This window comes from Falco peregrinus, chromosome 4 (genome assembly GCF_023634155.1).
Source record: "Falco peregrinus isolate bFalPer1 chromosome 4, bFalPer1.pri, whole genome shotgun sequence".
NCBI lineage: Eukaryota > Metazoa > Chordata > Aves > Falconiformes > Falconidae > Falco > Falco peregrinus.
In genome coordinates, this window is record NC_073724.1 from 103,054,572 (window position 1) to 103,198,750 (window position 144,179).

General features: G+C 44.1%; 2 protein-coding genes across 3 annotated transcripts in view; one reads left to right on the forward strand and one right to left on the reverse strand.

Moving 5' to 3' along the window:
- The first annotated feature begins 49,749 nt into the window (after positions 1 to 49,749).
- On the forward strand, positions 49,750 to 113,584 carry ARHGAP20 (Rho GTPase activating protein 20). Of its 2 annotated transcripts, XM_055802788.1 has the most exons (15): positions 49,750 to 49,947; positions 60,074 to 60,159; positions 79,720 to 79,890; positions 85,238 to 85,387; positions 87,278 to 87,319; positions 88,312 to 88,396; positions 91,274 to 91,351; positions 95,358 to 95,424; positions 97,346 to 97,528; positions 101,975 to 102,153; positions 105,116 to 105,277; positions 106,690 to 106,799; positions 107,710 to 107,899; positions 108,387 to 108,498; positions 110,821 to 113,583. In XM_055802788.1, the coding sequence occupies exons 1-15, from the start codon at positions 49,849 to 49,851 to the stop codon at positions 111,879 to 111,881; spliced, it is 2,775 nt and encodes a 924-aa protein (XP_055658763.1). In that variant the 5' UTR covers positions 49,750 to 49,848; the 3' UTR covers positions 111,882 to 113,583. The 2 variants fall into 2 exon arrangements, with proteins under 2 accessions (XP_055658763.1, XP_055658764.1); XM_055802789.1 differs by lacking the exon at positions 97,346 to 97,528 and having other exon boundaries at positions 110,821 to 113,584.
- A 23,449-nt stretch (positions 113,585 to 137,033) lies between these two features.
- The window catches only part of FDX1 (ferredoxin 1), a 16,730-nt gene continuing 9,584 nt past the window's right edge, over positions 137,034 to 144,179 (reverse strand). Inside the window, exons 3-4 of the mRNA XM_055802536.1 lie at positions 143,734 to 143,863; positions 137,034 to 139,600 (exon numbers count right to left, since the gene is read on the reverse strand). Coding sequence (XP_055658511.1) covers positions 139,486 to 139,600; positions 143,734 to 143,863 — 245 coding nt within the window. The 3' untranslated portion in view covers positions 137,034 to 139,485. The remainder of the gene's footprint in view (positions 139,601 to 143,733; positions 143,864 to 144,179) is intronic.

A 144,179-nucleotide genomic window follows, 5' to 3' on the forward strand; every position in this document is an offset into this window, starting at 1 on the left:
AGGAGGATGCCCTCATGAGGTCCCTTCCCAACTGAGTGGTCCTGTCATCCTCTGATCTTAAACTTAAACAGGCTCTGTGGAGGACCTCAGTGCAGTGCTAGACAACTGGAACAGATGGTCAATAACAACACAGACAGGATGCACATGCTTATTAAACATTTCTGTGCTTCATTTAGATGATATTTAGCACCATATAGTGATAGGGAGTGATTTGCTGTGCAGCAATAACTGAAAGGGGTGTTATAAAAAATCAAAAATCAGATATCAGTATTGCTTATAACCTACAGAATGTCTGAGGTGCGTTGGCACTGGGACAGCAGATGTTACCCTTTAATAAATCTTGGGCACTGAGGCAGGTTCCAGCACATGGACAGAAGGATGAGGATGTAGTGGTGTTTAAAAGGGGGAAATAAACAGCTGAAGTAAGGCAGGTTTGCTAACACCACATAGCCCTTGCACAAAATGATGGAATACCTGCCGCCTCCTTGCAGTCTCCAAGCACACAGTAAGGAATACAAAAGTACCAGGGAAAATCAAACAGACAAAATAATTTCTGTCCAACATCATTAGCCCTATTACTCACCCAGGAACTGGCCCCTTACTTAGCAAAACAAGGGTGTGAGAAAGTACTGCAGTTTTCTTTTTGGGATTTGTAATGGATCCAAGGGGATTCATAGCTATTTCAATCCTCTTTTTATAGGAGACCACTTTAAGCAAAAGCCATCACACAATATGACCTTAAAATAATCTTGATTTCACTTGTGTTTGTTAAGATGCATGATTCTGTGCTGCTAGTGCCACAGTAGCTAAAGTGGCCGAAGCTCACTATTTTGGGGAGCATTCCTTCCTGGGTGCCCTTGGTAATAATTTCTTTCCAAACATTTTTTTCATCGGTTGTTTGTTAACTGCTTTTGTGTACGTGTGCATTTTCTGTGTGTTTTGTATACTTGGATCCTATTTTGTACTTTGCATCCATTTTTAGAAAGTAAATATACTGTTTAATCCAAACATTTCCATATTCTCAACAGGGACATTTTAATAAGCGATTTGAACAATTTTCTCAAGAGAAAGAACAGTGTTGTGGCTGTTTTATGTTAAAGCTTTCAAACAGAGTTGTTTAACTTCTTTTAAGTGTCAGAAATTTATTCTTTAAATAAGGGAGAGCTACAAAACCCTAATGGGGACTAGATAAGTACTGAAGTGTACTGTTTATTTTTCACCTGTTTCCATTACGCGTATCGTAAGGAATCTGCGCAGGCTCTCCAGTTGCTGTGGTTTATGTCTTGCGGTGCTGTGTACCGGTGCGGTACGGGCACAAAGGCTCCAGATTGCACAGGAGGTACCGCGATGTTTTCTAAAGAGAAGGACAACATGTCTTGCATGATGTGTACTTGAAGACTGCACTTGTGCATTTCAGGTATCTTCAGCAGGCAGCCTGATAGCAGGCTGCTAACAAAAAAAAAAAAATAATGCAGAAAGTGCCTTTAAAGACAATGTATTTCAATGTATTTGGGTCTGGCTGACCTCTGTGCAGAAGCGACTGTCATTCCCTGCTGTCTGCTCTCCCTCCCAGAGCTTCAGGGGGGATGCTGCAGCCTTCTCGCAGGTTAGGGTAACTCCTAGGAGTTGTTCAACATCCTCCAGTTTGTAATAGTCCCTTGGATGTTGCTTCACGAGCTGGAGCAGGTAAGGCCACAGCTTATGATGGGGACAGAGTTTTTTGGACCTCACCAACATGCTACTTAGCCTCATGGCTGGGAGCAGTTCACAAAATCACTCTTCGCACCACTCAGTCCCAAAATCTGTGAGATGTGGGCGTGCTATGGGGAGGCAGAGACACAAGGTGGACCTTCATGAAAACCTGAAGAAGCAGGTGTTCAGGGACCTGTTGGGACACCACCAGGAACTGTTCCCACCCTGTCTGCCCCACCCACAGCCAAGAGGAACCAACCTACAGAGAAAGTCTAAAGTGATCAACCACCTAATTTCAGGTGTCCAAATTAAGTGCTTAAATGTAGGTGACATGACTCTGGGCAAGGGTATCCTTACTGCAGAACACAGGGAGGTATCTATATTTTGCTAGCAGACATTAAGAACATTTTGACAATAAACCCCATAGGAAGCATCACTTTCCTGTACTGCAGCTGAGGGCCAGGGTAGTGAGCTAGGCTCTCTGTAGGTCTTTGCTGGTCAGGGATCCCATCTCCAGACTGAAAGGCTGTGAACGGATGACTTCCAGCTCCTTTTGCACAGCACATTGACTTAAGAGCAGATTCTTGTGCTTTTATTCTTCTTGAGAAATGTCATCCTTCCCAAGCAGCACCATGGAGTTACCTGAAATCATTTTTGTTTAACATCAGGCTCAGGAGGTATATTAAGTTTTCCCCATGTGGAAACTGCAATGAAATAAAGGGATGCTTATGTCTCCCAACTCTGTGGATACCTTCTCTGACACACACTTCAGCCTTGGAAGCTGATTTTGCTTTTCCGTGTTATCAGTGAGTTTTCTCTGGCTGTGGAAAAAAGGTACAGATTGTGATTCTGCGTCCATCCTCCCGCTGTTGGGGCCTGTGGGCAGGAGGCATGCAGGTCCTGGAGAAGGGGCTGCTGACCACATGTCCACCACAGCATCACCTGCCCCATACAGACCAAAACTTTGTGACTTCTGTAGCACGCTACAAACTCATTCTCTCCCAGTCCTGTCCCTTGGGAAGTAAAAAATGGGGCAGCAATGAGAGATGGGAAGTAAAAAATGGGGCAGCAATGAGAGATCCTGATTCCGCCCCTCCCTCCCCCTTTTTTTTTCTTTCAATCCATCCAGTCTTGTCTGTGATAGATTATTTTAAAGACACAGTTCTGGCAAACAGTAGATTTGCCAGAAAGTATGCCCCCACATCATCCTGTAATTAAGCATAAAGTTAAACTGAATTCACTAGAGGGTTTCACTTGGAAAAATATTTTTCTGGTTAGGACTTCTGTAATCAGAGGGCGAGATGCCACCATGCCTCCTGCATTGCAGGGCTCGCCACATTCCTCCAAAATTTGTAAAGTCTATATTTAGTGAACCCCTGCAGCCTGAGAGATTTCAACCCTGCCCAAAGGCAGCTGTCTGCAAAGTGTAAGGCAGGGAGTGTTCAGCCATGACCTGAGACAACGTGTTTGCTCTTGGTGTGGACCATACAGTGCTGGGAGTAGAAGACCAAAAGTCCATCTCTCTGAGCACTCTATTGTGGCATGGTGCCACTCAGGAGCTCCAGGGCTGGGTAGTAGGATGGAGCCCACTTGAGTATTCTGTGGCTGTGGATCCTTGTGAAGGGTGGGAGCCCTTTGCTTCAAGCTGTAGCCTCAGCACCCAAGAGAGGGGCTGCCATGCTTGGCAAGATGTTCATCTCTCTGAACACATCATTTGTGGAGCCCTACCTTGCCTCTGCTGGCCCACTGTGGGGTAAAGGGGTTTCAGAGTTACCTTGCTACAGCCAGAGCGTTACTCTTGAGCATTCACTCATCAGCCCAGGCAGAGGGGGCAGAGGTGGGAGAAGATGCATCCCTCACCAGGGTGGGAAAGGCTGTGCAAAGACAAGCAGTGAGGACTTGAGGAGGAGCACTGGTGGCCCTCAAACCCTCAGTGCGTGACAAGTGATGGACAGGTGGGACCTCACTACTGGTCTTTGCTTTAAAGAAGTTTTCTCATACTTACATGCATGTCAGGGCTGCTTTATTTAATTCCTGATGTTAGCTCAGGGGCAGGCAGCAGCTCTGGCTCAGCGGGGGCTCTTGACAACCTGTTTGGTACCTCCTGTGGCTTATTTCTCTTCCCCCCTGCCACTGCCCCACGTGGCTGAGCTGCCCACACAAAGCTGTGCCGGGGGTGCAGGGCAGCCCCCGGGAAGCCGCTGCACCATGCCTTGCCTACCTGGGATGCTTTGGAAAAGCCAGCAGAGCTGCTCTTTGTTAGCACTCTCCTCAGAGAATAACTTCTGTCCTTTCACCCAGCATGGTTTAATGGGCAAAGCAATGACACCTGCCTGAAAATAGCCGCTGGGATTGCAGCGAGGTAAGCGTGGCTGGCTGCAGCGAGTCACTCCTCACACCTGTGCAACACCACTGACTTTAGTGGAGAGCCTTCGGGTTTGTAGCTGTGTTGGTGGAACAAGAATCAGAGCTGGTATGTCTTTATTCCTTCCCTTTGGTCTGCTCCGGGTGTAACAGGTGCTAGCCACTGAAGTCCATGCAGCAAAACCTACGGCTGAGGTAAACCACACCGTGGTACCGGTGATGACCAGCAGTATCAGCTGGTGTAACTCTTTCTATGGAAACTGATTTTACCCACTCAACTCCCTACCCTGTTCCAAAGATACTCAAGAAACTATAAAACCTAAGGAGCTGGAATGGCAGAAAAAGCTACAGGCCCCCAAAAATTAATAAGTACCAACTCTTCCAAGGGCTTTGGCTCACCCACAGCTGCCACCACTGAAAGAGAGGGCTTTAAACGAAACACCTTCAGCAAAGCCCTGACACAGAACTGACCTAAGCAAGTGGCATAAACCCCTCTGGAACCTGCCTAAAAGAAACAAAGCTCCAGCTCTAATAACCACATAAACTTTTCATAAGCAATGTTAAAAACGTTCCCTTTCCTTGTTTTGTGGAGATGATGAGCTATAAAGCTGGCTGCTACAATAATTACTGTAAGATGGGCTATTATATTTTTGTCGGATATAAAATGACACACAGAAATAGGGTGGAGGTGATGAAGTCACCCACAGTTGGCCACAAACACATCCCCCATGCTGAATGAAGGAAGACTTGGGGATCCAGCAGCATCCTTCGCCTGGAGTCCACAGGGACATGTGGCTGCCAAAATGCCAAACAGTAAAAGAGCTCATTTAGCCCATGCTATAACATAACCAGGAGCACACGGCGCTCTAGGAGCAGAGAAATTGTCCCAGACCACACATTTTCCATGCACTGGGTGACCCATAAGCTGCTTCAAGTGGAATCAAATACAAAGGTAGATGTATTCTCACCAGAAAACAGCCAAGGAAGGAAGCACAGAATGCCAAGGAATGATCCCATTTTGTTTATGATTTTTAGGTTTATTAAATCAAACAGAGTCCTACTACAGGATCACTTCATTCCAGCAGCACCCTCGTCATGTGCATGTCATTAAAACTTACCAAGCAAAGATAAAGCCTGATGCCAAGGAGCCCTTTTAGCATGTGTTTCATGTAACCATATTCCTGGGAATGCCTTTCCATTTAGATCAAAGTCCTGCCTTGACCTGCCGAGGTGAATAATGAGGGGCAGGGAAGTATTTTTAACTTCGCAGCTGGAGCTGTAGGTCCATCCCTGAAGGGACATGTGGGGTGGCAGCGGCACCAGTCTATAAAAGGGACAGCCCAAACAGCCTGGCCTTGAGCTTGTGGCACTGGGGACAGTGACCTGGCTCTGCAGGACCCCCCTCAGCCCACTCCCCAGACAGGGACACCACTGCAGATTAATGGGAAGGGGATGTTAATTTTCAGATGGACAGTTGATGCAAGGCCAAAGTCAGAGGGCACTGGGGAGGTGATGTACATTGTGTACCCTGGCAGAAGTGGTGGCACAGGGTCCCGGCTCCACTGCTGGCTGGGTATCAACTGCCCATGCAGCTAGCAGTGACCCACTCCTGGCACAGGAAAATTGAGGACCTAAACCCAAACTGCCAATTTCATGTTTAAACATCTGGATACGTGACCTGGAAAAGCTCCTTTGGAGCTGCCTGTTACTCAGCATCCCAGAAAAACAGATTTAAGTTCCGTTAGTATAAATTATGAAATTAGTGTGAATTTAAGGGTCTAATTCTTGGCACCCAAGTTATGAAAATCTAAGTTTTCTGATCTAATCCATTGTGGAGAATTCTCCTTTTCAGACTTTGCCAGCTTTCTTTCCCAGTGTGGCTACACCTGAGCAGTGTAATGTATTTCATTTTAATTTTATGAGACACTTTGCAGGGGGATGTGTGTGCTAGATGTTACTTGCTATTAATATTGAACTGAAACGCTAGCAGCGTTTTTTAAACAAATATTATGAATAGGCAAAGAGAAAATGGGGAGTGTGGGGAAAGAGTGGAGATGTGGCATCTTTAACAAAGCAGAAATGGAAACAGTGGAGTGTATATAGTTTGCACACTGCTTATTATTAATTGGACAAATCAAATTAAGTGCAAACCAGCTTTCCAAGGAGCCCACTGTGTGAGTCTAAGAGTGCTTACAAGTACATGCATTTCTCATTCCCTGACATCGTGGAGATTTGGGGATCAGTTGATTTACAGCCATTGACTCAAGCTAATTCTTTTTCACGGGCTTTATTTCAGTAATATGGGTAGCACTAAATTCCATCTTGTCATAAATCTCGTGCTGGTAATTCAGTTATAAGTGACAATGCTTTGTCAGCACTGTCTGCACACCCTCCCTGGTGCAGCCGGCGTGGTCCCCACACACGCACCTGCACCTCCAGCCCTGGCAAAAGCAAGGGTCCTGGGGAGGAACCCCCAGCCTGCCACAGCAGGGAGGACACCGCTGTGCTCATAACTGAGCAATGTTTTAATAGGTAAATGTTTAATTACTATATTGTCCTCACCTAGCACAAGAAACGAAGTTCCTTAGATGGGAGCGATGTCCTGAGCGTAGCCCTCTAGCTGCTCCTGCTGGAGCAGGAGACAGCAATTTTATTGCAAGGGATCTGTCTGCAGTACACATTGAGGGAGTCTAAGTGAATTAAAACTGTTCTGTCTTTAGGAAAAGCTGCAACATCTTCCTTACCATACAAACACCACTCATCTACTCCCCAGCCCAATTCTTCCAGCGCCCTGTCAGAACAATCCCTGTCTAAAATAATGACAAAGCAAACGACTACGGCTGAAAGAGGAATCCCAGGCAGAGAGCATATCCTGAGGATGTGTTAAGGACTCCATGAGGTCTGCCCACCTTTCATGCTGAATTTCACATGAAAGACACTTAGCTGTGACAGTGGTGGGGGGCAGCAGCAGGCAGGGGAGCAGTGGTGTCTTGAAGGAGCTTTGCAGGAAACGGTGATGTAAAATGGGACTAAGCAACAGGGGCTCCTTCAGATGCCCAGTCTCTGATGAAGATGCCTCACCTAGCATTAGCCATCCCATATGCACATCTCATGGCTCCTGTTCCTGTTCTGCTGTGGTTGGTGTGGTGCTGCAGGTTCCCACACACCCCACCTGCCTGAGGCAGAGAGGAATTGCTCTCAGGAGACATCTCTCTCCCTCCGGCTAGCTTGGAAATATATCCTTAAATTTATTACCGTAACATTAATTAATTAATTGTCTTAAAGTTACCTTTACTAAAGAGGCAGCTAACTTTCTGAGAGTTCAGGTGAGTCAAATCTCTCCCTTGAAGTGTTTAGCTCAGATAAGGACACTGCAAGCCTTAAAGAGTTAATATTTACAGTAAGCTGAGGATAGGGGGTTCCAAGACGACAATCACTGCAAAAGTTTTAAGTGCAGTCACACAAAGAAACTAAGCCATAAATAGAGCAGCAGACTTTCCCATTTGAGGTTGGTTCAGGCTAGAAAATTTTAAGGGATAATCTTTCTTTTTTTCTTAAAAAAAAAAAAGACCAACACACAACAAATTTCTTCTCTTCGATGAAATGTGAGATTACATTCCTTTTAACTTCAAATTTTATGATATGCTGTCATGGCAAAGGGGTGATGAATCTTCTGCATACAAACTGTTCCCAGCTGTTGATAAAACTGTGATCACCAGCAGCTTGCGCTGGCCGAACGCCGTAGGCAGCCTCTGCAGCCAGATTTAGAGCAAAGCAGCTACTGCTTTTGTCCAGCTCAGGAGGCCTGTTTTACTGATGGGCTTTGCTGAGGCACATGGAGAACTAACCAAATTTATCCTAACCCACCAGCTTTCCGGAGCCGATTTGGGGTTCACCTAATTTTTAAGTCTTAATAGTTCCCATATTTCTTTGAACATTCTTCATTCATGTTTTCCTTTGAAGTTGCATGAGTACAACCAAAATGATGCTCTGCACCCCTTTCTCCTGATGGCTGCCATTTCCCAGAGTCACAGAGGAGATTAATTTTGCAGGCTCGTTTCATGCAACTGATGGAGGAGGAGTGGGATGGCCTTTTTCATGACATCCCCCTGTCGCACAGGGCTTGGTGAAGGAGCTGTGATGGGTGAGACAGAGCAGTGACACCACTGGGGACAACGGGCAGTGCTGGCTGGCTGGTTATCCAGGGGCTGGAGAGAAACTGTACTGCTGACACCCCGCCAACAATCGTACCTCTGCTCTCAGACAGGGCAGTGCCAAGAAATGCCATGACCGATCTGCATGGAAGAAGCTTCTCAGGCTGAAAGGGCATCCACATCCACAAGGGACAGGACAAGAAGTCCTGATGCCTTGAAAGGCATCAGGGGCAGTTTGGGCTAGACGTGCGGGGTCGGTTTCTAATGGCACAGGCATAAGCAGTGGAGTAGGCTGCCTGGGGAGGCACTGGTTTGTGCATTGCTGGAAATTTTTAAATTAAACAGGCCAGAGGAATATATTGAGAACAGTGGTTGCTCTCCTAGGGCAGTAGGGTGGACTAGCAGGGAGTAGAGCCCACAGATACCCAGAAAATGTATCTCTATGAAATACATCTCATGGTCCAGAAAACAATGTTTCTGGGATCACTAATACATCTTTCTTCTCCACTGAGGCTATTGCAGCTGTGGGTAATAAATATGTCTACTTAAGTAAATGAGTGTGTTCAATTTTATTAAGAATTGCAGAACTGGGAGGATGATGTGAGATGTAAGGGGCTGTAGTGTCTTCAGTGTAACTTTTCCCTTAAACTGCACCAGAACGCATTTATGCCGTTAACAGGAAAAAAAAAAAAGGCCAAATTATTTATTGCCCTTTGAATCTCTCTGCCAACAGTGACACCACGTTTCTTTTCCACCCTTTTGGAGCAATATTCTCTTTACTTCTTGCTCTAAAGTTCTACCAGTCGCAGCTGTTTTTCCAGGCAGTGCAGGACTCACAGATGTCTATATGCAGGTCACATACATAACTGCTGGAGACATTTATTTTGAAGTGATAGACGGGTGAAATTCTGCAAATTAGTAGCTTGAGCAAGACTAACACATAGTACTGCCATAAGCTGATTCCTCTCACCAGTGGGAAACGAAAGCAGGCCATATATTGAAATTACTACACTCATTTTTTAGTATTTCTGAACAGCACCCATATTTGCAAAACCTTTTGCTTGCATTTCATTAACAGAAACATAACAGAAACAAAGTTGCTTGTGTTGTGAGTTGGTTGTGTCCTGACCATCCTGTACTGGACTTGACATCTCCATCAGTGGCTGCTGGAGATCTTTCACTTCTCCATTTTGATAAATGCTTTCTGACAGGGGGAATCTGAAATCGGTGTGTCAGAAATACACCCCCGGGTCTATTCTAAGGAATGGTGCCAGAGTGGGGAGTCCGAAGTGCATCTAAGTGATTGCTGCCTGCTGAAATTCAATCAGAGCTCTCTGGAAAAGAGGTTCGACATGTCATGAGAACAAGCTGTTCAGTTCTTACCGAGCTTTTGGCCAGGTCAGTAATAACATAAAAATTCTTTCATACTGTATATGACCTTATCTAGTCAAACTGCCAAGGCATGTATGCTGTGTTTATCACCCTGGTATTAAAAGTGTTTTGGCTGAGAAAATAATTGTGGTGGTGTCACCAGGAGAGCCTCAGAGTGCAGGGCAGGATATATTGGAAGAGATAGTATCTTTTATTAGACCCACAGACAGAGCTGATGAAAAGAAATGTGGACAGACCATCCCTACCTCAGAGCTGAAAAGGGGCTGGGGTCTTCCTGTCTCTTCTCTTGACATCCTCTGCTCTCCTGGATACTCTTCTCTGACCATCTGACAGATTAATATAGTCAGACTAAACCCAGAACAGTCATTCTGGACCTGCATTGGCTCCTTTTGCTGTGCCAGTGCTAAAGAAAGCTCTGGTTTCCTCTAGGCTTGTTTCCTTCAACTATGCCCATCTGCCTAAAGACAGTATTAACTCTCCCTTCGCTTGCCTTAGAGGGGAAAGCCACTTCAGGCCAGAGAGCAAACCAGGGCATAGAGAGGAACGGGAAACTAAAGTCACACTATGCGGCAATATTCTATTCAATGGCTTGACCTGATATACCATGATTTCATCCCCTGGCCCTACTTGCAGAGCTCTTGACCTTGCAGATAGCAGCAGGCAGCTCTTTAGAACGTGGCAGAGGCTAACCTCACTGCTGGGGAAATTTGGGATTTACCAGAGCACTTGATACAGCCCAAGCAGGGTCTTGCTGGATTCATCAACCCATGCTGCAGAAGTGGCTCCAGAGCATGCATGGGTCTGGGGTCACACCCTGCCATGCACCCGCATGCTCCCAGGGGGGACATGAAGGCACAGATGTCCTGTTCCTGGGGGAGCTGGCTCCCGTCTGCAGGCAGCAGTGACAGCTGAGCGTCTCCATGAGTCACACCACCAAGCACCCAGATTTGTGGGTGCTTGCACTGGGAGTAATAGATGGGTTTATTTCAGTAACTAGGTTGTGCAAGTAATTCCTCTAAGAATTCATCTTCTTGTCAGTTTTTTCAGGGTGTTTATTTTTTCTCTCAGCTGCTCCTTAGACTTTATCTGCAGTTTTTCTTACTGGTTCAGACATGGATGCTAGGATGAGCTATTAGGAGATCATCAGGAGCTTTCATTTTGATATAGCTGTATGCATGTAAACGTAATAATAAAGCACAGCAGTGTAATGCAGCGTAGTGTAGTGCAGTTACAGCAGCATGCAAAGCAGATGCCACCTAATTCTTCAGCCACAGATAGTCACTGCCGGCACAGCTGTAGAAGAAAGTCTTACCCCAGACTGATGGAGCTGAGACAGTAATGACAATTCCTATACAGCCTGCGCAGGCAGGGTTGTGCTTTCACAAGGAGAAAGTCTTACCCCAGACTGATGGAGCTGAGACAGTAATGACAATTCCTATACAGCCTGCGCAGGCAGGGTTGTGCTTTCACAAGGACAGGTTATTTTATCGGGGCAGAACAGACAGCAAAGACAGGAGAGAGTCTAGACCCACCTGCTGTAGGTCCAGCATGCATACTGTTCGCAGTGCACGAGCAGGGCGCTTTTTACACTGGCCTGGCCAGAAAGTGATCCCCCTTTGAATGAATTTGCTTACAGCTTGATAAAGTTACAGTTCTTCAGGAAATACTGTCCTGAGCTCACACGCCCCAGGCGCAATGAGGGAGAAATGCCTGTGGGGACCACGCTAGCACCCATTGCCTGGGGAGCAGCATCCAGCCCAATTTTTTGGGAAGCTCCAGCATGGCACAGACACCTCTGTGAGCAGTAGAACTTACTGGAAGGGCTCTGTTACCTTTATGCACATTAAATTTTATACATGTGTGTATCTGATGGCAATATATTTATTTACTGCAGTGGGTATTGCAGGCCTTACTGGTTCCTGTTATTATTCCTTTAGAGGTCTAAGTTCTGATCATCAGTGGTTAAGGCCAGAAAAATGTTTGTTTTTCTATTTCTTTATCCAGTTTGTCTATTTCTTTAAGTATCTGTTTCCCAAACGTACCCTTCTCGTTCTGCACTGGGAACTGGCTCAAAACTAGGTAGGAGGTTTGATAGATAGTTTACATCCAGGACTCTAATTTCAGAAAAAAAACTGAAGAGGCTTGAAGATGTGGGCTGCCTCTAATCAAAACAGTGTTTAGAGGAGATACAGCCAAATTCTTACGGTGCCCGTTTCTGGGAGAGGAAGGATGGTTCTAGTGAAGCTGTGGGAGCTGTGCAAGACAGGTTCACTTCCCTCTTGCACATGGGTTTTGTAAACTTAGCAGGATGCTTTGCCTCAGTTTCCCCATCTTTACATCCAATATTGCTGGGTGGGTCTTGGCATCAAATACACATTGCCCAGATACTGCAAGAGTTTGTTTCATTCATTGTGGCTAGCAAAGTACCTGGAGTAGAAAGTGCTCCAGGCATGCATAGACATGCATTGATGTCGGCTGATGTTTTAGGCAGAGAACGTAAACTGCACCACTCTTGGTACAAACCCTGGTGTACACTAAGCCCTCCTGCTTCCCCCTCCACATCGTTGCAGCCAGGCATGCCAAGATTCAGTGCAATTCTTTATGGACTGCCAAAGAAACAAATTATTATGCACTACAAAATGAAACTGGCATTTTAAATCTAAAACACATGACATCAGCATTACATGTGGAACCAGATACCATCAAATCACATGCCACCTCATAAATATTCAGGCTGGTGGGGCAAAAGAAATGAGCAGTGGTTTGCTGGCCAACAATGCTCCCCAGGGTCTACTGCTTCGTTAAAGACTTTTAAGCAATATGAGGAGTGTACATACAGTCCATTTTGAATAACCCACAAGGAGCTGACTCTACAGTGCTTGCAGGTTTGCTTGGGAGGCTGTAAGAGGGGGCCTTTATGGATCAGAGCACTGAGGTAGAGGTGTTCATCCAGCACAAAGGCCATGGAAGGGGACAAAGGCCAAGGAGCCAGTAGCAGGAACAAGAGTAATACAGAAAGCAAAGCCACTTGGCTTGAAATCCCGCGGGACTGTGTGGCTGTTCAGCATTGCACCACAGACCTGCCGGTACGTATGGAGGTGTGTGAAAGTGCCTGTTTGCTCCCCCTTCCCTAGAGCCTTCTTCAGAGCATGGAGGGGCTGCTCAGCTTGTCCCAAAAAGGAACACCTGTGGTACCTGCTGGAGGACAACAGGGCTTCACGTTTGCCTTGCCAACAGCCCAGGAAACTATGCACAAGTTGGAAGTTGTGGTTTGGTTTTCTGGAATCAGCCCCCAGTGCAATCCCCCTCCAAAGCAACTTCTGGCTATTTGAAAATGAACCTGAATAATCTTAGCATTGGACTAAAAGAAGGTTCAGCAATTTTTCTTTCTTTCTTTTTTTTTTTTTTTTTTTTTATGGCATTGGGAAAAAATTAATTTTCAGAGAAAGAACTCATCCAGACTCCAAAATAGCTTGGTACATTAGAAATGTGATCCTCCTATTATCTCTCTGCATAACCTCTGTGAGAAACTCTATTTAAATCCCATTTACATAATTCTAAGAATAGACTGTTCTGCTCTTAGTATCCATCCATCCTTAATTTATTATGAGTTCACCAAATATTTGCCCTTTTTTCTGAATGTAAAAAGGATATGAATTCAGACAAGTCTTGCAGCATAACTGGATGCTAAGCTTATGGAAGATTTGGAAAGCATACTTATTATAAGGCACTTAAAAACTGCTCCGAAGGGCGGTCAAGGGGGCTCTTCCAGCATTTCTGTAATAACCTGTATGCTGGAAGCAATATACTGTAGCAACAACTGTTTCCTGATTTTTATGCTTTACTTGTGAAGGACCATTCCCCAAACTCAGAGAAGATAAATAGAAATAGCAGAGTGCTCGGGAGAGACAGGATGAATTATGATTTTCTTTACTCTGCAAGATCTCTGTCGATCCACTGCTGCAAGCTGTGGAAGGGAACGACTCCCCACCAGCGCTTCTAGTCACCAAACAGAGGTATGGACAACATATGTTCACCCACTGGAAGATGGTAAAAGGGGGGCAGAGTACTTCAGCTGGGGGAACTCCCTGCAGAGACCTGGCAGAGCTGTCACAGCCATGGCACTCCCACGCTGGTTTTGGGTCCAAAGGGGAAGGCAGGAAAGCTTTGAGGGAGCCTTCTGATGAACGGAGCTGCATAGCCTCTGCAGCCCAGCATCTTCATGCTGGGTAGATGGCACGTTTCCAACACCTTGGATGTTGGAAGGCGAGCAGAGCTGGGAAAAAGTGTGGTTCAAACTAAGATTTAATGCCAGAAAAATCGCTTGATTTCATCTTGAATGACCTTGATGGGATTTTGCAGACACTCCTGCTGCCTCTGTGTGTGGTTAGAGGACAAGGAGTGGTGGGTACCTGATTCTGTAGTGGTGGGCAGGAGATCCCTGTATGAAGCCACTCTGCTTGGATAGGACCTTTATGTGGGTTTGAGGGACATGCTTATCTGTAGAGTTAAATAAATAGCGTCTGCAGCGGTATTGTGGGGCTGCAGGGGAAGCCAAGGTGGATACAATCCTTCTGGCATTGCCCACAAAACAAGTTTCCCAGGGGCTATTCACCAGAAAAGGGGTGTAGCACGCAGGAGATACCTTGGCTGGAAACACTGGAAGCACGAAGGGTGGCTCTGGTGGCCCAGAGGGGACTGCTGGTGGCCCTGGGCTGGGCTGAGCCATGCGTTTGCCGCCTCCTGCACAGGTACAGCCAGGAGAAAGGCAGTTTTTATTTCACTTGTCACAAACAGCAAATTGCCAACTGTAACGATTACCTGGAAAACGTGACCTGTGAAGGGTCAAACACCAGAAGGCAGGGAACAAGAACCCGTTATTCATAACTTTTATGATATTTAGAGGCAGCCCATGGCTGGGTGTCAGACCCATGGTGTTTGGACAGCTGGGGCTGGGAGCGGGGCACGGGGCAGCTCACCACCTAGGGACGGGCAGCCACCCCCGGGCCTGGGGGGCTTGTGCCCCGCTGCAATAGCCACCTCTCCCTCTCTCTTTCTAGAAGTGCACACTCGTTCATAATTAATAAAAATACGGTGTTAAGGTGCACAGCAACAAACGGCAAAAAAGCAAGCAGCGAACTTGAACTCACTACTAGAAATCACAGCAAGGCAAAAAATTACGCTCTTTTCGCTTACGCTTTACTTTCCCATGTACATTCAGTCGGCTTACAAGTGGGGGACGTGCCTTTGTCTTGTTCCCAACCCGATACCATTTTTTAACTAAAAATGTTTTTCCGTCTGCTGCAACTGTACAACAAAGCTCTGAAGAGGCCGAGTGATTGTAAATACAAAGAAGCAATAGATGGCTGCCAAGAGATAGAGGGCTGTGTGAATGCACAAACTGGGGGGGGGGGGGGGGGGGGGGGAGTAGGGGAAGCAAAAGCAAAGAATAACAGTGACATTTACTTCTGCCTTGTTTTCATTTATACTGAGCTAAGGTTTTATTTGTAGCAAGGGACAGTAAGTAATTTCCAGGCAGAGACACGGTAATTTTTAAATTGACAGTGCCCTTGTGAATACTGAATTGTATTTCTAATAAATACATTTAATACAAATCAAGAGAATTGAGGTGATTCTTTCACAGATAAGGCTTTTTGCTGTTCCCACAGACCTCTGGCTTTTACCCTTTTCCCTGCAGAGCGAAGGACGTAGTTAGTGTCATATTTTCCCCTCTCCACTGGTAGAACAGACAGAAACTGAAAATGAAGTTTTACTACAGAAAAGTACTAAATAGAAGGGGATAATAAAGAGTAAATTGCCACCACCTTTAACAAGCACAGAAAGGATTACAGAACTTAATAAGGACATGTCTTAGAATGCCTCCTTAGCCTGAGCGCCACTGGCTGTCATTTAGCCAGCGCAAACGTTGACTAATTCAAGTGGGAAGAGCATGGCCTATTATGATTGCACATGGTGAGAGGAAGCAGCAGGAGAAATGTAAGAAACCACAAGATACATGCTGTGCCGCAACGGTTATGTTTACACTACTCCCTCTCACCAGCACTTTCCAGCGTTTATTTCTTAGGCCACATCTACAAACAAACTCGCTTAACTGTAGTTTAGACCAAGGCTTTCTCCTTTTCTCTGCCCGCGGGCACTCGGAGGCTGGTCCGTTCACGTATGCTGTGAGCCTATGGTTTATGGGGGCTTCCCAAGTCACTGCCTGCTGCCTCGGGCACTGAAGCGGACAAGCCACAAGCAGCCAGCCCTGGCTGCACCGGTGTTACACTGCTGCTACCAAGCACTGAGCGCATCTCAGCCTGCCTCTGCCTAGGCGGGAGGAGAACATTTGGTGAGAGGACGCGTGCCCCAGAAGTGTCATTCCTACAGGAGCAGCTTTGGGTGAAGCTTCCTGCAACATCCATACTGTGGCACACGGCTCATTTGGGAAGGGAAACATGCGTGAGTGTGGGTGATATCCGTGGGTACCACAGTGCTGACGAGGCTGTTGGCTGCTCAAGCCAGGACCTGGCTGACCCTGCCCTCAGCCGGCCAAGGGGTGAGGTGAGGGACAGGGACGGATGGCCTGGAAAATATTCCCACTTGCAGCAAGGGCAGTGAAGCTTGCATGCCACTTGGGAAACGTCAAATGAGCATACAACTGGAGGCTGGTGCCTGCACACTGTCACTGGGGAAGCCAGTAATTCATTATCCTGAGTTTAAACATTGTTATTATGTAAAGGGACACCATCAGTCTACCCGTCCCCCTCACATATGCGTGCACACGGTCTCTGTTCAGCACAGCTCTTTATTTCCACTGACTTCTGAAACAGCGTCTCTGCAAAAATCTGGGGACAGGGTGAGGCTGTGGCTTCACGCTATGGCTGAGCCTGTGCAACCTGATGACGAGAGGGACAGGGACCACCCCAGCCTGTTCCTTGCTGTGGGAGAGGCAAATGAGGAGGAGCAGAGGAGGAAACTGTTGGGCTATTAACAGCTGCCAGGTTTTCTATTTGAGCATATCCACAGCTTGGTAACACAGCATGGCAAGTGCTAGTAGAAATGAGGTCCACCTCCGTCTGTGGCAAAATTTACTGCAATACCTGTAATATTCCCATTTGGCAGTGGTGATGTCACACATACCTACTATGGAAAATGGGCTTTTTTTCCCAAATGATTCCATTGCACTTTGGTCCATGGACTGTCTGAGCAATCAATACTGGTGGGAAAAGACTGCAAGTTTCACTCAGAACCTCCTTGTTTATTAAGTTGCCATTAAGTTATTAATTAAAAAACCACACAAGTCTCTAGAAGGACATCTGACATAGAATTGTCACTGCTCCAAGGGGCCCACCTACACCTATCAAAGACTTAAATTGTTCACATCTTCTTCAAGACTTGTTTTTATTCATAACATCATAGAATGGTTTGGGTTGGAAGGGACCTTTAAGGTCATCTAGTCTAACCCCCCTGCAATGAGCAGGGACATCTTCAACTAGATGAGGTTGCTCAGGGCCCTGTCCAACCTGGCCTTGAATGTTTCCAGGGATGGCACATCCACAACCTCTCTGGTCTGTTTTTCACACAAGGTTTTCTTCCAGAGGATGACACAAGCACAGGGTGGGTCCTTCTCTGGACATGGCTCCCTGAAGTACAGGGGACCTGCCTTTTTGTTGTCAGAACAATTTAAACGCTGTCAGTTTGAGGTAAAGGATCCTAATTAGAACTTGATCTTGTGGATGGGTCGTGCCCATTAGCCAGCTCCAGGAACTTGCTTCTCCTGTTCCTGGGATTAATACACCAAGAGGCACAATTCTTCTACATTACAGAATGTTTATTAGCTGGCTCTGCCTTTTTCCTTTTAATAAAAAGGGTTTAAAAATAATCGGTTGAATGGTGCATTGCTGCTGACTCCAGTAGGGAAAATGGAGTACTTGGGATCTGGCAGCTTCAATAGGTGTTTTCCAGGTGTAAAGTGTTTTCAGAAGTGATGATGCCAGCTACCTGACTTACAAGGTTTTCACTCTTTTTTCATCAAGTGATGTGGCTGCTCATTGCCTCTGTGTCTCAGTGCACCAGACACCATCACATTTTTCATGGTAGAAGTGGATGTTTCACACTAGGATGCATACAAGATGAACCTCAAAATGAACTCTAGCAATGCTTGATTCATCCCAAAACATCTCATCAGCGAAGTGAATGATGAGAAACTTCTGGTATGAAAGAGCTCTCTTAGTGGCAGCACATTGCTCAGAAAGAGCATAATTTCCAAAACAGTTGTGGACCTTAAAAGAGTAGAGTGCTGATGCTCCGGAGAGATGTTAAATTAACTATGCATACGATAGTCCTTGCATCTCTTGATTTAGCTTCAACGTTGACCTTCACTTTGGAATAGGAGACCAGATGTACTAAGGGGTGAATGTTTTAATTCAGAATGGTCTACTCAGGGAAGAGCTGGGATTTTGAAATCCTGTGATTTGGTTAATGTTGCAGTAAATTATGAGCTAATATCCTTTGTTAAAGACCAATTCATCACCAATAAAAAATAATCAAAAGGAATTTAACTTTTTATGCTAATTTTCAAATCCAAGTTGGGTTGTGCTATTCCTAAATCAGTATGTTGCTTAGTCCCGAGCTAGATGAAGACACTTGGGGAATGGCATGAGCTTTTTGGAGGAGGCTGCTTCAAGTGTTTTAAAACTTTCAGATTCAAATCTCTGTGATTTTGGTAGCCGAGAAACAGTCATGCTTCAAATTGTGGTTATTTGTCTGAGACTGAAAGCAGAGCAAGCATCCTAGATATAACACATTGATTCCCCAAAATTGTCATATTTTTTGGCATTAAAGCCTTAGCAATGAGCATACCTGTCACTGAACTACACTTCTCAGCTCCAGAAATTAGTTCAAAGCATCATTATTTAGTCCTGTTTTAATAAGAGTGATTCAAATTTTCATAGTGGAACGTTGTACCTTGTCAGCCCAATCAACCAGAGACCAATGGTGGCTGAATGAGTGGCAGTCCATGACAGCCTGGTTTCCCTCCTTGCAGCTTTCAAACTTGTGTCTAATAGTTGTTTCTGCAAATAGCATCCCCATATATTTCCATTCATCCCATGTCCCACCCTGGCCTACTAGAGGGTTCCTCAGATTCTGTGGCTTCTGTTAACTTCAATAGCTTCCCAATGCCCACATCAAGGTTCATGGTGTCACTCTTCAAGGTTGCAGAAGAGATGTCCAAACACGCTCTGTGACTGCTGGAATATTCCTAATTATTTATGAAAGACAGGGCTTAGGCCTGAGATCCTATGGGGACAAGTTAGACTGTTGGTTTCTAGGATTATTTTAATGAATAAATCCACAGTCTTTAAATTCAGACTACCAAAGTGTCAAAGTATGTACTTTATACATTTGCTGATATGCAAAGCCATCATTTCCTTAGCGAACCTGGCCACCTCCGAAACTCTTAATGAGCATGAGCCTGTGAAACAGGCTTTGGACATAAAATATTTTGAGGGAGACTGGTATATTTGCTCAATGGGCAGTGATATTGGTGGAGCAAAAAGATCCTGAGGACTAGCCAAAATCAGCTATCCATTTGCCAAATGCCCTTTCCTCCCCAGCTGAGTTCAGTAACTACTTTTGGGTAAGTGGCACACCTCCATGCCTGGTTGACCAGCGCATTGGGTGGAATGGGAAAGACAGGGGCCCTCAAGGCCAGGATGGAGCCACTGGAAGACAGAACAGTGTCTCTTTCTTGCCTAATTTCAGCTCTCCAAAGACGAGTCCAGAGGCTGCCTTTGCCTTGGGCCAGTCCTGTACTGTAGGGGCTGCTTAGGGCTGCACAGCTACAGTCATACCAATGTAGATGTGGTTTTGCTATCTTGTCCTTATTATATTGGTTTTGGCTGCTGGGTATTTGGGACTGCTGTGGAAGATATCTGTTACGATCCATTTTTATCTGAAGTGGCTTGCAATGTCCTTGCTTAGCTTGTTGGCTGGCACACTGGAAATCAGTTGAATATTCAGACTTCAGCACTCTCTGCTCAGGCCAATGGTTGCTTTATCCATCCGTAGTCAGAGGTCAGCTAGGTAGGATCATTTTTGTTATGTCCTATGACATTTAGGACATTCTTATGATATTCTTACGTCCTATGGCATTTATGACATTTTCTAATGTCCTGTGACTCTTGTTCCTTTTGCTTCTGCATGGGGCTGCTTAGCCCTTGTGGTCTGTGCTTCCCTCTGAATTACGGGCATAGATGCAAGTAGCCTGGCTATCAGAAAAGACAGATCACTGCAAAGTTGATGAATATGAAATGTGAGTCAGACCAACTGATTTGATTTAGCCTGCTTATCACAGCGGCTGCTACTTTGGGGCTGACTTTAGACGTGACTCATGTTGTACTAGTGCAAAAAACCTGCCTTGAAAATATTTTGATAGGCTATCTCATGTAATTGGAAACATTTCTGTTAATGCTGTATCCTGTGAGTGCCAGCTAACCTTTGCAAACACAGTTCAGAGCAGGTAGAGAGGAAACAGAGAATTCAGATTAATTTTGGAAAAACTGAAACACATGACACCAGCTGACACAAAACTACTGCTCTACTTGACCGGCTCCATGTTGTGCCTCTCCTTGTGAGGACACCTTGCACGACAGAAATACAGTCTTTCATGAGGTGGGCATTTTGGTAGTTAACAAATTGCTGATTAACATGAGCTACCTACATAATTAATCATGAGCCTCAAATTAAATGACTGGGGAACTGATTCAGGTCAGAAGCTGTGAAGCTAAATGAAGGTTATTGGGGTTACGGGCATTGATCTGCAGTGGAAACTGCTCAGCACCAGAGGCTGGAAATCAGCTTGGTATGTGAGATCTGAACAGAGCACCTCTCCAGTCAGAACAATTTCCAGGCGAACATAGCTGAGATTTCAAAATGTGACGATGAGGGTGATCTGCAAGCAATTACCACCGATGTCCAGCGAACTGAGCTGCTGCACTGCGTCCCTGGTGCAATGCTGATGGGCGTTGCACCAAGATCTGATGCCCTGACCTTCAGTAATTTTCATCATCCCGTTTTACAATCTCAGCTGGCTTTTTGCAGCTCCTTGAACCTATTGAAATAACTACAATTGAAACAACTGAAAAACAGTTCAAGCTGTGCACGGCTGCGTGCAGGCAGCACAGCTGAGGGACACTGTGCCACAGCACAGTGCGGGACATGGCTGGCTAGCTGGCCACTTGTACTCTTCCAGGGCAGGTCCTTCTTTTGCTGGTATCTGAATTTAATAGACGAAAGCAGAAAAATAAAATATTGGTCTGATAGCTGGCAATCCATTGGCCATCCAGAAAATGATGAGGAGCTGAAAACAGTTCAATAAGCAGATCTTACCACAGTGTGTCTGCATGGCTGGAAAACTATTCCTAATTTCCATAATCGTTTCCCTGAAGTTGCCCAGCCTTCCAAGATCTCAGTTGTTTAGGAATCATAACATGTGAGTTGCTTGGGTAACCAAAATCTATCTGAACCCCTATATCCAGCTGCCTGGGAGACTCCATGTTCCAGGACATGGATCAGTCCTGGAAAGAAATGTTGGACAGATGTGATACAGTTTCTGTGTCACAGGCTCCAGCAAGGTGCTCACAGTGAGCTGAGAGCCGTGTACGCAGACTGCTCATGCCACTGCATGAGGTGACACTCACATGGTGTTTTCTGGCCGAGGTGAGCCTATGGGACAGCAGCATGTAACATCTGCACTCCTGCACACCCCAAAAAAGCGTGCTAGCTGTTTCCAGATGGTCACAAACCCACAGCAGGAGGGTCTCTCTTTCTCCTGTTGTGTTGTCTTTTGTTTAGGTTGATGGCTGGGGAGAGAAGAATAAGCAGGACCTGTCTGCCTTTCTGAAAGCATTCTGGGGAACAGCTGATATGTGCATCCCATCAGCTCAAATCCACTGGGATTTCCACAGAGTGCTGTCTCTGGTCACAGTTTCTTTTTACTCATGTTTTTTAATTCATTCAAGTTTTTGAACCTGTAAATGTGATTTTCAGTCTGGACTTCGGATGCTGTGCTAAGGATGCATGCTCAAGGTTGAACTGAACTACCACAGGACACACTGATTGGAGGGACTGAGACTTTTGACAATATTTGGTATCATTTCACTGTTTAAAATTACATAGGTCTCTACAGGCATTAGATGTGTCCTTGGAAACACTGAAGACTAAACCAGGTACACCAACAATCTGCGTACGACAGAAGTAACCATGGTCTGGAAGGGGATGGGAGACCACCTAGCAGATTTCCTCCCACAAAGTCACTGCTCCCTCCCTCTGGAAGTTTCATTACAGCTCAGCCAAACCTGCAGGAAAGGAGCCTCTCTGTGCTGCTGCCCAGTCCCTCTGCTTGTGGTGGTTTCAGTGGATGGGGCATTTTGCCCATCCTCTTTGAGAGCTCTTCTGGATTCAGCCTGGACCTACAGTTCTTTGCCCTGCTTCTATTTGTGAGTCCTGACTTCCATGCCACCCCCCACATACTTTCCTGTTTTGGTGAGGAAGAGTTGAGACAGAGGAATGCAGATCCTGTATCATTTGCAGAAGACACTGAAAAGTCTCTCACAGGGTAAGGAACTGAGTGCAGGGAAATACTCAGGGCTGACCTAAATCATTGGACTCTTCTTCTCTCAGCTTCTGGTTAGTGCTCAGAAATGAGACTTCTACAAACTCAGTGAGAAAAGGCATCAGCCATTGGCTTCACTAAAGTCTCTAGGAGCTTTACTTAAGATTTCATTAGAACTATGGACTTGCCCAGCAGTATCAGCAATAACCAGTACCCCTGCATATAATGGATCCTAAAGATGGATGTATCACCTACAGTCATTGCATAATTTTCTTAATTTATGTTGGATTTTCAAGGCACAGCTGGATTTGTGAAAACAAAATTCTGCACAGTCCCTACATAGGGCAGTACAATGGCAGGTGGCACTGCTGACCCTGCAGCACATCCATGCAACCTAGTTAACCTTAAAATATACATCCCCAAATACATCACACACCATGTCAGACCTCTGTCTTATTATTCTGCCTCACAATCGTTGCTCTTTCATTACTGGTAGGTTGAATGCTCAAATAAATTTGGCATATAGTAGATAGCCTTTTTTCCTGACAGATGCGAAACTAGTTGCACATGTCCTGTCCCCATAAAGCGTGGGCTGTCTTACAAATACAAAAGCAAGTAGAAACATTATTTTTTAAAAAAATCTCTGCAATCTTTCCTGCCATGAACTGCTAAACTATAAGGTACCACAAATAGAAAGTTTAGTTTTGGGAGCAGAGGGCATGAGCTGCTCCCCTGGTGCTGGACCGGACCCTGGTGGTTTTCAGGACCCCTTTCCTGGTTCTTTCATGCATGTTTCAAGCTGTAAATTCTGATTTTGTGACTGTATGCGGGAAAGTTTCAGCCTGTGCCCTACAGATACTGCATGCAAATCTTCTCCTTTCTCTGAATTTCAGAATTGATGTCATTCTGATCCCTCTTAAATAATCTGATAACTTGTGCTGTGCTACTGCTTTCACAGTTATGCCTATAACCACTATTAAAGTATGATAAATCATTTGTCTTTTCCTGGAAGAGTACTTGAATCTTTTGCAGAATTGTTTCCAGTCCATCTTCTCCCTTCCTGTCCAAAAAACGACATATGTCTCTGCTGTGCTTCTCAGCTGGAAAGTGTTGCTGAGATCAGGACTGAGCTGGTCTGAGCATAAATTCTCAGAGCTGTTATTAACAAGATGTTCTTTCGAAAAATAATAGTTTCCCCCGCTTTCTCCAAAACGACATGCAGTGATAACAGGAAAAATGTAAGCTCCTTACTCTGAGTGTTTGTCCTGCAGCAGTATTTCAGGCAGGCAGGCTGAGGGCCCGTTGCAGCAGGTATTGTATAAGCACGGTGCAGATGGTCCTAATCCAAAGCGCTTACAAGCTAATTGCCGCGTCTCTGTACTCATTAGCGTGTGGGCACTTTTCCCAGACCGTGGTGCAGGGCTGTATGTACGCCTGGCCACCTGGTCCAGCTAATCACACCGGTACTTCCCTGCTCTCCTTTCTCATCACAACCACTAGTGATGCTGGCCTCAAGCTGCCAAGCTCCAGAGCTGTGTCCACAGCTCCTCCATCATCCCAGGGTCACCTCCTGCACAGGGACCTGCGAAGCTGCCTCACAGAGCTTCTCCACCACTGACTGCTGCCATGATGCTCGTCAGATGGGTCTTCCTGGGACCGCGGAGGCAGGCAGCCACAGAGATGGACCTTGCTGCACTTGTTCAACCCTTCTTGTTATCAACAAGAGACACGTGACGGCTTACCTTATGGCATGCAGACTAGCCAGGGAAATGCTTTCTCCTGTTACTGATCCTAAAAACATGCATGTTACTGTAAGTGGTGGTAGCAGTAGATAGTAAGTGAACATGTGTTTACCAAAAAGGCCACTTCTTTGCCTGTTTGAGAAGGAGAATTGTTTCCCAAGACTCACTTGCCCTCCTTTTGTGGTTTCCCCCTGCTACGAGGGCTGCCCTGTTTATCTCTTGTTTTTTCATACTTCTAATTTACTTTCTCTGAAAAATATCTGCAAGTAGTTAAATTGTGTTAATATATACCCACCAAGGGATACTGTAAAGTTTTTAAATGGTGATTGGGTGTTTGGCAAGCAGAAGGCGAATTGCTCTGCCTTTCCATGATCTCACACATCACATAAGGGTGAACAAGGGATTTTCTAAACTGCAAAGTCCCAGTGCTGCTGTCATTCAGCAAATACTGGAGCCATACATTGAACAGCTCCTATTTTTATTGGAAATATTTCACTACAGTAAAAGGGGGTTAAAAAACAGAATACCATCCAGTTTCTAAGCCCCAGAGGTGGTATTCTCCAGGTCACAGTTGAGTGACTCTGGATGCTATGGTTGGGGAAGTTTGCATTGCTGCGCTGGGTGGATGAAATTCACCCCTAAATAAAGGATTTAGTTAGAATATGATTAGCACTATGGTCTTATATTTTCCCTTTTTATTGAGCTGTCTTCCACCCTGCAGGGACAGAAGCTATCATTTTTCAGTGCCTTCATACTGGTACTTTAAGAAAAAAAGTCATAATAATAACATATAGAAATAACTAGCCTCTCCATGCTGCACGACCAGAAAGATATTGCCACACATCGTTGTGTCCCTATGCTACTATCACATGCACACAAGCATCCCCAGGACCAATAAACAGGAAAATGTGATACACAGCAATCTTTCACAGGCTTTCTGGTTTTAGCTGCTTCCATGCAGAGTGATTTGTCTTCCTTTTTAACCTGAACTGAAATACACTAGCAAGGAGGTGGGGCAGAGTGGCTGTATTTCAGCAGTTGTAGCTGGAACATCTTTATGTTGATATTGAGCATATGTTTATGTCAATAATAATGACACATAAGACTCATTCCTACAGAGTCACATCCAAATTAGTCCCATGCATACAAAGCCAAGGGAACTACTCATCACGCACAGGGTTAAACACACATGTATCTGTGCAGAAGCAGGACCTTGGCTGGCAGACTGCAGGGTGCACTGCAGTTGCAGGCTGCATGGTGACGCTTAACCAGCACATCCCATCCCGTCCCTGTGCCGGCCCCACTGGAGCTCCTCAGGTGTGGTTTTGCTGCACAGAGAGCAACCTGCTGCAAGGGCCTCAGTGTGGGTTTCACACCCAGCATTGTGCGAGTGACAGCCCAGCCCAGATGATCTCCCGCTGGAGAGGGCTCCATCCCAGGAAGTATGGCTCTTCCATCGCCAAGGCCAAAGAGGAGCTTTCTACTGCTTCCAGAAACCCCTGCCTCAGGAGCACACCCAGCAACACCTTTATCATCTGGGTGGAGTTACACCTGCTTCACCGATTTCTGAGCTGGTGCTGTACAGAGCAGCAGCCTGGGCTACGGAAGCTTACTGAGAAACCTTTGCTGGCTGCAGGGGGGAGAGGGTGAGAAGGGGGAACCTCAGATCGCATGCTAATTCCTGAGTTTTGCCTAAAAGTGACTTCTCAGCAGGAGGGGGGAAAGAACTTGCTTTGTCTCTTGCTTTTTTTTTTTTTTTTTGAAATGTAATCCGGTACATAATGTTCCAAGTTACCAGCAGCATCTTGTATTGTGTGTTGCTTCATCCATTCTAAATATCATCTCTTTCTGCAGTCTGGCTTGACATATCCCTCTTAGATTTTCTCATTTTGCTGTGTGTAAATGCATCTGTGGCTTTACCCCACATTACAAAGGAAATATCACAAAAATGGGTTATCCAAGCCAGAGCAACCAGAAACTGAAGTTTTCTTTCACTGTTTAAACACAAATTTCCCCATAAATACTAAAAAAATTGGTATTATAAAGTTAATTTATTCAAGTAGAATACTAAATGTGGGTCATAATCCATCAAAAGACATTCTCAAATTTCAGTACACAGCTGTTTCTACAACATCTCGTGAAACACCTCTGGATGTGCCAAAACCGCATTGAAAACATCCAGAATACGGGGCTAAGCACCTTTGTGTCCTTGCTACTTGAGTCCAAAACAAAGGAAACAGATCACAGCCTTTAGCTTTGAAAATCGGTTGCTGCATAGGTACCTTTAGCAGGCAGGGTATAGAAAGCCTTGCAAGACTGGATGCACAGTTGCAGCGGACAGCAGCTATAGTAGCCCCGCACTATACAATCTGTAGTATCACCGACACATACTGCCAAACCCCACGCTGCAGTGTTTCCAAGGAGATAATACATCATCTTAGTGTCTTGTAGGAGTTTGAAACCTGCTCCATCTGACATGTTATTTAAATTCCCATTAACAGAGCTTTGTGAAACTACTGATTTCTGGTCAAACTTTTTCTCAGGTCAGAGATCAGTAACTGCCCTTGCACATGGATGGGAGTTTTGGTCTCTACATATTAAAGGACGGCAAAAACCTTGGGGGAAGTGGAGAGAGAGTTTCAAAATGCTTTGAGGTTAGAGAGGCAGCTTGTAGCGACAGTCTTGAGCCAACTCCTTGGTTTTTGAGGGGCAAGAATAAGAACAGAGGTGGTTAGAAAAATCAGGGAAACAAATCTGTTCTCCAAGAAGTTGTGTCCATCAAAAATGGAAATATTTTGTGAAAGCAGCACTTTACTTAGCATCAGTTTCGGAGGGAAAATGGATAAAATGTTGGATTTTGCTGTATGAAATTCAGTTTTTTCTTTCTCAGCAATGATATCATATTGAATAGTGATGAGCACAGAACACAGAAGGAGCAGGCCCAGAGCAGGTTGGAGAAGCACACTCCTCTCCTGAGCCCATGGGAGAGCGCAGCAGCAGTGCTCACCTTCACGCTCTGACATGCTCATTCGTTTTCCTGCCTGTTCTCATCCTCCCAGATATGTTACTATGTCAATAACAGTTTCACTAGTCAGACAGTAATGAAATCCTTAATTTGGCCTGGATTTTGACCCTAAACCCCTACAAAATACCAATGAGCACTTACAGCTCCTCTTATCTGTCATTACCTTACCTCCCTGGGCACTAGTCTGGCACACAAGAGGTAATTAGCTAAATTTGCAACCAGAGACATTTAATTTTAAAACTTTCTAATTATAAGGATAATTAAAGATTTTTTAAGACAAGGTCAGAGAAACATCCATCAGGGACAGTCTGGATGTCTTGCAGCCTGTCTCAGTGTAGGGTGTGATCTCCCAAGGTGCTTTCCAGCTCTCTGCTTTCATGCCTTCTGGTACGGTCGGACATCTGCAGCAGGCTCAGCTCTGAAGGCAGCACCCTGCCCCACCAGCTGTGCTGTGCAAGGCTTTTTCTGACAAGGAAGATGGGAGGCTCTCCAGGTGTGAGAATATTCAAAGCAAATAGCCTCAAATCGTAAATGACAGAGCCGAATCTCTTCCCATCTATGCCAGAACCACTTGCGTGTCACCCCACTGACTTTAATTTTACTCTCACTTCATGCTGGAGAGCAGGACTGGGTCACCGATGATGACTACAGGATTTGGCTGCCTTTAGTAAAGCTTTTGGGCTGCACACTTCTGTATTCCAGCCTTGTGAGAGGCTCCCATGTGAACTACTCTCACTCTCCAATGAGCAATGTAGGTCATACCTGATAAATTTGCTTACTGGATTAGTGGACAAGGGGGAAACAGTAGGCATGCTTCATCCAGCTGTCAGGGGTGCACTTAATACTGCACTGCATGATAGATTGATTTGCAAGGTCAGAAAGCATGGCATAGAGTAGGCAGGAAAATGCTGAAAGGGATTAAAGAACAGCTTAAGGGTAGAGAAAAGGCAATGTCATTAATGTGAAAAATTTTAAGCAAGTTACCTTTATTATTGGACCTGGGGGTTTTTTTTGCTGCCACCAGCCTCCACGCTTGAGGAAGGTACTGGGAAAACAGTGAAGGGAGAGAATGGTCTAGCCTGGGACTATGGCAAAGGATGCAAATGGAGAGCTGAGGTGCCTTCCAGAACTCTCCTCTCTGTCCTGAGGAACTAGGCACCAGTTTACATCAGATGCTAATTTGACCCAAATAGCAGAAGTTGATGAGCAGAGAAGACTGCTTCTGCAGGAGCCCAGGGTCCTGCTTGCGCACAGGGAGCCACAGAAGAACTGAGGTCCCCCACTTGGCTCTCACATCTTCTCTCTGGTCTTCCCTGCTCTTTGAAAAAGATATATAAGCCCTTGGTTTCAATTCACCCAAATGAATAATTCTTCCTTCCAACGATGCCCAAGCGCTCGCCTTTGCCACCTGCATGGCCAGGCCAGGCAGCGCTGAAGCACCGAACAGTTTGGGAAGATCCTACAGAAGGACCCTACACAGCTCCAACTCCTCTGCTTTGTGAAGAGTCTTTGAAAAATTGGTTATAATGCACCACTTCAAACACACCTGGGCTGTAGCTCCCTATCAGGAGTTCTGAGACCTTCTTGGCTTAAGCAAAGACACAGGCCCAAAAGGTGAAAATGTAGGTTGCCCGCAGTGCCATCTTGCCTCGTTTTTACCTTTCCTGACACCGCTTTCAGACCAGTTTCTGCATGAAATGATTAGCAGGCCTGACATGGCTGAGGCAGCATTGCTTTTGGAAACTCAGGGCTTCCTACACCCCCCCACCCCACCCCCCCGGCTTCTTCCTGGTTAAGTTTAACACATTTTCACATTTTCTTCTTTCAGCTATACGTTAACTAACATCAGACTGCAATGAGAGTGAATAATTTAAAAGATAACTTAGAAAAACCAAGAGTTATAAAAATAACAAATTTTATGGGTAGCATGCAAAAGACTTTCTATCATGCTGACTGATTAGAAGTCTCATTTAATTGTCTGTATGCAAATTAGGTGTCACTAACTCCTAGCATTCAGAAATCTGGAGATTTTCAAATTAACGTGTTCACATCACTGGTATTTGCTGTTTGGCCGATTTGGGGAACTTTACACTGCAGGCTTATTGTCTCATTCTAAGGATTTTGCTTCTGAAAAGTGGCAGAAAATAAGCTTTTTTAATTCTTAAAAGCAAGCTGAGATTCACTGATGTTCTCAGTTTCAAGAACGGTGGTCTTAAAATATTGCAAGTGTTGGGTACGCCTCAAAGTCTATATAAGGAACCGTGGAAGTCGTCTGTTTTCAAAATAAAGAAAAGAGACAGGTTTCAGTTTCAAAACCTCCCTGGGTCAGTACTAACACATTTCCACCAGAAACCAGACTGACTGGCTGCTGCTGGGCTCTTACGTGGCCAGTGGTGCAGAGGGGAACTCAGCCTGGCAGGAAAGCCACACAACACGATTTTTAAAGGACTGCATTCTGCAGGACTTAAAAGTCTTGATTTCACACTGCTGTCACACACACCGAGAAGGTGCCCAATGTCTTTACAATAGACTTTTAGGTACTCAAAGGGTGTTTCCACCTCCACCCCTGTCCACTTTTCCTTTGAGCGCTTCCTGCAAGCCTGGGCTGGGCTCTCTCAGCTGCTATCCAGAGGGGCCAGGAGAGGGACCCCAGGGAGAGCTGGGTTCCCCGGGCAAGGGGACCCCAGGCCCACAGTGCTGCTGGAGCTACAGCGTGGGAGCAGGACTCCCATCGCAGCACTGGTTCCTGGGGCAGGGAACTGAAGCTCTGTGTGGCTTTTGACTTTGGGGAAAGGGACCTCAGGAACACTGACAGTGCAGTATACGTTTCTAGAGACCAGGTCTACCCAGGGTCCTGCTAGCTGCAACCAATATCTCTGGTATCAAGCAGAACTGGGTGCTGACCAGTTTACCTCCCAGTTTTTCCCCTGTAGCTGAAGACATGCATGTTAGCCTGTGCTGAAGAGCAGTTTACAGAAGCAGTCCCAGCAGCAGTTGAATTGTCCATAGCCAAGCTTTCTTTAAAAGTTCATCATCCCTATTTCGGAGGGTTTACTTAAGGCAGAGTCCCACTTAACCAGACAGGCAGTGTCTGAAGCTCAAGCACCATGTAAAAGTGATGCAGGAGAGACAGAGATGTGTTATCAGCTCTGGTACCAAACACGGCCGTGGCCGTAACTGAGTTTTGCATATACTAGCATTGTTTAAAAACTGTGCTTAGGCCAGGCTCTCCTTGATTAAGAGCAGCCAGATGGACACCATAAATCAGCTGGAAAACCCTGGGCCAATCTCCATGCTCAGACTGATTCGAACAGCTCTGTTTAATGTCACAAATGGGATTTGTGCAAATGGAGCCCAGAGCAGAATTTGGCCTTTCATGTTTGTTTAGATTAAGAAATTTGGACAGTAAAAGCCCGCTTATATTCTGGCTAGCAGGCTGGGTATTAGAGCACTCAAATAGTGGGAAGCCCAGACAGATGGCTACATGAATCACAGGGAGGCAGGTCTGATTATCTTGATATTTTCCATGAGATAAAGTGGAGGGATGTGGTGCCATATGGTGGAATATGGCTGAGGGTCCCTCAGCAGCTGGGCGGGATGCAAGCTCTTTCCAAGGCAAGTGACAGTGCAACACCCACTCCTGCGATGAGGGGGACAGACAAGGAAGGGGTGGCTTTTGGGGACAGCCAGAGATGCTGAGCCACTGAAACAGCAGTGTCCTGATGGCAAATGGGAGAATAAAACAGCACAAATTGGTCAGGTCCCCCAGTGCAAAAGCATCACAGGATGCAGGGAAACAGGGAGAGGGGTGGGAGCTGTGTGAGCGTGAAGAAAGAAGGAGGAAAGAAGTTTTGCATGGAGAAGGGAAGCCAGTGGCTTTTGTGGGCTGACTGTCTACAGGAAGGGCAAGGGGAGCAGGAGAGCAATGCTCCCAATGGGAAACGTGGCTGCTGTTGTTTTGCTGGACCTCACAGTTACTTCTTACAGGCTACCCTGGAATAGAAACAACCTATGGTTTGCCACCCCATCGTATCCTGAGGGCTGCAGAAAAAAGGAAATTGCATTACAGGAGTGGATTTCCACAGACGTCTAAGAGCTGTTTTTAAAAGTGTACTCTTGCACAGAGATCATTTAGAGCCACTTCACTTTCATAAGCTGTTGGCTGGGGTTGTTGGTCCGAGGATTTCCATTTTGTGTGTAGCAAATCTATTTGCAGAACACTACGTTTTAAAAAATATGCTACCTAAAAGCAAGGAAATTTATTCTTCTAAGGTAAGCAAAGGATACAGTGGGTTTATTCTTTTGAACTCAAACAACAAGAACTCTCCAACAGACAGTGCCTGGTGCCAGTGGTGCCAGGGCAGGGGTGCCGATCATGTAGACAGCATCAAAAAGATGTCACAGTGCTGCAGGACTCATCAGAAATAGCTCTGCCCTCACACAGGCAGTGAATCCAGAGCACAGGACTGAAAAACACATTCATCAGTTAAAAAAGATTTTAGCAGTAATTTCTTGGTTAACTGAAGGAGCAAGGGGTTGGTCTCCAGGGCCTGGGCACCCAAGATGGGTGGTGGAGGCGCACAGTGCAGAGAGATGTGCAGTGCTGCATCTCAGCTTGACCAGTGTTTGCCTGAGAGGATGGTTTGGGGACTTTTTTGCCACGGCTGGCATGAAAATCTCACATGTTTAAATTGGGGAAGTGTTGTGGATGTTGTTTGGGTCTGGTCAGGGAAATGAGGAATGAGTTCTCTTTTGTTTGGGTTCTGTGGTTTGCTTGCTGAAGCCTATGGCTGGCTATATATATAGCAGACGTCAAAAATAAGGTTAGATACATCAGTGAGCAAGTGGAAAAGTACTGAGGGGAAAGTGTGAGGGTTGTCTGGGAGATACCGCGTGAGCTGGCTGGACTGCAGAGAGGGTGCACTGATGCTCATGCCCTGCGGTCCTGGATCTGGCAGGGAACATGAACCCCACAGGACTAGGACAGAGTGCGTGAGCCCCCGTGACACTGTGTTGGTGGCCCTCTACCTCCAGGCCTTCCACTGCCAGGAGCCAACCCAGCCTGACAGGGCAAACTGGAAAGGCAGCGTTGGAAATGGCTTTAAGGGGCAAAGTATCTCTAACTTGAGCTGTATGGAAACAGCAAACCTGATGACTCTCGCTGGAAGTAACTGGGATGAACAGTTTCAAACCAGGTGCTGACCTTTACACACTCATGTGTAATCTGGCATGCAGGTAGCTGCTGTCATTTATTATCATTAACTGATGTTCAGCAGCACAATTCCACTGTGAAACCATAATTCCCACCTTTTTTATAACTGTAGGCTCATGCAGACAGTGCAGTGACAGTTTTTATTGTTTTCAGAGCGGAGTTACATGGTGCTGTTTCATTCTAAGAATAGAGGACTATACCTTATTGCTGTAAAGTCATTACCCCATGAAAGAGCTGATTGCCTCCTGCATGCTGAGGAAATAGAAAATGTCTCTCTTTTTTTGCCATTAGAAGATCAAATGGACAGATTGCACAACAGAGGAACTGGGCCCTTTGCAGGGAGAAGTAGCTGTGTGCAGTAAGTGATGGTCTTTCTAGTCAGCAGACAGCTTTGTGAAGAAATATGGGGTACATTTGCAAGGACATAAAAGTGCCAGTGCTTGGCTAACCTCTTACCAGAGGCAGTTAATAAGAGAGGCCCAAGGGAATGGAAGTGGTGAGGAGCAATCTTGCTATGCTCCCGAGCTGCAGCTCACATAACAGCACACAGTGTGAAAGGTAGGAATATCAACCATGGTTATCAAAAAAGCAGGATTAAGGGTGAGAAAAAGAATTTGATATCAGATTTAGTATCTGAGGCACTTCATGGAATTACTCTGGCAATTTGTTCACCAGATCAGCATATGATTTCTTACTTATAGAGGAAATGTTCATCTCTGCTTGACACTTCAATGCACAGATGGATATTAGTGGAGACAAGAAAAAGTCTGGTTTGCCTCATCTGGCCTGTTTTGCAAATGTCTTCACTTTCAGTAGTTTATAGCTTCCATCTTCTCCACATAATTCAGAAATGCCTCCAGATAAACCCTGAATTCAGAGGCCAAGCCATGAAATCACATGCCAGCAGTGACCCAGTACATGGCAGAGTCAGGAACTGGTGGCCGGTCCTCTGCTGCTGCCATCGCCAGCAAGGGTGCAGTGAGAGGCGGAGGTCAGGGACAGGCATTTTGGGGATTTCAACACACTCCCAGCCAACGGGGTCTTCATGAAAACCAGCTGCCTGGATGGGCTGTGCAAAGCTGAGCTCTGGGAAGCAGGACTGATACGTTTTCTTGGAAAGCGACGTGGACTTGCTGCTTCACTGGAGCTGCGGCTGCAGTACAACACGGCGCATGCTGTGAGCAAACGGCAATTATCCAGTTTCAAAGCAGAGGTCACTTTCATTACTGCCAGGGATCCTTTCTGGCCATGAATGATGCAGTAAGTAATAACGTCCATCCAGCCTGCGAGTCCAGCTTGCAAAGCACAGCTTCTGAAGTTTGATTTTTAAGATGCTCACCCTCATCCAGGGACTGTAGTAGCCATTTCCCGGTCAGGCTGCTCTCATGCCGACTCATGTGCTGGACTCATCTCAAACCTGTGGAGAGAAAGCTGTGTGGGTTTATGAAGATCACACCATTTGGATTTTATGACTGCAGACATCCCCTGTCTCTGCAAGCTGCAGGAGGGCTGGATGCACGGTCTCTTCCCGTCTGGAAATGAACAACACCTGTTTGGTTCCTGTTGTATCTGCCTGTGGTGCAGTTGAGCAGAAGGGACAGGCAAGGGCTTGCTGTGATAGTGGGTCAGGAACCTGCACACCAGGGCTGTGCTGCCTTGAACTGCCAGAGCCCTCAGCTGAAAATTGGAGGAGAAAACTGGATCAGGTGGTGGGCAGGAAAACAATGAAACTGTCTAGGCAGGTGTCTGAGCACATGAGTGTGTGTACATGCACGGGGCTGAGGGAGGTGCAGAGCCAGAAATTCATACAAGCAAACCCTCCAGGATGCGCAAAAGAGATTAAAGTGCCTTTGACTTACCCTAAAGAAGATTTTTCTGATATGTCCATGGGGAAAAGGAACATGTTGCTGTTGTTTTATGGCGATCAAGGTAAAAAATTGTTGATCTGCTGCTGTACTGATCCAGAAAGCCCAGGCTGATATAGCATGATACTGAGTTTTGACAGATGATGGGAGGCAAGACGAGAAATGCATGAACACGCTGTGCTAAGGATCAGTCACACTTAGAAAGGACAAGGGAAGTGGTCTCGTCTTTTCTCATGTTGGGAAGTGGGAAGCTCACCACAAACACAGGCAGAGATGTCATTTGCAATCGGTTTGCCCATGGATGACAGTAACCATAAATAACTGGAAAATATGTATTCCTTTAGTCTTGCACACAAATATTGTCTATTTTCTTTTCTGCATTTGCATATTCATCCCATATCCTTTCATTCCGAATTTCAACGCATAGGAAAGAAACCATGCCCCAAAATTAAGCCCCACTGTCAAAATCCTTCATTTTTACAGAAGTGAGATAGTCAATAATAATCACCCTCTCCAAAGCCAGTTTAAGCAGCAGAAAGCTTGTGAAAAGGGGGTGAATTTACTTTATTGCTTGAAACACAGTCTTGACTAATAAAATCCAGTTTATAGAGTACCAGTTTTATAGAAATACATTTTAGTTGTTATCTGGTCAGATTGTTTCCTCCAACAGCTGAGATGAGAAGGGGCTGAGCCACAACGTCCCTTGCCCTGGCTATTCCTGCAGGTCTCCAGGGGCAGTGACTGCAGTGCTGCTGGGAAGGGTGCAAATCACAATTGAGACTCCCACCTATTGCAACACTTGTGAGATACTTTACCGGAATACTTAATGTTTTGATTCTTTCTGAAGATTAACCAAGACAAGCCATCAGAAGGTGCACGGAGTTCTGCAACTTCTACCTATGCAGCTGAATTTTATGAATTCAACTGTATTTTAGTAAGCTTCTTATATAAAGTGGTTTTTAGAACCCAAAACTTTTGGAACTTTGATATGCTTGTGCTGTTTGGTTTTTTTTGTTTTTAGTAATGGGCTTAGTGAGACATGTTTCCCTCAGACTTGAGCCTGATTCTCCCCAATTACTTCCCCTCCCCTGGACATCACCCCTTCATTTTTAGCTGGGTGCCACTGTTTCCCATTCTGCTGCTTCTGTCTGTACTACCGCGAGCTGAACTCATTTATCTGAATCTCATGATTTCAGAACAGGAAACAGTTTTGAGATAGTTTAGTGGCTGACTCAGCAGTTTTCAACAGAATAATTTACAGACAGGATCCGAATTCTCCATCCCCAAGGTATTGAAAAGTTGCAAGCCTCTCACAGGTGACTCACTGCACGTCTCAGCAAAGTCCAAAGTCTGGTCAGTGTGGCATGCAGCCTCTGCAAGTGCAGCAGGCTCAGTTTAAAATATTTCTGGGCCAAATTTACAAAAAGCTTGAATTGCAAACAGCTGCTGTCCTTGCCCACAGGACAACTGATGTAAAATACTGGTTAAGCACACACTTGTCTGTAGTGAAAATCCCACAATGACGAACAGAAATGAACCCTTTCTATCCTAATGTTTGGTGTGACTATTGCTGCAGTGCTCTACAGTGTGGCTCTCACCTCTCCTTGTCAAGTGGATGCCACAAACTCTAAATCAAGTAACATTATCTCTGACATCTTGGCTATTATAGTACCAGATCAAAAGATTTATATCTTGCTCAACTTAAAAGTAGTTACAGCTTGTCTCTGCTGAGGAGAAAGTCACAAGTGGAATTTGATGTCATTAAAAAAATTTATTTCTCCTTAAATCAAACTCTATTCATTATGGTGATTTAATTCAACCTATCTCCTGTCCTTACCACCAGCTGCTCAAAGATGCCTACTCAGCTTTCAGCTAGTAAAATAAATCTCTCTAGCAAGTGCCACCAGTGTTTTCATGTTATCAAGGCAAAAATAGAGACCCTATTTGAAGAAATTCAGCTTCAGACATATCAGAAATATGAGCCACCCCTTCCAAACAACTAGTTCGTTTTACATTATATACTGAGAGTATATATCTTTCATCTCCTCAAACATGTTTGTAAGATTTCCAAAGGCAAAACATGTATACTTATATACACTCCCCGAGGCTCACAGATACATGACATTATAACCTATTTACTTGTCCCTGTCAGTTCTCTATTATGTATATATGTTTATTTCCAAATCTGCTTTCCTTGCAGTCAGTAGTAAACTATGCAGAAGTAGCTGAATATACCCAAAGTGATCAAAAACTCTGCAGAGGGAAAATTCTTGAGTGGAGATAATATATTTAAACCTCAGAAACTTTCATGCTTATGTACTCTGCACTTTCAGGAATGTATATATACCTAAAAAAAGATCAGGGGGGTATACACATTAAGGTTGAAAATATAATTGACAAATTTGGACTAGTCTTTTCCAATTTGCCAACATCCAAATGTTTCCTGATTGTCACCCTTTTAATCCTTGCTGGGAATCTGTGGTAATAATTTTAAAAAATGGAAATAAATGCAAAAGCTGAAAGAAACCAGTGCAGCACATCTGTCCCAAATCTTCCCCCTCTCACCAAGCACTGTGTTTTCAAATTGGCCGAGACTTGGTTTTCTGATTAAAAGCTATTGCTCTCTGCTAAATTGTGGTAAGCTGTGGCATGGTGGTAAACCACAGCACTGCGTATAGAAAGCTCTTGAAACCATTACTGCATTGGCATCGCTCGTGCATTTTACAAGTATTAGATCTGCAGCACAAGTTATGAGAGAAATCTTTTTTGGTTTGCGAAAGTACTAAACATCTGGGGAAAGGATGACCTTCTCACTGGGAATTAATGTTAAAATAAACAGCCTAAATCACATGGAAAAATAACATAGCTCCCTTGCATATGTGCTCTGCATTATAGGACATGTGTAAGTGCATAAAAAATTATTGGTCAGGTATGAAACAAATGTGTGTGTGTCCCCTTCCCTTCACATTAATATAACATTAAGATAGAAAATATAATCATGAAACATCAAGAGGGCAGTGGAATTATGTGCAATAAGGCACATGTGTTTCTAAATAAAAGATCTTGCCAGACAGTCTTGATTACATTTTATGATGGAGTTTTACCATTACTGGACAAAGACAATGACGTAAAGGAAATATTCTGGGATTTTAGCAAAGCAAATGATAGGGTATCTCACACCAAAGAATAATAAACAAAATGGGCCTGGAAATGAACATTGTCACATGGACTGAAAATTGGCTGGAGAGCTACAAACACAGTGCTGTGAAGGATAACAAAACATCTAGTAGAGAATGAGGGACCAGGGCAACTGGCCTTTGATTCATTCTTACAGAAGAACTGGGTCTAACAACCAAGACCAGGGGTAGCCAACCTGCAGATCGGGGCAATATACTGTCAGAACAAAGTATCTGGCCTACAGCCTGCTGCCAGTGATCCTCAAAGTCCTCCAAGCACAGGCAGGATGTGAGCACTGCTGAGAACAAATGACTAATGCTAGCAGCTATTCAGAAAGCCGAACAATTAATTGGGGTGAAAAAAGGGAAAATACTTAATTTTTTTTACGCATAGGAAAATATTCTTTGCTGTAGGTAACTCTAGAAAGCAAAGAAAAAGAACTGATTATGTGGAAAGAAAACTTAACTTTGAGATCAAAAGCAAAAGAAAAGTTCTTGGAAGATTTTGGATACCACCATCCCCATCATCCCTCATGCAGGGCAGCTAAGACACTACTGACTTTCTATCAGCCACAATTACTCCACTGAGCTGCACTTCCTTTTTCATTTTATATTTATCACCATCCTGTGAAATTTTCTAGAGTATTGTGAGAATATGACTTTTTACTCTAATAACTCTTTGATACCACTGGAAATGAACATTGTAAATTTACTGGTCAACATGAAAATGCGCACCACAGCTTATATAATGCTATGGTCTGGGACCTGTGCATTTATAATGCTTTATGCAGGGAGCCAAGTGGCATTTGAGCCAAGAAAGCTCCTGCTTGGGCTCATTCCCACTTGACAACAGCAACAACCAGTAGGCAAAATGATACCCTCTCCACATCAATCAATATATAGGCCAGAAAGAAAATCAGTTTTAGAATGGAAATCCTTCCACGATGTCATTTAGGTATTAATTTAGCAGCAGGATACTATGATTCCCCGACACGCTATACTTTATAGTATTCAAAGCCCTGAGTAAAAGAAGGAGCTTTCAGTAATCAGACCGCTCTGATTGCTCGTGTTTTGGTGCGGCTCTCTGGAAAAGTAAATCATTGTTATCCCCATCGCCATGCACATAATTCCTTAGCTAACACTCATATGACAATTACATCTCAATCCATATATGCCAATTAAGCAATAAAGCAACGAAAGCCACGGACTGGCAAGTCAAGCTTACCTTAGTTCCCACAGTCTCTAGGACACGGAGCTTAAGGAAACACCTTCTTGGTTTGGGTTAGGCAGGAGATGAAGGCAGAGCTGAAAATACATGTCCCCCTTCTTCAGTGCCATTCAGTCTATAGTGAGAGCCACTGCTCCAAAACACAGGGTGGCCACCCCAGATTAGAAGGGGCTGGATGCAAGGGGAGATGGGGATGGGGCATGCTGGTATCGTGGGGTGGCCAGGGGTGGCTGCGGGGGTGAGGCACTGCCAGCAGCTCTCTGTTTTCAGTAGGTTTGAAAGGGGGACAGACAGGTGGGGACTGCAATATTCTGGCATATCTGGGTTAGGCAGGAGGTTAATGAGTCTGCAAGCGGCCGTGATATGCTGGATGATGTGAGGAGCTGGGGTTTAAGAAATGATTAGCTTTTATGTTACAACTTAAAGAGCTGACATTAATCCTTCAGGTCAAGGCTTACGAGGCACAGGAGCAGCTCCTGCGCCCTGCAAACTGCCACATTGCCTAGAAAAGCCCTCCCACCCCATTTCCCCACAGATGCCTGCAAGGCTGCAGCGTGGCTTTGCGTCTGCCCAGCCTCCTCCCAGTCACCCAGCACTGAAAAGGGTTCTTAAATGAAGAGCATCTTTCAGGTGCAGTAAGGAGCCTTTCACGTTGCTGGAGTGATCTGAAGGGCCGGGCAGCAGACGGGAAGCAGCACGACTGCTGTGTTTTGGGACCCATACGGTGGAGCAGCCAGGGCTCTGGAATTTGCAGTGTAAACTATTCACGAGATGCGATGGGGGATTTTTACCATCCTGCCAATAGAAACTTTTGAACTAAAGAGAGGGGGAAAGATCTTGCACTGATGTAATTCTGAGGGTTTCCACTGATAACACTGGAGGTATGCAACCATACGTCCACCTCCTTCCTGGCACCAGCTCCCTCTCAAACATGGTGCTGCCCTAGAGTATTCATTGACATCAGATTACAAACCCCTGTTAAAGAAGTACGATTTACAAGCATGTTGAGTGTGAATGCAGAGGTTTCTTGGAGCATTTTCAATAGGTTTGCATTCAGGTGGAGGAGAAGGAAAGGTAAGCTAGGAAAGCTGGTGCTGACTCGGTGTGTGAAATAACCCTCCTCTAGCAGCTTTTTACTTTTCCTCATTGATCCAGTGAGCTAACTGTAAAATTATGGCATCCAAATAACATTGCAAAGCATCAAATAAAGTGCAAGGCCAGAATACATTGTAGAATACATGGATAATACGACATCAATGTCAGCTCAACCTTTCAAAACCGGCAGAATTGTTCTGAGGACATAAAAACATGTGCCATTATGTCATATGGCGAAGCACTAAAAATCCTGCAAAACCTAGACTGTGCATTTATACGCATTTTAATTTCAGTTCATTGAAATGGATTTTTTGCTGCCTTGGTTACTGAAATTGGCCTGGTAAGCACATGACTTGTCCAAACCCCATAATTCACTCGTTTCTCCTGACAGGCCTCTCAGGATCAACAGTTTCCACTGACCTGTAAGTCTTCGAGCCAACAGCAAATCTCTTTAGTGCAGAATTAAGCTGTGAACCTTGAACAGCAGCAGAATCAACATGATAGTCCTGTGATTACTATTTCAGGTTTCTTTTTAATAAATACCAGGGCTCTTCCTGACACTAATTTTAGCTTGTTTCTTTTATTTTTGTGGCCAAGTACACAGCTCCGCAGCCAATGACAATTTGACAACTGCAAATACATAAGATGTGAAGCTGGTAGGCTTGCGTGTTGTCCCAAGAAGATTGTCCCAAGGTAACTAATAGTGATTATCTGTACTACATCTTTTATTTCTCCTCAGGCCTGCCGTTAGTTTATATCCCAATTACATTAAAATAACTATAAGGTGTTCTTGAATACAAATTGTGGGCAAAGTACCGTCATATGTGGCAATGCTGTATCGGTGATGCTATACTTTATGGTGACCAGCTATCTGACCCCACGCTTGAGAGTCCTCCTGAGAGAAAAGCCCCCCTGAGAACTAGATCATCTAAGTGCAGTATTTAAAAGCATCAGGGAAAAAAATAGGTCATGTTCCTTTAAGAAGAAAGCATGGCTTTCAGTGAAGTCATTTGAACATGCCTCATATTAATAATTTTTTTTCCACACTCTACCTTTGTAACAGTTATAATTAATGCATACACAATATTTATGTTGCTGGGTTTAGGTTGAGGGAAGATCCAGTTGTTCCTTTGCCAAGGCGATGCGGCTCCCTGCTCATGGCAGGGGCCAGGCAAAGCAGCACAGAGGTGTCCTGTCCTCTCTGCCCAGGTCACCCACCTGCTGCACAACGATCTCCAATCTCGGTGATAGCAAGCCAGCAAAGCCCATGCTGCTGATGAGCAGACACTCAGGGCTGTGCCGACAACACACCTGCCGCCTCCTCGTCCCCTCTTGCTGCACGTGGCATTTCTTGACTTGGCAGCAGCACAGCTGCTAGCTCCGTGCCTCCTCTGCCCCCACATCTCCTTCCTACCCCTTCAAGTCCTCTCCTGCTGCCCCTCTGCCCAAAATCCTGTGCATTCACAGCAGTGAACTTTTTCACTCTCCCAGCACCCTGAAGGAGTTTTTTTGTCCCAGCATATGTTAAACTTTTTTCAGATTATTTTTTCCTTACTTTGTGTTCTAAAAAATTTTAATTTTTAACAAAGTTTACAAAATAGTTTTTATTTGGAAGGGTCTGGTAGTTATTACAGTAACAAGCCCTTGTTTTCTCAAGCTGGAATCCTGAAATAATTCAAGCCCACAATTATCCTATGGCTTAGGTTTCCATCCAAATGTGTGCATGCCAGTAGTGATCACCTTTCCGTTAATTCAAAAGCAATTACCATTTAGCATTGCTTGATAACCAGGACCCATATCCTGCTGATTCAGGAGAAATGCTGGGTCACAGCTTTCGTACTGAGAAATAGGAGTGATAGAAATATCTGCCGGAATCTTCTCTAAACTTAAACTATCCAAATGTATTAATACCTTTATTATATTTTCTGGCTTCAGCAGTTGTAATGACATTTAGGATATGTGAAACTAATACATTTTTCCTTGCTAAATGGCTTTCCACATCATGGGGCATAACAAATGCTTTTGTAAAATATTAAGGATGGACCACCTCCCCTCTCCATAGCTACACCTTTCTCCAGTTAATAAAAAACCACAGAAACATTTGATTTGGAGGTGGGGTGTGAAAGGAAGAGAAACATTTGCACGTTGTCCTTACAAACAAAATGTATCCTGCTTTGGAAATGATGATTTAGAAAGGAAATGTACCAAATGGAAAGGATTTGGAGAACAGGACTGGTAGAATGACCAGGTATCATCAACTGCAAGAAAAGCTGAAGGCTTGGCAAATAATGTTGTGAGGACATAGTGTCCAAATTTGTAGAAAGTAGCTCTAAGGAGGAAAGAATAAACTCTTTTCATATCCCCTGGGCTTAGGACAAGTTGTCATAGGTTTAAGTGAGGAGGAGGAGGTGGTTGCAGTCAGGCTTCAGGGAAAGCAGTTCCCAGTTGTGGGGATGGTGCAGAGACAGACTTACACGGAAGGCTGCACATCCCCATCACCAGTTATTTCTAAGAACAAGTTACCCAAGACGCCTTTAGGAAAGACCTAGGTAAAGAGGCTTGATGATGAGGTTAGGTGATCTGAGGTCCTTCCTTAAATCTGCTTATTATGATTACTGTGTTGGAGTCAGGAACAGCTTGGATACACTCCAAAACCATTGCTTTTCCCCTTAAAATGTTAGCATTTGAGTGGCAGAGGGGCTGCAGTGGCAGCCTAGCAGGGACCTCGGGCACTCCTCTGCTGGCTCCTGCTGGCCACCCCTTTTTGGCAATTAAACCTTCTTGCACTGAAGCAAAAGCCAAACTGCATTTGGAGGATGACAGTCATCAGTGTCCATGCCACCCAGAAGATCCAGGAATTTCAGCTGCATTGTATTGGGTTTGCATGGCAAGATTTTGAGGTGGGGTTGGGGCGGCTACAGGGGTGGCTGCTGTGAGAAGCTGCTGGAAGCTCCCCCATGTCCGATGGGGCCGGTGCCAGCCGGCTCCAGGACAGACCCACCGCTGGCCGAGGCCGAGCCCCGCAGTGACGGCGGGAGCCCCTCTGGGATACTGTATTTAAGAAGCGGGGGAAATCGCTGCACAAGAGCAATTGCAGCCAGAGAGAAGAGTGGGAATACATGACAGCAACAGCCCTGCAGCCCCCCAGGCCAGGGCAGAAGGAGGGGCAGGGGGGGCTCCAGGCACCAGAGCAGAGATTCCCTGGCAGCCTGCAGTGCAGCCCATGGTGAGGCAGGCTGTGCCTTGCAGCCCATGGAGGTCATAGAGAACTGCAGCCTGTGGGAAGGACTCACACTGGAGAAGTTTATGGAGGACTGTCTCCCATGGGAGGGACCCCAGGCTGGAACAGGGGCAGAGTGTGAGGACCCTCCCCCTGCAGGGCAGGAGCAGCAGGGACAGAGGGTGTGGGACTGACCGCAGCCTCGTTCCCCATCCCCTTGCTCTGCTGGTGGGGAGGAGGGAGGGAAAATCGGGAGTGAAGTTAAGCCCAAGAAGAAGGAAGGGGATGGGGGAAGCTGTTTTTAAGATGTGGTTGTATTACTCATTATCCTACTCTGATTTGATTGGTAATGAATTAAACTAATTTTTCCCCCGAGTCGAGCCAGTTCTGCCCGTGACGGTCACTGCAGAGCCATCTCTCCCTGCCCATACCTCCACCCAGGAGCCTTTCCTTATAGTTTCTCTCCACTGCCCAGCTGAGAAGGGAGTGATCGAGTGGCCTTGGTGGGCATCGGGCATCCAGCCAGGGTCAACCCACCACACTCATATAACAGGCCATTTAATCTGTACACTGCTAGCCGTGTGGTTAGAGGCTGAGGCAGGCAGGAGAGCCAAGTCCTTGCTCGATGGAGTGCATTGAAGTTTGGGCTCCCACCTTGGCTTACAGAAGCTGAAGATATGTACATCAGGTTATAATGAGAAATTCAACACTGTGTACAAGAAAAATAGAGCTGTTTCCTCTTGGATCCCCAATCAGCGGGAGGATGTCTAGCTCATTTTTTATTCATCTGAGTCAGTTTTGTAAGCATCCCACACTTGCTGTGAAAAATTCTGTAGCATGTTATGAAAGGACAACTAAAAATCTAGCCCATCATTTTGTTAATGTCTGTTATTCACAGCATTATACATGACAGTCCCAGAAGCTATTAGGAAAAGGGAGTTCTTTATGGTGAATGGAAAATAGTAAATCCAGGGAGGGATCAGAAATACAGTACGATCCATCAGTACGTTAAAAACACAAACTGACAAAAAATATGGCCCTCTGGGTTCTTAAGCACACTCACAGTAAAAACTATCTAGGTTGTGAATTAGAGAGAGAAAGTGATGCCTGAACTGAATCCAGAGCAAGGATGATAATGTGATAACTTTTATGGATGAGTGCATGTTACAGTCAAAAGGGTTCCCTGTTCATGGGAGCCTCGTTCAAGTTTCCTAAAGAGCCAATGTCAACAGTGCACTTTCTGCTTGCAATAAATTTAAGTCCCATCAGCCATAAACCAAAGATGCTCTGTTCTTAATGCAACCCCAATAACTTCCCATTCTAGTTACCATAAATGTTCCTGTTATGAATGTAAATTCTCACTGGGCACATATATGCCAGCCTGACTCATGTTACCTAATTTATCACTCTGTACCTCAACCCACTGAAATGGGAGTTTGGCTGTCTATGTGGCCAGTGCTTTGTAGAGCTCCAGGGAGTCCATCAGCAACACCTGGCTATAATAAAAAAAATATTACACGTTATTTATGATCTGTATGCTGAGAACCGTGCTTCTCAATTGTAATTTTGGGACAAGCATCTGAAAACACCCCCTCATCAAATTGTAGGTGATAGCATGTCTTTTCTCAAGAATATGCTGATGAATAGAAACCAACCCTAGTACTGAACATCACTGTGGATGCTGTGGACTGTGGGTTTTCCAGGAGTCAAGTAGTGTGATGGGTACAGTCAGATCCAAGAAAATTAAAGTTTGTACTGAAGAGATGTGTGTCCTGCACATATGTTAACACTTAGTAGATGTTTCCTGAAGTCAGTTTTCCTTCTCTTAATGGTACCTGCATTTTGTACTCAGGATTATGCTGCAGATTTAGTTCTGTACGTTTCCATCACTACCCACCTAGCTGAGAGCAGAGTTAAACAGCTCCAGGCACGAGTGCTCGGATTTAGTTCAGAAATGTTGCTCACAAAGGAAAGAGATTAGGCCTTATCTTAAATGAAACGCTATCCTTTCATGTCTAATACTTAGCTCCTACGTGAGGTCCCTCATGGATGAATATCCAGTTTACTGATTTTAAACTTAGCCTCAATCTGCAATTGAAAGGTTGAACTCTCGACAAATACCGTAAGAAAACTTCAGCACTGAGAAACCAAAAATAAACAATCTTATAAGCGTATTAATATGAACAAAAGAAATAATGCATAAAAATCAGAAGTAAGATATAGGAAAAACAGGGAGAATGTGAATGGTAGGAAAATTCGAATGTCACTTGCTTATGGGTGGTGTTGATATCAGGCCATATGCATGATGAGGTGCTTATGCCAGCCGTATTTGCTCACAAGCATCGTACTGGTTTAACTACACTGATTATAAAATCAAGCTTAATTAAATCAGAGCAACATTTAGCATGCAGGAAGCATGCAGCCCTTCAAAGGCAAATTTCCCTTTGATGCACTGGACTGAATTTCACACGGCATATGTAATAAGGCTGAAAGGGATATTAAGAATTAGTAGGGTCGTTGGTAGCTTCCTCTGTAAGGCTGGGTCATGAAAGTCTTCCCTTATACCGGGGCAGCAGGTGTGGCTGTGGGACAATGGCTCTAGGTGGCCATAGCAGTGATACCACATGCAGCACCCAATGTCCAGAGTTTCTCAGTAATTCTGCTTTCCCCATTCCTACATCAGAACTGTCAGCAAATACTGTGAAGATGAACAATGAAGGATTCACACTGTAGGGTAAATACCTGCCACTGGAGCTCCCGTACTGCGTCCCAGCATCTACTCCATCCATCTGTTCTCCTTCTCCAACCTTTCCTTTCAACTTGGCTTTTCTCCATCTTAGCTCCATATTTGTCCAGGATATGGCCCTATTTTTAGCTGCTCACAATGCATGAGCAGCATAAGATTCTCTACCTATTGGGATATTAAACCAGAAAGTCATTGCATCAGATCTCATGGAAATACAACTACCTCTGGAGTTTCCAGTTCGGATCTACTGCTTTGCTTTAATTGCATGAGGCACTTGTGAAGTTCATGAAATTAGTGTTCAGGCAAATGTACTCTTTTGGGGCAGATTTGGTAGAATCACATTTATTCAGTGCAAGTCAAGTACAGCTCATTCATTTCTAGCCTCACATAGTTCCTTGGATATCATGATTTTCTTGGAAGGGAATGTCTGCTAGTGCTAACATGTTTGGAAAGCTCATAAAAAACTGGAGGTAGCTGCAGCCTGTGTATCTAGTATTTGCTAACAGTTCACTGTGGGTTTCCCTCAAGTGGCAGATTTACAGGGGTCATGTTTCCATCTGGATGGGTTTGCCCATGAATAATTCTCCTGTCTTGTGCACAAACATGATTTTTCTACAACACCCATATATTTCTCTGTCCCAATCCCCCCTCAGTCTCCCCGGTATTTTTCTTCACACAACACTGTGGCCAAGGCAACAGAAAGAAAATCTTTCTGCAGATGTGCATGTTATTTTCTGATCCTTGTACATCTCTTTTAGGGCAGGGCCAAGCAGGATTTTAGCTGGTGGTGATGATAGCTGGTGCAGCTTAAGAATGGTTTAGTGCAGCTACACACCTTGGCTTTTCACTGTTGAGACCAACATGGGTCAAAAAGACCCAGGCTGATGTCGAAACCCAGATAGCGTTGGTGTTATGAGAGGAAGTACCCAGCAGGTGCCCCATGGCCTGGCCAATGTCAGAGCATGACTACGCTGTGCTGTGGGGTGGCAGGGACCGGGGCAGTTTGGGAAGCAGCAGCCCCATTCCTGTGGCTGGCTCCACACCAGACCATGTTTCTGCATCCCTGGACAAGCAGTGAGGGAGAGCCAGTGGTTTTCCCATTGGGAATCCCTGCACAGAGGCAGGTAACAGGCAGGCAGAGGCAGCACTGTCCCCAGCCTCCATCACGCCACCAATTTTCAAGGGTCTCTCAATCCAAACTCAAATCAATAAACAAAGTCCTGATCTGCCAGAAAGAAACTGCTGGTTAAGCTCTGAACAGTCCTTTGGGAAAACCTATTCTTCCTGTTTCCCCGTTTTTTTGGCAGTTCTCAGTGGGTTTGTTTATTTATTTTTACCCTTTGAAATTCATCACCATAAGGCATGGGACCCACTTGCTACCAGTGCCACGCCAGAGGTCTTTTTACAGACAGGGTACTCCAGGCTGCCTGTACATTGCTGCTGTACCCCAGATGCTCCCTCCGTACCTCCGTCACCTGTGCTGCAGTCAAGGGAAGCGAGGTTTGTAAAGCCCTGCTCCCTCAGAGTCACTCCTTCTAGCTCACGTCTCCTGTGCTAAACCTCCTGTCTGCTTTTCTGGCAGAGCAGGTTAAGGAAAGGTATAGGAAATTTAGCACCAGGGAAGTATTGCAGCTAAAGAAAGCTTGATGGCTGTACCTTTGCGTATGCAAACATATTTGTGCTGCTGCAGAGAAGAAAGCTTCTCTGATCCTGCTCACCAAATGGCAAGATTTTAATCTATTTATCTCAGTGAGCAGGTGAAAGAGTCAGTATTCAATGAAGAGTGTAGGAAATGTGCTCATGGTAGTAGATAAAAGAACACCTCTAAGCATGTGCAAGCATTTTGGAAAGCTTATGTAATGTTTCCTTTGCAAAATAAACATATACTTGCAGCCCCATTTCCAAAACGTCACCAAGAATATCATCACTTGCACATGTTTCTGGGGAGGAGGTTGCCAAATTGCTAAATATATTCCGGGCTTCAAATAGACATTTTGTACCGTTTCCTTTCTGCCCTGATAGATCTTTTCTTAGCCCTGTCACAGAAGCTCAGAGTCCTGCCTAGGGATGGCATCCCACTGGCTTGGGTGCTGGGCAGTAGTAATCGGAGACTCACCTCCCGGTTTTATAGAGGCTGGCACCGTGCCAGGGGAAGCCTACAACTCTGCTTTCCCTCCACTTGCTGCTCAACCCCCGCAGGACCGGCACCACGGTGGAAGGAAGGGAAACAGGAACGTGAGCAAGGGGATGGGAACGGAGGGATGGGAGAACCTGCGAGAACAGCGGGACAAGGCCTGCACGGCATGTGGGGATGGATGCTCCCCACCCGACCCAACGCGTAGCTTGTGCCAAGGCCCAGAGGTGCAAAAATCAGGTGACGTAATGATTTTTGAGACTCATGCTTTAAAAATTTAGAAGGTTTTTTATACGCTGGTTTGCCTTAGTGATGTATGGCCATCTGTCCGTAAATTAGCACAGAGAGCAAGAATACATCATTCAAAGGTTTTCACACTTCAGCTGAAAAGACCTTATAAATTCAATGAAGATGAAATGGTGTAACTCATGATACGTTAATATATATAAAAAACACAAACCTCTGCTCTAACCATCCATTTCTCTTTCCCAAGGATACGGGAGGCAGCCTGGTGGGCTTTCTGAGGTGGGATGCACAGGTACAGCATTACCCAAGGGCTATCTCCTAGTGGCTATAGTTCTCTATGGCTTTTTTTTTTTTTTTTTTTTTTTAATACTGGTTAAGCATAGGGTAGGGAGGAAAAGTTAACAGTCAGATCCAGAAAACCTCAGTGCTTCTGCCTAAAAGGAAGTCTTGTCTAAAGTGCTGCTGCATCTTTAATATTTCATCTTTCATTTACTTAACACTTACATGCTTCCACTGACTTGCAGAAAAGAGGGTGCAAGGAGAGGGCAGGTGCCCAGATCAATCTCAACAAAGAGTTCACTGAAGCACTATCACGTGGGCACGCTGGGCCTAAATAACCTATCCAGGTGGCTGCGGAACATGGAACCAAATTCATCATTTACTGCTATTTCAGTCATATGCCACCAGAGCAGCCACCAGCAAGTTATGGAAGCAGCACATACATTTCTGCTTCCAGGAGGAGAACCTACTTGGGTTCTCCAGATGAAAAATAACTGTGTTAAAGCTGTAACAATTCCCAATCCAGTTCATCACGGGAATGTAAAAACTCTTCTTGCACAAGGGAAGCGGTAGATATGAAAAGCTGCACATGAGATGGCAGGATCTCTCCTTTTCTGCTTTTTTTTGTGATCAGCATGGGAGAAAATGCACACAGAGCCTGTGGCAGCTGGAAAGGGGGGGGGGGGGGGGATAAAAATCTCCCTTGCAAAGTGTGGAAAGACAGGATTAGAAAGAGCCTCTTGGGTGATGAGGGGTAGCCCCTTTGCAGCTGAAGACACCTTAGTTAATGAGGGTACACCGTAATGCGCAAGCATGACAGCTGGTGCAAACCGCCACCATTCGTGCAGCTATGCCTCTCTCCTAGCTGGCGTGGCTCCTCCACTCCTCACGATCAGTACGATCAGGACGCTTTGTTCCCCTCTCCAGCAGAGTTACTTACAGCTTATTTACACCCATTTGTTCTTGAGCCAACGCTACACATTAGCTTAACCAGGGGTTCCTCCTCCTTATTGTTCACAGCCCTCTGGAGCACAGCGGCGTCCCCTCAGCCCCCCCCCGGCTGTCCCAGCGCACTCCGAGCCTGTGCTGCCACGGCCACCTCTCCCTCGCGCCAGGACCCTCACACCCGCACCTGCATCGCACCCAGCCTGCTGCTTGCTCCTCACACGGGGAGCTGGGGGGAGGGTAATTCCGGGCCGCTGCGGCCCGCCCCATCCCCCAGTGCCGTGTCCCTGCAGCGGCCACCCCAGTCCCGGGACCACCGCCGCCCCCGGGACCCCGCAGCTCCCCACGCGCCCCACGTCCCCCTCGCACCCGCCGCCACGCGGCACCCGCCGAGACCCGCCCCCCGCCCCTGCGGCGCGCGCGCCCTCCCCGCCACGAACGCGCACCCCCCGCACCCAAAACCCCCGGCGGCGGCGGCGCATGCGCATCAGCTCCCTCCCCCCGCCCGCTCCCGTACCCCTTCCCCACCGAACGGGGCGCGGAACTTGCGGGGGGGGCGTGGTCGTGTGAGGGGCGTGTACACCCGGGGCGTGTCCCGCGGGCGGGGGCGTGGCCGAGGGGGGCGTGGCGCGGCGCGGCGCGCCCTGTCCATGGTGCGGGCGGTGGCGGCGGCGCGGGTGTCCCCGCGGCGGGAGGGCGGCGGCGCGGGGCCGCATGGACGTGATGTCCCCGCAACAGGAGCACCTCGGGCCGGGCCGCTCGTCCTCGGTGAGCGGCGAGAGCAGGGTCTTCGCCGCCGCCGACAGCAAGAAGGTGAGGCCGCCCCCGGGAGACCCCGCGGGAAAGCGGCCCCCGGCCCCCGAGCACCCCGCGGGCTGCCGCGGGGCAGCGCCTGCCCGCCGGGCGCTCCGCAGGGCCCATCGCCCCGGGTCCTGCGCCGCCGCCGTCGGGACCGGGGCCGGGGGGAGCTGCCGGGGGAGCTGGGGCTGGCGGCGGGAAGGGCTTGCGGCACGGCTGCCCGGGGAGCTGGGCGTGCGGCGGTGCCCGCCGGAGCGCGGGGGGCTCTGCCGGGTGGGTGACCCCGGGGACCTAAGGGGGGTTGCTGGACGGATGTCCCGGGAGCAAAGGCAGGCGGCTGCCTGGCTGCCTGGGGTGGGTGAGGAGCGCTGCTGCGCCGGCGTCCCGGGGAGCTAGGGAAGGATTTGCTAGGTGGTGGTCGGTGCAGCCAAGGGGCTTTGCCGCATGGATTTCCTGCTGAGCTGCGGGCGGGGGGAGTGCTGCAGCGATGTGCTGGGAAGATAAGGAGGGGGGGGGTGTGCTGCATGGATGTCCTGGGGAGACCTGGAGGGGGGCTTTGCTGGATGGATGTCTGGAGGTTTTGCTGGATGAGTATCAGAGAGAGCGTGGGGGGAGATTTGCTGAATGATTATCCAGGGGATCTAGGAGGGCTCTGCTGCATGTGTGTCGGGGGGGCGAGGGAAGGCTTTGCTGGAGCTGAGGGGGTTTGCTGGCTGCTCTTACACGTGCTTTGTACAAGATAAATGTAAGAGCAGCTTCCCAAAGAAGCGCCTTGCACTCTCTAGATATATCACAATTGATCGCAGAAGAGCGTCATCCCATCTTCAAAACTGCTTGTTAAATCTGTTTGATGTCTCAAATTGTTTTTCAGCATTTGACACAATCTAGTGCAAAATGCTCATCTCTGCGTACAGCCAAGTACTTGTTTCTGCCTTATACTTAGCTGTAACGAGCAAGCTGTGATAACCACATTCTTCTCACTGTGTATAACAAAAACTTTTTCTCTTTGGTTTTAGCAAGTGCTGTAGTGGTTTTCTACCCAAAGCAGAGCTGGTACCTTCCTGCCTTAATTTTGCCTCACAATGACATTTAAATCTATGCACTGCCTTGTCTTTAGAGGCGTACAATACTACTGACTGCCAAATAGGCTGGCAGGATTAGAATGACTGGCCAGGTTACAGTGTCCTTTACTAAATCTGTCCACCTGGTGACATGAATTTAGGATGCATGGTAGTAGAGGCTGAGCCTGTGTCCAGTCCTGCTGCTGAGCAGTGGCTGGGTCTTTGCTGGCTGTGGCACAGTGGTGTGGAGAGGACTCCTGGTCCCTCTCTTCCTGATGAAGTGTCTCTTTGAGCTGGGAAGCGATGCTGTGTGTTTCCGTGGGCTGTGTCCATGTGCGCCATGTCCCACTAAGGCACAGAGTGCTCCAGCCTGACCACAGCCTGGGGACCTCTTCTCATGGCAGCTGCTGCCAGTGGTGAAATGGTTGCCTGGAAAGTATTTGGCTAAGACTTGCAACGCACTTTGCTGCATTTAATGCCTGATCAGCTTCTGAAGAGGGAGTGTGACATACCTACACAATGTGGTGGAGCACCTTCTGCTGTCTAGGTGGACAAACTGATGGAGTAGATACCTTCTCTAAGTACTGCAATCTATTTTAAGATAACAGCTTTTATTTTTCTTATATAATTTCTTTCATTTTTGCTGAAGACAAAGTACTGTGTACCTTCCAACCTGGCAGAGCCCTGATGCCAGGCATGCACCTGCCTAAAATGAGAAGGGATGCTCAAGTACTGTGAAGATGAAGATTTTTTTCTTACAAGTTCTACTTCATGATTCAGCATTCTGAGGACAAATATTAATGGTAGCACTTGTGTTTCCTATTCCTGCTCCAAAGAGCCCACAGTCGAAGGAACGCAGACCTTGTTTTTGCCAGTGCTGGCAAGGGAGCGGGGATATTACTTTTTACGGATCTTGGCAGCCCTTTTGGAATTCCTCAGTGTGGAGGCACATGCGACAAGGGTACAGATGGAGTTCCTCCTGTGGAGAAGCAGCTTGAGACCCTGGCTGGGCCATGCAGCATATGGCAGCTTTACACACCCTACACAGCCAACATAGGCAGCCACCAACATCCAGCCAACCGCCCAGCTGCTTGTCCATGGCTGTGGTGCTCCCTTGAGACCACTAACACGCTACCTCTTTGTGCCTGTCTGTAGAAGATTCCTACCTTTATGCATGTGCAGCAATGGGCTAGTCCTAATTTTGCCTGAAGCTGGATCTCCGTGACAGTTCGAATATTTTTTCTACTACTTGGGTCCTATGGTTTCCAGATATACCTCTGCTTTGTTTTCCACTCAGTGCCAAAGCATCACATTTTTTTAAAATACTGGAAGTCTTTCTTACTACCGGGGAGATCACACTGCTTATATTGGTAAAGTACAGTTAAATGCAAGAATGTGTTGGCCAAAAATCAGTTTTGGTACTGGTGACAGAGCATGTAAACTGGAACAATTTTGTTGCAAATAGGTATTTAACATCAACTATGTTACTTTCTGGCACAAATACCCCCAATATGGGATGTTAAGTGACCACTGAACCTTTTTCTTTTTATTATGGTGACTATACCTTTCTCAAATTATCTGAGATTTGCTACATCATTCTGTCGTTGTCTGAACTACTTTGTCTTCCACTTGGCTTCTCAAAACAAAGCTGAAGGATTACCTCGTAGGACCAAGAGACAGAAAATATCTAGCACTTTTTTCATGTCTTTTGTGTGACCCTTTCAGCTATTTTCCTGGAAATATTTCCTTTCCTTTTCTTGACGTGCAAAGTGGTTTGAACTGCTAACCTGCCTCACAAGACACTAGGAGGTTCTCCCTGTTAAATACTTACAAGGCATTAAAGACACCCTGATAAAAGGTGACATTGAAGTGCAGTGTGGTAGTTAATGCTTTGGAAAACTGTGGACTAGATTCCCTCCTTTACTGGACTTTTGGCGTTGCTGGACTATGTGTGGGTGACCTACAGAGAAGTTTTGTACTGAGTGTTTAGTAACCAATACCAGTAAATTGATACAACTCTGAAGTGGATTGAAGTAACATGAGTAAGAGTGATTATACTGATAGAGCTTATTTCTACAAATTTATCAAAACAAACTATGCAGCAGAGACGTCTTTTGTGCCAGCGTAACTGTGTCAACAGTAGCAGCTGCGGTCATTTGACCATATTTATAAGTTCCTGGAGTTTCACTTGTCTCATCTTAGAGGGGCTAACTTCCAACCAACCCCAAATATTTTATACAAGACAGTATTTGGTAACACAAGGAGTCACTCTTAGGAGTTTTTGCTGCCTCCTTGACGATTTCAAGTAACTACTTAAAATATTTTGGAGGCACAGCATTTTTAATATTTACTCATACAATATGTGCAAAAGATTAACCATTTTGCACTAAGCAAATGGTTTGGGATTTGAAATATGGTATCCTATCACCATAAAAATGTGTTTCTTTGTGATTCTGATCACAAATACTGCAAGAGTTTACTGGCAAGAAACGGAGAGTTATAGTGTTCCACAGCAGTGTACTAAATAGATAAAATTCAACAGCATTGGAAGACTAGACGTAGTCATACATAATCTGCATCCTTTACTTGTCGTGCTCTGCAAAGGTGAATTAAGTATACATTTGCCATTATATTTGATGATATCTTGATCTCATGCCCTTATAGATATGTTTTTTAACATAAAGGTCCTTAAGCAGAGATTTCGTTTTCCTGCAAGTCCTCTGATCCTGGCTGGGGATCTGGGGGTTTCTTCCAAAATCACACCGGGTAGTGCTGGGAGTCTCAGCTGTCCAGGAACACTTCTGGCACTGGTTAGTGAAGTGATGGACAATTCCTGTCATCCTGCAGACATATTCTGTAGCAATGTTATCTCTGAGAGGACTGAAAAAGCCCTTCTTTTAATGAAGTAATCTGCGTGGTTGGTCCTTAGGTTGAAATCACCTTGGCAGGCTGTGCTGGCTTACGATAACTTACTGTTATGATGGGCCTCCTGACACTGCTTTAATTACAAACTAGCATTAGCAATCCTTCCTCTATCTGTCCATGAGAGAAACTCAAAAATTATGCATAAAACAACATATTCTCGTTCTTGAGTTCCCTAGTTTTGGGGTTTGGTTGTTTTGTTTTGTTTTGTTTTTTCTGTCCCTCATAGTCACAGTAGGAAAGAGAAGGACTTGGCAGGCCATGTAGGACCTAATACTGAAGAACTGCATATATCACATTATTGCCTGTTTACTTAATGCTGCTTGAAGTATCCATGTGGAGTGGGAGGAATCTCCTCCCTCTGACATCTGTAAACTGCTCCTGAGAAAGCCTTGCTGCACAGAAACTGGGGCAGAGTTGTGTCCATGTGTTAACCTTTCTGCTTTGTGTCAGGCTTGAAACTTTGTGCTTCATCCCACCACCACAGGGCTGCTGGTGTGAGCACTGTGGGTGCGGTGCAGCTGCCAGCAGGACCCACAGGCAAAATATTTGACACTCCCCTCCTCCACACTTTTAGTAGTCTTCCACACCTCCATCTTTTGATGTAGATGGGTGAGATCTTTTGAACGTGTCCGTATCAGTGCTTCCGAAGATTCATATCCTTTGGTAGGTACTTCGTAGAACATCTTCTGCTCCTAGTTTCTTTCATCTGTTTTTCTTTCTACTCTGAGATGGCCTTTAGTCTCCATCTTTGCTGTGCTCTCTAGCAGCTGCTGTGCCACGGTGATGTGCTTTTGCTTCTGCTGCGCTGATTGATAGCTCTTTCCCCTTGTGCCCCTGCAATTGTTTTCTCCTCAGCTATCCATCCAAAAATGGCTTTCTTTTTAGGAAACTCCTTGTAAGTACAAGTATTCTGCCAGTATAAATAAAAGCACATAGTTTTGTCACCTGCTCTGCCTTTATGGTAAATGGGCTCCCTGTGGGACCTAGACATCTCTGCTGCTTGAGCCAGCAGTTCAAATGCAGTCATCTTCTCACCCTGTTTATAAGGGCTCGAGAATGTTATAGGTCAGTATAAAGCCATTTCTTGTTCTACCAAAGTGTAAGAGATTCTTGTTATTTCTGGTATTTTCAGACAACCCTACACTGTAAGTCTAACAAATACTGGATTATAGTATATAGGAAAAAATGATTTATTGCCTCTCCTAAGTGGCCCAGTGATACATGGGAAAGAGCGATGCTCAATTGCCCTGGAAAACTAACTGCTGGGTGCTGAGGATTGTTTTGATTTTTTGATTCTTGGGCCGTTTGTTGAACTTTTGCCTTACAAGTTTTGGTAAGGATTTGTGTTCTGTGCTTTGGTTCATGTCTAGCCGAACCAGAAATGCCTGCCATAGATACGTTTTGTTGCTCAGACAACAGGAACACAGTTTGCATGGATGAAATCCCTCACAGTTATTAACTTAGATACTTTTAAAGAGAAGGCTTTGTTAAAATCAGACTTCATTTTATTAGAAAAAATAAAGCGGTGAGAGGGAGAGCATAGCCACTTGAGTGCAGTCCTCAGCTCAAGGTACTGGCACATCTGAGGGCTGTCCCCATCACCCAGTTAAATGACCCAGGCAGATGTCCCAGCCTTGACCCACTTCTGGAGCGAGCCTGTAAATCAGGAGCCCCAAATACTTTCATGTCTGGGGAGGGTTTTACAAGGGTATCTGCACATTGCTGAGGAGGCATTTCTGTTGCACTTAGCTGTCCATCAGGAACTGAATACATTTTTCAATTATTTTGTATATCAATCTCTTAAACAGATATCATGTAATACAATTTTCTCATTCTAAGCTCAGACCACTCTCTGAGAAGACAGTTGTTCCCTATGAGCTCACAAATTTGCCTGCTCCCTGTCCTTTGCTCAGACAGCAAGGAGAGGACTGAGCTGATTAACTCAATTTTCTTGGTCACCTTAGTTTTCTTTTACAGTCGGTGGAGGAAAACAGCACTTCTAGATGCGATGTGCGGTAAATGTGTCCTTTTCCCTCTGTTGACTAAAAGAAGCACAGGGCAAACAGCTCAGGTGTGCAAGCTGGAGGCTGGGTGAAGGGAATCCTCCTGCACATGCCTGACCATCGTACTGGTCAGGCACCATAACCTGGCAGCATGGGCAGTGTGTTCCACAGCACAGTCCCTGCATTAGCCTGCCTGCTCTGACCTCCTACACATTTGCAGTAGCTGCAGCAGGGTATCTCCTTATTGCACAGATTTTCACTTCTCTAGATTCTTGTAAAATATTCTGAACACTGTATATCTGTTACTTAATTGTCATCACTAAAGAAATAGTAAGTACCATGAATTTTCTCACGCATTCTTTATTTAATTAATGCTCTGCCATTCTCTTTCTAAGCTTGATATAGTTGATACACACAAAGTACAAGAGACGGCTTTATCTTCAGTTCCTTTTATTTTGAGGACATCGTGCAGATGCTGCTGTATGTTCTCTTTTTCACAGAATGGGAATTAATATCATCATTCAGCAATATATTCTTTTACATAAATTCCATAAAATACCATTATCCACTTCAACTGTCAGGCAAAATTAGCTGAATACTGGCAGTCAGGAATAGATTTTTCCTCCAGCTGATGACTTGTGAGATACTTGTGGAAGTTTTACTGTAATCCTGTTATCTGTAGGGGTTCTGGTTCCTGAGGACAGACTGCATATTTTCAGTGATGGTTTGCACATCCTCAGCATGGTGGGCTGATCTGCTCATAACGCACCTCCCGTCACAATTTACAAAACAGTATTTTAGAGTGTAGGTCAGTAGTTATCTGGTGTAAATTCATTCTTTTGAAATCTATAGCCCTATGTCTGTTTACACCAGATGAGAAACTGATCAAATACTACCACCAGTCCAACAACGGAAAAAGCAAACCTTTTTGTTACCATTAAAAAAGCAGTCAAGACAACCACCACCAGAAATGCAGAAAGTATGAGGTTAAACCTGAATCAGAGGGGAGGGGGCAGGAACCCAAGGTTTTGAACATGAGGAAGGCAAAAATAGCTCTAGTTTTTCCTGACTGATACAAGATTATCATCTTTGCATCTGGCACACTGTAAACATTCATTACAGATACTGATTTTATGATACATTTCACATGGGTGTGACTCAGCCAGCAAGTATGAGGATTTCTCGCTGTGTTGACCTTTCTAATATTTACATGAAAAAATGGGAGGTTATGATGTGGGACACATGCTGAGAAATGCTTCTTTGTGTCCCACGCTTAGATAATTGGTCATTGCATCTCCTTTTGCTCCCAAATATCTGCTCTCACTACAGCTGTCCAAGATGTTATCTCCTCTTGTCTGCACTGCCAGGGTGACAGCCTTGCACGTGTTAAATGGAGTGAAACCGAGGAGAACAGGCACCTGGGTCCAAGTTAGCCAAAAATGAATTTGTCCTCTGCCTTCCCAAAGTAAATCAATTCAAGTTATCATGATGATCACCTATTTTCCTTTCCAAACTCTGTACATAGCAAAATAAAAACAAAACCCCCCTTTCTGTCTGTAGTCAATGTCTCTGTGTAATGTTTTTATTTGCATACAGCTGATCTGACTCACTTCACTTTTGCTGTGAAAATTTTCCTTTTCCAGATCTCAGCAGTGATCTTTTAAGGCTCTTTTTTTGTTGAGCTTTGCTTTAAAGCAGTGTTAAGAGGTTGTCCAGAGAGGCTGTGGAATCTCATACTCGGAGATAACACAGACCTGGACTGGAGGTGGCCCGGAGCAGCCTGCTCAGATGGGTCCTGCGCTCAGCAAGTCCAGAGGTGCTGGACCAGAAACCTTCTGGGATCCCCTCCAACCTGAATTACTGTGGGACTCTTTGCCACTTGTTTTTAGCTCTAAACTTGCTGTAGTCCTACTCTTTTCCTTGGTCCTCAGATATTTCAGTCAAGACTAGAATCTCACTGCCACAAGCACTATTCAGTGCTACTAACCCAAGCATGAAAAAACCTGCCGTAATTGACAGAGATTTTAAAATGCTGCATTTTTTTCAGTGGCTTCCTTTTCAGACCTAAGAAGTCGAAGGAATTAAGATCTCTTTGAAAATGTAACCAAACCTCCACTGCATTGGCATGAGCTGAGATGCTCCTAGTTTTAACCACTCCCTGAAAGCCACCACCTGCCCAATAATGAGACGCAGTAAATTTCCAATTGGGAGTTGATGCTTTATATAAATTCCTAAAATCTGCTGGTTGTGTGAAATCTGTGGCTTGTCTTCTGTAGCATGTTGGACAGCATTGTTACACAGGTCTCTTTTTGCCTTCATATTTGTAGATATACTGCTTTATAAACTGTGAACAGCTTTTCAGATTTGCTTGCAGTAAGGCAAACTGATTTCATTCACTAGAAGATTTTAGCAAAGTATTTTTTTTTCCTCAACCCTAGCAAAAAATGGCATTTATATTGTTAGTAATCTATTAAATTATTATCCAGTTACAGTCCAACTGAAGACAGCTGAATATTCCCAGGCTTAATTTATCAGTCTTGAGAAGGTTATTTTCTGATAAAAGAAAGAGGGAGGAGGGGATAATTTTTAAAGGTAAATTGAAATTACACAGCTGAATTTATAACAGTTTCTGCACAATAGCTGTAACTGAGTATCTGACAAAACATACAAGCATGCTCTACATAAATAAAGGGGGAACCAAAAAAATGATACAATAAATGCACTGCAATGAGTGAAAGAAATGCACTTGTCAAAAGCAAGTAAAACATGGAGTGTACTGTAGACTTTAATTTCTTCAAGGGGAGCATGCTGTGCACCTGCCCAAACAAAATGCGTGCCACATCCAGCACATATATTGGCAGAAGAATCAGTTGTTCCCTAACATATTTGTTCCTGGTAGTCAGTGGTTATTTTTAGTACGAAGGAAGAAAGTCATGCTTTGCAATTAGCTGAGAACAGAGACTTCATGAATGTCAAAGGTTCACCTGTTTGTGGGCTGTCAGCAGTTACCAAGCTGGTGTAATGGACTGCTCCAGCATTGGATGCTGTCCTGTCAGGGTCTCAGGAGATGTTCAACCCCAGTCCTTTTGTTCACCCGTTTATTCTGAAAAATATTTGAGCTAAATAAGGTAACAACCACCCTTCTGGTGGAGGGTCAGGGAGAGGAGAGGTCATGCACCTTGGCAGCAGGCTGCACAACCGGTTCTAGAGAGCAGCTCCAAAATTAGGGCCAGGACTCCTTAGTCCTGCATCTGGCTGCAGGAGGGAGAGGATAAAGTGGTGAATGCCAATTTCTGTTCAGGGAAATGTGTGGTTTTGTCTCCTGTGGTTGCTTTTGAAAATTTCTGCCTCTGAGGAAAACACTGTTGTTTATTTGCTCAGTATTTTAATTGTAGCATTCAACTTCAATGAATGGGAATCTATGCTCCCTTGATAGCTACTGACATTTGCATGTCTTCCCTATGCTTTGTCTTTTTTTTTTCCTGCTGCACTCTCTTGTCTTTGAATGTCTCCTTTTTTCCATTCCCTTCCGAATTCTGTGCTAAGAACTGCCGTGCCTCTCACTTTCCTGTTTTGTCCCATACATAGTCAGGAATGAAAAAAATGTCATTATTGACTACGGAGAGACAAGACATAATGCTCCAGCTAGATTAGTAGGGAAGGAAAATGCCCTCATCTCTAAAGATTTGGAAAAAAAAAAAGGTAGCCCAGTGTAGCACATGAGGTTAGGTGGGTAGAATTCAAACCTTCATTTATGGTAAATGTCAGGCCTGACACAGAAATGTATGAAACATTTGAAATTTGAAACACCATCTGGATAGTTGATAGATTTAAAGTACAAGATTGTTAAGGGACAAAAAACTATTGAGGACAAGCTCTAGGTGTTTATTTCATGTGTGCAGTGTACCTCATGTATTTGTGTGTGGACACTAATTATCAGTGTTTCTTTATCACTGGCTTTCTGGTTGTGCTCCCATTTTTCTCAATATGTGGTATTTTACAACCATTTTTGCCCTCCAGGGTTGCTGATGGCAATAACTCAGCTTTTTTCCTATGGTCTGAAATTGGACTCTGGCTGTGACAAGTGTGTATCCATGAAGTTCTTGTTCCGATTCTCACCTGTGATTTCATTTTGTTTCTCTTTCCAATCAGAAAATGAAGAGTTTGGCCCAAAGACGCCAGTCTGCACCATCTTTGATCTTTGTCAAAGCACTTAACAGATCTAGATCGATCTCAAGGTGAGTCAGTGAGTTTTGCTGGATGTAGTGTTCTGCAGTTTCTCAGCCCAAAACCTGAAATGTTTTTCAGCTATTATCCACACAAGGTTTGTCACAATTCAGGCTGCTCAGTAGCTGCACAACTGCAAAGCCTGCTGAAAGATGTGATAGATCCAGCTGAGATGCTGGCTGATCTCCTGGAGGGGGTTTCCCCAGTGCTGCCATACTAAGCTGTTTATACCCAATTGAGCAAGCAGAGCTGCTCTGCAATGTGCAACTGGCTGTGCAACATTTGGGCTGCTCAGTTCTAATTAATTCGTGGCTGGCTATGATTGCCTGCGGGGGAGATGGCATGGGCAGAGGAAGATGAGTGTTTCCTACTTTTTGCTTTGTACACTCATGCCGTGCTAGGCATAACTTGGGAGTGGTTATTGTGGGATCGTACAATTTAATTCTAGTATCAGTCATGGACTGCTGCATGGTACAGGCTCTCCGGCATCTGCTTGTTTGGGACAATGCTGTGGGCCAGGATCTGGTGGTCACAGCCTCCTCCCATCCAGCATTAGCACTTGTGAGGCTGAGTATGTGGGGGTGGGTGGGTTTGAAGTATTCAGCATTTTTGTCTTCATCTTCTGCCAGGATCAGCTGTTCCTCCTCCATCCCTACCCCAATGTAAAACTACCATAAAAATGGTAGTTTCTGTGGAGCTAGTCCCCTTCCAGCCCCAGCTCTGACCTGCCACTTGAACCACTCTGCATACATAACTTTTGTCTTCCTGCACTACAGTTCATTAGACTTTAAACTTACAAAACATAAGTGTTTATTGAGAAGTGAACCATCTGGTAGGCTGTTAATGCTTCCAGCTGTGTAGAGCTCTTTACGAAGAAACGTTATTGAGGGAAATTAAAGTATGGCTTTGTAAGGAATATTTTTTCCTACTCTGGGGTGTGTTAAGTAATCAGTATGTGAGCTTTGGAAAGTTTTTTGTGTTTGATCTAACTAATACCTGGTTTCATATTTGTCATCATGAAGAATTCCACAGTATTTCTGAAACCTGTGAAAGTGTTCTGTGAAAACATCAGAGTTGCAAAATAGGAAAGGAAAATGAGTTGAAACGACTTGCAGGTCTTTTTGCTGGCTATGACATAAAAGGAAACTTAGAAATTAATTCCTAAAGGCGTTTGCACCTTTTTGTGTAGTCTAGTGGCCTGAGCCTAGGACTGAGAGCCAGCAACATGTCTTCTGGTTCTGTCTGTAAAATTTCTTCTGTGGCCTCTCTCTGACTTTGTTTTGAGGTCTTTAAAAGAAGAGAAATGGGTATTTTGTAACCCCTTAATGAGAATACTGAAATTGTTTAGATTGTCTGGACTATCATATTTATTCTTCATTTACTGTGATTTCTTCATTGTATTTGTAGCTATTGTTGTTGTGATACCACGTTTGGGCATAGAAGACACATTCATATGTGAAGTTGTGAAATTAGAGATGGACTATTACTATGGGGAGTAGCAATAACTGAAGATTACAGGGGACAAGATATGGGATGTCTCAGCCCTTGGGCTTCAGCGTCTCCTGCAGTTTATACACCTGTGTCTCCATAATGTCTTCCCTTCAAGCTATCTTAAGATTTGCTCCTTGATATTAAGAGAATGAACTATATTTGATGCTTATATTTCAGTCTTCTGTCATTTGCCTGCTGGGGTTCAGACATGAATATTTTTGTTCAATTCTACTTTTTTGTTGTTGTTTGTTTTATTGTCCGCTCCGTAAGTACCACAAATCAGACATAGCTGGAGAGACACCGAGTGGGGTACACACTCAGTATGTACGTTTTCACCTAAGAATTTTACACTTTCTTACATGTAAATATGTCTTGCTTGTATAGCCCAGATCAGAATTATTTCCAGATCTGATGTGTGGAAGGATTTTTTGGTAAGGCCAGTTGGCAGAAACTGTGTGATGGAGAGGACTGAAGAGGGGAAAATGTTGCCTTGTTCTGCAGTAAAGGCAACGCTTTGCCTCCCCGACAGACCCTGCCACTTTCACAGCTGATGGATGCTGCCTCAGTTATGTCTGTCCTCTGTCTGTGGCGTGCAACAACTTAGCTGGTCCGGTTGTTCTGAAGCATGTAGCCTTAGTGAGAGGTATCGGGTGAAGTCTGAGGACCCTAGGAGCCAGAGCAGATGATTTTGTAGCTTCAGAGTCCATCATTCAGAGGGTAATGCTTTGAATGGTGTTTGTTATTGTTCATGGGAGCAGTAATTCTCACCTGTGCCTGACTTCCTTGTTTGGCTGTGCAAAACACATTCCTCTGCGTGACCAAACTGATGGATGGATTTAAACCTTCCACTCTGTTGTGTAAACGCTTACCTCTTCTAAGTGCTTTCACTTAAGGCAAACTGAAGAGTGAGAAAATGACTTCTCATGTTTTCTGATCTCCTCCAAATTCTTTATCTCAGACCTTTCTCAGCTCTTAGTTCCCCTTCTTGTAGACATAGTCAGGCAGCAAAATCCATTATTCTCCGCTGGCAGTGAACCTTAATACTGGAACTCCGTAACACTTACTTGTTAGTGGTTGATTAATGATTTGTAGATAATAAAGCTCCTATCTGAAGTTAGCAAACATCTGTGAGGGATTTATATGAATCCTCTCACCTCAGCAGCTGGCTCACCTCAGTATTTGTTGAAATAATGAACAAGTGCAAAGTTTAAAAGGGCAGGAAATACTTAGAAGCACAAGTCAGTTTGTATTTTTATACCACTTTATATGTCAGGTGTCCTTGGTTTATACACAGGGCACTTTCATAAAATGTGGTGGCACCCACTTCGGACAGGCTTACTTTGGGGCATATTAAAGTTTGTTAGTGGTATTTATTCAAAGAAGCCATTGTGACATCTCAAGATGGCTATTTAGCAGTCAAAGGATTAAGTTTTTCTAATGGTAGAGTTGTTGTAGCTGTGATGGCACGAAGATATAAGTGAGCCAAGACGACCTAGCTGGAAAAAGCAGATGCTTGTTTGTGCCATTGTCCTCTTCTTCAATCCTGAAAGAGAAGCAAATCTGAAAGTCTTGTGTGCTTGAAAGCTTGTCTTCTTTTTCTCCAGCTGTATAATTTGGTTTAATGAGAGTTAAGCCTTCCTTACAAATCTTGCCTTGCCATGTCAGTCATATAAAAGAAGTTACAAGATATTTGGCCTAAAGAAGAATACGGGGGTGGCTATATGGCATGGTGGTGCAGAGATGTGCAACCATTCTGTAGTCCCTGCCTCACTTGACTGTAATTGCAGGCAGCAGAGGAACACAGTAAATAGTACAGATATTATAGTGGAATTCAGGTCCTTACTGTCAAGAGATGAAAATATGCAGACTATTCATGGCCTCCTGTTCTTGCTTCTCTTCCTTCTTTCTGTACAGTTTTTCCTTCGTCACAAAATAGTGATGAATAGGCACGTAAGGACTGTTTCACATCATCAGATGTCCTCTTTGGAAGCGCTTTGAGCAAAGTTATTCTAGAAATACATTGGAAGAGTAAGCTTCTGATATTTTTCTTGGCTGATGCTGAGATGCAGGAAAAATATGTTTGATTGTTAACTCCATTAATGTGTATGAAATCAGTAAAGGATTCAGGTTAGTTATATTTGGCCCTGGACCTGTTCCGCAGCTGTAATTTTCCTCTTACTTTTTCTTTGTGTCCTTTAATGAAAACTGCACAACTTAATGATATACTTCAGTACAACACAAATTATGGGCTTGAAACAGAAATATTTGAGGCCTGGATTTTAGCATCAGGTCTTGTCATCTCAAAAGAACTGATACAGAATAATAAAGACTTGTTTCAAGCCAAATTGTCAGCCTTTGTTCTGCTGTCCCTCAAAACAATTTTCACATGTGACAAAGCCCAAGCTACCAAGTTCCTGCTCTGTGTTGGCAGACTTCTGCTCACATCTCAGATATTTCACAGGGACAGCCAAATTCTGTGTTGCCGTTGCTGGCAGCTTCCCCTTTCCTAATGCGTGCCTCACCAGATCTTTGAAAGTGATATTTTTACATGCTGAAACTTATTAATGTAAGTTCACAATTTCTGCATGACCATTTATAGATATGTGTCACTACACACTAAAGGTGTTAAAATATCGGTAATGAAACTACTCCTTATTACAGCATGAAGCATGGTTATGATGTTATTTTTGAGTAAGCTAGAAGCAGGGACTGTTTAAAAAAAAAATTAAGCATAATTTTTAAAAGGTTTAATGAACAAATCTTTAAAGAACCTGAAAACAAAGCACCTAAAAAATCACTCCCAGTCAATTTTATTACGTGGCTTTTATGGTTGAAGAAGTTAAAGGTAAAACCCGAGGATTTTACATGTTTCTGAGGTGTTTTTTCCCCCTTCTGTAAGTGGAAGCAGTGTTACGCCTTGCGCAGAGGCTGCTCTTCCTTCTCCCAACACACAGTAAGTGATTCTGGCATGTTATCTTCCAGGGGTCCCATGCCAAATGCTAAATATCCCAGATAACGAAGATCATATGTGTAATCTAGTAATACATTCCACTTGGCGCTAGTCAAATACAGAGTGTTCCCAAAGTCTTGGACATTGTGTTTTCAGGGTTTTAGTCAGAAGATACGTGGATGATCCAAGCTATTTGACTAGATGAAGACAAAAATAGAGACTTTTAATAAATGTAAATTGCCAGAAGGCCTTAACTGTCTCTTTTTTACAGGGAAGAGTTGAGTATTTGGTGTTTCAGGCAAATCCGATTGCAGGGAGGAAGGGAATAGAAGTTCATTGCAAGAAACTAACTTGTTAAGTAGATATTTCATTTGCGATTGATTTGCTCGTTCTTCACTTGTTTCCACAGTAGCAAATAATTTCACCTAGCAAAATAATCTCCATGAGGTGCATTTGGTCAGTGAGGCTCAGCACCTTGGTCCAGTACGAGGGCATGGAGGGGGAGTGCCTGCCACCCTGTCGCACCCCACAGCCATTTTATTTGCCTGCTACAGCAGGGCGAGGCCTTTATAGGCAGCTGTGCCTGGAGCAGCTGCTGTCCCCTTGGTCATTGTGGTGGAGCCAGGTGTTGCTCTCACGCAGCCCCCAGGCACCATGACAGCATTTGCTGCAGTGTGGAGCCAGGGATGGTGCCCACCCGGCTGAGGCTACCCCACTGCCGGGACTCCTGTCCCTCTTGGTCACCACAGCAATACCTGTCAGGCAGAGGAGTGGCACCCTTGGCCAGGGCTGCCACAGCTGCTGGTGGCACGTGGGGCATGACTTAGGGCCACTCTGCCGCAGGGCACAGTCCTGGGATAGTGTGGGACAGGTAACACCTCGTGGCTAAGTGTGAGGGGCTCTGAGGGACAAAGGCCACCATATTGTGAGCCTGCCCATTGTTGCATGTGCCTTACACATACAGTCAGTGTGGGGTTTTGCCTCCAACACTGTCAAACATCACCAGCAGTGGTGGGGGGGGGAGAGACAGGCTCAAAAGCAGGACGGGAGGGGGCATGGCCAGATACTGTTCCAGCTTCCTTCGTTTGAAATGCAGGTATCGCAGTCTGGGCAAGATGAGGTTCCCTTGAAGGCTGAAAAGGGGAGGTGAGGGTGGAGGATAATAGGGTAACAAGTCACTCAAAACTGGCACCGTTGGCAGTAGGGGAAGATTTACAGTGTGTGAGGCAGCTGCGGCTGCCAGGCAAGCCGAGGCCCTGCCTGGGGGATGCTCCATGGTGTGGCCCCCACCACCACCTCATGGCTTGTGGGAGGCTGAGGCGGGGGGCGGGGGGCCGGGGTAGCGAACACCAGGCACGCATGTGCACAACTAAACCGTCTCTACAGCCTCCCCCTGCGCCCTCAGCCACCGACCTGTGGTCACAAGAGGTGAGGGCCCTTGAATGCCTTCATTCACCCTTAGGAAGAGGCATGCTGTGGAAAGAAGCCCTTGCAAAGCAGCCTTTCCAAAGCTGCGTGGTTTTTTGGGAAGCAGAAGGGCTGTCGCTGTTCTCAGAGTGGCTCCCCCAGGTGAAAATCAAAGTGGCAGCACCTCAGGGGCAGCCCTGCATCCTCCACTCCTCATCTTGAAGTCCTTTGAGAGACTCCAATACACTTGAGAATACAGAGGAGCCATTTTATGAAAGGGCGAAAAAAGGCAAAATCCCCAGAACAATTTCCCAATGTGAAGGATTAAGTACAAGTACCGCTCATTTTATCTTGACTTGTGATATTTCGTAGCTTTTTCCATAAAGCTCCAGCTCCTGGAGTCATGTGTTTATAAAAATCCCAGTTTCATTAGCAGTCAAGTTTCTAGTCATCAAGATGGAGGGAAAATCCCATTCCTAAAGAGTCAGTCAGCAGAGCAAATGAAAAGTTCTTTGCTTCTGGGTTTGATTTTTAGATTTAGTTCAGCTTTGAAACTTCTGATCAGGATTTTTTCTGAGATTTTCCATTTCATTAAAAATTTGGCATTTTAGCATTTTATGCTTAATTTCTGTATGAGAACTTCCCTAGATTTCTCCCCTCCATTATGTCATGTTTCCCTATGTAAGGTATGGATACATGAATTTGTAGAAAAACAGTGGTGGTGGGGGTTTTTTTCATACTATTTTGTATCAAATTGCTCTTCCTTTTTAATGGAATTGCACATAATTAAGATAACTTGTGATGATATTGTACAAGTTGTAATTTTTATACTATTTCTAATTCATGCTTGATTTAACCTAATTATGACACTGGAGTATTGTTTCCTTAAACCATGTGCTTGAGCGCAAAAGTTATTTTTATGTAGTAATAGCTGGGGATAAAATTTTATTAACTGTTAACAAGGAACAAAGTGAACTTTCTGAGGCCTCAAATGGCCTTTTAACTCCAAGATTGGCATTCCTGTCCCCCTGCTGTGTATTTTCTGTTTTGTTTTGTGTGTGAGCATGTGTGTGTATGTGTGCATATGTTTGTTTTTGATAAAACCCATCAGTTCTTCATTTATGACATACAAACTGGCTTATAGCAATGTTTGTACATCTGGAGATCGAAATGAGCTGTGGCTCTCAGAGATATGCTGCCTTTTTTATTAAAAGAAAAGGACTAGATGTAACAAGAAGGAAGGCTTGAAACGAGGTTTTGGAGGGATTGGAGTTTAAATGAGAGATTAATTTTACAATAAATTACTAATATTTTAACACTAGCACTTTAAGCCGATTCCCCTTTGGATAGAGTTGTGGCAGTTTTAATACAAAGACAGCGAGGGGCAGTGCTCATTGGGATGAGCACAGGGCTCTGCTTATCCAGATGTTTCACTGTCCACATGTGCTTTTGGCTACAGCACATTTTGGGGGCTTTTTGGATTAGGCCTTGAGGTCTGGCAGAATGCAGCTGTTGTCCAGCCATTGTGTATCCCTGATTTTAGACAGCAAAATCTCTGCCAAATGACAGTCTGGCCAAGCAGTATAGGCAGCGGCATACCTGAGGAAATCACAGACTGACTCGCTCAGACTGCTTTGTGATCATTTATCTTGTGTAAACAAGCAGAAAGCCTCTAATGATGTGCAGGCTGATGTGCAGCCTCTGGTGCTCTCTTCTCTGACAAGGGCCAACATTAAATATACGTTGAACTCTCCTCCTGGCTGATAGGGCATTGCTTCTCCTGGTCCAGTTGCTTCCTCATCATGCACAAAACTGCTGGTAGGGAGGTTTTAATCACATCATGAGAATAACATGATGCCTTTAGACTTCTTTTGTCCCCATGTCTGAAGTGTTTGAGTACTGGGGCCTAGATCTAATAAAGGATAATAAGCCTCAAGGGCAAGACATGGGAATAATATCAGTACCTGAATCTAAAACCATGACTTAAAAAAAATCATCTCGGTGGCTTCCTGACCTCCCAAGTGCCTCTGTTCTTTAGGCACTCTCCTACTGACCAGAGAGCTCCCAAAACACCTAGAGCTGCGCTTTTGCACATCCCAGTACAGCATGACTTTTGGTAGCACTGAACCGGCCTCTGTCAAAGAACTAAACACTGCTTCGTGAGAGGCTCCTGAGAAGCTTCATCCACTAGTCCACAGACCCTATTTAACCTACCTGGGCAAAAGCAAGGCCCTCACTAAAACAGTTGCAAGTGTTGCTCTCTTTTAAACCTCTGGCTGAGTCCACTTTTCTGGAGTGCTTTTGAGTAATTGTTTAGGGCAGTGGTTTCCAAACATGCAATATCAGGGCAGAAGTGGGAAGGAGTCTGGCTCATTGGGTGTTTTGGCAGGGAGAGGCCATGGTCTGTGTTGCAGCCAAGGTTTGTGCCATCTAGAGAGCTTAGTGTGAGCTATGGTAGCTGTTTCTAGCCTGTGCGTTAGGCACATCTCCACAGAAAACTACTGCTTTTTGCAAAACTGCTGGACTTTAAATTGGTGTGCTTTCCATGGAAATTAGTCATCCAGGTTCAGCTCTCTGACTCCTTAGGCAGTTTATCTTCTCCTACCCAGAAGTGTGATATAACTACTAAGGCAGAGGATATTTGGAGTGAGGGGAGTCTTTCCTTCTCCCTCCCACAGCTGAAGCTGGGCCACTGTGCAGAAGGACATGCAGCGTTCCTGGGACCAAAAATCTTATGTTCACAGGAGCGAGCTTGGCTCCATAAATGAATAGTAAAAGCACTTACCTGGGAGGGGATAGGCCTGTCTGTTCCCAGAATTATTTTTGCGTATCACCCACTGACACATCCACGTTCAGCCTATCCTGTCCCCTAACTGAAAGTGGTTGTAAGTACTGAGATGAGTGGACTGGTTTGGATCCTTGTGTGCTCTGTTGGGATCCTGTGCACTGAATGCTGACTGCGTTCAGTGGGAGTAGGTATCTAAGTACGTCCAGGTGCATCCTAGGTCTTCATGGCAGGATTATTCAGAAAATGCAGAAAAGAATGAAACAGACCTTCACCTGAATGAATAAGCAGAGCTGAGGTGTTTTCATCCACCTTCCTTCCCTCTCTTCCCCCTGCATGTTCTGGTTAGTGAAACCATATCCAATATTTTGCAAGGCATCTAATTTTATCAGAACTTCTTTGGAAACAACTTTGGTTGCTGAGCCCCTCGGACTAAGCAACCTCACACTCATGCCCCTCTGTATTGCTGTCCAAGTTCAGGACAGGTTTCCAGTGGGTGGCGTGTCAAGTGTGACATGCGTTTCTACAAGGAGGTCACTAATCAGACATGGGCAAGCTCTTCTGCTCTATCAAATTCTCAATTAAACATGGGGGAAAACATCGTAATGTGAAAGTCTTTTGTGTTTCCCCCTCCTCCGGGCTGCTGTTCTTTGCAGGTAACTGGCCTGTGCCCACTTCTTCCTCAAGTAAAGTAATTACCATCAGGTGCAGGGGTGTGGAGAATCCTCTAACAGCTTTTCTCCTCAGCTCAGATCACTATTCAGGCAGAATAGAAACCTCTGACTAACTTGCGTGGGTAGCTGTGCAAAAAACTTGTTGAATACATAGGCAGTTAGTTATAGGAGAGCAAACAGGTGCATGTGGCTGCAACTAATTTGTCTGTTGGCTGTTCATAAGGAATCTGGGTCATTACCCTTGCAATAGCTGGCAGCAGCAGGCATATCAAGTAATCTCTTCACTGTAATAGGATAATTCCTATGCTGTAGTACTAGTATGAAAATATGGTTTAAAGCCCTTGTGGCAAACCAAAGCCAGATTTGTTCCTGTTACAGCTGGGACACGTGCAGTGAGGTGACAATCCTGTCTTCCATGCGGCAGCCATATCGGTCATCCCTCGTAGGGAAGCAGTCCTTAAAAACTTAAGCCAATACAAGAGCTGGGCAGATCTTTCCTTCATGTCTGTGGTGGAGCTTTGTGGAGTTCACTGCACAGCATCCCACAGCGGTGGGGATACACGCAAAGCCGGGCAGCTGCAGCTTCAATGAGAGCTGCAGTTTGTGGGAGGATAAAGTGTGGTGAAGGGGCTTATCTTTTAAAGGCAGTACTTGCAGTCATTTATAGGTCACTTTGTATGTGAATACTTTATTTATAATTTGCAAGTTTTCTCCTGAAAAAGGGCCATCAGGGAACAGCGGCTGGTGGATTGCAGGTTTGCTTTACCTGGCCACATATTTAAGTCTTGCTTTGTTTTGAATGCATTTATTTTTCTTAAAACTTGTTGCCTAACTGCAGACTATACCCAGGTGGCACAAGCTGAGCAGGGGAAGAGCCTAGCTGAATTACTTCTTGAAGGAGGGGAAAATCAGGGCTAAATGGGAATGACTGTTGAGCAATGAGACTTTGAGGAGACTGTGAGCAGCCCCCCTGGTATTACCTGATAGTTCAGTGAGGTAAACCTAGGCAGTCACCTCGAAAATGCTGTTTCCCTGTTGAAAGGACATGGTCACACGAGTGCCTCATTCCTGTCCATCTACAGCCTGTGTAACGTGTAGCCGCAGATGATAGGGCAGGCAAATACATGCAGGCTCACTAACAGCTGTACATGATGGTCCAGTTTCTAAAGATGCCTTCACCAATCTTTTCACCTCATGTGCACCTCAGCTTGAAATGACCTGTTTCTGCAGAGGTCTGCAGCATGTCCTGGCTATTTTTGGTAACCCAGAATTCCTGGCTGTTACATGACCTGTGCTGAACTCTTGTAATACAGTTTGCAAGAAGATATTTGAAACCCCCTTTTGAAGGGAGGTTAGTTTTGCCCGTGAGGTAACTCAAAATCAATGGAGTTGAGCTAGGCTTTTAAATGTCCCAATTGTGATTAAGTGGGATTAGATGTCCCAGTTGTGATTGCTGCTTCCTCAAAAAATTAAGGCAGGACAGAAACCTGAACCCTTCAGGCTACTAAAATAATACTGGATCCTCCTAGGGGGACATGGGTGAAACTGAGATCCCAGTGTGCTCCCCTGTACGGAATGGGTATGAAGGAACTGAGATGGAAGTGGCAAAGGTAACCTGTGCCTCCAGACTTCTTGTAGGCCAAGAGGAGCTCCAAAAAGCCCAGACAACCATGGTGCAGAACTGCAGTGCTGGAGTGTTAAGTTGTGGCCTATTCTTTACCCTCTGTTCACACTACTTTTTTCCTTTTTTTTTTTTGGTTTTTTTTGTTTGTTTTTGTTTTTGTTTGTTTGTTTGTTTTCTTTTCTTCACACCCTCCCCCTCAGCAAGGGTCCTTTTTTTGCCCGACTTTTTCATCTGAACAATGAAATCTTTGTTTAGGTAGACAGTGCCTGGAATGGCATTGCCCTGGTGCAACTGGAATGGGAGACTAACTCACGGTGCTGCTGCTATGTCACTCAGTAAAAATGAGTGGGAACTGCAGTGGGGAACAGAGGATCAATTCTTCCAAAGGCCAAAAAAGGGTTTATTGACTTCTGCATGTGAATATGTCCTCCCGCAAACCTCTCCCCTGCTCAGGGGGACTTGGACCAAAACCTCTTGAGCATGTTGATTGCTAGCAGAGCTGTGTAGCAGGACTGGAGGACACCCACACTGCAAGAGCTTTTCAATAGGATTTAAGTAACTTGCACTAAATTATTTTCTGGTGGAAATGGGCAAAATATGACTGAAACGTGTGGTGCTAATTTATACCAATAGAGAATTTTGCCCTTGTGCTAAATTTTCAGAGTAAACACCTTGCAGCTGTTTGTTAAAACAAAAAACGTTGGAAGCAAACCAAGCCACAAGTGTGTTTCTTGTCTCCAGCCACCATCCTGTAGAACATAGTTGCTCTGCAGAGAATATTGTCCTTTTGGCTACGTAGAAATTACTTAAGTGCAGCTTGTTTTCAGTTAAGCTGCCAAGCTTCCATCCTGAAATGTGTGAGGATTTTTTCTAATGATGCATTTTACCCTACAGCTATGTGATATTTTACTGCAAGTCTTAATTGTTTACGGATTTTTGGAAGACTACAGAAAAATAATACACTTACATGCCTCGACACCTGGAACATTTAGTGTAAACCAAATTATTCATCATAAAAAAATGTATTACTTTTAATAAGATTTTGACATCGTGCAAAGATTATTTAAGATACTTAGAAAACAATTTTTAGAATCCTAGAATAATATAAGTTGAAATATTTTCTCAATGTATTTTGAATTAAAATGTGTACACTGAGTTTTAGAAGCAGAGGAATGGTATTGGATATCCTAAATATAAGTAGTAGCCCTAGTTTCTACCCTAAAATGTAAATTTATCTATTCATTTGAGCAAAATTTACTCCCAATCTTTATTAATATTCATCTTCATTCCATTATCCAGGCTTGTGCTTGCCCCGCCTGTGCTGGAGAGAGGCTTGCAGTGAATTTTGATCCAAAGGCTCTGTGACCATGTTGGGACTCACTGCTTTATCTGGGGTACAGCACTTTCCACTGCAGCTTGCTGAGGTCCAGGTTCTTGCATGGGTAGAGTGAGGACAGCCTTGCGCTAGATGCTGTGATCTGGGGCTGAGGGATGCGTGCTCCAGGGCAGAGGGCCTTCTGTGAAATCCACAGGTGCAGCCCTTGAGGGAAAATGCAGAAGTGAGAGGTGACTGCCTCAGATTTGTTCAAATACAATGCTCATAAAAAAGAAGTTGCAGCCAGTAAAGCACAATTACGAAGTAGAAGCAGGCATTTTAATACTTAATAACTAATACTCTTTGAAAAACTGAGCGGATCTCACTTGTTTCATTGTACAAAATCTACTGTATGCGATGGTGATGGCCTAGGGGACTTTAACGGAGTGCTGCAGAAAATAGACTTGCTATTTCTGGAATGCTGCACTGTTTTCACAAAGTGCTGCTTGAACTGTGTAAGATTTATCATAGATAACAGCAAGCAAACATGCTCAGCATCCTCAGAAAGAAGCTCCCTTAGCATAGCAGGGATCAAGTTGACAGCAGACTTTCAGAAATGGGTTGGCAGCCCATGTGATTGAGAGAGTTTTATGCTTGTCTATCCAAGTCCCTTCTATAAATAGTCAGTGTAAGATTACAACAGCATACTAACTTTGTGTCGGCCTGTATCTTACCTACCACCTTCCTGGAAAACACTCCTACCATCCAGGCTGATACTTTTCATGCTTACTTTCACACTCTAGTTACAATTATTTATTAGAATAAAGTGCCTTATGAACTCAGATGAGATGCATATTTTGAATTATGAGAAGTTGAAATGGGAAGATCCTGAGCACATGGGTGACTCGCCGAGGGTACTGGTCATGGCTGGAAGACAGTGACAGTAGGGAGTAGTTAGCACCTTTAAAAATGCAGAGGATTTTTTTATGTATATACTCTGCCTGCGTAAATAGGGCTCTGAGCTGCAGATTGCTCTGTGTGGGTGAGCCTAGTCAGTGTGGAGCCTTGTTCATGGCAAAAGGAGTTGCAAGTGCTTGGCCCTGAAGACAGTGGGTCTTTGCATGACTGTGCCAAACAGGTAGTGGGGAGGGGGCAGGCTGGGCTGAGCAAGTCATGGGAACCAGGCTGTGGCACCCCTGTTTTCAACTCCTTAATGCATCTATACACCTGGTTTGTGCCAAGCCAGAAGCCATTTCACAAGGACATCTCCAGCTAAATAGCATTAATGTGCAGAACCATGTAATATCTCCCAATTTATGCCTCTTTCCATCTGCAGCTGGTTTGAGCAAATGGTCAAGTACCTGCACTGGGCTTTGCTTGTTCCACAACTGTTCTTCCGGGTCCTTTGCTGATAAATTTCGGAAGCAGATCTGCTGTGTGTAAAGCAGATGTAGCCTTCTTGCTCTCCACAGCCTTCCTGGCATGGGGAGTGACTTTTCAGCCATGTGCTTTAATGAGCCATCAGGGTGATAGAGGCTAAATTCACCAGGAGCATGAACAGGACCATCTCCATTGTCTTGTGTTCAGTCCCAAGCACGGACATTTGATTTCAGAGTACAAGAAAAGCTCTTCTTTCACTTCATTCTTCACTCTTTTTGCATACAGAACGGGATGATCTGCTATGATGATTTTGTCAGCTTGGCTAGGATACAGTACGAGTCATGTCCAAACTATCATTTATGATGATACTAGATACGTGCTGAAGTCCTGAAATGTTAATAGTGCACTTGAGTGCACTATAAGACTCTGCAAGGCAGATCAGTACTCACTGCTGTGTTACACGTTTGGGGTTAGGTTTGGGGTTTTATTTCTACCTTTTCTCAGGGGAGACAAGGAGCTCTTGCGCACCACGTTGGAGCTCTTTTCTTTTGGTTGGTTATTGTTCTCAATACCTTATTAAGTTAGTTACCTTGAATGCAAAACACCCTCTAGCTACATGATATGGGTAGTATGTCTTATGTGTTAAAGGATTGCCAGCAGTAAACCATCTTGCCTTGCAAGCTCCAGTTTGCAGGGCATGCCTCATTAGCAAAAATATGAAGCAAGCGTTTGTTTAGCTGCTGTTGAAGTTCCTTCTCACAGGAATTTTTAGGCACCTAAGGGTCTGAGTAGGAGGCACAGAAAAAAAAGTGTAAATATTGTTACCTGATTTCTAATATAAGCTTTTTAAAGAAAATGAAGGAACTTGACTTCTAGACCAGACTTGTTTTGGGGAGTATCTTTGCTGGTCACAAATCACATATCCCCTCCCCTCCCCCCCGACTGATAAATCCATTTTGGCAAAAATCCATAATACAGGCTGGGCTGTAGACATTTCTTACTGTGCAGATAGCTTCTGTTTTCACTAGCCTTGAAAGGATGTGAATAGCTCCTGCTCCTCTCAGTGGGTTGCTCTAGCCCAGTGCTGTGACTCAGTGATGGTAAAGTAAATATGCTTTACTGAGAGACACTGAGGTTGAAAATTCATTGGCTTTATTTTTCCTAAAAGATAAATTGCTGGTTCCTTAGACCCATCAAAAACTGGCCTTTGAGATACACAAAATAAGTCTGTTGTCTTTGAACACCATGAGGGTTGGCAGGTGCTCTGCTTGGTGGCCTCTCTAGCCTGTAGCCAAAACAAGGTGAGGTTTATGCTGCAAGCTGCAAGCTCTATGTGTGTAGGCACAAAACTGGAAAGAGCTTCTGGTCCTTACCTGGGCTTCAGCACTGGCACAAGCATGCAGTGTTTTTACTTACAGTACCTATGTGTGAAATGAGTATAGACTATGTTGTTCACCGTGAGAGGAATTTGGAAAGGTATTATGTATGGGTGTTTGACAGACCAAGTACAGCCTCTCACTTGGAGGGGCTGACTCACATTTCAGCCTTTTGAATAGCTGCCGTTTTCTCACCTACCTCTCGTGAAGGACTTCAGAGGTTAAAAAGCAAAGTGGTATGTTATTTCAATAGGTATCACTCGTGTGGAGAGTAATGGTGTCAAATTGTAAGAGGAAATCAATTTCTGTGGGTGCAGAGATAACATCAGTGGAGAGAAGTTCTGGCAGAGAACAATAACCAAAACAATGGAATGAGATTTAGGGTGGAGCATGAGCAGTCTGTGAAAGCGATGTCATAGATCTGAGATACCTGCAATAGCTCATTCCAGCTTAGGTACCTTGGCACAGATTGTTCCCCTGAGGCATCTTACAGTTTAACCTAATTCATAGGTAGGCTGAAGTCATCATCAACTGAAATCAAGAGAAAGCTTCCCATTGGCATAAATACCATTTGGATCATGAATTTAGTAACCATGAAACATGGGCTGTTAAATTCTCCTTTGGAAAATATAATTTCTTTCATTGTCTTTGCTACAAGTAGAGAATAAAGCTGACATCTCCATTACACCAAGAATAAACATTTTGGGGGTCATGCCATTCAGGTATCAGGTTTACTGAGAACCCCCAAGGAAGCTCTGCAGAGGGGGAGAAGAAGTAATTTTTGTGCTTATTTGGTTTCTGGTAAATACAGGGTTGACAAAGTGAGCAGTGATGTGTTTGCATTCACACTGAATGCAATGGGGATGTATTTTTCAGTGTTTGGCTGACTACTTTGGATTTCAACTTCATATGTTACACCTACAAAACTGATGACTTCTTTTATATCATTGTGTCTTTTGAATAGGCACAAAATGCCTATTTTGATTAATTTGAAAACTAATAGGTGTAAAAATTCAGGTTCTGGAACTGCCAGGAGAAAAATCAATTATTTTTCTACTATTTTCAACCAGTACAGTGATTTTAGTCTTTTCCTGAATAACTCAATAATATCTCTGTAGATATCCTCAAATTACAGAATTTACTCCTTAGTTAAAACCACACATGGAAATTTCAGATCCCCTTTTAGGAAGAAATGTCCATTTGAGACTGGAGCCTTACAACGGCAATGCCATCCAAGCATCAGTATCCGCCTTGCTTCTACACAAGGTGCAACAGGGCTGATGGCTGACTCTGCAACATATCCCATCTTTCAGGAATCAGTTCATAGTTCCTTCGTAACAAACCTGGATGATGGTGGGGGTTTTTTTCTGTCAGACTGGAAAGATGTTACTTTGTGGGGTTTTTACGTGTGTTAATCATAGAATGACTTTTAGGGGAACACAGAGAAGGCAGAGAAGGCCCTATATCACTGACTTCTACTTTTTAAATTATATCAGAAATCACATTGACTTTAAGTACTGAGTTTTGCATAATTCTATTAAAAGAAATTTTGAAAGGGTCAGTATTTGAGCACTTAGTACTTTTTCAAAATTAGACCCGTTTAATGGCCAAAATAATCATTGAGCCATTAAAAACTGAACTCCAAAAATACCTCTCATATAAATCCCTGCGCCTGAAGGTATCACCAATCAGCATTTTCTTCGATGTAACAAAACTTGGGTTTCATTCATGTCTTGTAACAATGGAACATTAATTGAGAGGATCAAAAGCATGCTTTCCAAAAGACATTTTTGTTGCTGCTGGTGAATTTCCTCCATGTTGCTTTATCCTGGGGCTTTAGAAGGTTCCGGATAAATTAATGACTTTGGTTTTTTTCCACTTTGTTTCAAAGGAAGAAAATATTTTGGCCTTTTTTTTTTTTTATAAGGCTTATCAGCTAAACTCTATTAAAGTATGTGAGAATGCTTACTAGTGTTCAGATGATAGATATGTTTGAAAGGCACTAGGTTAAAAGGCAGATTTCATTAGAATAATTGATTTATATTATTGCATTTTCTTGTTCTAAAACCAAGTTCAATTTGCTTGACCCAGCTGACATTAATAAAACTATTACACCTTCATTTGCTTACCTATGTGACAAAGTTTTTACTTAATTTGGGAGGTTCCTGGGCTAACAAATCAAGATATAGAAAATGTACGAACAGGAATAATCAAATCGAGCTGCCTGTACGGAGACACAAGAGCGTGACCCTACAGGAACATTAGTAGGGGCAGGCACTTCAGTATGATTTTATGACTGTTTCTGCTGATTTGCTTACAGCAGCATAACACGAAAGTGTTTTTTCTAACTATTGTTGTTACTGGGTTCAAATATAAATGAGTGTTTCCCTGACTTAACCTTTGTGGTAAAGGCCGTCCATGGCTTTCATGCAGGTGACTTGTCATCATTTCTGATTTGTGCTTAAGTTTCTGTGCCAAGTGCTGCTAGGGAGTTCATGAAATTGAGTCCTAGTAACCTATCAGTCACTGACGAACTGGTGAATTCCCAGTCTCATGGAAGTGGCAGGGTAGGAGAGATTCTTGCTGTTCCCCTGACTCGTATTGCTGGCCATATAGCGTGTATCACTGAACCAAATGTAGTAGACCAAAACTACTCTCTTTGCTTTAATGCTCACACTGCTGGATACCCCTTCTGCTTAGGAATGATCAACTAACTTAGGTTGGCATTATTCATTCTGAAATCTGTCTTCCCTGAAGAGGGAGGTAAAGAAAGACAAGATTAAGACACAGTTTAAGACAAATTAAGTTGAGGGATTCTTTCAAGAACTCAGGGTCCCAGCCAGAAAGGGGAATCCAAGGCCAAACTAGGCTCTCCCCAGCAAGTAGAGATCCTCAGCAGCTCCTTACAGGTCAGTGAAAGTGTGTCCTGCTAATCTAGGCCAATCTCAGAGTTTATCCTTTCTCTCCAGCTGTCAGGATTTCCTAAATAATTTCCTGAGTAATCCAGCCAAAGACATCAAGGAGAGGAGGGTTGGGAATCATCCAGGCTCTGAGAGATGTACAAGAAGGTTTATGACCTTCTTTGAAGGTTTTCACTGCTCACTCTTGTTTTCTTTCATATCTTTCCCATTTATTTTGTGACTTTCACTGTATAAGATCCATTTCTTCTCCCAGCAGAGTCATTAGGTGTTTGTTATCCATTCCAGCAGGACGGGAATAATCTATAATCGCAAAAATGCTCTCTTCAGCCTTCCTTGCCAAGCTAATCCTGCCAAGTGTTACCTTAATTTTTCTTTTTCTTTTTTTTGTTAACAAGAAAAAATTAGTAAATACATTTGAATAAAATTTAACTGATCTGTTCAACCAAAGGGAAATGATTCATTTGGAGGCACCTCTAGGGAAAGCAAATAATTGAGAAGCTGCATTTAAAAATCATGAGTTAAGATGCTGATGGGTCCTGGCTTTAATGCAGAAATTCATTATGTAAGGTACCAGGGTGTAGGAGACCCAGGTTCAGTTCTCTCACCTACTTGGGAGAATTTGAAGCCATTCTTCAGCTTTCCAAGGGAAAGCCTGACCTGCAGCTAGCTTCTAGAGAGCCCTAGAGGAGGAGTGTCCTTCCCTCAGACCCTCACATTCATTCAGTTCAGCTCTGTATAAATAGACATTTGTTGGGGCAAGGCTCAGAAACTAGGGATATCCTGTCTGGGTGAGTGAGCTGACCATTGTGCTAGAGAAACTCTCATTTCTGCTTCAATAGCTATTCAACTACTTTATGTAGAACAGTTAGGTCAGGAGCAGTTGAAGGAACCGTGTCTTCACCCTCGGTGACTTAGGACTGGAACGTACTTGATACCTCCTTAGAAAAGATCAGTGTCATCCAGGAGGGAGCCTGATCTTTCCCCCATAGACGAGGGTTTGGATTATCGAGCAGCCCCTACATAGCACAGCCACAGACGAGCATAGCTGTGCTCCAGTCATACAACCAAACCCTGCAGCAGGAGCTCACTTCAGTGCTTGTGGGTTGCACGTTGGGAGAGGGAGGGGCTGAGCAGCCTTTTCTCCTGTTGAATCTAGTACATGATCTGTCTCTAGCAAGGTTCAATTGCACCTTATGTTTGTCCTTGGTTCTGAATAACTCCTATAAATTGTTTATAACCCTGAATACAAGTCCTGACAAAGGTGGGTGTGCAGTTATCCATTCATCATGCTTATGTCTCCCCTCTTTTTATCGAGAGTCTACAGAAGGTGCAGTATTTTCTCTAAGACTTCATACAGAAGGAGACAAATACAAATAGACAAAATGTAGAGGGCTATATTTAAATTATTGTCCTTTGCTAATTGCTATCCATGTATTTGGGCAGTAAAAGACTCAGCGAGGACAGTCTCTAACAGATTTTCTGTCAGAATCAGACTGCTGAATTATCTTTATTGTCCCTCCCACCTTTTGCTGAAATGTGATCAAATAAATTGCCCTTCGGCAGTGGGTATGGGAAGCCACTGCCTGGTTCTCACTCACAGGCAATCAGCTGATTTTCTTTCCTTTATTCCATTTATTTCCTTTTGCAGGGAAGGCTGCTTCTCGCCCATCAGCCCAGAGGCATGTCCCCTTGTGCAGTCTTTCATGTGCCACAACCGAACATTCATCCTGGATGGCCATGTGCAACTGAAGACAGGTCTGCAAACCCAGGAGAGACACCTTTTCCTCTTCACAGACCTTCTGGTTGTTGCCAAGTCCAAGTGAGTATGACACTTCAGGCACTGCTCCTACAGAGCAACCCTTTTTCTTGGTGGAGCACAGCATAAGATTTCTATAATGCTTTTTTTTAGTAGCAAATCTTCCCTGAATCATAAGGAAACTTTTTATTTGGTCAGTGTAAATTAGGTGCCTGACCTTTCCAGGCGCCTTTGAAAACCCCATAGCCATAGAGGAATTCCAGGATGCAGAGTTTTAAAGAAATATCAGATGTTCTTGAATATATTCCTTGCATTATATCATCTTCCCTGCTTTGGGAGCGCAGTGTCACAGAAAAAGACTCATTGGTGTTCAACTGTGTCCGTTGTGCTGCCTTCAGCTGACTGTTGTGTTTCAAACAGGTCATCTTCAGTCTTATGGGGGGGGTGTAACGCTACTGGCTGTGTCACAGAAGGGTTAGAGGTCTTAATGCTTACCTGGAAGCTGCTTTGATACACACCAGCAATGAGCAGCTGTATAAAAATAGCGATTGCAGGTGGCATTGCTGTGTCCATCTCTGTAGGTTGTGCTGTGCCAAGAGGAGCGTGGGGAAGGGGAAGGGGAAGGGAAGTGATGCTGAGCAGTCTGGGTAGCATTCATGTGTAATCAGGCTTGCTGCCGAGCTCTGATTATTCACTCTACCATTCACAATTAAATCAGATTTACAAGCTGTGTCTGACATGCCAGCTTCATGCAGCATTTGTGGTTTAAGGCAATTTTAGAGGGTGCTTTCACTTGTTGTTACGGGTTATGGGGAAATAATAATAAAAAATCTTGATTCAGCTTCATTCTGTTAGGCCCTGTGTTTGTGGTTTCACAGGGTGGGTAATCTTGATGTGAATCCTGGGCTTTTGCAATGTGTCTTTTCACTTAAGCAATTGTTTCAGAGGCTTCTGGGAAAAGCCAGAATAAATCTATGTTTTCTGTAGAAATCTGAGCTGTGTCTGTTCGAATCACACATAGTAAATGTAACCCCCCCAGCTGAACTTCCTCACTTGATGTGGTGTGACAACATAGAGAATATTTTACACAAAACACATTCTAAGATGGCTGGGTGGTAAGCATAAGGATATTTAGGGGAAATTTTGCTGTTCTACCTGCAGTAGCAGGAATAACATTGTTGCTGTATTTACTTATGTTTATGTCTTGTTTAGAGTGAGATTCACCTTACCTAATTTAAGCTTTAAAATCTTAGATATGATTTACCTAGTCTTCTAGGCTCCTCTTATAGACACTGAGGGAAAACCAGCACCTTCCTGCAGCGAACTCACCGGGCCCTGAAAGAGTGTTCATGGTGGGTAAGGGGAGTCACGCTCTTGGGGGTCTCTCACTCTGTCCACTGACTATTCAGCAGGCATAGCCCACTAGCTTAGCTCCTAAACTTTAGAAGACTAAAATCAGGAGAGATGAATCCCTCTCTCCCTCCCTGGTCAATGTGCTGAGCAAAAGCAATGTTACAACCCCAGGCTGAGCTGCACATTACTGCAGGTTTGGCTGGGTCCCAATGGGAATATTTGCATAGGAAAGCACTACTCCATGTAACCACTCCAAAATCTGGTCCCCAGGGAGTAATAACAGCTCTTCCAGCATTTGATTTAATATGGTGAAGCATCTGCAATGTTTGAAGAAGGTGGAAGAGAACAAATTGTGCTTCTGCATGTGAAGGCGGGGGGCAAGTCTTTGCTAGAAATAGTAAAAATAGTATTTTGAGTGATATTATTTCATGTATTGTCAAGAACTAACTGGGATGTTCTCTCTACAGCTGCCCTGTCAGCAATTAAAGCATCAGAGCTGTCACTAATGAATACTACTTAAAAATCAGCATTTTTAAAGCTATCTCACACTAAAATACTCCTGCTGATTCCTAGAGGGAGAACCTCAATGGTGTGTATTGCTATGTGGCCCTGACTATTGAATGTTATTAACTTTTTAGTAGCTGATGCGGAGTCAAGGTAGCAGGTCACCAGGACAGAATTAATGTTACAGTTGAATCTGACTTGACTTCAGCATTATTCCTTGTGAAGGTGCTAAAAAATTGTAGTACTCTTTTGTGTTAAGTAGTTTTTCAACTTGGGGCATATGAACCTAATATGCCTTAGGTACAGCTCATTGGTGTACTAGTGTCAGCTCCACTGCAGGTAGCCAGCCACTGTACAAAGGGAGCTCATGTGTAATTAGGCTTTGTATGATCGGCAGACGGTACAAGTTTTTCCTAAAGAGTGCAACAAATATCTTGTGTCCTCTGAGCTTGCCGAGTAAACTCCTGTACAGCACTGAGCTCCTGCTTAAAGACAGCACATTGGCATTGCTCCCATAGAAATTTGTGAGGGATAAATCCTGTCCACAACCGATCCATGTATGACTTTGGGCAAGGTGCCTGTACATTTTCTGCTACTTTCTAATACTTTTTTAAATGTGGGCTGTTATCTTTTCAGATCATGCATTAGCCCAGCTTATTAAAAATAACAATAATACTCCCATGCTGTGCTCCTGTCTCTGCTGCCCTGTCCTTCACTGGCTTATAGTGAGGATTAAGTCACAAATTCATTTAAAGTGTTTTACTCACTAAACCAATATTAAGTATGTAAAATGTTATACTGTTTTGTATAGATTGATTAAATTTCTTACAGAGAGCATGCATGTGGTTTTATTTGGCAGAGTAAATATTTCAAGGATCTGTCAGTTCAGTCATCTGAGGTTTCTCATGTAAGTTTGTGTGGGAGGCACAGAGAAATGGCTTCCTCTTTCACCTTTGTATACGTACATGCATATATACATATGCATATATATATGCATATATACATGCATTTTAAGGTTATTTTCCCAATGGGACTGGACATAGAAATTAATGGTTGAGTGCATACATGGAATTACAGTAGCAATCTCACAGTACATCCATTAATGCTTTTGTCAAAGGGTCCTATTAAGGAGATTAGCAAATCTAGTGAGAAGTTAATCTTCCATCTGTTAACAGCCGCAAGGTATCTTATTGCTGCTTACAGAAAGCCAAAGGAACTGTTTACTCTGCAGAGGTGGCATCATTTGGGGTGCATCAATACCTACACCACTGATGTTCATGATTTTTGCGTTGATTTCAGTGGACTTGCAAGAGGACTTACTTCCTTAAAAAAAAAAGCCAAAAAAATCTTCATTAGATTGTTACTCTTCCCATTTTTTCAAATGTTCAGTCATGCTGCTTCCTTCGTCAACGACAATATATTCATTTCTAGAGGTAATGCTTTGGCACTTAAATAGAAGACCAGCATTTCACAAATGCTGAGACCCCATGAATTGCATAAAGGACATAGCAGATACAGATGAAATTATACTTCAGGCTCTTTAGATGTTAATGGAGGCTACTGTTTCAGCACCTCTGGAAACCAGGTCACTCGAATACTGATAATAGCTGAGAGCTGTGACTAGGCACGGCAAACGGGGTAAGAATATACATCAGGCATGATTGGAGATCATCTTTGTGCTTCTGCCAACACCCTGCTGACACCCACTACTGGCACTGTGGGGGTCTGGCTTTATGAACTCTAAATGTTAAAAAGGTGAAACAGCATGTAAAGAGTTCACTGTACTGGGTAATGGGAAAAAGAAACTGAGGGGAAAGGGAGAGTCAACAGCTTGATTTAATGGAGTCAGACCAGGCATCCATTTATCTATATTAGAATTCACAGCTGTATGTTTTTGTAAATCTACATTTTCACAGTTCATTCTGTGGTCAGTTACAGTAATTTCTGTATTCTTTACAGATCTTACTGGTTGCATCACAAACTGATTTGTTGATGAACATGTTGAAATGTTCTCCTGTACTTGTAAGTTTCTCTTTAATGGGGTAACAAAACATAACAGTAAAAAGAGGTGAAATGTACAGCTGACCAGGAAACACCATGGTCAGCTTAGTTTAGCTGACCATGGTGTTTAGCTTATAGTTTAAAAAAAACCATGAACTTAAGATGGTATTTTACAGTATTTTATGGCAATCTAATTGAAATGCAGCTTTTTGCCCCTTGTGATACACACTGATTGTCCTTTCTTGCCTACCACTGTAAATGCTGTTGGGTTATTAATGGTGCTCCACCCCACTACACCTGTTAGCACAAAGTCAGCTGGAAACCTCAGACCAGTCTGGGTACTGCAAGTTCATCTATGTTCTTGTTTAAAGTGGCAAGGTTCAAGTACTTTCATGTTTCAGACTGTATTAGTTCAGTCTGTCCTAAATCAGATACCTTGTAAATGTGATTAATCTCAGAGAAGGTAGTCCATGTGTATCAAAGCTCCAAGAAACTGTTTACCTGGCATATTTATTTATAGAGCACTAATCACCATGGTGCCTGGCACTGTCCCCATCCACATTTGCAACACAGTGATGAGCTGACATGCTCTTGCTTGGATTAGAAGGACGAAATGTTTTCAGGGAGGGGACACTTTTCCTCCAGCCTTCGCTTGCTGGAAAACCATAGCTCAGGTAACTCAGCCTGCAAGGCCTGAAGTGAGTGGCTGTTGCATTGCTACAGAGCAGACTGACTCTTGCGATTTTACTTGCTTCTCACATAGCACTGGTGCCCACCAATCCTACAAAGGAAGAAGACTTATAATGAGAAATTAAATGGAAGAGTTCAAATTAAAACATAAAGTTCTGTAAATTTGACCTTCACTGTACTCTAATGTTTAGTAGGATAAAATACAGGAAGGGCCAAATCTTAAAACATTGGGGAAATTTTGTATCTTCCTTGTGGATGAGTAGGTATTTTGAGAATGCACAAAGTTCTGGCTCATTCTCTAAGTGGTGTAGGCCTAAAGCTACCATGCAGCTAGTTCGTGGAGGCTGTATGTGACCTGTGCTGTAGTTAAAACAAATGGCAGTTTTCTGCTTGTTCTTTCTTCAGGATTGCTTCATTTGCTCTGGCCTAGTTGTCACTACTTAAACTCACTGTATTTGTTAACCCTGGGGCTAAGCAATCCAACTGTACTGTAAGCTCCTCAGTGGCATTAAAGTCACTGAGAGTCTGACTCAAGCGCCAATCTGTGCCTCGTGGTGATATTTGAAGGGGAGCTCTAGACATAGGCAGAAGTTTTCCCCCAAGAAGGGGGATGTCCAGGGATACCACAAGCAACTTATTTGTCCTATAAGATACCTGTTGATCCCGTTTAGATGAGAAATTGATGTACTTTTACATGCAACTCTAATAAAACATTGCTTTCTTTAACTAGACCAGAAGTGTTTCTTCCATCAACTCCAATGGAAGCTTCAGATGTGCCTGAAGGAAAAAGAAACTCTGAAGTTTATAACTTGCCTTGCTATGTTTTCATGTGTGTGACATACCTGTGAATTTCTGCTGGCAGGTCTCACTCTCATTTCAAACTAAAGTGCCAAGCACGTCTCTGTGAGATGTGGACAGCATTTTGTACAGAAGAAGTCTGTGAAGGCAGCACAGACCCAGAGAGGTCCTTTGTTTTGGGCTGGCCCACCACAAACTGTGTGGCAAATTTCAGGTAAGAATTGAGACACATTTTATTTACCAAGTTAGTGAAATGTTTTTAAGCTGCCAGGTAACGAGATTATCATGAATTTATTTCAGCACCAGTGAATGTGGGAAGCAGGAACTTACTGGTGCTTAAACCAATTCCTTCTACTGCTGTATGCAAGACACCCTCCATACCTCATCTTCTGTCTCCCTGTAAATGTGGCAGTGATATTCTCTTATTGCTTAAAAATTTGATAAAATGTATGATTTGGCAAAGCACTGTCTGTGCTGAATCCTGCTCAGTTGAAATTCTCTTTTTTTGGGGTATAACTTGACAAACATCTTGCCTAATTAATAAGATGAACTACAAATAGTAAACAGTGAAGCTAATGAAGGGATCAAAGAGACTGTCGTGGGATACTTAGACAGAAGAGCTTGTATTGGAAGTAGCAGGAAACATAGAGTGGAATACTGACCTTGTCCTATTTCTCTTTTTAATTTAATTGTGCCAGAGAAAAAGTCAAAGTTCCTCTTACAGCAGAATCTCTGAATTTTAATAGAGAGAAAGATTTTTGGTCTGTCTTTGCGGCATTGACTGTAGGACACAAAGACTGTAGAGGTAATTTCAGTGATTAGGCTAATTTTATACTCAGCAGGAGGGCTCTGTCGTCACTTTGGGTAAGGGAGGGCACCATTCCCCTGAAATCCCAGCTGCTTAGCCACAGTAATTTGGCTGGGTCTTGGAAAATGCATTTTCCTCTTTACCAACAGTGAGCAAAAGCTGACGCATGCAGCTTAATTTGTATGTCACATTGTCTGTATCCAAAGAGAATGCTGTGCACAAACTGCTCTCTATTGAGCTGGTTGTGCTGTTTATGTTTTTTTTCACTTAATAGACCTGAAACAAAGCTGAATTTTTCTATTGATTTTCAATTGAGCTCTTGCCAATAAACATGAGCTTTGATCTAGAGACAGTATGTGATCCTTTAGAGCTACCAGAAAGTAGTTGAATAGGAAGGCAATAGCTTCAATCAAAACAGCTTCAGAGATTTTATAGAGGTGAAATTATTTTATGTCTGGAGGTGCACAGAAAAATCTAAAACACCATGCATGAGTCTGTAGATGCATATCCAACAGAATTGAAGCAGCCAAAGCAGAATCACATATTTAATGTTTATAAAGTGCGTTCCCCTCACAGCATCATTCAGTAGGTTTGTAGTTCCCTAAATGCCTGCTCTGAAAATCTGAAGAACTTGATTTGCAGAAACAGCAGTGGGAATAGCAGTTACTCCATCTGGGGCAGAATTTAAATCAAGAAAGTTGAAGCAAAATTAAGTTAGATTCCTTGCCCAATCCTATTATTAGCTACATTTAACTGGACAATTTTGTGTCCTTGAAAGTGTATAAATGAGACAAAGATAAATGAGATAAGCCTTAAAATGTCCAAAATTAAACCCTATTAAGTACAATGGGACCTTTTTTTCATTGTGGCTTATGCGTTCTTTGTGATGTGCTGATAACCCAAGTAATAAGAAGAGAATTGGAATAGTGGAAGTGGAAAGCAGTCTATATACCTGAGGAAATATCTTTAAACTTCTGAATTAACTCTTATTTTAAAATGTCCTCCTCTTCTATTTGGACGTTAGTTTAAGAACTCAACCCATTTCCTACTGAATTTACTGGTAAAGCTATACGTTTTGTGATAAAAACTGGTAACTGGGGGTTTTGATCTCCATGGCAGGCTTTTCAGTTGATTTTGCAGGGAAACAGATTTTTCATTCACATCTGGAAAAACCTTTTAGTTTTTGTAGGTATTTATGGAAATTGCAACCAATCCATTCCGCCATGGTTTGTACAAGGGCTATTTTGGTATTAGAATGATGGCTGATTTGTCCCTGTCTTTCTGAAATTCTTGCAGGTCTGCAGAACAAAAGGAAACGTGGCTGTCTTTTTTGCAAAGGTACTTTATTCTACGGTCTTTGAAGACACTGAAAAGAGTTCCAGTCACCTAGACCAGTGATTCCCAAGCTGTGGTGCCTATGCCATCATGATAGATAAGCTCTTTCAAAGTGATAATAAGACAATAAACACCTCATGTCTTCTCCCTGCAGAAGATGGTATGTGCCCTTCATGCAACGGTCACTGCGCAAGGAGGGAAATGCTTCCTTGTGCCTGAACATGGCTCAGCACAAAACTGGAATGATTCCTGTTGCATATGGTCCCTTCCCTACACAGTTGTAGGAGCCTCTGCCACCATTGCTCTAGTTGAGCCTGGGACTCTTTCCATGGTGATGGCATCTAAGCAAGCCCAGCTCAGGAACCTCTGCTCTAAGCTATGTGCTGCTCATGGCTGGCTGTGCTTTGGTCTTACAAAGTGTATCCCAAGCTGGAGGGTATGGTGGGAGGGTTTGCATAAACAGAGCTGTCTTATTTCAGTCAGTGTTTGGACAGAAAATTATTAGTGACGGTTTTGTTTTCTGGTCACCTAGTTCTTTTGGTTGAGGGGTTTTTTTTTTCTGTGATTCTTCAGAGTTCCTGGGGTTGTTTAGATCATCTTTTCTAGCAATGATTTCTAATTCACTCTTCTCCTGTTTCGTCCTTTGAACTGGTCCATGCAATGGAATGTAACTGATTCCAGTAGGAGCCTGTTTGCAGACCTAGCCATCACAATGATGGGTAGTTTTAACTTGATTTTTTGAATGCAGTTTCTCTGCTGCTTACCCTGGTTTCTACAATGAAGTTTAATACAATAGGGCATTACTGAGGGTCACAGTCAGCATCCCTTCCAGATACTTCTGGATGCTTTCTTGTCCTTAGAGATCTTTCTGTTGCAGTACATCTGCAGACGGTCTGCTTCTTATCCAGCTACTGCTCAATTGCTATTTAAATCTCCATCTTGCTATTTATGTTTACAATATTAAAAATTTACTTGTTTTGTACTTGTTTTGTCAGTCAAATAAGAGAAGAGAAGGAAAAAGACTACCCTAAAAGCATTCCTCTGAAGATAATTGCAAAGGACGTGGGAACTTGTGCATATGTAAGTGCTCTTGAGCTAAATGGGGATCTAGATTCATGTCACCTATGAGTGCTAGTCACCTGTAAATCCTTTGGATATTGGGAGGGTTCTTTTAGTTTGCAGCCTTCTTTAAGGATCCAGTCCCTTGAAAAGGCTTGTCATATGCAGCCCTGAAATGCTTGTTTCCTGTGTTTAATACATGAGTTCCATTTTAAAGACATTGTGCTTGGTAAGAAATACTGATTCTGGCACACAAACTAAAGACTGTACAGTATGAAGTCCCAAGGAACACCTCTAGCGGAACTTATGCATAAGCATCTTCGGAAATGCCAGTACAATGTACCCTTTTTGTGCTTGTAAAACTGATCTAAACCCACAGCTGCCTTCATTCAGTTCTGCAAAGTTGCAGTGTGTTTTATTGCTTATAATGGTCATAAGTCAGTAAAGCTGTGTATATGAACACCCTGAAATTGCCTTAAGCATGATTTTCATCAACTAACTGATGCTGGTAAATTCATAGGCACAAAGTAAATTGGTAAAGAAAGGTCATCTACAAAGTGATTTGCACCTTTTTTACTAAGTCCTTTTTAACCATTTTAAACTAAATTCTTGTATAGAGCCAGTTCCGTAGGGATACCCTAGCATTCAGTGATAATCCATCCATTCTTCCTCTGTTTCTTATACATTTGTCTTCTTTTTCTGTGCTTGTAAGATCTGTATTTCATGCTCAGAAGCCTAAGAGCATTTGCAAGGACATGAGAAATTTTGACAGAAGTCAGACTTCATTGGAGGTCTTTGCCCAACAGTGAATCTTCACTTAGAATTCTGTATTTGCGTAGATGTAAGCATAAAGAAGTCTGCCTTTTTTTTTTTTTTTTTGGAAAATCGTTATTAAGGTAAACAATAATAGTTAGAATTACCAGGTCACTAAGGCAAAGCTTAATAAACAATAACAATATTTGTAGTAGTTCAAATCCAGAACTGCAGATCAAGATATGCTCAGGTATAAATGACTGTAAATCATACACACACTCAGGTGTTGTACTCTTGTACATCAGGGTTTGGGTTTTTTATAAAATGTCTTTTGTCCTTAGCTATAATTAGCTCATGTGCCAAATACTGTTTCCTGATCCTAACAGTCCTAGAAACGACACACTGTAGTCTAGCTATTATCAGTAATAAAACAGAGGAGGAACAGATGGAAACTTTGTGATGCAAATAGTTCTTATGGCACTGTGGTCCCTGTGCTGCAGCAGCTGGAGAAGCCCAAGAACTATTTCATTTTTGGAGGGTAAGGAAGGCTGAACACAAAGCACAAACCATTTTACTGTATTCTAGCCAAGAGCAAAACTTATGCAAATGCGCTGACCTACTCCTGAGAGCCAGATGTCATTGCTTCAGGCAAATGTTAAATTTTTTATGGTATGAGCGTTCAGATATGTCCTGAAGCAAGATATACTGAATTCTCACTACTTTCCTTTTATTGCCATGGCATCTTGTTACAGTCAGGGACTGTACAACTCAGATCTTTTCTAAATGCAAAATGTCAGAGGCTTGTTTCACCTGAACATCTATGGCCAGTATAAAATTGATATGCTACACAGGGTAGCAGGGTATAGCAAACTGTCTTGGGACTGGCAGTGAACATTTGCATCCTGCCTCTACCACCTTCCCTACCTTCCCTTCTTTGGGCCATTGGATGTACTTGGACAGTTTGTTGCAGTGGGCATGTGTTTGTCCTGCCAGGGCTTTAGGCTGGCCATGAACCAGCTGCAGTCCAAACTCTGTGTTGTCTTGTTAGCGGAGCCAAACCAGCATGCCTCTAAAGAGGGCTTAGTAACTTGGGCTTGATGTGTGGGAGCTGCCTGTCGGTTTGGAAGTGAGGCCAGTGTGGATGTTACAGTGCAAGCAAAAAACACTCTGGACACGCTCTCCCTGCTTGTTCTCGCCTTTGCAAGGCGATGGCATCAGTGCTGCCACATCCTGCCAAGGCTGAAGATGGAGGCATTAAACCTGGGGTGTTTGAAATGCGCTGCCCTGCATAAGAGCAGCCCATGATGCTGAGGTACCGAGCACTGCCCAGTTGTATGGGAATCCTACTGGTGCCAGGCAGCAGGTGCTGAAATCTGACTCTGGAAAGACTGCCTTGTGGAAAGCAACACTTCCTCTGACACAAAGCTTGGCACTTTGTGCTGGTCGCTGTAACTATTTAGAAAGTGGCATTTCTGCTGATCCATGCTTTTCCATACTGCCGATCAGCAGATTTTGGAGGATGCTGGAGAGGTAGCATTTTAACTGGATGAAAAATTACCAGGAGGAAGTGCTTCCGGTACTAAGCGAAATCAAGCTTTGAGAAACCTATATACAATGTGGCGAAGGATATAGAGATGAACAGTCTGTGTACAGTATTTTCTTGCCAGGGAGTTCTTCAGTAGAAAAAAACAGAAATGATTAATAATTGATATGAGAACCTCTTACTTCACTGAAAACACCCACTGAAATATTTCATTTTTTCAAAGGAAACTTGCATGCTTTTAGATTAAACCATTACAGTTCTCTTATGCAGTGTCTAAAGTGCAGTTAGTGGCGGTGTCTTTTTGCATATTTTAATGTGGAAGTCTTGTCCCCCAGTAATCATGGCACTCTGCCTTCTGATGGAGCTGTTGGGAAGGTGGGGAACATATACAGAGAGTATGTAACCAAGCAGAGGAGTCAAACGTTGGCCTCAGACAGCTGGATCTTTACCTATGTAGTATAACTTAATTATCAAGTGACATTTTAACAGAATACTCTCAATTTTTCCAACAATTAATTACACAAAGCTATTGTACTTCAGATACTGCTCACAAATGCAAATTCTTAATGCCCTTTTCCTCTTCTCCTTTTTTCTGTTCACAGTCAAAAACTCTAAGTGTAACTAATGTTGATACAGCAAATGATGTAATTCTGATGGCTCTGCAGCAGTTGGGAATTAACGTAAGTCCTTGCACCAGTTTTAATGAGTCTTTTTGTAGTCACTTTTAATAACCAAATCTTTTCTTGCACTTTTTCCAAGTTTTAGGATATGAATATTAATGAAATCCTTTATCATAGCAATTCGGTGTTGTTGAAGGTAAGTAAAAGTCCATTGCTGTGTAGATTTCCAGAGGTCATCAAGTGCCTTAAAAGTTTTGAGTAAGTCTCTCATCCCTGTAAGGGATCCATCATGTTTGAAGTGGCTTTTAAATCTATTTTGCTGTTGCCTAGGAGGAGATATCTTGACACAAGAGGTGAGAGTTTGATACAGCTCCTTTTGCATACTTCAGTGTGAACATGAAACCTACTGACCTGATTGTTAGTTCATTTCAAAATGTGCAAACATTCATAATCAGACATGTCCTCAGATTACAAGTACAAGCACTGCTCTCAAGTGTCCACACTCTAAATATCCATGGACCTTTATTGCTAAGTGAGATATGAATGTAACTGAGCGATTGCACAGAATCTGAATGCACCCAATTTAAGCAATGTCCTGAAACGGTTTGGAAAAGCCTCTTACAGGACTTACAATAATGCAGGGTAGTGCACCAAGTAGCTGCAGTGATCCCTAGTAGATCAAGTAGTGCCTCAGGTGGCTTGCTTTGCCTTAAAACAGACAAGGTAGTGTTTCAGGTATAGTAGTGAATCAGTGCAAGGGACAAAAATTCTGGTTCCCTTATTCTGTTTCCTTCATTGTTTCACAGTGTGGCTCCAACCAACATCGATGGTCATAGAAGCTCCTGGATAATAGCTTCTTAACTTGCCTGTCAGTCTGCTATTTGGTTGACAAGATTTTTTTTAACGTCTTACTCCTGATGCATGTGTTGATCTCATTGTGTGGCATCTGACAAGTCCTTCCTTACCACAGCCCTGAGTGTGAAGAGTTAAATATGACCAAAATGCCACTCTTGTGCTTCTCTGGGGCTTCTGGAGACCCACAGCAAAAGTTGGAGTAACTTCAGAATTTGCCTTCCCTAACATTCATTATCCCTTACTTAACGGCTTTTAATGCATCCAGGGACCTATTCTGCTAGCTTGGTATTTCCCAGGCAGAGCAGTTTCTGTCTAGCCATCTTGTTATGGCTCAGACATCCCATTTACACCAGGGCTGAGGCTCTGGCCTGAGCTCAGGATCCAGCAGTCTGTCCCATTAAGGTAGCTCCGGAGTTGATGGAGGGGTAGCAAGGTGAAAAGGATAAGATATGAGTTAAAACTAGGATTTTAATTGCAGATTGTCTCCCACAGTCTGCACCAAAAATCAAGAGACTATGCTGTATTACAGCTGCAAGTCTTTATTATGATGTGCTTCAGTTTTACCCGTTTTATGGTTGTCATTTGCACTTCCTCATTTTGTGTGCAGAAAACCCAGGGAAATGGTAGTATTAGGAGAGAATATTTTGTTTGAGATGAGCAGGAGGAGGCTCAGAACACAAAACCAGCTTTGTGTTCTTTTGTATGTATCACAACCAATTCTTTCCTCCTTGTTATGTTTTTATTTCAAGTGGAAAAAGAATGAAAGCCATCCAGAAAATGTAAAATCTTGCCTGCAGAATTATCTGCCCAAGTAATATACAACTTTTTTTCACTGCATCTTCATGGCATAAAGCCTCTTTCATTAGAGGCATATCACAAGATTAGTAATAAAATCAAACAAGCTAAATAAATTAAGCTGTAGTCTGTGTATCACGCAAACACCCAACCCCCTCTCAGGGTTGTTCTGACTGCAAGGAAGCTTTTCCTTATGTGCCGCTGCAAGTTTTTTTTATTTATGTCCAGAGAGAACCACTTGAAAGGAGCTCTATGACTTTTCAATGGCAATTATAAAAACTACATTTCACATGTTGTGTGATTAATGGGCTATTACGTTGGCTGAGTTCACTCTGGTTTAACACATCAGGGTTTTTCCCTCTGTGGTTGCTCTGGTAAAATGACAACTAGTTTGTGCAGAATGGCATTGATCATCTGTTCCAAATTATCAAGTGGGGCAGAAAGAAGGGCCTTGGGTTTCCAGCTCCATAAGTACACTTGCTGACTTTTCTGGGACAGTCACGTTTATACTGACAAATGGCCTCATAAAGCCCATAAAGGACATTTGCAATTGAGAGATGAGCAGTCTGTCTCCTGAAACTGCGCTTACTAGCTCTTCCCCTTCCCTAGCTTCCTCTTCACTGCGACAAACCCTTTCATATATATATTTAAAAGGAAAAGTAAATACCCTTTCTTGTGCTCCTCAGCTGTATTTATTTGCTCCTGGCTGCTTGCCCTGAGGCATCAGAGATGTCTCCAAAGCCTATTTATTTTCCTTCTGCCCCCTGCTAGCTAACTTAACAGCAGTGCTAATATGGGCCAGAAAGCTCTGTCAGTCAGAGAGCAAACTGCGAAGGCTTTATTGGGTCTATTAGCATTACACTGGGTGAGTACAGGGAGTAGAAAGTCCAAGAGCTCTGGGGGCACTGGGTGAAGGTCCAGACAATGCAGTATAGTAGGCAAATCTGTTTAAAAGGAGGTAAGATTTAATTTTAGAGCTAAATACATACTATCACGAGGCATTTATCACCTTTTGTAGCCAGGAAACTTTTTATATTTTAATTATCCTGATTTAGCAGTGTCACTGAAAAGGGATTTAAAGTATAACAGATCACTTTTCATACGGTGTATTTATCCACTTGCTATTACCTTTTGTCTTGAAAAAATGGTTTCTATTAAATGCCATTCTTTTTATTTCTATTATCTCACTGTCATATCTGCAGTAATGTACCATTCTCCTGCTTCAATTAAACTGTAACATTGGGTTGTATATTTATGCTAAAGGCAATATTTAGAATTGGCTTTTAAATCAGCGGTTTTACGCAGCTTTTCCCAAAGATGTTCACAGTCTCCAGTCCTCTGGAAATTATCTCCTTTGATGTAAATTTATCCTCTCTGCTGTAAATTTTAAAAGAGGACTCAGCAATCTTAAAGCACCATTCAGCAATCCCAAGCTGTTCCACACAAAAGGGCTGCACAAAAGGGCTGATGGCAGCCCTACAAGGAGATTTTGGAGCAGTGCTGAGTGCCAGGAGCCCCTTGGGTATCATCCTCGCCTTAGCATCATCAATATGGGCTCAGGTCTCGGGCGATGATGCTCCTGCCCTGCTCTCCAGTGCAAGGCATGGGATGCTGTTGGCTGACAAGCCTCCACACCTGCCACTTGGCAAGGGCTGTAGAGGAACTGGGGAGACGGTGCAGCAGAGGTCTCAGGTATGAGGCTGGGGATCCCTGTGTGCCAGAGCATGTCCCAGAGGATGCAGTTTCCCTGGTACTCAGGACGGAGCTGAAGGGTCACCTTAGCTCACATGAGCTGCCCACAGCCTGCCACACACTCTGCAGCAGGCCTCTGCTTTGCGCTGCTTATCTGTAATCCCTCCAGCGGATCAGACTTGTCTCTCCTTGGGGATGAGTGCTGCTCAGCACCAGCAGGGAGAAGTGGGGCACAGATGTGCTGGGAACCAGGAGAAGCACCCGGAGCCAGAGGTCCCAATCATGCTGGGGGCTGCCTCATTTCCAGCCTCCTGGGAATGAGAAAACACATGAGCTGGGGACCAACTCAGCTACGTGACTGCGGGGTCTGGTGTGGCCAACATCTTAGTCTAGCCTCAACAGCAGTCCTGAGTCCTGGCAGGCTGTGACCTCCTCTGCTTCCAGGAACAGTGAAAGAACTGGTGCGAATCTTCCTCTTTTCCTTCAGAAATGAGATGGTGGGCTCCAGCCCCTCTCACTTCTGGGAGCTTGACCCTGGTCACATAAACCACATTGCACAGGACAGACACAATTCAGAAGCTTTGCTGGTGGCAAATTTGGGCACTGCAAAAGTAAGGGGGCTCCTTTGATCCCACTGACAACATGCAGATTATCTTTATTGTGAGAAACCTAACACGAACCTCTTGTTAATGGCTGTCAAACGTTCTTAATTTTGATTTTAAAGGGCTCTGAAAAAGACTACAAGCTGTGGGTGATTTCAGGAAGAGAAGATGCTCCTTACCCTCTTATTGGTAAGTTCTTAACATAGTTTTGTTTTTCAACGTTCACTCAGTTTTTAGTGCTGAAGGAAGCAAGAAATACAGAGAAGACTGAAACGCAATTTCCTCTTCTGTTTTGTTTTTCCTTTTTTTTCTCTTACTTCCCTGTCACGCAAGTTTGCCTATTTGGGAGCTAGTCAGATGCTGATCCTTTGTTTTGAAGAGCAATTGTCTGTGTCACTAAGAAGTTGAAAAAGTTCATTTTCTTCTGCTCCAATTTTGCTGCATGAGCCTCAGTCTTTCTACAGTCAGCCGCTCCACTCACTAACCTCCTTTACTGGAGCCGGTCCAGCTTTACCATATTTCTTCCTACACCTCCATAGCATTGTTTACTCCCCTCCTCAGCAAAACTCAGCAGAGTTTTGAGAAATCTTCCATTCTTCCACAACTCAGCTGATTCAAGAGGTCCTTGTCTAATCCTGTATTTCTCTTACTGGCTGACATCTCCCCTCTGATAAGGAGCAAATTACTGCTTATTCACTTTCTAAAATGCTTTTTGAAATATTTGCTTCCTGGGAATCAACCCAAATCTCAGAAGTGATTGGATGGAGTGATTTGATTTTGGCCCATGATTCAATGAGAACAAATCCCTTCCCATTACTAAGAACCTTCTGCTTTAGAAGCCCAGCATTACTTGTGCTGTATGAGTTCACAGATGATTAGAAAAGAAAAGTTTGTAGATTTTCTGGTTTCCTCCTGCACATCTAACCCCAGTAAATCTTAGCATTCCTTCTTAAAGCAACTTTAGCTACAAATGCTTTGCTGGAGTCAGACAACATTAGTATTTATAAAATGTGCACCTTATAGACAGTCCAAACTATTTTGTCTTTGAAACATACCAGACTTTGTCTTTCTGACTATTACATGTAGCTTCTTCAGATAAAGTCACAGCCATGGTTTTATACATAGAACCAGAGAATTCAGAAATGGGAAAGGCCTTTGTAATTGACTGACTCTCTCTCACTGCAAATTCAAGTTACAATCCTTGGGAAGGAAGAGTCTGATATAAAATTGATGCTGTTCTTGATATTTATGCAAAGGTTTATTAGATAAGGCTAGCTTTTATCATAGGTAGACATCAGAAGCAGAGTTTGAATATGCTTCTGCTTCACACTACCTATAACCTCAAATAATGTCTCTTCCACTATCAGAGTCTTAAGTGCCAAGTTAACTAAAACATCTTAACAATGCGTCCACATTTAATATATTTCAATGCCAGGTCTTCAGACAAGTCCGAAAAATATCTTTCTGGTGGCATTTTGAAAGCTTCTCCAGAAATGAATTGCCTCTGTGTAGTCCCCAAAGATGCTGGTTAATGCCAAGCCTAGCTCATTTGCATTAGCCCTGTGATTAATGTTTCCTTCCTGTTCCAGGCTCAGACAGGAACCATAATTGTGTCTCGTTTGACTGAGTTGATGGCTGTTGCACTTACCACAGAGAGGGAGGAAAGATCACTTTCACACTGGATTTTTTTGGTTTTGCATGCTCAGCAAAAATTTGATCGATGATTGCTCCCAAAATCTCATTTCTTACCAGAATAATATGAGCAACCAATACCTAACTTTCAGTGCCACAAGCAGAGCAGCAGAAAGAATAAACACTGAATTCAGAAATAGTCATGTGTATTTTTTCTGGTGGGCTTTTATGTGATACAGCTGTAATAGGTCTGATTTTACTTTTACATCTGTTTAATTACACCAAACACAATAACTCTATGTCTGCCAGTGTATGATTTATGCCCATGTAAATATGCAGAAAAGCATCAATTCTGAGATTACCGAGAGAGAAAATGCTGCAGGCCAGCATGCAAAATCTGCTTTTCCTCCAAGGCAGATGGAGTTTTGCAAGTCTCCAGTCAATCCAACACAGATTATTATGATTTCTCTTTGAACAGGACATGAATATCCCTTTGGAATTAAAATGAGCCACATTCGTGACGCTATGCCCCACGGATCAAAGCACTGTGCCTGCCCCAGGCAGCTTCAGGGGTCCTTCTTGACAGAGCAGCTGCCCCAGGAGCTGCAGTGCCAGTTTGTGCTGAAGCCAAGCCGCCTGGCTGTGTGCCAGCAGCTGAATGGTATGTTGCCCTGCTCACCCCAGCATCGTTCACCCGCAGCCTGGCTATCTCCCTGGCTCTGCTATAGAAAGCAAACGTGCTGGGGTGGGGGCGTGGTGGAAAGCCAAGAGGAGCATGCAGATGTACCTTCCAGCTGCACCGGGGATTTTGCAATGTAGCTCTCCCTGATTTCAGTGTGCTGTTGTATGTGTGTCATCTTTGTTAAGTTACATTTTGACAAGCTGCCTGTCAAATGGTTGTTCTAAAACCAGCAAAAGAAAGACAAGATCTCTCCCCTGCAATTTTTTGTAAGTTTATTAGCTGAGCTTCTCTCTGCAGCCCTTGCTATGCTCTGTAGCAAGGCAGAGTGGTTTTGCGGTTCAGAAGTCAAGGCTTGACTTCAGCACAGAATTCCCATGCAATGTTTGGCAGCATCTTTTATCTCAACAAGGTACTTAGGACTGCACACCTGCCTTACAGGGACCCTCACGCGGCAAAGCCTAGGCATGTACTTGAGTATCTAGATGAGGTGAGCAAATGCAACTTCTTTATTTCAGTTCTTTTTGAGTAAATGAAGACAGTAATGTTTTCTTCTGCTTTTGGCCTTGGTGCTGCAAAAATAGGAGCACCAGCTCTCTGTTTTGCACTCTCTTGTCAATGACACAATGACTGCTCTTTGTTCATGAGTAAAATGAATGAGATATTTACAGGATTGGGCATTAGACTAAAAACTCTGTAGGCAAGGATGCATCCCATGGTATGTTTTTATTGTGCTTAACACACTGGCATACTGAGCTCAGTTAGGAACTCTGCCCTACTTCACCATTAATGACTGTATAATCAAAAATAACATGCACACTGTTATCCAGTGCACTCTCCAATAGCTAAGATTTCCCACAATATACAAATAGAATCCATTTGTAATGTTGTTAGAAATTAAATATAGTGAGGCTATACCAGTGTCTGTTACAAATTATTCCGGAAATTGATTGCATTTTATATAAATTAATTTCCTTTCCACACGCCTTCATCACCCCCTTCCCAGTAATTTGTATCATATATTACTTCATGGCATATTTTAAGAATGAGGCAATCTAGCAAAGGGGTGTAATTAGGTTTACAGGCCCCGGTTGGCAGCTGACGTTGACTGGCAAGAGAAAATATAAATGCAAATCAGGCCTGTAAAGTTCTAATGCAGATGTGTTGTCAGTGGTGCTGTGCAAGCCACAGGAGGGGAGGGGAGGCTGGCTCTGGGGCAGCGGAAGCCTGCGGCAGCCTGCATGTCATGCACAAGGACTGCACTAAGTGGAGAAAGAGCCTTTTAGGCCATTCACCTTTCCTACTTTCACCAGACAACACCTTTTAAAGTGATGTATAGGTCTGCCGGCTTGCAAAACAGAGTATCTTGCATACAGCGCTGTTCATTGTGCTCTTCCCAACTCCCCAACTCCTCACTTATTTTAGTTTCAGAAAATGATGAAGGGTACCTGTGTGCAAGCCAAGGCTATGATCTGGCTTTGGGCTCATCTTCAGATCAGCAAGCCTAAATCTATGTTCTTAGGTAACCACTGGACGCGCTACCACATACAGGGCAAATTGACAGGGAACAGCGTCTGTAACCCCACATTTCACTGCCAGACATGCTGTGCTATCCTCCCTCCCATCACTTCCCTGCACTGATACCACTGTGCTGGACATGCTGTCCCTTCTGGAGGCAGCAAGGAGTAGCTGCCCAGTTGTACCAGCATGCACCGTGGTTAGACAGCATTGTAGGTGTTGACAGGCAGAAATGACTGATAACTGGCCATCATGTGAAGTAAGCAGCTGTGTGAACACTAACTGTAGCGGTGTAGTTGCAACAGCTGACCTGGCAGGATGGTTTAAAAAAGTACAGAAGAATTTACTGTGTGGAAGAACTGGAGTGTTCCTGTTGCCTCTCCTGCAGCCTTTCAGAACGTAATAGGAATACTAGGTCGCCTACCCGTTAAACACAGCCATTAAGTGATGCTTATGAGCATGTCTAAAAAGTATTGTAAATACTGATTTGTTTGAAGTTTAACTTGAAAGAGCCGACTGCTGTCATTGGCTAGCCTGTAATCCAAATTATTATTTAATTGTCTGTTAAAATAGAAAGCAAAATTTCAACAGGTTGGTCTCAATATAGAAAGGAGGTCTTTGAAAACTGTTTGGCAGTTAGGAGGTTGATCAGAAAGGATGTTACATGTTAAATAGATCTCAGGCTTTATTTAGAAGTTTCTGCTTAGTTTGCAAGAAGTGGAAATGCCACTTGCATGCCTGGGACACTATCTATGAATAGAAATTCCCTGCATGTAAAATATAAGCAGAATAGATGGCTGCTGTGAGCTCTGAGCAAGATCTGCACCCAAGGAAGTATTGCTTTTTTTCTGATTCTGGCCTAGAATAATCCGCCAGAGCAAGGCTCTTGTATGGAAGTACTTCTGCGGAGCAATAATTGGCATCTGTCTTGGCTGAGAGCAGGCCGGGCTTCTCCTAGTGGTGTACCTTTGCACAGATTCAAGAAAATAAAGTATACATCCTCCCCTTCTCATCTGCTCTTTACCTTAAGACTTTTCAAATCCTTAGAAAAGAGGATATGAAAATTCTGGATGAGTTTTCCTGTTGTTTCATGAATGTTAGTTTTGTAAGTGACATGGCATTTCATTGCCATACATCAGTTGTTGGTTTCGGCCCTGCTATGTTGAAGAACGCTGATTTCCTTCCTGTCCCAGGAGAGAGCTGCAGTTAATCACAGTTACCCCTTGCTCACGTTGTCAATTTGAGACATGGCTTTTAGGAGCGGAGCAAACAGTGAGAGACTAAGAAAAGTTCCTAATTTCAAAACCTTATTTTTTCTACTTCTGCTATTCCTTGTTCTCCAAAATAGCATTTCTTCTTAATTTTTATTTCCACTGAGATCTACAGGTTTGCCAGAAAAAATCACCAGTATTTGCCATTGTGTCAGTAGAACTCCAAGTGAAGCAAACCATATTCATGTGCTAATATCCAGTTCATCTTAAAGAAAAAAACCCAAACATTTGAAAGTTATAGGTTAGTTATATTCTCCCAAAACATGACGTGTCAAGTAAAGCTTTAGACACTGCCAAGCTTGTATTTCATGAATCTTTGGACTCCTTAAAATTTATATCCTCCTTAATTTTTTTTTGCAAAAAGAATTTTTCATCAGGCTTTCACATTCATATGTTCACATTTTGAGTTACACTGTAGCTTTTTATCCTGTAAGCCTCTAATAAAAAGTCTCCCGCCCATTCCCAAAGGGAGCATGATCTCCTAGAATGGAATGGCATATGATGAAAATCACTATTTGGGCTAAAAAGCGAGTGTAGTGAAGTACAGGAGAAAAATTCTGGTATTATACCACAATCCTTACTTCTGCAAACCTTTCTTCTACCCTCTGCCCTCTAAAACAGCAGAAAGCAAAATGTTTGGCTGAGGGAAGAACCACTAACAGAAAGGTGCATAGGGTAGGCAAACAACTAAATCAAAGCTGACTTTCTTTGAAAACATCTAGAAAAGGAAAAATATATCAGAGTAAGTTTTTCCCAGTTAGCACTTTCAACATAAACAGTCTCAACCCACCTTTAGCATTAGCCTGTGCTGTTAAGAAGACTTTATATTGGCTGATGTTGAGAAAGGTCATACAAAACCCCCTTTTTTGTATCCCAATACCATTATTTCCTTCTCTATACACTGCAAATAAGAGCTTCAATTAGTGGTGCTCTTTAGATAACTCATTAAATATGTTAAAATCAATGAAGACAAAAGGAGCCCATCAGTGTGTTGGCAGCATGCTGAAATGCCATCTGGAAGGCATTGATTAAAGGGCAAGCACCATCCCTGGGCCATGGTCAGTAAATGCTTAGAGCGAGGACACTAATGATACACTTGCTTTGTGGAGAAGAGAGCAAAGGTGGCGAATTTTCCTGGGCTGAAAATGTCTCACCCCATTAGCTGATTCTGTGGTGTTACTTGTGGGGAGAGTGGGTGCTCTGTCTCATTACCAGGGGAATTAGGATGCCTCCAGACAGCAAGCCAAGGTGAGGGTGGTGGTGTTTATGTATTATTTTTTTTCCAAATAAAATGTCTGTGGTTTTGCACCTGTGGGTAAGAAATGAGTTATTTAGCACAGTCCAGCTTGGTGTAAAGTCAGCGGGCTGAGGTTTGCCATCCTGCACTCAGTGCTGACACTGTGGTCCAGCAGTGCAGTGCAGATGCTGGTGATCCTCTTAAGAGCATGGGTAAGGCAGCACATTCCCCATACACACATGCACAGGTATGTGTATGGTGGTTTAGGCTTAGCTGGATGCCAGGGAGTTGGTTGAGTTCATGACATTTTTTCCTTTGAAACCATAGTAACCACCGCAAAACAAATACTGGAATTAGAATTGAAATGCATTTGCTCTAATAAATACCTTTCTCTTCCCGCAGACTTAAGCCAAAAGTCATTTAAAAGGAAAAGATCTATCATAAATTGGGCTTTTTGGCGTGGCCCAGGCACTCACTTGGACAATGCACCCCTCTCCTCAACATCTGCTGCTCCTGGGAAGCTCTTCGGCCTCTTGCTAACAGCCATCTGTGAGGATGACAACCTGCCCAAACCCCTCTTGGTGAGTCCCAGGCTCAGGGCTGGCTCTTACAGTGGTGGAAATTCTTTGTGTAGTGAATGAGAACATGGGGACACTTTGTAAACGGGACACTGAAATTACCCAAGCAGAGCAACCAGAAGGAAACCTCATTTGTGGTTCTCAGCAAGAACTTTGGTTTTTAACATATGCTGTGGTCAGGCCTGGTTAATAACAAACAGCTTGAGAAATGTATGTGATTTGTCTGCTGCTCTGAGCTGTTTCTTCTTTATAGCCCACACTGGAAGGCTGGTTCCCTAATCCTCACTTACTCAGTGTAAATAAATGCCACGTTCACACACACTTTTTAAACCACTCCAAAGATCTCTGCAAAATCCCCAACTCCATAAATGTGGCATCTACTGTCCCATACAGACAGCCTGCGTGTGCATACAAACGCTACCTGCCCTTAAGCAGACAGTTTCAGAGCCTTTCTTGAAGGCATCCCGCAGCAGGCAAGCACTCTGGGTCCTCATTTTTGATCTGGCAGCACCACTGCAAAAATAGGTGGGAAGGTGGAGCCTGTAAGAGCATCTTTTCATCCTGTCTCAAGGGAGCACTAATGCTGTGGTTGCTCACAAAAACAGTTCAGGAACATGAAAAATGTTGACCTAAAGCCCATTCTTAGGCATAATTAAGGCAATTGTGTGGCATTTTTGGTCAGGACTGAGGGCTGCCCTGTTATCAGTGCAGCAATTGAAACATGTACGGAGTGGGAGTGAGCCCTGCAGGATTGAGCCCCTCATCCTAACAACCCAACTTTCGGCTGGAACAACTTGCCAGAACCTCACTGAAATCAGTGGGTTTACACCAGTTTACAGGAAGAGATGGTTTATCTCCAAAGCTTGTGCTTGATGCGCTACTTTAGCACTGCCTGGGTAGTGAATCATACCAGGACTTTTCAGGTCTTTTAATAGTGTGGGTTTGTTATTTTCTTTTGAGGGAGAGGTGTGCATTTTTATCATTTAGGTTATTTAAATAAGCCCTCCAGAGATGGACTCTGGAAGAACCTGGTCCCTTATTCACTCTATTTGAGAGATGAGCCAATGCTGCATTTCAGAAATTTCTCCAAAACATAAATATTAACGAATTTTTATCTGAAAAAAACCCCAAAGTTACTAAGCATAAAATCATAGCTTGGTAAAATTTGTGCCTTGAATCTCAAACACTCTGTTTATGCTACAAAATATAACTTACTTTTGATTTCATGCAGCAACTCTGGAGAATGGAATACTGCATCTGAGGGACTGTGTGGGATTTACCTGCAAAAGAAGGAACATATCAGGGATGAATGCTGCAGGCATATTTGATACCTCTGCTTCAGAGCTTCAAACTTGCTTTCACAGCTGAAGGGCTCTCTTTTAGCCATTGCCACACTGAATTGTCTTACACCGTTAGCTTAATTCATATAATTTTGTCTAGGTTTGCTACTTTAAGAGGGACTTCCCAGTTTTTTCTTGTGGGTATTTTATGTAAAATATATTTTCAAAGCATTTGCTTATATGCTAAGATCCTGTGCTGTTGAACTCAGCTTGTTTTGACAGCAGAGCTCTAAACTCCTGGAAAAAGATGGCAATGCTGGCATAAATCCTGCTGCCATGAAGGTGCTCCTCCAAGGTGTCTGCACTTACATGAATGCTTGGCTTTCAACTTCTGCAAGAGCAAGAAAGAAACATCAAAGAAAAGTAGAAATAATAGTTTCCATTAGACTTGTTTGCACTGCTGTGTGTCAGGAAGACCTACCTTACAGCCTTGACTAGGAAATTCATCAAATGCCACTGCTTAGCTATCACTGTTACAGTAACTTGGTTTAATGACAAGAAACTCTTCCCCAGTGTACCCTTTATTGCCGTCTCTTTTGGTAACTTGGTCCTCAGACCACTGCGTGCATGTACATAATCCCAGAGACTGCCTGCATGCTTTTCTCCCTCAGAAGAGACAAACTTGACAAATTTCACATCACTTGGACCAGGCCTGGGTAGAGGTAACCAGCATGTCTGAGAGGTGACCCACAGGAGACAGCAGAGAATTAAGCAGCTGGAAAATATTATGTACATATTACCTCAGGAGAGGCCTCTGATTTCAGCATTTCCTTTTCTGCTCATTTTCCTCTCTTATTTAGCAGAAGAAATCAGCCTCTCCTGTTATTTTAAAAGCTAAGCAGGAATCTTCTTGTTTTCCCTTTCCTTTTAAATATTTAATGTAGTGAGCTGCCTACCTGTTTATTCCTTTGCAGCTTCATTGGCTTCAGAGGAGCCGTGAACCAAGCTTTATTCCCCTCTGGGTGACCTCCTAGGTGGGAGCACCTTGCCCCGGAGGTGGTCCCACTAACAGCCCTGAGCTGTTTGCAGAGTACGATACCACTCACAAGAAGCAAAGGGGGTAAAAATCTGACTCTGATCTGCTGTAGAAGTGCAGGTAGATATTAACAAAGCACTTTCCAGCTTAGATAAAATCTCATTTTTTTCAGACATCAGGCATGGAACAGAAGTCTTCATCTCTGGTCGGTGATAATATTGAACACACTGATGAGCAGTGAGGGTCTCATATCTTCCTGCAAAGCGGTGTCTGGCTGAAGCCGCTGTCAGATGCAGAGCTTTGGATTAGGTAGACCACTCTCCTTTTCCCATACCACAATGTTTATATATTTAAATGACTTGGCTAAAACTTGCATAGATCCTGGAAGATCATGGAGGAGGTTAGTGCTCAGCAGTGGCAGCACAGTATTTCTGAGGGGATGTTTTCCAAAATCAGTGCCCCAGACCACAGCTTTCCTGTGCAGTTTGGTTTGGCTTGGAGGGTGAGCTTTGACTTGTGTTCACTTTGTGAGCTTTTTTAGGACTCAGAGCTTTTCACCTTCAGCAGAACTGGCAAAACTACATTTTAATGGCACTGGACATTAAAAGATATTTCTGAGAAAGCCTCTCTGCCTTTTAATGTTGTTTAGGACATGCTTTCCCTCCTTTACCAAGAAGGCCCGTCCACTGAGGGTATTTTCAGACGCTCTGGAAGTGCAAAAACCTGCAAAGAGCTCAAGGAGAAGCTTGATTCAGGTGCTGAGGTGGACCTAGCCTGTGAATCCATATTTGTGACAGCATCTTTGTTTAAGGTATGTGAAGAACATTCCTTTCCCCCTTTTTGAGAGCAGTGCAGATCCTAGGCACAAACAAGTAGGACTTCTCCCAGGGACAGGCCCAAAGAAGACTTGGTGGGCTCAGTTAAGAAGAATGGACTGGCACAGTAACATTGTGAGGATCTCCAAAGGGGGTTTCCATTGAATTAGGATGGAGGAGAGGTCTAGCCAGCTTATTTTGCTGCCAGCTTTCCTGAGGTCTCAGCTATAACCTGGTCTCTCTCTGTTATAACCTGTTACTCTCTCTGTCTCTGCTTAAAGTCAATGAAATACTAGAAAAGCAGATTTGCAGACCTGTCTCCTTACTCATTGGTAATACCCTACACTACATATCCTAGTGAGTGTATAGTGTTGCTCAAAATATTTGGGTTGATTTTCCCATGCATTACCTTTTCTTATAGACTTGTATGTTAAAAACAATGTTCCTTCTGCAAAAAGCACCCCAAGAGTTCATTAAAATTTCAGCTACAAGGAGGATCATCATATTTCTTTTACTTGTTTTATTGCAGTGCATCTCTTTGTGTGTAGTTTTTGCTTAAAAGAAATAGTAATCTCCATTCTCAAGCAAGCAGTGGTTTGGTGGAATATTTTTATTGGAGAAAGCCATTCCTTTTGCTATGGGTGAGAAAGCACAATTACTTTCCTACTGGTGGATTTATAACATTCCTTTAGATCAGGACAGCTGCACCATGCAAACTGCTGGGGTGCAATACTCATCCCATGGTAACGGTTTCACTGAGGGGGAACTGCTTAGTGTTTATAACAGTGAAGAGTTACCACATAAGAGCAAATGTGTTATTCATGGGCATCATAGCTTCCCTTACCCTAGCTTGTTTGGGAAGCTAGGATATGGGCTTCTTCCCAAGTTGCAACAACTTGCCTGCCAGTGGTTGAGGTTTTTAGAAAAGGAGCAGCAAGACTACCCATGACCAGTGTAAGTACTCCATTACCGAAAGGGACTGATTAGAGGAAGGAAGGTGGGGGTGCCTTGGAATGCTTATGGTCTGGAGATATTGAAGCTTGTCACCTAAGGAGAAGAAACAGGGACTGAAGATGAGGTGAAGTGATAAGACAGATATGCAGCATCAAAATTATTGGTCCCACTGCAGATTTTTTAGTTCAGCAATAGCAGATGAAGTTTCCAAATGCCTCTATTTTGACAGGAAAGGGTGAGGAAGGGCAGGAAAATATTCACTCTAAGCATAATCCAAAGTACTTCTTTATCTCAGGTGATTTTCTGCTGGTTTTTGTTGCTGTGTGTAACAAGATGCTTGTCAGCCAGTGTTATCCTACTGATACATCCTCTTGTAACTGCGTTCTTATTCCTACTCCCTCCCTTGCTCCAGAACAGCTGTTCATGCGTTTTGTTCTTCTTTTCTCTTGATAAGGATTTTCTTCGCAACATCCCAGGTAGCATTTTGTCATCCCAGCTCTGTGATAAGTGGGTCTCTGTGATGGATCAAGGAAATAATGAAGAGAAGATAAAAAGCATCCAAAGGTAGAGTTACTTATATTCTCTATATTCTTTTCCTATGAATTTATATCCCAGAAGGCAGAATCCCAAATCTTGAACCTACAATTATTTTTTTCCTTTAAATAGATGCTAACAATATCTTCATGTATGACAGATCATTGAATATATACTTAAGCGATTGCCTCTATGGGACAATTTTCTGACTCTATTTTGTCCTGCTTTTCTGCCTTTGTGGATATCAGTAAACAAATGAAATATCCTTTCATGAAAAAATGGTATTTATAGTATTTATAAATACACTATTCAAGACCTGCATTTCTGCCTGATACCAAATCCAAAATAATCTGCAGGGAACTTTGAGATCCTAGGTGAAAGGGTAGTTGAAATCAATTCCTCATATATTCCCCCTCATTCATTTCAAATTTTAGTGACTTTTTTGAAGCCAAGATGGAACTGTGAATGAAATACAGGAGCATAGCGACAAGGGAAGCCTGCACCCTTGCAGGTGATACAAAACAGAAAGTGGGCAAAACTTATGTCATGGGAAACAGAGCTTGGTGCACTAGGTGACCTCACGTGTACTTACATACATACATACTTACGGCAAACTGAACTGTTTGGTTAAGTGAATAGTGAATTATGAGGCAACTTAGGTGAAATACAGTTTCATGTCATACATTGTACTTGGATCATTAGTTTGACAGAGCGTGTTTTTCATTATGTGTTAGGGTGTTCTCTGTCCTTCCAGAAAACTGCTAGGAGAGGGAAAGCAGCTGAACAAGAACACCTCTTTGACACACTCCCTAATTTAATTGGTGGACCATGTTACGCTCTTTCTGTATTTTCACTGTCTTGACTTGTGTGTATCTATGGAAAATGGTTTTATTTTTGTCCAGTCACTAATTTGAAGAATTAAATTTGTGTATGTTTTCAGGTTAATAGAGCAGCTCCCCAGAGCTAATGTTGTTCTCTTACGTTACATCTTTGGAGTACTGCATGGTATAGAAAGGCGATCTGAAGAGAACCAGATGAATGCATTTAATCTGGCTATCTGCATTGCACCTAGCTTGCTCTGGCCTCCTGTTTCCTCCACTCCTGATATAGAAAGTGAATTTACAAAAAAGGTAAGAGACACTGCAGTGTAGTAAAAACCCAAACCAACCTTCATCCTGTTCAACCAGGCTGTTGATTATAAACACAAAAACAGTCAGTACCTCTTTACATCAGGACTTGTCCACTTATCAGGGTTCTAGAAACATTCGTTGATCCATATTCATAATCTGCCTGGAAGAAGGGGAGTGATATCATAAAGCTATACCGAGTGTATTAGCAAAGTGCTACTGTCAACAAAAAGATCTCTGGTTGTGGTAAACCTGGAACAGGACAGAGTAGAAATGGAAAAGATGTATACCGGGATGCATCCTGGGACATTTTACCTGGGCTATCTGTTTTCCTCTCAGGCCCAGGAGATCAGGAGAGGAGTTCCTGGCTGTAAGGGAGCACATCATGGATGGGCAGTTTGCTCCTGTTCCTCATCTGTATGGTGAGCTTGCCCTGAGTGGAATAATCGAAGATCTGATAAGACATCTCTCTCCCGTTGCTTTGTTGCAGATTTCTAGTCTGGTACAGTTCCTCACTGAGAACTGCTGCAGGATTTTTGGAGAGGAAATTACCTCCCTCTTTGGAGAAATACTGATGACATGCAAGAGAGAGAACAGCTCAGGTAACAGATGATGTTTCAATCCTGTTAGCTAAACTCGGCCAGGCAAAAGATCAGTATATTCCATGGAATAATGCTGTTCCCTCTTTATGTGGTGTTCCCAGATACTGCTGTTCACTGATTCAGCTTATCATAGACCTGGACCTTATCACAAAATGCTGTTCCAAAGAATCCATTTCTCCTATTCCAGTCATCTGAGGCACTGTGTTAAAAAAGGGTGGAGGGGAAACAAAGAAAAAAAAAAAAGAAAAAAATCTGGAGAAGGTTTCATCTCAAGTCTAGAATTTTTGCCCCAGCCTATGTTTTCCCCGAATAACTGGAAGTCAGTGATCAACAATATAATAATAATTATTGGTTATAATGGTTGCAGTCCAGCTGTCACACCGTTATATTAGGGTTGAAAGTGTCTATTCTTCATCATCAAAAGAGAGCTCTCCAGAGTTTCAATGGTACATCCAGATTTTGCTACTAGCACAGAAAAGTCATGGAACTGGTGACTGAAAATGTCTGACAGACTAGTTGGCAGAACATTCCAGAATATCATTAATGCTCTTTTTCTCTCCAACTATTCTGTGATAGTATTGATTTTTACAGGAGTTTTGGGCCTCTCCTTAAAATATTTCTAAAGCAGGGTTTCTGTAAAATAAAATTTGGCACAGCTGATCTATACTAAAAGTGGTAATGGCACTTGCTCTGGCATGCCAGACTGACTCAGTGTGGCTGTCCCAAACTTCTCATGCTCTGCCTCCAGTGAAATTGGTGAAATCCAGTGAAATTTGGCCTGCCTCCTCCCCAAGAGTGGAAGCACATGGGATCTGCAGTGCTAGGATGTGCTACAACTCAAGAGTTCAGACCCACAATAGCTTACAGCAACTGAACAAGTTTTCAGGCATGCACTGAAGCATGGGGACTGCCCATGCGTGAACTCTGCTGCAAATGTGAGATAAGTCAGCTTAGCATAGCCCAGAGCAAAAGAGATTTAATGTAATTCCAGTTATCGCATATACAGAATAGGGCCCGAGTGTGCACTGCTCAGTGGAAATGAGGTGGCTGTTTAAACTGAGAGTAGAACTTTCTTCATAGTGTTGCTCTTAAAGATACTGTAATTCCTGGAAGACCATAAAAGTACAAAGTATGCCCTATTTTCTTCATTTGTCTAAAAGAAGGAAAGAAAGGTTAAATGTTGCTTTCAATATTCATTAGCAAAAAGAAAAACATAAATTACTGGTTGAATATACTGTATATAAATTATTGTTTATAGCTGGATTGCCTAGCACTAAACATTCCACGCTTAAAAAAACCGCAAACAAACTACAAAAAAACCTAACCCTTATTTGTGCCTTTATCATACGTTTCTTGACTGAACTGCAACTTAGCATTCATTTCAGTTTTTCTGCTTCAAAATAGGACAGTAACTTTTTCTGAAATTATTGGCATTTCTGCCTGAAGAATCTTTAAAGGGCAAATACTCCTGAGAGTAAAGGATACTTAGAATCATAGAATGGTTTGGGTTGGAAGGGACCTTCAAGATCACCTAGTCCCACCCCCCCTGCCATGGGCAGGGACACCTCCCACCAGACCAGGCTGCTCACAGCCCCATCCAGCCTGGCCTTGAGCACTGCCAGGGATGGGGCAGCCACAGCTGCTCTGGGCAGCCTGTGCCTGTGCCTCACCACCCTCACGGTAAAGAATTTCTTCTCAATATCTAATCTAAATCCGCCCTCTTTCAGTTTAAAGCCATTCCCCCTTGTCCTGTCACTACATGCCCTTGTAAAATGTCCCACTCCAGCTTTCTTGTAAGCCTACTTTTGGTACTGAAAGGCTGCTATGAGGTGTCCCCAGAGCCTTCTCTTCTCCAGGCTGGACAACGCCAACTCTCTCAGCCTGTCCTCACAGGAGAGGTGCTCCAGCCCTCTGATCATCTGTGTGGCTGTCTTCTAGACTCACTCCAACAGGTCCATGTCCTTCTTGCGTTGGGGGCCTCAGAGCTGGATGCAGCACTCCAGATGGGTCTCATGAGAGTGGAATAGAGGAGGACAATCACCTCCCTTGACCTGCTGGTCACACTTCTTTTGATGCAGCCCAGGATACAGTTGGGCTTCCGGGCTGCAAGTGCACATTGCTGGGCCATGTTGAGCTTCTCACCCACCAACACTCCCAAGTCTTTTTCCTCAGGACTGCTCTCAATCCATTCTCTGCCCAGCCTGCATTTGTGCTTGGGATTGCCTCTAACCGTGTGTAGGACCTTGCTGAAAAAAAAATGCAGCTGCTTCTCAGCAGGGTGGTTCAGTCACTGGTATGTTAACACTTGATTTGTCCTTGCAGATGCTGTTTCTCTCCATCTGAATGACTCTTCGTATGACAGCCTGGAAAACGAGGCAAATGATGAAGCTGACTCTTCTTCTAGTGACTGGATTAAGAACCGAGATCAGGATAACAGGAGCAGGGAGTCTGTCTTCACTCTGAGTGATGGTGATTCGGAGCAGACAGAGGTAGATGAAATCCAAAGTAAAACCAAATCGAAACAGTTGACAATTTCTGTTGACGTACACCGTAAGTTTTCATCACAAGAAAACTCAGAGAATGAGTCTCTCTGCTCCAGTGCACTGGGCTGCTCTTCAGCAGCCACCTCAGATGCTCTCAAAACCTTGAGGAGGCACAGGCGCTCCTCAGAGCCTGCAATTGGCCTCCTCGCTTCCAACTTTGCCCGCATTGGTGATGGTCATGAGAAGGCAACACGCAAAGCCAGCTGTGATGTTGTCCTGTTTCATGAGGATGAAGACTATCTCCGTCAGCTTCGGTCATTGCAGATGGAAGGGCAAAAGCTTATCAATCAGAGCTTGATTATAGGGATTAACGTTGGTAAAAGTGACAACACAAACCAGAACGTTGAAAAGAAAGACTTGTCCCATTGCCTCCTGCCTCCAATGCCAGAGGGATTAAATATTTGCTCAGGATTTAGCTCTTCTAGCCTGTCTTCTCCTGGGACATCTCCATCTGTGTCATCAATGAGCTCTCTGGACAGTGCTTTCTCTCAGTTTTCAGACCAATCTGTGTTTACCCCAACTGAAACCTCCTCCCCTTTTGATAGCACTTTTCAGCCGCTAAAGAAACCTGAAGACACTGCCGCTGAAGCAGATGATGACTATTTGGTTACACCTACCAAGGTGCCACCATGTCCACAACCTACCGACGCTTTGGCTGAGAGGGGCTCAATGGAGCTCAACAGCAGGCCAGCACCCCTGAAGCCTACTGACGGAGTCGACGGCTATTTGATTAAGCCTGACATTCAGCCGTTACCTCTGAGAATCACAGGAAGAGACAGACTTCATGATCCAAGATCAAAGAGGAGGTCTAGAAGAGCATTACAACAATCCAAAGTTTGAAGAGACTGACCAAAGCTTTTTTGCGGAGGAATCTTAATGCTTAAAATAAACACCATAAAGAAAATGCCTTGGGTTTTAATGTGTGTTCATTTTAAGTTTAATATCCAGGTTGTTCAAATGTAATTGAGCAGTTCCCAGATTCACAGCTTTTCTTTTTTTAGGAAACTGTCTGAGTAATGTTCCCACATAAAGCTTTGCAAGAACATTGTAAGAATAATAAAAATTGCTAAAAAACAAGCAAACAGAAATCTCCCCAAAATCTGGATGGGTCCCAGAAGGAAATTAAGAGCAGCGCCCTGTTCTCTGAGCCTGCCAGGGCAGCAGGGTGCCTGCTGGGCCTCTCCCCTTGACCACTCGTGTGTTGAGCCTTGCGGATGTGAGTCCCAGTCCTTTGTGGTTTTGATGTAGTGTGCAAAGTCAGCATAGATCTGTGGTACTATACTACTGTTCTGAAACTGATAGGTATTACCTTCATTGTCCTCCAAGGAATAAGTGTATTGTTTTCTGTATGTTTATAAGGTATGTTCGATAGGTGTAGTTATTTCTTTCACACTGCAAAGGAAAGAGAAAAATAAGCTCAAAAATACGTAAAGAGAAATGCTGAAGCTTGTAACTAACACCTCGCAACTCTGTGTGTTTCATATCTTGTGCTTCGTTGGCTTGTTCTTTTTGTGTTTAAATTGTGAATAGTTTCTTAACACTGCTGTAAATGGCATTATGTATTATTGCAAGCAGAACACATGTAATTTTATTATGCAGCATCTAAAACATCATATAATATATTAAAAGTAATGCATTATCTAAATGCTTTGAGTTTGTATAATATATCCTGATAAATTTTGCTATTATATATGTTCTGAAAAAAATGTGTATTTTTGTACTTGCAAAAAACTGCTGCTAATTTTACGAGTTCTGTTTTGTTGTTACAGCACTGATATTGATGTATATGCATTCAATGCTATATATTAAATATTATTTGTTATGTCATAAATTCAATTTATATTCTGTGTAAATTTTTTTAGGTCAGTTCTACAAGCTATTGCTGAAGCAAAAGTCCCAGTGATGCCACTGCAAATCTTGCATGAGGAAGGACTGCAGCATTTTTCCTCCACTTTGGGTGGCATCATTCATACTGTATGTCATCATCCTGTTGACTTTTATAAATTTTGATAATATTCAAACAATAGTTCCTACCCTTTTGCTCTTCATCTAGAAAGATGAGGGTGTTTTCAGTTAACGGGATGCAGTTAACGACATGGAGGTGCAAAGAGATCTTCTTAGGTAATAGGTATCAGGGTTGGAAGCAAGAAAAGGTGGGGAGCAAGACACTGGATGAGAGCAAGATTTATTCTTTAATACTGGCAGGTTATAGAAGAAGCTAGAAGGAATGGCAGGGCTAAACTAAATACATCTGGGCATGTGTGCATGCATACACTGCTTCTGAAATTGCATTGACTTATTCATTACCTTTCCATTTTCAAAAGCCCTCCCCCGCTGCAGTTTGGTAATGGCCAGTTGTGGAGTTTCAGATCCTATTCTGCTTAACTATGCTCTCGTAAAGGTGCTTATGCTCCTGAGTCACTACACATTTCTAAAAAATGTAAACGCTGTCCAGTACACTAACCCATTTCCAAGTATTATCAGCATTAAAGGTTTTTTTCTCTGTATCAGACAGAATGGATGCTCTCCAGCAGATTGAGGAGGGGGTGGGTGAGGGTGGGGGTGTCTGTTTGCAAAGCAAGAAATACCCTTACTTGAAAATATGGAATCAGAAGGTTATTATTTTTGGCTCTAATCCTGCAAACGTCGTAGCTGTAAGCAGAGCTGCATTTGTGGAGACCCACGTAACGCAATAAACCATCATGGACTTAGAACTATACTAGCATGTATAATTCTGTGCAGGCTCAAAGACTTCAATTTGTTATTTTTTCATCTTTTTCATATTCAGCTATTTTAATAAAAATGGTAATACACAGAATCTGATCTGTAATAGTCACCTTCCAGAGGTAAACCCCTTTGTATGTATTTTGAGACCTGTCATCTAGCAGCCCTACATATGCACCTCCTTTATAAAAAAAAAAAAAGATGCTATTTTGAAATAAAACAGCTACTCTAAATTTCTTTTCAAAATGGTAAAAAGGGTATTGCTGTGCTGCCAAGATTACATCAAGTAGCAAATGCTGATTCATTGCAACAGTAATAAAGCTTTAGAAAAAATCTCTAGTCTCTGCAATATAAACGTTCTGTCCTACAAATGGTATCTTCCAGCAAGTCATTTGTCTCTGCTAGTCTGGAGTAAAAGTATATCCAAGAGTGCTCCGATGTGAAACAAATTATGTGTCTGCTTTTGAGCTGTAGCTAATGCTAGAGTGCTTTCAGCTTTAAACATATGGTGAACAAGCTGGATGTAGACCCAGTACAATGTAAAATGCACTTCTGTCTTAAAAGACATATATACCCTGCTGCTGCACGAGGCATGTTCTGTGACAATCACAAAAAAGAGCGCTAACGGAGAAGATCACCGTCTGCAGCTTCTCACTGAAGGAATTAAATGCTCTTAAGATCCAAAACGGATTCTACTGAACCTTCTCAGAGCGTCAGATGCAAGTGAAGACTGCAGTAAGCAGCAGCTTTAGGTACTTTATTGTTGGGAAGCCAACATTTAATGTACAGGGAGGCCTGCTACTCTGCTGCCCTGGGCACCCCTGCAGGCTGGCATGGGATCTCGGGGCCAGGGAATATTGAAAGGAAAGCTTTGTAACATTTTCTATGGCTCTGCTGATGGCCTGTGCGGTGGGTTGACCCTGGCTGGACCGGTGCCACCGAAGCCACTCATCACTCCCTCCTCAGCTGGGCCGGGGAGAGAAAATACAGCAAAAGGCTCCTGGGTGGAGGTACGGGCAGGGAGAGATGGCTCTGCAGTGACCGTCACGGGCAGAACTGGCTCGGCTCGAATCAGTCCAGTTTACCATCAAATCAGAGTAGGATAAGGAGACATAAACCTTCCCCGCACCCCTCCCTCCCTCCCGGGCTCGGCTTTGCTCCCCATTTTCCCTCCCCCCCCGCCGTCCCGGCCGCTCCTGCCCCTCGGGGGAGGGTCCTCACCCCCTGCCCGGCCCCGGCGCGGGGTCCCCCCCACGGGAGGCGGCTCCCCCCCACGGGAGGCGGCTCCCCACGGGCTGCTCCAGCGGGAGCCCTTCCCAGGGGCTGCAGTTCCTCACCCCCGGCCCCAGCGCGGGCCCCGCCGCGGGGCGCAGCCCCTCAGGCCCGGCCGGCCCCGGCGCGGCCCCCGCGGGGTCCCCGGCCCTGCCCGCAGCCCGGCCCCGGCCCGGGCTCCTCCCCGCGGGGCCACGGGCCCTGCCCGGAGCCGGCCCCTCTGCACCGCCCGGGGCTGGGGGGCTGCTGCGCTCAAACGGTCCCGCTCCCCTCTCGCCGCCGCGGCGGCTCTTCATCCCAAGGGCACTACCACCATTGCTGATGGGCCTGGCCTTGGTGTCAGCCAGCAGCGGGTCCATCTTGGAGCCAGCTGGCGTTGCCTCCATCGGACATACGGGAAAGCGCCTGGCATCTCCTCACAGAAGCCACCCCTGTAGCCCCCCTGCTACCAAAATCTTGCCACACAAACCCAATACAGCCTGTGAGAAGGTGTTGGGGTAAGGGTGGCCCCAAAGGCTGAGCTTCCCCTTCCGCCCTGGCTCCAGCTGGGTGCCCCAAACACTGACCCCTGCTGAGGTCCTGCCCGGGTCGTGGTCGCTGTGGGATGCCGCATCTCCCCCAGCCACCTGCCTCCCTCGACTGGGGTGGCTGCTTTGGAGGAGGTGCCCAAGTTTTAGTTACAAATGGTAGCTGAGATGTTTCCAAAGTGTTTTCTTCTTTCCTGGAGTAGCAAAACCCCACAAAATAATAATAGAATAAAAAGGTGAGTCTCTTAGGGAAGAAACAGTGGCAATGGCTCCTCATGCACTGCTGTCAAGCACACAAAATGAAGCGAACTGACAAATCACCTCTCACTTGGACTTCCTGTCCCACAGGGGTTTGTGATCTCATCATCAATGAGCATCCTGCCTCTGTTTCACACGTACTACTCATCGTTTATTTCAGGTAATTTCAGAGATTAATATAATGTAAATATAAAGCAAAATGTTCTCAACCTGCATTGAAAGTTTTTGCTTTTTTTTTTTTAGCTATGTGTGCTTATGTGCCTGAAAGGTCATCATATGGTTTTTTTCAGGTGGTTCTTGTGGGCTTTTCCATTTTTCTCCGTCAGTCTCATAAATGCTACTGCTTCATCCCTGGATGATTTATCTCTCCAGCACAGCCCAATTCAGGAAGCAGGAAGGTATGTCTCATTTATTCTCTGCTTCAACTAGTTTGTAGAGTTCAAGCAAAATAGATCCTAGGTCCTGGGGCTGAACCATGACCTTTAAACTGAAGGCTAATATCTGCTGGATCAGCTCCTTTCCTGTTCTGGAGACGTTATATGGTTCCAGGACCTGGTGGTCAACATCTCATTTCCAGCTCTGCTCCTGATCTGCAGTATTGACATTTGGCAGACTTACTTGCCTCCTCTGTTCCCTGTTTCATGCCACCAATCTTTTCTTTAAATATCCCAGTGTGCTGGGAGGTTGCTGGTGTTTGCATAATGCCCAGCACAGGGTGGGATGCTGCATGTGTGGGACCTGGACAACGGTGCTGCTGCACAACAGTGAAACCTACTGACAGCCCTGGTATTACTATGACTGTGGGGTCATCTGCGTTAGATGTGGAACATGTTAGATGTGGAGCATGGAGCTGTTACTCAATTTTCTATCACATCCACATCTTCTTCCCTTGCCTGTGCCCTAGGGCAAGGAGGGAGCAGAAGTTCCTGCTTCAGAGTGTGTCCTCCCATCTCCCATCCCAGTCATAACTATTTACCCATGTATAACCAGGCGTGAGAGATCGGGAGGGATGTAGTTAGTACTTGTAGGGATGACACATGCATGTGCACTCACACATATGCACACAGTGAGGCTACTGTGACCCATGCAAAAACAGACTTGCTTCACATGTCTTGCAGGCCAACTTGCAGCACCTACAGCACATCCGAGACAACCACAGTGAGGTGAACCTATCGACCTCCCCTATTTCCATCCACAAAAACACAGGGGCATGGAATAATTCAGGCTGGAAAACCTGAGAAGTCTCTGGTCCAACCTCCTGACATGGGTTTGCCCATCCATGTAGCTCATGCCTGGAGGAGGGATAACAATATCCCAGCAAACCACTGCTGTTCATCACGGCTGGGGAAATTTAGCAACAGGTAGCTGACTCAGACAGCTAGCTAAAATCTTTTGGAACAGATGATGTCAATGATATTTTAAAGAACACAGAAAATGTCTAAGAAACCAGAAAAAGCTGTAGTATTACATCAAATCTTCAGGTTACCCCAATAACCTGAATAATTAGGAGCAGAGTCTATGATACATGTTTTCCCTCAGTATTTAACGTCTCCTCATATCCTGGGTCCAAAATACCTGAATATGCCTAAGGAGATAGCCTCCGTGACACCACTGGCCAATGTCATGCACTCACAGCATTTTGAGGAATCATCTAGAGGAGGACGCAAGGCATCAGCCACACTGGAGCCTTTTTCCTCACCAAGGGCTGATGCAGGAAGGGGCTGAGTGAGCGGCCGCGTTGTGCCTCGCCTTTGGCATTTGTGCAAGGCTGCTTCCCCTTGGAAGAGTCCTTTGCTCCTGCCAAGTGTAAAAGGCAGTGGAGCATGATGTCTGCTGGCTAAGCAGAGCCCTACATAAACATCAAAGGAAGTGAGCCAGCTCTCTCATTCACCGAAGCGCTTGCATGATTTCACCTACTCTCAAGATTAGTTACCAATGTCTCTGTATTAAGGCCACTGTTAAGTTAAACTAATCGACCCACTAGTGTCCAAAGGGGAAGACTGGTTAAAAGTGTTGAATATTTCTGTTAGGACACGGTCGCCACACAGGGCCTAAAGGATTTAGGCATCACTTGCGTTTTATAAATATGTACAATGCACTCTGTAGTGATTTTTCCTCGACACTAGGTTTTCTCCAGGCCTTATTTTGTAGTGGCTTCACCGCAAATGTCAGCAGTTCCTCGAGGACAAGTACTCCGGTAGCTGCTGCCAGTTGCATTAAGTTAAATATTTCAGAATTTAGCCGTTCTATGACCCTCCATGGGAGAGGTGTTTTCAATGCAGAAATTATTTCTCTACACTCGATTCTCTTGTCACAAACTATTTCCATCAATCTGCTGCAAATCTGCTTTCAGACGCAGCCATAATTCTGATGTGACCACTGAAGGCTAAGCTCTCCTCCTCCTCCTCCTCCTCCTCCTGGGTATGGAGAGCTTCTGCAGGGTTGCTTGCTGCCCTGGGGGCTGCACCAGGCAGGAGGTGGTGGGTGGTCTGCTGGCCAGGGAAGGGGCGGGGGGAGGGCAGCACCACCCTGCTGATGTGTGCAGCTGAGGCTACACGATCCCAGCAGAGGGTTTAGACGATGAAGCCCCCCACAGCAAGGGCTAATGAAGCAAGAGTGACCTGCGGAGGGCACTCGCTGGTGGTTAGTGCCTGGGCTCGAGAGGGGACCCAGGATTAGAGGGCAATGCCGGGTGCGGGAGCCCAACCTCACCTGCACCAGAGGAACCCCAACCCAATCCCTTGGGCCACTGAAGGAAAGTGGTCAGCTCATGGTCCCTGGGTGAACCCCACCGAGGCGTTAGCGGGGCCACCCCCCATCCCCCAAGGCTGGCAGGGGGTAGCGCCTGCAGGGGCGTGGGGACTCACAGGGAGCTGTGGAGGAAAAACATTTGGGGATGTTGTACAATATATGAGGTGTTGTAAGGGGTCTGTGGGAATGTGCAAGGCTTGTTATGGGACATTTAGGGGATGATCAATGGCAGGGAAAGGGAGGGATCATGGTGGACTGGGGAGGAACCGGTGTGAGAAAATAGCGGGAAAAGGGGATAAAAGGGGCTGGTCGGGGTAACAGCTGGCTGGTCCGTACGCTCGTCTGACCGAGCCCTGCACCTCATCACCACAGCCTGCCCTACAGTCTTACTAAATAAATATTCTTCTGTAAGAATATTTATTACCGCTGCTACTATTGAAAACAGCTCTTCTGTCCCTTCCATCGACTTTCTGTGCGGGCACAGTCCCTATTCGGAGCCCGGGTGAGCGCCCACCACCCAACCCTCCAGCCAGGCTGGTGGGCAGCAGCACGAGCGCTGAGTGTCAGCAACTGGAGTGGGACCACGACCCTCAGAGGCTGGAGGTGCCGGTGCCAGCACCTGGGGAAACCGGGGCCTGGGGCGGCTCTGGGACAGACGGAGTAGCAAATGGAGAGATCTATTTTCCACATGTGGGTCCGTATTTCACTAGTGGACGTTAATCTGACCAGCCAGAGAGGAACAGTACCTGCTGCCCGTGCTGCTCACATATGTGCAAGCACTGTGTGTGAGCGGCTACCTCACAGCATAGCAGTTTTGAAGAAGAAGGGTTTTCTTAAATGTCAAGTGCTCCATGGACAGCTTGCATGAAAGATGTAGTATAAGATGTTTTGAAAGGACTTAGGACAGGAGAGGTGTTTCCCCCACCCCGATCCAGCTGGAGCCACCAAGGGATCAGTTGCCATTTGCTACATGTGGACCCCCAACCTCACAGCAGGCAATAGCAGCTTTGTTAACGCGATCAGCCTACTTAAAATGTTTTACCTGAACAAACTGGTTGTATTTGAAACACCACTGCAAGTTCCTATAGCAGAGCTGGGGGGCTGGCTTGGTGGGGGTGGTAGGAAGGAGGTAGGGCTGTGCTCAGGTGTTTTATTGGCACATCTGCTTGGGAAAGGGACATCTGACACCACATCTGCAAGCACCTTTGACTCAAGGAACCTGAGGTGACCAGGCAGCCAGGGAAGTTCATGCCCCAGAAGTCACCTTTTCGAACAGGACTTGGTCTCCATGGATGGTTGGCATTGAAAGATGCTCTTCATTTCTCAGGCCCATCGGAATACTTCCATGGCATTACTATCCCTCTACTAAATATCCAAATACTTGCAGAAATGTGCGGCACCTAAATGTCATCAGGCTTTTCATGCAGAGATAGCCTGAGGAGTCTGGAAGGTCCACTTCAGCCTGGGCTTGGGCTTAGCTTGAATGTGTAAATAGTCCCAGAGAAGTTCAGTAAGATTGTTCATGTGCTTAAATTCCTTACTGGGCTGGAGCCTGCAGGCCTGTTTTGTAAATAAATTAGAAACCATACCAGATGTTCCTGCATTGCTGGAAAAATTGATCCCTAACAAGTTTCCATTTACAATTTTAATTTCTATTACAGAGATCTGCCTATCATTTTATGAAGGAGAGACTTTGAAAATATTCTTTCATTGTGTAAAACTAAGGAAAAGTATTCAGTACTTATGTATCCTGTCTAGATTAAAAAAAAAAAAGAAAAAAAAAAAAAGAAAAAGGAGAATTTGACCAATAAAATGTTTGGCAAAGCCAAAGTCTGAATTTTTTGCATTTTTTTACCTTGGGATATGAGTTTACAGTACACTTCTCTGAGGTGTATAAATTCAATGACATAGTAATTGGTTTATTACACAGAAACTGGAGGCTCCAACTTTGCCAAGTATTTTTATTATGTAAATTCTTCACTTCTCTCACCTTCAAAAAGGCCATAAAAGCCATAACTCTGAAAACAGGTCTCTGTGAACAAAATCGCAGCCCTGCCTCACAGTCAGGAGACCCACACGATGCGGGTGCGGAGCACGTCCCATTGTAAAACAGGTTGTTAATTCATGTCCATCACTCCAAGGTATTTATAGCCTCAATACAGTCGCCATGTGTAGCTTTCTGTTAGGAATGCATAGCTCTCGTCTCATAAAGGGATGGATGCCCTCAAATCTGATTTTCTTCTGTGGCTGGTGCATAATCAGGCCCTGAAACCTATTTATTTTAAAATAAATCTATTTTATCGGGGTTCATTGCAATGAAGGGGAGGAGGTGGGACTGGCTGCTGAACTCCCAAATGCAGGGGACAACACCTCTCTGCTCCTCAGATCTGTGTCCCCAGCTGGGCTGTGAAATACCTCCCAGGGAGGAACAGGGAGAGGACAGCACTCCAGAGCAGGACAGGGACAGAGGTGGCCAGGGACACTTGGATCTTGGAACCAGGTCCAGAATGAACATTGGTCTGCTTCTAAGTCCTTGAAGCATCCCAGACCTTTCGCTGCTTGTTTGCAAGAGAGACATTTCAAAAGCATCTTCTGAATTGTTTTCTGAAAAAAAAGGAAATAATCTTATAGCAGGCCAGAGAGTCAGACCAAGGAGCTGGCACATGGGTGGGCTGCATCTATGCCTCTGTTTGACCCTGCTGCAAGACCTTGGGTGGTCGAAACCCTTCCCTGGTGCTGTTTTCTGGCTGTACTTTAGATGTATGAGACATGCAGGATGTAAGGGAGAACTGGTCTACCATACCCCAGACTGGCAATCTGGTAATGGACAAGGAGAAGGCTGAGGTACTCAACAACTTTTTTGCCCTGGTCTTCACAGGAAACCTCTCTTCCCACACCTCTCAAGTGGATTGACTGTAAGATGGAGACTGGGGAAGCACAGTCCCTCCCACCGTAAGGGAAGATTAGGTTCATGACCCCCTGAGGAACCTGAACATACATAAGTCTGTAGGACCCGACAAGATGCATCCCAGAGTCCTGAAGGAATTGCTTGATGAAGTGCCAAGCCACTCTCCATGATGTTTCAAAAGTCATAGTAGACAGGTGAAGTCTCTGGTGACTGGAAAAAAGGCAACACTGCACCCACTTTAAAAATGAGTAGAGAGTAGGACCCTGGGAACTACTGACCTGTCAGCCTCACCTCTGTGCCTGGGAAGATCATGGAACAGATCATCCTAGAAGCTATGCTGAGGCACATGGAGGACAGGGAGGTGATTCAAGACAGCCAGCATGGTTTCACCAAGGGCAAGGCCTGCCTGACCAACATAGTGGCCTTCTACGATGGAGTGACTGCATCAGTAGACAAGGGAAGAGCTATGGATGTCATCTGTCTGAGCTTCTGTGAGGCCTTGGACACGATTCCCCACATCCTTTTCTCCAAATGGAAGAGATAATGGATTTGATGGGTGAACTGTTCAGTGGATGAGGAATTGGTTGGATGGTCGCATCCAGAGGGTAGTGGTCTATAGCTCAATGTCTGGATGGACATCGGTGGCAAGTGGTGTCCCTCAGGGGTCCATATTGGGACCAGTACTGTTTAATATCTTCATCAGTGACATAGACAGTGGGATCGAGTGCACCCACAGCAAGCCTGCAGACAACACCAAGCTGAGTGGTGCAGTTGACACACCTGAGGGATGGGGTGTCATCTAGAGGGACCTGCACAAGCTCAAAAAAGTGGGCCTATGTGAACCTCATGAAGTTCAACCAGGCCAAGTGCAGGGTCCTGCACCTGGGCTGGGTCAACCCCTGGTATCAACACAGGCTGGGGATGAAGGGCTTGAGAGCAGCTCTGCAGAGAAGGACCTGGGGGTACCGGTGGATGAAAAGCTGGACGTGACCAGGCAATGTGTGCTTGGAGCCCAGAAAGCCAACCATGTCCTGGGCTGCATCAAAAGAAGTGTGGCCAGCAGGTCGAGGGAAGGGATTCTGCTCCTCTACTCCGCTCTGGTGAGACCCCACCTGGAGTGCTGCATCCAGCTCTGGAGTCCCCAGCACAGGAAAGATGTAGACCTGTTGGAGCAGCTCCAGAGCAGGGCCACAGGAATGATCAGAGGGCTGGAGCAGCTCTCCGATGAAGAAAGGCAGAGAGAGTTGGGGTGGTTCAGTGTGGAGAAGAGAAGGTTCCGGGGAGACCTTGTTGCAGCCTTTTGGTACCTAAAGGGGGCTTACAGGAAAGATGGGGACAGACTTTTTAGTAGGGCCTGTTGTGATAGAACAAGGAGTAATGGTTTTAAATTTGAAGAGTGTAGATTTAGACTAGATCTAAGGAAGACATTTTTTACAGTGAGGGTGGTGAACCACTGGCACGGGTTGCCCGGAGAGCTGGTAGATGCCCCATCCATGGAAACATTGAAGTTCAGGCTGGATGGGGCTTTGAGCAACCTGATCTAGTTAAAGATGTCCCTGCTTATTGCAGGAGGGCTGGACCCCATAACCCTTAAAGGTGCCTTCCAACCCCCAACTGTTCTGTGATTCTACCGTGGTCTACAGTCTCCACTTATATTTAGACATCTAAATTCAGCATGGGCTCTCTCCAAGGAGATTTAAGACCACTTTCTTCTCTCCATGTCTATAGAGGGAACATTGGCCCTGCCTATGGGAGAAGTGATTCATTAGTCTCCCAAAGTCACAAATGAAGAATATGCCTAATCTGTGGGAGGGACTAGATCCTACCCTTGGAGGGAGAACCTGCCTCTTGACTTGCAGATCATCTACCTCATAGGAATGTCCGTCACATCTGGACTCATCAGCTAATAGCAGTGTAAGCCACCAGTCCCTGATACTTCTTGTACTTCCAGTGACAAAGTGGCCCCTACATCACGCTTGTCACCTTCACTGGAAGAACTCACCATCCTTTTGTTGCAAGCACCCTGATGGTTTTGTTTCCACCAGCCTCTCCTCCTTTGATCGTCCTACCCAGGTGACGCTGGAGTAACTCAACCGTACAACACGGCTGTGTGTGCCAGACCCAGCAGGTCAGAGTGGGCTCCTGCAGGCAAGCCTGTGGGGAGAAACACAGCCATTTTACCATGAATTTCCATACATCTGCAAGTCAAAACAAAAATGAAAATGTCTCACATCCTACATGGGTGTACTGAAAAGGGACTTCAGGAATGGAGCATACTTAGGAGGCTCCGGGGATGGGGAACCTGGCTCTTGCATCCCCTGAGCACCATGCCCCTGCTGGGCACCAGCCAAGGTGTCTGTGTGCTTTCCTCACTCGGCGCTTGGAAGGTGTTCAGGCAAACACCCAAGAAACCCAGGATAATGCATCAGGTTTGAGGCAGGAGGCTGGATAACTTTGATTTATTTTCCTCTTAGCAAATGTAATTGCAAAATAGGTCAGCGCAGCTGTTATGGATTCAGCCTGTTCCCTTGCTGATGCTTGATTTCAGCTTTTTTTGTGTGGGTGTTATTGGTTACAAGGAACTGACAAAAACATGCACCTAAGACCTGTCTGGCTGTCAGCTTAGCTATTTCCAAAGGAAAAAAAATGCATAGAACGATCTTTTTAAACAGAAAAACAAGGCCTTCTTACAAAGGTGAACTTATTCTTGAAAAGAAATAAACAGACAGAACAACAACAAAAAACACCAGGCAAAAGTTTTGTGTTAAAAGCTTGGAAATTCATGATTTTCATTCACGGTTCATTTACCATGGGACGTCAACTAGAGATTTAGGGGCACACTGCCATGTGCCCAGTGTTCTGGCTGTTGGCTAGGGAATGCCCGTGTCCAGCCAGGCTCTAACATCCCCCACAGGGAGCCGTCCTTGAAAGGCTCCCCAGTAGCCACCAGATCTGGGTGCTTCATTGCTCATGAACACAGAGAAACAAATCAAATACTGGTGAAACAAATGTTTTTGAGAAAATTGATGAGAGCAGCAACACTTTCTGGAGGTGGGAAGGTGAGGACCAGGCTGTCCTGTGCACCTGCTCAGTGATGGGACCATCCACGTGGGAAGAGCCTCCCTTCAGCATCAGAGCTGGAGGCAGTCCACTCAGGGATGTGGGAGAGGGGGACTAGCTGCCATGGCATTTGCTTCCTTGCACAGGTGACACCCTGTGCATTTCCATCTAGGTGAATTAGGCAAAAAAGCTTTTTGGGTCCATGTCAGCTTTTGGCACCTCAAACCTGCTGGTAGCAGTGAGTTCACTGCTGAGCTCTGCCCACATGGAAATGGCATCCTAGGGCTTCGTTTCAAACCTGCCACGCTCAGCAAAGTGCTGATGGAAGGCTGTCTGAAATTGCAACTACGGTGTACCCTGGTCCAGGGCATCCTGCTGCCTTTTCTGAAGCAATGGAGTTCATGCTTGCTTGGAGTTATGAAATCTCTGCTTTTCAATACAGAGCTTTTTACTGGTTGAGGATGTGGAGGAGAGGTTTTTATTTGCCTAATTATCTGGAATTCTTGGTATCATGGAATCATAGAATGGTTTGAGTTGGATGGGACCTTAAAGATCACCTAGTCCCACCCCCCTGCCATGGGCAGGGACACCTCCCACCAGACCAGGCTGCTCACAGCCCCATCCAGCCTGGCCTTGAGCACTGCCAGGGATGGGGCAGCCACAGCTGCTCTGGGCAGCCTGTGCCAGTGCCTCACTATGCTTGCACTGAAGAATGAGGATGTGTTTTGTAGGTAACATTGAGCCTTATACCAAAATCAGTCTAGAAGGATTTAATCCACAAATTCCTAATTTGTAGACTTACCATAAGCAGTTGGCCTTAACTGGAGTCTGGGCGCTCCATGAACACTAACACATGTGTCTGAAAAGCTCTATATACATATGCATATGCGTGTATTCATCTGTGTGCACAAATGAGGGACATGCTCAGCATTGCTTATTTCTTTCTCTCCCATTCAAAGGTTTGCTCAGACCATTAGTGAGACCTGGAGGCTGCCCCCCCCCCTCCTGCCTCCCCCGACACGTGCGCACACACTCTCACAATGAGCAAACAGCACAAGCCATGCGCTGTGGGTTCATTGCTGAAATTGTTGCAGAGACACTGCTGGCTATGGAAAAGGGCATCAAAGAAAGCAGGCAGGGCTCACAAACAGAAAAAAAAAAAAAAAAGGACTGTATTCTTCAGATAATTTATTTGCAATGAATAATTCAGCTAGCTTTTGCTGTGAAGCTGAATTAAATACAGAGCATTAAGCACACTGAGATCCCCAAATAAAAGGCACTATTCATTCCTAGCACAAAGGAATATTATTTACTATCATTAATTAACTTCCACACAAAGCCGCAGCCATTTCTTTACGTTGTGAGAAAGAGCGAGAGGAGAACGTGAGCACAGAGCTGCTGTAATTTCCCTTTGATTTTCTCTCTTTCCGCAGACACACACTGGCTGCAGGCTGAGCTTGGCTTGCCGTGGTGTTTTTGGCAGCGCCGTCCCTGTGCTGGAGCGCAGGCAGGTTGCTTGTTATAGCAGGGAGGGGTGCACCCCTGAGCCCCCCGCCCCTCGCCCCTGGCAGCGGGCTGTGCCCGAGTCCTGCCCCAGGCTGCCGCAGCACTGGGCTTCAACAGTGATGGCCCCAGGGCAGCACCCAGACCTCCCAGTATGGGTGCAAAAAGCCAGTAGATGGTGTAAACTGGCATTCCCTGAGCATATGCAGCTTAAAGGATTCAGATTGCTCTGAATAAAACCTAAGGAGACAGAGATGTGTTTGCCTTTGGGAAATGGGTTAACAGCCTGGATGCTCCATCTACCTAGTGAGAAGCATTTTTTAGCATTTAATGAGCCTGTGTGCTAATTAGTTCACTGAAGTCTCTCATTTGAAATACCAAGCTTTAGAATAACCAGAAATGCAAATTCTTGGCAATATTGGCAATTATTGTTACTGCTGGTGTAGTGACTAGAGAACAGCTCTTTGCAAGCAAAAAGGGAGATGCGAGGCTTGTGTCGGGTGGTTACGGAGCTGTCTTAAGCAGTTACGTTGTGCTCTGTGTAAGTGATGTAGATCGCAAAAAAAGCTGGGTGGAGACTTTTTGGCCAAAATATTTTTCTGTTGGAAGGCAGGGGTTTCAGTTATATTGAAACATTTCATAAATACACATCACCTTTGCTGAATCATTTCTTTTTAAAAAGTGCATCCACCTGCCTGCCAGGTGAATGGAGGTACATCAGAAGGTACTCCCAAGTACAACCAAGTGGTACCATGACACCAAGGCTTCCACACAGTTTGTGGGGACTGTTTCTGGAGACCAGTTCAGGAGAAATGCAGCTAAGCCTCTCCTTCTCCCTGTTCACCATACACTGAGCTCAGGTGCCTCCAGAGAGCAATTTAGATCAGCTACATGAGGTGCTGCCCCTTCTTGTCCACTGTGCAGGGAATGAATAGCAAAACACCTCCTTGGGATTCACTCCCCCTACCCCTTAAAGAAAATAGCGGACCTCTGTTAAAAAAGTGAGAGGCTTTTTCACAACTACAGGCAACCCTGTGGACTGCAGTGAACTTAGGTGAGAGAGGACCAGCCCCTTCCCCCAGAGCAGGGCATCCCAGCGTTCAACCACCCCCAACTTCAGGCATGAGGAAACTGAAGTTCAGTCAAGGAGACATCTTCTGAAACAGGTGTCATGCTGCATATGACTAAACAGGAGGCTAAGTGCATCTCTAAGATTCAGGGGGAGTTTAGGTGCCTTTAGGTGAAATTCAGGTTAAACCCCATTTTAGGTGGGATTTAGAAGGACCAGCTCTAATGATGGTTACCTCTGTTTTACTGTCTGAAGTACACTGGAGGGCAGACACAAACCCTTTTGACATGACCTAGGTGTAGTGAGGTGAAATAGGAGGGGGTTTGTGCATTGCACATCCCAGAGGCTGCCTAAAGGCAGTGGCGCCTTTGGCAGAAGCGCTGCAGCCCACTCATTGGCAGCAGCAGCCATCACCAACCACGCAAAGCCTGCTTTGAACTACCAAGGTGGCTGCTGTGTGTGCAGGTGCCCCTTGAACCTCTCAAGCTGCCTAGGGGTGACCTTCTCTTGGTCTTGTAGAGGTAAGAGCAAGGCGCAGGTGGGTAGAGGGAATTTCACAGGGAGAAACCTGGCACAGAGCAAGGGTCAGGTTTTCTCACGTTCCTCCTTTTTGGCTCCATGAAGAGCTCCATCGTCAAACTTCTGAGCTTCTGACACAGGGGACAAACCATGATTTTTAAGAGTAATTGCCTGGTGGAGATATTAATTCTGTTTTTATCCTTCCCTGTAACAAAAGCTTTCCAATAATGTCATCACCACTCATCAGCATTACCCACTAAATAAATTTAAATAACACAATTAATGTATTACCCCTTTTACTCTTTGCTTGATGTATGGCCCAATAAATAAATGTCACATTTCTATTTCCAACTCTATCATATTTATATGCTCTCAGGACACTTTCCAAAGATCATTTCCCAAGACAGAAAGAGTCTCTGCTGTGAAGGGGACTGTCCTGACCTGGAAAACAAGTAGGCAGCACACACACACTCACCTCACAAATGAATTGAAAATGCACAAAATACAGAACAACAGATTACAGGTCAATTTGGGTGGAGCTTCGAATTCCATGTGAACAGCAAAGATTAAGCAGAGAGCATGTATTAAGGGACCTGGTTGCATAGTCTCTGATAAAGCTGGGATCAGTAAATATTTTGAGCATAGGGATCCATCAAATATAAGCTGTAAAACTGCCTTAAACCACACCCAGGCACAGCAAACCCTCAGGAAGCAGAAAGAGCTGCTGTAAAGTACTGAGCTGGACTTAAGTTGATTATTACCCTTTCTTAATGCCCCCCTCCCCCCCCCCAAAAAAAAAAATAAAGGGAGGGGGGGGAAATGGGTGCCACCAGAGATTACAGGGAAAGAAATGAACTGTAAAGGCTCCTCAGATCACCCCTCATCCCGCATCACTGTTACGGACTTTGCCAGACAGGAGGTGTTGGAGGAACACATGTACCGTATCTTGTATCAGTGCCTTAGTGGTCACGAGGCTGTTGTCATGCCCGCACACCGTCCCTGAGCTGCAGCCTCCCACGACGGGCAGGGCAAGGCAGGGCAGTGCAGGCAGGGAGGTGTTACACAGCCCTGGGAGCAGAGGTGCACCATGTCAGACTCTCCACATGCAGACAACTAAACCAGCCTAAGATCCCCAAGTGGAGGTATTGAGTCAACCCTTCAGCAGTGGCACATGGACCTAACTGCAACGACGTAGCCACGGATGGGGAGCTCGTACCCTCTGAGGCCCAGAAGAGGAGTTCCTTGCCCATGATGAAGATGAATCATGAAAAAAATCCTTGGATGCAGAGCCAGGGGTGATTAAAAGCGTCTTTAATCCTCCCACTCTAATTTCCTTAATTTCCCAAGACAAATGATAGCATCTGAATATTTACATACTTCATGCAGACTGACAGAAAAACAAAGAGACCCATCTTCCCACTGGAGATCTTACGTTTTCTCCTCCTTCTGGGTATATCTTGAAAAATGTTGGATAATTACAACTTAGCTGAAAGATCATACCTTGAGATAAATTTTCTTACAACTACCTTTTTTACCCCTCTGGCCGTCCAGGCACTTCCCACCCATTCCAGTCTCATCACCAGAAGCAAGATACCTCTTGTCCAAGAAGCACCAAATGAAGACAGATCTTGCCAAAGCACATACAAAACAGGCTGATACAGCTCTGCAATGTGTCATTATAGAAACACCTAAAGCTATGAGTGATAGTCATGCTCAACCAAAATGCATTTGTGGAAATTACTTGGGCAAAAACTAAATGGCCATTAGTTGTCAAAACTGACTAACTGGGAGAGCTGATAAAGACCCAGAACTATCCAGTTACTCACAAGAGACGTGCATTCACAGCATTCCTTTTCTGGCTTTTGGCTTCTGATTCTCAAGGGGTACAAGCACCTTCAAAAGGTAAAACTTGGAAGAGAAATTCATAATTTCTTCAGACACTAAATATCATGGACTTCATGAACATGGCTATTTTTCCAGCTGAGTGGTTCCCTAACAATTATTATTGCTCTTTCTCAGTCTTGATCTCTGAAGAGCTTTTCAGATTTTTTTTCTTTCACTAGGACGACAGTTTTGCCTCCTAATGCAACATGTGCCCATGGTGGACACTGAGCTCACATCAGATCAGAAGCTCTGTGCTAAGAATTAGCCTTGAACTAACTCTTCAACTGAATCCTTGCTCCTGGGAATTATATCTGTAAAAAACAGCAACAAAACAACTTTCATAGCCCAAGATCCTCCAAGTTAACCAAGCAGCTGGGGGAAAAATTACTGAGTATAGTTTAGGGTAAATTTTAGATCTATTGGCGTTTTGACTCTTCATGAACAAGTACCATTGAGAAGTGACAATCTGATCCACACTCAGCTGGGACTGGGCTGTTTTCTCCATGAATTGCCTGAATGCTGACTGCCTTGCTGGTAGACTTCAGACTGACAGCTCTTTCCTTTAAACCTATTCTTAACATTTTAATTTCCAATACTTTTTACTGCTTAACTGCTCAAGCCATCCTGTATCGAGCCCCTTCAAGTCTGTGGGTACCAACAAGTCCCTGTGGTGGCTCATGCCCTCAAGGGCACCGGAGACACCATCCAACGTGCTGCTAAATCTGTCATCCTACAGACAAGTCAAGGGTTGTCTAGTGGCCACCTGCCACGGATTCACAATCACTTTGCCCTGGATCTCCAGCCAAAACAAGCCCTTGGCTGGGAAGATGGGATCTACACTTCAAGTTCTTTTTGGTTTGCTGGTTATACTTCTTGGGTTTTTCGATGGAAAAAAAGTGTAATTTTTTTCCCCTACAGATCAAACTGAGAAAATGTCACATATGAGCAATACTCCTGGTACTGTAGTTTTAAAAAAATGTTAATGACAACTGTTTTACAATGTACCAGAAATTATTTAACAGATTAAACCAATGAAGTTTGTGAAACACAGCAAATTTCAAAAACTCTGGACAAGTTCCCCAATAAACTTATTGGATACACTAGAAATCTTACACAATAAAATTATCAGATGCACAAAGTTTACGCAGTTGTCTAATCAAGTCTGTACGGGACTGGAGTAGGTGATCTCTGAAGGTCCCTTCTAACCCAAACCCTTCTGTGATTGTGTGACTCCCCAGCCAAATATCCAGGTCTTATAGACCTGTGTCCATAATTTTGGAAAATAATGTAATGTTAGAAAAGATCTTTCAGAGCCTGTGCTATTGGGAGACTTAAAGACAATTTTAGTAATTATTGGTTTTGGAAAACATTATGAACAATCTTACCAGAATTAAATGTTATCATGTGCAAACCAACAGAATTGATTTTCTGCACATGCCTTTTAAATGAACAGCTTTAACTGTATGAAGAGCAATACAAAAGCAATACAAAAAGAAAAATATTCAGATTTCACATTTATTCCAGAAAAAAAAATTATTTTAGTTAGCAGTTTATTTCATATTTTCCATGAGAAAATAAAAGTGGCAATTGTGAAAACGCTGTAGCCTGAAATTCAATTTGAAAATAAAAAAGCTCCCAGCCACGACCTGAAGTTATCAGCAATGGGGATTTTTTTTTTCAAAAGCACTAATATCAAGACTATGAAATTAGAAAAAGCACATTCATTGACTTTACAGATGGCATCAGTGCCATGGAAAACCTGGGAAAAGACAGGGAAGCAGGCTTGAGATTGCTGCTGCTTTGTCTCTTCAGAAGCAATTATCACATTATTTTTTTTAAGGAGGATATCAAAGTTAATAGCAATAGAGAGCGAGCTCTGCCTGGCAGAGACAGCATATGAAGTACGCAGCGCCAGATGAAGCTGTTCAGACATGAGGCTTCTAAGCAGTCACTAATTAAATTGTCTCTTGCTATACGCTCAGCTACACCATGTATCTTCAGCACTGTGCAGGAGCAGCTTTGGCAAAAGCCACGCAGCAGGAGCGTGAGGTTTTCTGGCGCTGCGTGGCCCTGAGAACATTTGTGCTCTGCAAACTCATCCTGGCTGCTCCTCTACAGCCCTGTGCACTGACTGAACCTCAGCGCTGTGCTGGGGTCAGGCCCTGAGCTCCCCCCTACAGCTCCTGGGGATGGAAGAGGGGCCACAGCCAGTACTGAAACACAAGGATGTGGCACTGGAGCCAGCAGCTGCTCCTGTGCCCGTTCCCTCTTTCCTCTGCCAGGGCCTGGAGGGGGTTTTATTTTCAACAGCAGTTTACCCTGCCAGGATTCCAGGCATCGCGGTTACTCAGAAAGTAAGAGAAAGCTGAAGAATTTCACAACCATGGAAACGAGCAGTTTGCTTTTAATGCAAATATTGTCTCGTGTGTTAAAAAGGAAATTTTTGCAGGATATCTGATGTCTCTGTGACAAAGAAACATCATAAAAAGGACATAAACGGGGCAGGGAAAAAAACCCAAAACCAGAGGTACCCACTGAGCGAGTGGAAGTCATGAAGAGTTGCAGGTGATGGAGCAGGAGAGAAACAGACCATAAATCAGCTCTCTGGCAGAGGCAGCATGGGAAGTACAAGAGGAGAGGACTGGCAGCTCAGTGCATGCACCAGCAGAGCCTGGCTAGGTGGTTTATTTTTATATCTAAATATTCAGCGTGGTCTGGAAGGAATATTGCTGTTTTCACTTCTGAAATAGTACTGTGACTTGTATCAAGTGTAATTTGTTTCAACATTTTTGCTGAACCAAGACATACCAGCCTGTTTATTTTGGAGAGGTGGAGAGCAAGTGGCGGGGATCAGCTAAAGGGTCCTTTTCTTCCCTCAGTTGATTTGGGTCAAGTGTTTACAGATTCGGACCTGCTGTCAGAGCAGCAGCCACCCAAATCTGCTGCCAAGAATGAACTCCTTAAATAACACAGGTCTCCTTCCACGCTTAAAGGTGACCATGAATTTTCACCAAGTGGACCTTCCTGTATATTTTTGAATGCACTCCAGATCTGAAGGAGCAAAATAAGCCCTATCGGTTTGGTAAACAATATCTCATTCCAGAAACCATGAACCGCTGGCTGTGTCTGCATCGTGCGATAGGGCAGGTGCCGAGGCAGGTTGTACTCGCGCTGATTATACTGCAGCTCAAACTCACTTCGGGCTTGGGGATGGGATTCATTTTTCACTTGCTAGCGAAAAGATTTGGGGAAATTATTTTGCCGGAGTAAGAATTTCTGGCACCTGACCCTCAGAGGAAGGTTAACGTTACAAAATTCCTGGGATCTAGAGCCATTATAAAGGCTCTTCAGCTGAAAGGAAATAGAAAGGGATTAAATACATTATTTATGGTGAAGACAGGGCTTTATGGTAAGGAGCAGCCTGGTGCTGGGCAGTTGACAGCACTGATTAACCGATTATAAAAGCAGTGAAATACCATAGCAAATATGCTGCGGTTACTTTACTTTTATTCTAAGAATTAACTCGTGTTCCCTGGTAATTGGTTTCCCCCCTTCATTTCTGTGTGCTGTTGTAAAGGTCTCTGATAGCTTGTGCCTCCTTTAGGCATTTTTACCTCCAAAAGTAAGTAATGTAACAGGCAAAATAGAAGCTAAACCTTTCCCATCCTTCTTACCCAGAGACAATTATTTAATAAAATGCAAAACTGGTAGATAATAAAGATCAGCAATGAGGCCTCTAATTAAGGTCATTTTTAACGTGATGCTTGCATTCGGTGCTCAAACACGGGCTGTTCGAGTTGGAAATACAACATTTAGTGTACACAACACTCAGCGGAGGGAGGGAGCGGTCTCCTGAGCGTCCCTGCTAGGACAACATTCACCCTCGGGGCAGCTCTGCTCTTTGTCCCCGGACCTTTGCCACGGAGGCTCCTGCGCTGCTCTGCTCCTTGAAGGACAGCCCCAGACGGGCAGAAAACTTCAAGGCAAGAGACATTGATTGTTTTTTCTTCTCCGTGCAAGGCAGAATATGTTTTTCCTGATTTTCTGATGAAAATCCAATGGCTATGATGATCATAACAACTCAATTAGGCTGGAAGGAGAAAAAAAAAAGTGCTGAAATCTGAAGCAGAGAATTTCCTGCCCTGGCCATCCCCTGCTGTGCTCCCTCCTGACAGTCATCAGTCCCCTGAAACTGAACCGCAGCCTGAACGAGCTTCCCCGTCACTCTGAGCTACCATATGCCCTGTCTCTGTGACACCATTTGTTTTCTTTTGCAGCTATTTTCATCTGTTGTTAAACATTCCTCTGAGATGAGACCTTCTACCTTCATCCTCAGCCAAAACCCGTTGCTGGCTCCCTGGGTGGTATGTGTCTGCCTCTCTCTCCTGGATCCAAGAGCCTGCAGCTGCATCGCCGTCTTCTTGCATCAGCTCTCCCTCGCTCTTTCTCCCCTCCAGTCAGAGTTTTCTAGGAAGGCAATGCCCTTCTGCTTCCAAACCGTTACCGGTAAAAACTGTGAGCGCTCGCCAGATAAAAAGTTAGGGCTGGCTTACCTGTGCAAAGCAGGGCTGTTACCTGAGGAAGGATAAAATGAGAGTGAGCTGCTAACCTGCCTCTGAACCTGCTCAGATGCGCTTGGATGGAGTAAGAACATCCAACTTACCTAGCTATTTGTTTGATCCAAAACTAGATTCTTAACTAGAGACATTTTTGATCAAACACAGCCTGAAGGAAAAAAGCCATCTACTGCCTGGCATTTCCTTCAGTGAGACGGGACAGACTTCTCCAAACCTAGAGATTTCAGCTCATCAGCTGCTAGTGGCAGTTCGCTGCCAGTGGGACAAAGTCCTACTCAGCCGTAGCTGCAACCCGGTGCTGATGCACAGACTTCTCCAGAGTATCTGGAAGCAGATACTTACTTGGCACCAGTGTCCCATGTCATTATCAGTTCTCAGATGTTACACGTCCTCTCTTGGCTGCCGCAGCACTGCAGAAACCAGGAGCACAGGTGTCCCACCCCAACATGGAACAGCGTGAACCGCAATCAATGGCTCGTCCCCGCAAACACAAAGGAGCAGAGGCACCCTGACCGGCAGGAGAACCCCCACAACCTCACCAGGGCCAGCAGAGCCCCTGACGGGGCTGTGCCCAGGGCTGCCACGGGAAGCCACCAGCCCACACGGTCAATGGCAGCGGCTGCCCACCAGCTCACTGGCGGAGGGAGCTGCTGCCTGCAGGAGCTGGGAGCTCACGGGCCAGGTGGTTTGTGTCTGCGTTGATGGGCCTGGCTGATGTGCATGTGTCCGTGTGTCCGTCTGTCTCTGGCACCGCATGCTCAGCCTCGCTGCCGGCCAGGCGCAGGTACCCGAGGCTGTGGCAGCCTGGCCTGATCCCGCAATAGCTCTTTTCCACTGTAACGCTGAGCCTACGTTTCTTTCACAGCTCTAGACATCTCAGCCAGCTCCGCAGGGACCAGCTCCCTCTGAACGCAGCGGCCGGGCCAGGCGCACAGGCACAGCTGCTCGAACCTGCTGCGCTGCTCCCAGGCCCAAGTTCTAACCCCGACTAGCGCTGCGCTGCGGGGTTTACACCTGGGGTCAGCCCTGGCTGAGAGGATTTCAGGTCCTGTTCTCTAGCACAGACGTGCTCTAAAAGAGCCAGAAAAGGGAAGGCGAAAGCTCCGCTATACCTGAGGAAGGTTGTACTGGGTCTGTTCAACCCCCTTTTTTTTAATCCTTCCTCACCTCTAGCAGATATGAGATGTACCCCGGCGCCTGTTTGGGGAAGCAAGTGCTGTGCTGTGGAAGGGGTCAGGCATAAAGGGGATGCCGCCAGCCAGACCGAGGTAGCACCACTCACGGAAGCACATGGTGCTAAACAGGGCTCAAAACGTTTCTGCTGCTGGGCTGAGGTCAAGGGAGCTTCCAGAACTGTGGAGGGGGACCCCAGAGGTTTTTCTCCGAGCACAATGGGGCCACAGCTTTAGGTGAAGAGTTTGCTCCGGTTGCAAATGCTAAATCACTGCTGGCCAGAAGTTACTTTTAAGGCGTTTTTAAATTTGGAACAGGTCACCAAAAAAAAAAAAAAATTAACTTCATAAAAAAAGAAGTGGTGGTGAGTAGATTAGAAATGAAATCTCAGGGTTACTCGTAACACCTGTTGGTTTATGTACAGACTGTGCAGCTTCTACTGTCCTGGCAGCGCAACAGGGAGAGAAAGAGGACAGAGGCACTCCAGCCCGCAGCAGCTGCACGCACACCTACACGGCCACCCACAGTGGCAACAGCCCCCCCAGGCGCAGGAAATCCCTGTTCCCCTTCCACATCTTTTCAGATCATTTGAGGAAGAATCACCTACAGCAGCCGCAGCCTCTTCCCAAACCTTTTCTGTTTGATAGCTCAGTGACTCAGCTCGAGCATTACTGGAGATTTATTTCTCCTTTTTCCTCCCGAGAAATAAGGATTTTTTTTTTTCTTTTTTTCTGTATACCATGTTACCCTCTGTGAGGGCAAAAGGAAGTCAGGCTGTAGGGAATGTCCATGCCTTAGCCCAGACCTGTAAGCAGGGGAAGCACTGCCACTTTCACTGCAGCCGTTTATGGACATGGCCTTTTCAGCTTGCCTCCAGATGGGATGTGAATTAAGTTGGGACACAACTGCTTTAAATCTTTTGGAGCCCTGTAGTCAAAACTGGGGAACTTCGGATTCAGGTTGTTTTCTGCCCAAGAAGTAACAAACTGCCTGGAGAACTTCCCTTCTCCTCTCCCCAGTGACAGCTCGCACTCCAGTGATGGCCATTTCCCCCAGCAGAACGAGATGTAGCCATGTGGGAGCACGAGGCACCTCCTTTCCCCTTCAGACACCACACAAACACAGAACATGACAGAAACAGGGGGGACTGCAACCTCCTGTGGTCAGCTTCCCTGCCCAGAACAGAAGCCAACAGGATCCCAAACCCAACGCAGTTAAGGGGGTGGAGGGAAGGGACGTGACCTAGAGCCACAGACATGCTCCCCCCCACTCTCAAAGAGAGGAAGCCTTTCCTTTCACCAGAGGATGGTTTTCTCCTGCCTTCCTCACAAAACCAAGGAAATCCAAAGCACCGTTCCACCCCCAAGAATCAGAAGGCAGCACCCCCCACCCCCCCCAGTGCTTGTGAATTAAAAGCACGTGCCTGCCCCACACTGTGAGCACATGCCGTGAACTGAAGTTTAAAACCACAGGGAACAAAGTCAGTTGTGATTTTCTTCTCATTTTTGAGGGGTGAGAGACAGAAGATACTTTACCAGAGAAAGGAAATGCTTTTAGAAAGCAGGTTACCTGTAATCTTTATTTGGACAAGGAAGTAAATACACATTTAACTAGGTTTGATGTTTTAATTGTGTGCCATTGCACAACAGTTCATACTTACACTTGAACGTGTATCATTAACTGTTAAGTTCCATTTCACACCCAGAAATACACTCACTGCTTAGAGAAAAAGGGAAGAAAAATCAATACAAACAAGGTGTGTCAAAGTGATATAAAACAAGATTTATTTGCAAATGATTTTGACAACAAGGAAGCAAGTATCTCCGAGCTGTGTATTTCAGGGATTACACATCAGTTCCTTTGCCTTCTGAGATTTCCATTTGCATGCAATATGGGATACCTCTAGGATTCAAAATGAACTTTGAAGTGTCCTTTTTTGCCTTGCTGTGCTAAGTAATTCCTTCCACAGGCACACTACAGGAGAGTCAAAGTCTTTGTAATGAGCAGCTGTCACAGGAAGTGCTCAATGAAACCTTGGCTTAGAAAGAAAACTGTCGCAAGAGCCGTTTCACATTTGTTTAACACAGTGTTAAGTGCTTCAAGATTCCCCCAAGGAGAAGTGCCTGGTGCTGTACGTAAAACAAAAAAAAAAAACAATAGCCAGACCCAAACCAAAATCCAAGAAACCCCCGAAACCCAAACACCAACATCCACCCCTAAACCCAACAGCTATACCGAAACCTCAGATTTCTTTCCAATGTAAGAATGCACAGTACATCTGGTTATAACCTGAGTTCCCTCTCTTGGAAGCTAAAGAGCTGTATCTCATGTTAAAAAAAAAAAAAAAAGTTCAAGATTTAGTAATAATTACTATATACAGATGAATTCAGGACAAAGGCAATGCAAAGTGAGAACTGATTTACCTTAGTGCCTGATTGTGGGAGGGTAACCTCTAAATTATGGTTAGTCACAGCAGTTGAAGAGAAAGCAGCATCTTCAGAACATTTCTTCAATTTATTTCCACCCTTCTACCCAGCATCGCTCTTTGTCTTTCAAAAGGCCAGGAAATTTCAACTCTGAAGTCATATTTTGAGTTAGATGAGATAGGAAATGTATTCTGAAAGCCTTGTATGATTAAGTTCTCAGCAGACCGCATTAAGCATGTCTTGGTTTAGGGGAAAGTCCAAAGGGAACACCAGGAAACAAAGTAATAGCTACTCAAGATGGGAAATGAAAGAATCTGAACCAGATCTACTTTCAATACAGTTCTAGAAAACATTTCTTTTTATAACAAAGAAGGACTTATTTTTTCTCCTCTTCATGAAGCTCAGAATAATCCAAATATCAACACCAGAAAAATATTATTTTTCCCTCCTCTCCATAAATACAATAATGCAAGGAAAGATGTCTAGATGTTATTGTCATCAGTTCAAATAAGGCATTAATGAATGAATTAGATCATCCAAATGTAAATAAACATATTTATATATATATATTTATCTATAAAAATACACCAAAAAATTAAAATAACTTTATAAGGGTAACAATTATTGTGTTGGTGACGACCATTTCATTTAAGTATTTAGGCAACAAAAACTGGAGAGAATAATAGGAAGTCTTAGCAATATTATTTTATTTTGGTCTACTTCAGAAAGATTAAAACAAGATCCAGCTGAAAGCTCTTCATCATCAGCCCACACACTATGCCACCATGGAGGTCTCCCTACATCTTCTGGGGAACCTAGTCCATCTTTATGGAATAACTATACTTGATCATTTCACATCAACTGTTACTGAAATGATCCTCAGAGCAAGGCCCAGAATCTGCAAATCTCTTTAAGCTGAATACCCTAGCTAACACCAGACTGCCTCCTGAACAAGCTCAGAACTCAAAATGCAATAAAGATTTCAGAACAAATGTTGTATTGGCAAACACTGCCTTCTTCAATCCCAACTCGGCCATCTCCAGAGAATGCCAATAATTCACAATTACCTCCAGTGGTTATGTTCTCCCATTAGACAGCTCCAAGGCTTTACTCTTCTAAGTCATGCGTATCCCCAAATTTGTAGTGTAGTCAAACAAATACAGTTGAGGTTTTTTGACTTCTGATTTGGGCAACAGAGGTGCACTGCAGCAATTAAGCTGCAGGTGCCAACATTCCCATTTGGCCCCTAGATTTCATGGTTTTAATGGTATTTTTGCAAGACAAAAGTGGCTACATCTCATTAAGATTCCAAAGTTTGTAAAATCCCTACCCTGAAAACCCAGTTTTTGCTGAGAAAGTATCATATTTACTAAGAGCGTGAATTAGCTCCAAGCACACCATGTTTAATGACAACACTTTAAAAAGACCCCACGCACTCTTGTTCTCTTACATATCCAGGTCTGAAACAGAGAAATGCCATGGGGTTTTTAGGAGAAGTCTTGTAGAAGTGATCCAGTTTTCAAACATCGTTAAAGGTTTTGGCATAACATTATATGAAATCTGTAATGCAGTTGCTAACATTTATAATCCAGTAATCATTTATAAGAAGTATTATTGCATTTTAAGCGTAAAAATATAGGAGGTTCTATAAAGAAAATTAAAATAGCATTAATCTAATATTGATAGTCATATAAAATAACTCACAATTATGTAAGTTTCCATATTTAATTATACATTTAAAAATAAGTTATAAAAATAATTAAGCTTCTTTAAAACCCCTAAGATGTTTTCTTTTAGGAGTTTTTACTCATATCTACTGATTGTCTAGCATCGGCAACAGCTTCTGGTACTCGAACAGTCATATTATCCATCGATTTCTTCAAGCAAATTTGGCAGCCTAAACGTGATCTGTAGGGAAATACGACATTGTCGTTAGTTTTAGCCAATCATATCTAACAGCATTTACCCCCTTATGCCTCCAACATTCAGCCATCCTGAACGTATTATGATCTAGAAACAGCCACTCTTGTACATGGTCTTAATCAAGATCAGTAGTGAACTGCATGCATCAATGCAAAGATATACGTGGCAATAATAATGATTTACATTAAATAACAGAGTTCATTGCTATCATCATTAAATAACAAGTACGTTGGAAAGGTATACACTGAGTACTTCCTATTGCTGAGACAACATATAGTAAGGGTGACCCTTCCACTTTCAATGGGTCACCAATAGTTAGGTCAAGTGCAGCGAGTGACATTTGATCTCCCAAAGGACATTTGGCATCTCTGAAGAGATGAAGGCAATGAATTTGAGTGAAAGCCTCATAAAAAGCATAACCTATCCTATCCAGGGTCCAATGTCTTCAAACTAAACAACTCCAGATTGAGTCATTAAGACAGAAAAATAAGAGTGAAAAGACAAGAAACATAGAAAAGAGAAGGCTAAAATACTCATGGCACCTGAGGAGATGTAATCCTTCACTTTTCTACCTATCATTTATTCAACATGAAAAAATGTTGTATGTAAGCAACTAAAATCAAAATATTTAATACCACAACAAAATTCTGCAGACATTATAAGCCACTTTTATTACTGAGATATCTTTAATTCAGTGTCTATGCCTTGGTACTGAAGTACAGAATACTTAAAACATTGGCAAGGACGGGCAATATCCTGTAGCACTAGTTGAAGGATTTAATCAGTACAGGAATGTTGGCAGAGATATTATTAAAAAATGGTACTACATTAACATCTACACAGAACTCTTTCAAGCATGTAGTGATCAATTAAAGCCCCCAATTCAGTACTATACCCAAAAGTAACACTTTATGTAAGTGACTGTATACCACAAATTACTGGATTGTCCATATTAATACATACATTAACCAGAAGATTTAATCTCATTAATATGTACCCATAAAAATAGCTTTAGAAATGGAATCTTATAGATATGACTTCTGGTATTTATATGCAGCATTGCTCATACGGCTTAATTTTACTAAAGTATGTTTTTTCACTACAGACCAATGCTGACTGCATACATACTCTGTAGCGTGGCAATGGATTCACTTCATGTGAAATCACACTGCCCTTTGTTTTGAGACTGCTACACAGCAGTACAAAAACCTAGGCAGCACTAAATAACACTGTGAGAAACAAACTACCTTCTCCTATTCAAATTCTTCCACAGCATTTACAGTTTTAGAGATATTTAACCAGATTCCTCCACCCCTTAAAGGTGAAGAAGCTTGGACCCCGAAAAAGATCATTTAGTCAATCCCCGCAAGCAAGCTATTTTTTTTTAAAACCAATTACTTATCCTTTACAGGGTCTCCACTCTTATCCCACTGCAACACAAAACTTAGTAAAGGATTTAAGTACGCTACATGAACTGTAATATTTTCTTCATACTCAGTGACTCAACTGAAGAATTCCCGTACCTGTTACATCCCTCTACAAAAGCTCTGTTGAATTCTTTGCTTACCATCATGTAGTACAAACTATAAAAAAGCAGCAGCCCACAGACACACGATTAACATGTCCAGTATGCAATCAGACTCACTGTTCTTCAGTTCCGATGATCTCATTTTAAAAGTTGGGGTGCTACCGTCCATTCCTTGGATGTGGAAGCAGTTTTAAACCAACTAATTAAGCCGTACAGACAGTAGTTGAGAAGTGTCATAGCTCCTGTAGAACGCCTGGGTGAATGCTACCTAGTCATCACCATTTGTCACTACCCATTTTACTTATTTGCTGTAATATTAATTCTATGGACTCATCCAGTTTGAGACAGACACTCCAAGAAGCCCTCTGCAAAGGAATCTTCCAGTGCACAGACATGGCGTAACATCTCTGGAAACAGCAATGCAAAAGAAACTTGACTTTTTATGTTATCTTTTTATATTTTAAGTGCACCTTCTACATCACCCACAGGCTCTTCACGCAGACAAGCTTCCTGCTTCTGATAGGTTAGAAACAAAAATATTTTTCTACTTTTTAGCAAGCTGTTTCTCTGCATATTTTTTTTCCTTCGGTATTCTCTTTAAACATTTAACTTGCCAGGGCTTGCCTCTCCCCTATCTTACTACTTTTAATAATCCCTACTGTTCCACAGTTTGTCAAAACAATTTCATTTTAACCTTTCTAATTAGTCCTTGATTTACAAAAAAAAAAAAAAAGCTCTCATGGCAGCTGCTAGCTGAAGCTTTCCCAAATACAGTCACTGACAAGAAAAAGCTTTTATCCTTACACTTATGATAGAGCATAGTAGTGCATCTCCATTACACAAGTTTGTATTAGCACATGAGACCAGGTAAACTCTGGCAAGTATCAGTCACTCAAAACTCCACCTTCCAGAAGTCATCCTCTCACACATATAAAAGATCCCTGGCCATAGGAAGAACACATCATGTTAGGAAAACCTGACAGCAGTACAAGTGTTTTCAGAGGGCCTAAAACTTAAATTCAGTTTGAAGAACTCTAGGAGAACATAGAAATATTTAAACAGAAAGCTCTGGCTTTCTACTGTTTGTCAGTAAAAGCTCCTTGCTTTAAATCTTTAATTAAAAGACAGCCAAAGAAAAAAATTTATTAGATCACTGGCCTCCAGAGCTATTTAGGATTTGGTTTGGCCCAGAATCTAAAAGGTTACTTTTAGAATTATGGTAGATGGTAAGAGTGAAGTAAACTCACCCTTAATAGGCTTATGATTTTTTTCAAAATTGAAAATGATTTTTGGGGAGACAGGAAAAAGGATAAAACAAAAGAAGCTAAAAAAAGTTTATCATAGCTTGACTTCTTTGCCTTTACAACCTCTCAGTTCAGCCAAATCTTAACTTTCTGAGAAAGTGTACTGTCACATAGAAACAATTACTATGGGATTCCCATTACTGATACAAGGAGATAAATGAGTTAACTCAGTAATTCTTCACACAGACATAAAAACTCAATGCTATATAGGCCAGGTATAAAGCCCTCCGACATCACTGGAAAAATTCTGCAAGAACAACTGGAACAAGCAGTTACCTTGAAGCGTGACAGAAAGGGCTTATGAAACCTTGTAAGGTGGAGCTGTCTACTGTTCATACAGGTATGTTCTATGATACAGGCTACATGTACACCAGCAAGTAGCGCAGCCCACTAGGAATGAGCCTGCGATGAAGATGCGATACCCTAATGACACAGTACATGATGGTGGGAGAGATGTAGAAAAGAGGGTTACTTCAGAATACCACTAGTCTGATCCTACGCACTGAAATGCCCATTAGCAGTCAGGGCACATTTTGGGATTAGTTTCACCCAAAGGGGAATCTGGCTTGTGTGCACCAAGAGCACTCTGACACGAGTCAAAGCATGACAAGCGGGGACACTGCCATGCAGACACTGTTTATCCTAGAGAAGGCTCAGGGTGAAGATCTTATCAAAGTACATAAACAACAGTGGAGTCTCCATCTCTGGAGATACTCAAAAGCTAACTGGACATGGTCCTGGGCATTGGCTCTAGGTGGCCCTGTTTGAGCAGGGGGTTGCACCAGAACACCTCAAGAAGTCCCCTCCAACCTCAGCCCTTCTGCGATTCTGCAAAAAGATCTGACCAAAACTAAAATACCAGTGTAAACACATTCATAAAATACATTAACTAGCTACAGGCTAAGAAAGACAGAAAAGAGAAGGGAAACAAGAACATAAAAATTCACACACATGACAGCAGCAACAAAGTTTTTGTTGAAGGAAGTGGGTTTTTGGTCTTTTTTTCAGCATCTGACACTTCCACATCAGACACCTCTGAAGAGCAAGTACTGGTAACTGCCACTCTTCAGTTACAAAAACTGAAGTTACTACTTCTACTACTACTACTACTACCATCTTTTTAACATGAATTTGGATAAACAATATTTAAATTTGACAGTCCCATTTGTGTAACAGAATTCAGCTATTCATTAAAAGCCCATTAAGGCATTTAAGAATACTGGACTGCCCCATCTGCAAACTCATCTTTCCATTCTTTGATGTACTGAAGTGTTATGCTGCCTTACGTTTCTGTGAGGCCGTATGCCAGGTCCAGCATGTCCATCTCTTCATCAGTAATTGCATCTAGTTTCTCAAATATGTGGTCTTCAAAGATTAAATGGCAAGTTGAACAGGCTAGCGTTCCTTCGCATGCACCTAAAGAAAAAAAAAATTCAAGATAACAGAAAATCCAAGTTTCAAATTATAGCACAATTTCAGAAGAAACCTTTCATATGTCTCATACAAGAAGTATCTCTGTTGATTAATAAAATTAATGTTTCATATATTCCCACATTCATGTATCTACTCTGCATTCAACTGCCAATGGTATTTCTACAGTCCCTACAACATTAAGATTTACTTGAATGCTGTAGTTAATTAAAATACTTAACTAATTCTCTTTCTACCATTTAAAGAGAGAAAAGTTTTCTACTGTAAGAATGCAAAAGAGCAAACAATGCTGCTATCAACC

Excerpts from the sequence above, each read along its gene's own strand:
- ARHGAP20 (XM_055802788.1), top strand. The coding sequence starts at position 49,849 with ATGGACGTGATGTCCCCGCAACAGGAGCACCTCGGGCCGGGCCGCTCG. Across the intron at positions 91,352-95,357 it reads TGCAGCAGTTGGGAATTAAC|GGCTCTGAAAAAGACTACAA; the intron begins GTAAGTCCTTGC and ends TTGATTTTAAAG. Across the intron at positions 95,425-97,345 it reads TGCTCCTTACCCTCTTATTG|GACATGAATATCCCTTTGGA; the intron begins GTAAGTTCTTAA and ends CTCTTTGAACAG.